Here is a 134,218-nt window from a genome sequence, read left to right on the forward strand (position 1 = left end):
CCAATGCTGAGACTACAGGCGTATGGCACCTCCACCTCCCCAATGCTGGGACTACAGGCGTATGGCACCTCCACCTCCCCAATGCTGGGACTACAGGCATGTGCCTCCCACCCACACATGGTCTTTTTCTTTTGCACTGCTGAGGATAAAACACAGTCTTGCCATCTCACCAGTGCCATGTAAACAATCTGCCCCAAAGCACACCCCAAGGCTGCACTTTTTGGTTTGGGGAGCTTTTGATAATATATTTACTTTTCTTGGCTCTTCATTAACTTGTCACTCCTGTAAGACAAAGCCTGAGAGGGTCTTGCTTAGCCACACCTCTATCTCCACCTGTAAATCCAGGGAGGTGCTCACCATGTTCCTAACATAAAATACATATCATATATCTTTTAAAATTAAGAGATGCCTATAACCGAGTGACTAATTTACAATATTCACAAATGCACAACTCACTCCCATAAATGTATGTATCTTTATTGTGAAATGTAGAGTGAATGGTGCTCAGTAAGTTCTAAGTATTACCTGAGCTTAGCCTACATTTTGTATCTGACACTGGAACATGAACATGCCTGATATTTGAGGATGTTAGCAATACTTCTTTTAGATAATGAAGGCGTGCATAACAACCAGCTCACATAGACAGGAGAAACTTTGTGTCTCTAACCTAACTGGGAGTGTACAGGTGTTTATACAGTTCAAAAGATACTTAAGAGGTATTACAAGAAATTATGCTAATGCATTATTGATAATTCTATACTATGTGATTTAAATCTATATTGTTAAAATTGTACTGTAATTCTCATAGCTTTTTATAGTTGTTGGTATTAAGGTTTTATATCCTAATAAAAGGCTTAATTTCTGCTGTAAAATATGTATGTAAAAATTGGCCAGGTCTGTAATCCACTATATGGTATTTAACACCAAATAAAATCTGGAGCTGCATAATAATTATTTCTTCATTCAATGTCAACTTCATATATAAGGTTAATTGCTGTGACACATAAAATGTATCTATGTTTGGACAGGTACCATCTAACCATTTTTTTAAAAAAATTAATACTCTTTTTCTTGTCTTTTCTTTCTGCAAGTTAATGTTTGCATTTACAATGTACTAGTGTTCAGTCTGAGTCGTCAGTTAGCACCCCCACTGCACTGAGTGGCCATTGCCCTAAGGCACAAGAATGGGGAGAGAAAGGAAGCAGCTCACTTTGTCCAGCATGTGCCTGACATGGGCTGAGTGGAACAGGACTTGTTCATGACTACCTCAACAGTCTTTTCTACCTAATAAACATTAAACGTCTGTTGAATTGGATTGCCTCAAAGAGAGATATACCTCTTAGTAGTTAAGGTGTTTAAGAATAGCTCCCTTTCCCTATAAAATACAATAGATAGTAAAAAAACAAATCCTTTTTTTAACCACTTTTAATATTTAAAATTAATTAATTAGTTAATTAATTTATAGGCAGGGTCTCACTGTGTAGCCCTGGCTTTCCTGGGACCTGCGACATAGCCCAGCCTGTCCTCAAACCACAAGTGATCTGTTTGCCTCTGTCTCTTGTGTGCTAGGATGGTTACAGGTGTGAGCTACCATGCCCGCTTTTTTTTTTCTTTAACCTTTTAATTAAAATCCTATGACTAAGCGACTCTTTTGTGGTGAGGCTTGATTCATTATGGGAGGGAGTGTTTACTCATCCTTATCCTTAGGCTTCCTGGCAGTCTGCATCCCTCTTCCAGTCTGATAGCTATGTGGTCCAATACTGAGACAGTGACATTGGGGAGTGTGGAGAAAGAGAAACAAGTGCAGAGCATGGGAGCACACAGGGACAAATCCAGCTACCCTCCAGGGATGCTCCAAGCCCTTACCAAAGGCCTCACTTCATGAATCTGAAATGATGCTCCTGTGTGTGACCATCACATCAGCCTTGTGTTGACCTCGCAGACAGCAAAACTGGCTGAAGCTAAAGGTCCCTGGGAGGTGAAACCAGAGCACTGTGGCTAATAATACCAGGAACTTTATAGACCTGTAAAAATTGACTATTTAAAATAGCTTATGAATATGTCATCATGTTTATCCTTAAATTGTTACATTTTTATTAAATTTACTTATGTATCTTATAAATGAAGAAAAGCATGTCATGTCATATGAGTGAAGTTTGGAAGACAACTTTCAGTTGTTCTGCCCTTCCTTGTGGGACCTGGGAATCAAACTCACCTTAGTGGCAAGTACTCTCACCCAATGCGCCATTCCTCCAACGCCATAACCAACTTACCCTGAATATAATTCTTCTTTTTAGATTTATTCTTTATTTTAATCTTGTGTGCATTTATTTACACATATTTAATAGTAAAATAGCATCCTGAGTTTATTACTTTGTAGAGTTGAATGAGTGCATCATAATCCAGAGGTGAGCAGATCTAATTTGAGTGTGGGCAGCATCGTTCCATTGGTTGGGGTCCCAGGCTACATAAAGAAGACAGAGCACTAGTGTTCATCTCTTTCTGCTTCCAGACTGCAGATGCAATGTGACCACGGACTTCATGCTTCTGCTGCCATGACTTCAGCATGCTAAAGTTCACCACCAAACTGTGAGCCAAAATTAGTTCCTCTTCCTGAGGTTGCTTTGTGAGGTGTTTTGTCGCAAGGATGAGAACAGCTATTAAGAAAACCACTGACCACCCTAAGCAGCTGGCAACGAGAGCAGCAACCAATACAATCACCTGCCACTCCAAGCAGTTGGAGCCCATTGACCCACACAGGCAGGACCCACCACTGTATACGGGCCATGCCTCTCTGTCTCTAAAGGCTCATGTGGCCATTAGCATCTTTAGCAATAAAGCATTTTAGCATGAAGCAATGAACATTTTCTAGACATGATGTTATTACACACTTAATGGTATATGCCTACTGAAGTCTTTAAGAGTGGGTATGTAGCTAGCTTTATTTCAGAAGTCACTTTGTTGTGAAAGTCTGAGAATGAATCATTCTGGCCAAGACATGGATGAATCATGTTACCAAAGAATTTGTCGTGCTAATTTCCTGGGAACCATTTCAAAGCAAAGCAGACATCAACTTCATTTTATGTGGAATCCAGTGGGGGTGAGGTAGTTGGTGCTTGAGAAGGTCTAGGAGAATATGAAAGAGTCCAGCAATTATCTTGCCAATTAAAAATGAGGATTTCTTTTACTTTTAGCTTGGGTAAAGTCTAGGCAAACAGCCATGATCATTAGTAACTAGACACCCACATACACACACACACACACACACACACACACACACACACACACACACACACACACACCCTCAAATAGATGTCAAAGAGGACGTCAAGGATGTACATTCACTACAGTAGCCATTTTAAACCATGCAATTGAGAGGTGTTGAGTCTACTTCTAGTGTTGTTTAACTATTGGCATCATTTTCCAGAACTGCCCATCCTCCCAAACTATAACTATAAACCCAAAATTAACTCTTCACTTTCTTCTTCCACTTTCACTTCCAGCCACTTCTACCTCTTAGTCTATCCCCCTCTTTCAGTCCCCATGAATTTTCCTATTCTATATATCACAAGTAATTGGATCTCTACAACATCTGTCCTTTGATGTCCGAGTTTCATTTTAACAGCATGTCAAAAGGTTGCCCATATGTGGCAGCTACCAGAATTCCTTTTTGTGGCTGTATAATGTCTCGTCGTATATGCCTAATACGTTTTGTTTATGTACCAATTTTCCTGGTAGACACCAGGGTTGCTTCTTTCTTTTGGCTTTTGTAAATCATATTGCTATTGATGTTATAGATATCTGTTTTCAGCTCACTTATAGGTATAATAGAAATAGAACTGCTGTATCATATGGTAGTTCTGTATTTCACGTATTGAACAATCGTGGGGGCAACACGTGTTTCCCTCAGAGACTATTCCATTTCACCCTCTCATTGGCCAAGAGTTTCAATTTCTCTATGTCCTCTCGACCACTTCCTTCTGCTTTTGATAAGAACCATCCCTTTAGATTGGAGAGGTTATCTGTGGTTTGATTTGCATTCTGTACTGACTGCTGAGGTTGAAGTTCTTCACATATGCCCACTGGCCACTCACATATTTCCTTTGGAGAAATATTAACACAAGTCTTACCTGTCTGCGGTTCTATGATTTTTGAGGAGATTTTTATATTCTAAATGCTAATCTTTTATCACATGAATTCTTTGGTAATATTTTCTAATAATCTGTGGTCTCTTTCCTGTTCTCCTTTCCTCTATTTTCCTATTTTTTCTTCTCTACATGATGTCCCTTCCCCTCCCTCCTGCACTCCTTACCTTCAAGTTTGCATCCTTCATTTTTTTTTTTTAAATTTTGAGCCAGGGTCTCACTATGTGGCCTACAATGGCTTTAAACTTGTCATCCTTCTTTATCATCTTTCCAAGTGCTAGGATTACAGGCATGTGTCATCATGCCCAGCTCACTTTTCTGAGTGTGTCCTTTGACATAAAAGTTTTTATTTTAATAAAGTTCAATTTTTCCATTTTTTTCTTGATGTCACAGACAATATGTCACTATCAAATCCAATGTTAGGAAGATTTTACTTGAGTCTTTCCTTTGAGGGTCCCATAGCCTTAGCACTTATGTGCAGGGCTTTGATTCATGGACAGTTTTTTGGATACTAATGAAAACAACTGTCATTCTACATGTGGGTATCTAGTTTCTTCAGAATTTTCTGTTGAACGCACCATTGCTTCCTCATTAAATGGTCTTGGCATCTTTTCAACGACAAGTAACCACACATGTTGTAATTTCCATATAGGCTCTGTGTTCTACTCCACTGGCCTAAAATCCTGCTCAAGCCAGTACCACGCTGTTAATATTACTGAATTATGGTTTTGTAGTAACATTTGAAATTAAAAAGTATGAGTCCTCTAATTTCATTCAAAATTATTTTGGCTATGGGTAATCCCTTGAGATTCCATGTAGACTTTCAGATAGGATTTCCTGTACATGAAGTAAAACACTACTGGGACCTTGATAAGGGTTCCCTGTATCTGTCTATCTCTTCAAACACTATCATCCTTTTCACAGTATTTAACCTTCCACTCCATAAACTTGGGTAATCTTTCTGCTTATTCAATTCTTCGATTTCTTTCAGTGATGTCCTATATTTTCAGGATATAAATTTTTTGAGGCTAAATTTTTGAAATTAATTATTTTTTTATGTCAGACTGAATTTTTTCCCCTTCTCTCTCCCTTTCCCAATCCACTCCTTCTCTGTTTCTTTTTTTTAAAAAGAGGCAGCTCTCCCGGGGATATCAACCAACCATGGCATGTCAAATTGTAGTAAAATTGGGCACCTCCTCTCATAGTAAGGCTAGACAAGGCAACCCAGTAGGAGAAAAGGGTCCCAAAGACAGGCAACAGTCAGAGACAGACCCTGCTTCAAGTATTAAGAGTTCCACAAGAAAACCAAGGTACATAACTAGAGGTCTAGGTCAGCACCATGCAGACTCTTTGGTTGTTGATTCAATCTCTGTGAGCCCCTATGAGTTGATGATGTGGGCCATTTTCTTGTGGTATCCTTAACTCCTCTGGATCCTACAATCCTTCTTCCTCATAGTCTACATGATTTCCCAAGCTCCACCTAATGTTTGGATGTGGGTCTCTGCACCTGTTTCTATCAGTTTCTGGGCAAAGCCTCTCTGATGACAACTGGGCTAGGCACCTATCTATGAGAGGAGAATATCATTAGGAATCATTTTATTGACTCTTTTTTTTCCCTTTGCCAGTCATGTTTGGTTCTATCCTAGCTCTCCTGTCTATCCAACCTCTGGGTCCTTCAGACAGTGCCGAGACTGAGTTCCCTCTCATGGCTGGGGTCTCAAGCTGGACCAGTCATCTGTTGGGCACTCCCACAAAATTTTTGTGCCACCTTTACCCCAGCACATCTTGTAGGCAGGATAAATTGTAGGTCGAAGGTTTTTGTGGCTGGGTTGGCATCCTAGTCACTCCACTGGGAGTCTTTCCTGGTTACAGGAGATGGCTGGCTCAGGCTCTATACCCTGCGTTAGTGATAATCTTAGCTAGGATTATCCTCATAGATTCCTGGGAGCTTCCATTGCACTGAGGAGGCTAACTCATCCCAGAGACACCTCCGCCACATCTCAGTTGTCTCTCTCAGAATTCTCTCCCTTTGCCCTACCTCCTTCTTATCATTCGTGTTTCTATCCCCATCCCCTCAGGATATCTATTCTATTTCTCTTTCACAGTAAGATTCATGTGTCTCCCCTTGAAACCTCTTTGTTACTTAGCTTCTCTGAGGTTAAATTTACTCCTCAGTATTTCATTCTTTCATATGTTTTCTTAGTTACATTTCTATCGCCATGTTAAGACACCATGAACAAGACAATTATAGAAGTGTTTACTGGGCCTATAGTTTTGGAGGCCTCCTCCAACAAGGTCATACCTCCTAATCCTCCCAAACAGTTCCACCTACTAGGTCCTAAGCATTCAAATATTTGAGCCACTAATATCATTGTAGACAGAATTGTTTCTTGGATTTTCCATGACCATCATGATGGAGAGCATGGCAGTAGGCAGATGGGTAGGTAGCCATGGCCTTGGAGCAGTGGCTGAGAGCCTCCAATTGATCCATAAGCATGAGGCAGAGCGCAACCTAAATGGGCAAAGCACAGGCTTTTGAAACCTCAAAGTCTGCCCCCAGTGATATACTTCCTCCAACAAGGACATGCCTCCTCCAACAACAAGGACACACCTCCTAACCCTTCCCAAACAGTTCCACCAACTGGGGGCCTAAGCATTCAAATATTTGAGCCTAAGGAGAGAATTCTCATTCAAACCACCAATGTCATTGTAGACAGAATTGTTTCCTTGGTTTCCCTTTTGAGTTGTTCATTACAGGAGAATGGGCCAACAATTAATATTTGAATATTTATTTTTTAATATTTATTTATTACGTATACAGTATGCATTAGATCACATTATAGATGGTTGTGAGCCACCATGTGGTTGCTGTGAGTTGAACTCAGGACCTCTGGAAGAGCAGTCAGTGCTCTTAACCACTGAGCCATCTCTCCAGCCCCTATTTGAATATTTCTTACAAATTTATTGATATCATTAGCCTCACTTGATTTTTCTGAACTTTCTAACACTTTCTACATATAAGTCATGCCATCTACAGACAGAAAAATTCCCTTTTTATTTTCCAACATCTAGTTTAAGGTAGAACAAAATTGCTAACATAATTACAAAGCATCAGCCATCCTCAGAGTTCACAGGCTGTGTTTGGAAGATAAGGTCCTTATCATCCACACAGTTCTAGGGGTGTTGATTTTGCCCTAAATAGCTACCTGCAGGATGAGTGATGAGGAGTGACAGGTGAGGGATGGAGGTTAGACGCCTCCAGCAGTGAAGAGTTGAAATTCAATGACATTCACCAACTTCTTAACCAAATTCTTACTTGGATGGTTCAAGTTTTTGAGGAGACACCAGAAAGGCAAAAGTGCTATTTTGAACAATTCCTGGCAATACAAAGATTGTTTTATGGACAGACCCATGGAAATTCTTACTTCACCATCACCTGAAACCATGGATTTGTATTGACTTGGTCACTTCCAATCTGATCAATGTTCTAATAAGACAAAGATTATTGAGACAAGTCCTTTGTGAGGCAATGAGCTTCAGTTTACTTCAAATCCATGGGTCTTGTTACTGATTCCGATTTTCATTCACAAAAATGCATGTATGACACACTTGCATAATAAAGCCGTGACTAGAAGGATGAGTATATTTCAGTTAAATTTTATTTCCCTCTGAAATCAACATAAATCTAAATCAGGCAAAACTCTGGATGGCTTGCATTTAAAAGGCCTAAATAATTCAATTAAAAAATTTAGGAGAGTAGGCATGGTGGAGCACCCCTATAATCCCAGCACTCAAATGGCTGAAATGGTTGGGTCAAGAATTCAAGGCCAGCCTGAGCTTCCAGCAAGACTGTGTTTCAGTTTTCTTCTGATAAGTCAGTTAAGCAATGTTCAAAAATAAAACATTTGTGTCTCACCAGTTTTGGAAGAATTTTGTTTGTCAGCTATGGCTTGGTGGCATGAAAAAGAGTGATGAGTCTCCTCTCCTTCATCTTCTCTCAGAAACCTAAAATTGGGCTTAAAAACCAAAACCAAAACCAAACCAAAAACGAATGAGGGAAATCACAGCATTTATTGGGAAGTAAACTGTGCACCTTTGCCCCAGAGCTGATGGACCTTTCAACTTCTCATTTGAACGCACTGTTTCCAGAAGCTTCTTTTTGAAACAATAACATTTCCCACGTTGCAGTTTCAGGCCTTCCCTGCATATCTAATCACTAGTATCCTTTTCAAAATATTCCTAATTCTTGTTGTACTCCTGGGAAAAAAAATCAGTGTTTAAGTGGGTCATGGAGTGCTTTGTGAATGATTTTGTAACATAATTTTAAGAGGGAATACCACTTTCATTAAATCAAAAAGTACTTTTGGACCCAAACCAGATTTCCTTTTGCAAGTAAGAAGTTGTTCCCTTTCCAGACTCAGAGAGGACTACGATGGTTGAGGCTTGATGAAGCAACCCAATTGCAAAGCCACTACTGCTTCCTCTGGCCTTCCTAGAGAAAGGCTTCTAGAACTTTCTCCCTCAGGGCCTCACTGAGATGTGTCTTAGAATGAACTTCTCTTTTGTTTTCCTCCTAGAGACAGAAGCAATGCGCTAGCTGTGTGAACCATACCTTTGATCCTTTCCAAAGTGTGAGCTTGGGGTTGGGCTCCAAGCCTGATCATAGAAGATTGGGGGTGGGGTGAGTTTTACACCTTCAGAAAGTGCTTCTGTCCTTTCCAGCCCTTTCTGACTTTAAAACTGAGGCTACATGCTAAGAGAGCCTCCACAGCTGCTCCTGGAGACCCTCACTTTCCCCACCCAGGTAATGGCATCCTATGTGGTCCCCACCCATCACCTATGGAACAGGGACACATGCTCATCTGGGTTGCCTCTCCCCTCCCTCTCCAGATGAGACCAGGCTCCTCACTTCTCCCCACTTCCTGTGCTCACTCCTCTCCTACACACGTTCCTCTCTCTCCTTCCCCCTGTGCCTTAGCTTACGAAGCAAAGTTGTAACTTTGAATTCCTGTTTTTCTAACCACCCCCATGTGACAGGATATCTCTCAATTGGAGGGCTTTCCTAAATTCAGGAGTCCTTTAAAAGGGACAGCTTCCTCTGTCCTCTTTTTCAGTCAGGCAGCTCCCAGATCCTGGACTAGGCAAAGGGGCCACCCGAGGACCTGGCTGTGTTCTTTCCTTTTTCCTCTTCCCTCCTCAGTGGAAGGCAAGGGTACACTCTGGGCCATGAGGCTTCCAGTACTCCTGGCTTTTATCTCTGCCATCCCGGCCGCTGTTCAGCTATTGGGTAAGTTTGTTTTGAGGTGGGGGGGGGCTTTGCATATCATTTTATTTGGAGTTTATGCTAAGAGTCCTGTGCACATCTGGAAGAGGAGTGGAGCCTACTGTCCTTGCAGCACGCGAGCTTTTACCTGACCTCCATCTGGCTTGTGTTTGGCCTTGGCCTGGCAGTCAGCGTGGGAGTCGAGCTGCAGCCAGGCAACACTTCTGCCCTCCAGTGTTAGATGTTGCCCACACTAAAGCCAACCCTCCGAACCCCCCAGCGCCTCTGTCCTCCTGAGGACGTCTCATGTGTCTACTTATTTCTACCTGGCTTGTGCAATGGCTTCTTGTTCTGTGGTTTGCCCTGCTTCTAGTTTTCAGTTCATGCCATTGCCATCCTACTCCCTACAAATCTTCCTCTGAGCCTCTCTAGTGGGGAAAGAGGAAGTTGTTGCCCCTCATCCTATAGGCAAATGGATAAGGAGGGGGAATCGCCCTTGTGGAAGGACTTTGTGATTCTCACACTCAGTTTTTCCTGTGAACCTTTTCATTTATAATTCTTATGGCTAGAAAGTCCATCCTTTTTCTGTATCCAAAATTGTTGAGTCTGTCTCAGAAGTGGATGTGTTCGATGCTTAAGTCTAAAGGTGGTTGATGTGTCCGTAGGGACCCATCAGGGTTCCTTAGATGCACAAAGGCATGCTGAGTCTGTATTTCTCTGGACTATTTTTAAAAATATTTTATTAATTTATTCATATTACGTCTAAATTGTTAGCCCATCCCTTGTATCCTCCCATTCCTCCCTTCCTCCCGCTTTCCCCCTGCTCCCCTCCCCTATGTCTGTGACTGAGGGGGACCTCCTCCCCCTGTATATGCTCATAGGGTATCAAGTCTCTTCTTGGTAACCTGCTATCCTTCCTCTGAGTGCTACCAGGCCTCCCCATCCAGGGGACTCTTAAGCACCAGAATGAGAGGGCCTGGGGGAATTTTCACTCCCAGGTCTATTTTGAGACTTAGGTTGGCTTCTCATTGTCCCTCGTGTCCATCAGACAACTAATGCCCTCCAGACACAGTCTGTGGCCTAGGTATTAGCCTGTGTCCTGCTGTGGAAGTTCTCCAGGGAGCTGCTTGATAAGTTTTTTTTTTTTCAGTTTTCTTAGTAATGTTTCCCTCTTTGAGACAGCAGAGTTCCTCCCTAATGCCTTTCTCCTTGTGGGCACAGGGACAGGGACACCATGTGAGGTCCTGCGGGTCTCTTTGAGCACAGGTACCAGAATGCAAGAGGGTGAGGTCCTGCAGGGGTCTTGGTGGGCCCAGATACTGGGACACAAAGTGTGAGGTCCTGCAGGTCTCTCTAGAAAATTAAAAGCAAACAAAAAGAAGGCGGTCGAGAGAGTCCCTTCCAGTCCAGATATTTTCATGTTACTCAAGAGCCTATGATTTTCAGCCTGTCACTGTGCCTGGTTGTAGAGCCATACCCTCAGCCTCTTTTTCCTATTTATTTATTTAAAACATGTTTTATTTACGCTTATTGCATTTTGGTGTGAGTGTGATATAGAATTCATGTGGAGATCAGAAGACACCCCACTATGAGGGTCCCTGGGATGAAAACCAAGCTGGGCAGACCTGGCAGCGGCACTTTTACATGTTGAGCCATCTCTACCCCCAGGGTTTGCCCTATTTATTTTATCTTCTCTTGGTTCTAGTAGCCCAAGTCCCTAAAGGTAAAGTCAGAATGCTTGCTTAGCCAACAGTCGATTAAAGGACATCCGGGTTCTCAGGACCCCCTTTCCTGGCTTCCCATCAACTCCCAGCAGGAAGATCCCTTGCTACCTGATGCCCCAGAAGCTTGTGTTCACCTGGGAGGGAGCGTTCCACTCCAGCATCACTTTATGATGCATGTGCTGATACCACTAACGGTTAGTTATGCCTTCGGAGTCTAGGGACATTAGCAGAGGGGCCCCCTTGTCCTCCTTGCTCTCCTGACCAGCTTGCTTTCTCTCAGGGATTATTGCCAGTGTTTTAAGCATCAGTATGTATGTGAGAGGTTATAATCAATGAGGGCCGTTGGACACTGAACTTGGACTAAGCAGAGAAATATAATTTGGTGGGCAATGGTGTGCTGGTAGACCATACAACTTGTTCGTAGGAAAAAGCAAACATATAAAACACTAGCTGACCCATGGCATTTGCTGATTCCCCCTCCCCCCACTAAATATGTCCACCATGGTTCACTTCCAGCTTCCGTTCTGAGACTGTGTAAGCAGAACTGGGAAGAGAAGCAAGCAAAAGACTCTAGCTAGTTGGTGCTTCGAGGCAACAGGGCGCCTTCCCAGATCTCAGGACACAGCAAAGCAGGGTGTCACATCATGGGAAGCCCAAGCTACGGAAATGAGAGGAAGTCATGGCACGAGAGAAAAGCCTTACGATCATGAGTCATTAGCACAAAGGCCATCTTGGAAATGATGCGTTCTGATGACGGCAATGGCCGTGAGCAGTCAAATGCCCGGGTAGCAGTGGAAGCCAACCCATGATGCCATCTGCTTTTAACTCTTGCTCCTCCAGACCCCTTTGTCTTCTTCCCATAATATAAGGACAAATGAGTGAGTTAGATCACCCCTGCTGTAGCATGTGGGGGAGCGCAAAGTAGAGAGGAAGCAGCGAAGCTGTGCTCTGACACTGAGATCATGCTGGAGCATTCACCCTGATGTAGCTAATGCTCAGAAGAGAATTATTCTAATTGTCGCGTTGTTATCGTCGTCCCCACTCTCACAGTTGGCTCTTGCAAACTTTGATTTCACCTTAAACACACCTCTTAGAACATGGATGCTCAAGTTTAGTTATTTACTTGAATGCAATGTAGTGAAAAGAAAACCAAGCTAGAGAGATGGCTCAGTGGTTAAGAGCACTGGCTGTTCTTCCAGAGGACCCAGGTTCAATTCCCAGCACCTACATGACAGCTCAGAGCTGCCTGTAACTCCAGTTTCAGGAGATCTGACACCTTCACACAGACAGGAAAAGCAGACATGGAGAAACATAAAACCAGCGCCATTCTACACGTTTTTATTTGTTTGCTACTGTCTTCCTTTCCACAGATCTCTCACATGTCATGTTGGAAAGCCTGTTTTCTCCTATCCCTGGCAACAGATACCTAAGTTAGATTATTCTTATTTAAACATAACTTTTATTACATTTTCATTGATGTTTTATGTCTGTCTGTGTCTGTGTGGGCCTAGTCTTGTCATGGCATTCATGTGAAAGTCAAAAGACAAATTTCAGAATTTGGTACATTCCTTTCATCCTGGGGAATACTAGGGATCAAACCCAGGTCTTCGGGCTTGGAAGTGAGTGCTTTAACCAATTGGGCTATCCGGTGAACCCCTCAATTTTAAATTTAATCTATATGTTATATAGTCATATATAATAGGCTCATAAATATATGTATATACATGCATAACTAATGTAGCTAACATGTAGAACTGGAAGTCATAGTTTCAGAGATCAAAGTGACAACACACTTTACTAGAGGAAAAACAATTAGCCTCTGAAGAGTAAGCGGGTCTCAGGAGTCAGTGAGCTGACAACACCCAGCACCTGAGTGTGGTTTTTTGCCATTGAGGCTGAGAGGTGACATCATTGTCCAGCTGGCCTGGTCTGATCAGGAGAGGAATATGGGATTCCAAACAATAGTACATTAAAAGGTGGACTTAGATATTTAGATTTGCATCAGTTTTTTTTTTCCAAAAGGGGAGAAGAAGGAATTAGTATTTACTAAGTGTTCCTTTTAGGGAGAATGACACACTTGGTGCTTTACCTACAGCACATCAGTCAGAACTCCACAGTGTCAGAGAATGCTACCCTCCCTTTAAAAATGAGGACATTGAGGCTGAAATGATGAGTTTAACTAAGGCCGCACAGGAAGTCACAGACCCTCCAAAGCATCTCTGGCGGACCACATGACCTCCTCGAAGCTTCTGTTGTCTTTCCGTTCAGCCGACCCTTTGCCTAGCTGCTTCATCAGCTCTTCTTTTGTTTCCTCTTTCATCCTGTTCTGAACGGTCTCACAGCCCATTCAAGCCTGTTTTCTCCACACTTCTGATAAGGATAAAAAACACGTCCGGAGTCACTTCCGAATCAGCGACTGTTCTAGGCGCTTTAGATGGACTCATCCCGTTCTTACAGACATAGAAGGCACTGTGGGTCACTGTTGCTTTGCTAGGTTGAAAGCACAGAGCACTAAGGAACTCAGCAAAGCCAGATCCAGTGAGCACTCACTATCTGCTACTAATGCTCTGGTGATGTGCTGGCTGATGGGTACACGAGATGAATCTATCAGCATGACTGGATATATTAAAAAACAGTGTGTAGAAAGGCCCCAAGCTGGGAAGTTGATGGCTTAGGAGACAGTGGCAAGGCAAAGCCTGAAGGGACGACTTCAGGACACAAGTGGAACAACTTGCATCACAAAACAGTGGAGGAGGCCTCCATCCTCCAAGATGGGAGTGACAGGGAGGTGGTAGAACGTATACTTTTAAGGAGAGGAGAAGGATGTTGAAAATTTTTCATGTCTTCTTTTTTTTTTTCTCTTTGAGTTCAGTACCTATTTTGGAACCATATGTATGCCTCCCTGAGTGGCCACATGGGGTGATATAAATTAATAACATCCATGACTTTCTGATGGATGAAGAAAGGATCAAAGTGATGCACAAAGTAACTCTTAAGTTTTCCTTCACCTTTTGGTTCAATGTTGTCAAGCCTCAACCATTGCCCTCGCTGCACTTCAGCATTTTGTGTATTTGAGGTGAATGATAAGTATTTCCCACTTCATTTTAGTGTTGGGAAGTGATAGAGCATTGTATGCTTAAATGGCATTTACTGGGTTAACACACACACGCACACACACACACACACACACACACACACACACACACCTTCAGTCTACAGAAGGTGACACTGGACAGCTGTATTTGTAGTGGGAAGCCATCACAGGAAGCACTGGCCGGACAAATGGGCCACTGGATGCAAAGCATGAGACTGTTAATATGCCAGTGACCACCACGAAGAATTCAGATTTGCAGCGGAGGTATAGGTGACACTGGAAGAGGAACCCCCATTGTCCCCCAGAATCCACCCACCCCATGAGTCACAGGGGATTCACTCCTTACAGGGCATGTGAGGTCTTTGACCCACCAGATCTGTCTTGTATGCAGACTCCTGTCAGAAAATGGCCCCAGGTGGAGCAGTACTCCTGACATTCTAGGGCTGGGGACACTGTTCAGGGATGTGGGAGAAGTTGAGAAAGCATGGAGGTTCTGACAATATCTATTACATAGTCTTTTTATATCCTCTTTTAATTCAACTCCTTTGTCTTCCAGAAGTTGTTTTCCTATGTATTTTAATGTCAGCATTTTACTCAACAGTATAGAAAATCTACAAGTGTATTAGGGAATATAGTGTATATTTCTATTTCTGAATATTCTCCCTTGTTTATTTGTTCTCATTGTGTCTCTTTTTGCTGTAAAATAAACTACATGAGAAGGACCTGGCCTCTCTGGTTCAATACTATCATCTTTGCTCAGAAAGCATAAATAATCTTTCAATAAATATTAGTTGAATTAATGACTGTTATAAATGAAGCATTTTTGCTTAGAGAATTTATTTATTCAATGGTGGTAGGTTTTTTTTTTTTACATTAGCCACTTTACTTAACATTACAGAATAACTTTAAGGCATGCCTAGAAGAAAACTCAAACCTTATTGAATGCTTAACCTTCAGCTACACACAGGCTTGGCCTGGAACTGATTCTCTCCTTCCATCCTGTGGGTCCCAGGGACCGAACTCAGGTTGGCAGGCTTGAATGCAGATGCCTTTACACACTTTACTCATCTCTTTGGTCCCTCACAAGTTGTAGTTGTTATTATCATTGTTTTATCTGAGATGTTGGACTGAAAATTACCCATGCTTCCAAAAATATCTTTGCACATTTATTTATTTATTTATTTATTTATTTATTTATTTATTTATTTGCCCTGGAAATGACCTCAGCAACACATGTCCTTGGTATGGGAAGGGAATGAATGTCTTTGGATTCTTCATAGTGTCACCAGCGCATCAATCAGTGCAGGAAGTGTTTGCCAAGTATTTCTTGAAAAGCAGGTATGAGATGAGAAAGATAAAGATGAAAGAATTTCCTTTGCAAGTTTCTAGTATATATAAGAATTAAAGAAAATCTTCAGCTGTCCTGGTCTGTAGTGAGACTGTAGAGAAATGAACACGGATGTCCGTCCGTCTCTATGTGTTCAGCTTTGTGGCATTTCTGTTAGACAAGCATTAGAATGTGTCCACTGGAATGCTTAGAAATGGCAGCCACAAGCTGTCTCTCGGTCAAGGTCTTAAATGTCCTTTTGGAGGAAGATGTATGACTTTTAAAATCAGATGCGTTTCACAGAGACAATGGTGAAAGAGAAACTGCACTCATCATTTGGAGAATAAACTGTGTTTCTTGTAAGCATGTCATGATAACATTGTGTTTCCTTGCATCGTCTGATACCAGCAGCATAACACTTGCTCTGTATCTAGTGGCAAAGGAGAAGCAAAGGAAACAAGCATGGATAAGTGTGTATCTTAGTGTCATCTCAGCCAGTACTCCTGGCAGAAGTCTAGATGCTTACAGATGTTCCTAGGGAAAAATAAGCTTGCAGGGAAAACATTAATTTAAAATAGTCCCATAATCATGAAGCTACCACCATTGAATAAATAAATTCTCTAAGCAAAAATGCTTCATTTATAACAGGTTTGGCGGTACATGCCTGTTATCTCAGTAGTTGGAAGATAGAGGCAGGAGGATCAGGAGTTCAAGACCAGGCTCTGCGCCATAGAGAATCAAGGCTAGCCTGTCTCTAAAATCACCCCTTCCCCTCCCATCAAAGCTCACAGATAAAAGGAGAACATATGCTTCAGGATGGTTGTGGGTATTCTATAGAAAAGAGCAGAGTTAAAATGAGTGGGCGTGGCCAACGCATGGAGGGGCTGACACTTGAGCTGGGTTTGCTAAAATAGCTAAAATAGAAACCAGCCAGGAGTGTTGTGTAACAGAAAGGCCCAGAGCTGGAGTTGGTAAGTGAGGGTGAGAGAGCAGAGGGTGAAGGCGGAAGGGGCTGATTGCTGAGGAGCAAGAGTGAGATGTGTTGCTTGGATGGCTCCCTGTCCAGAGAGATGCCTTGGTGAAGGCCAGACGTTTTCCTCCTGGGATTCTTGGCTCCAGTTTTGAAGGCTTTGTACAGTTAGAAAACAATCTTTTTAATTAGAAACAAAGGTTCCCCCCAACTCCTTAAGCTGGAAAAGAAGCAACCCGCTTTCTTAAGCATTCAACTAGAATAAAGCGCGTAGGGCAGTCGAGCAAAGGGACAGTAAGAATGCAGAGTCTCACTCTTGTGTGTGGGTCCACGGATGCAAGCGTTGTGTGGGGGAAGGCTTTGTGGAATAAGGGCACGTCAGAGTCATCTCCTCAAAGGAGCCTGGGTCACCAGGAGTTATCTTCTTGGATGATTGTATTTCAGAAAGAGTTGAGAGTGGACTATCGTGGCATGGCACAGGCTGGTGACGGTGCCATTGGGGAGAAAAGAACGGAGGAGAAAATACATATTGCAGTTCTGCAGGCAAACAGAATCTTCAGGGGCATGGGAGGAGGAGGGGAGAGAGAGAGAGAGAGAGAGAGAGAGAGAGAGAGAGAGAGAGAGAGAGAGAGAGAGAGAGAGAGAGAAGGAAACCTGGGAATCCAGGGTGACAACTGCATTTCGGTTTGTGGATCTGGGTGCACTATTGAGGAAAAAAAAAAAAAGACTGGGTTTTGGTTCATGCCCTGGAGTGTGGTTTTTTTTTTCTTCTTCTTCTTCAACTTGACACAGGCTAGAATTATTTGGAAAGAGGAGCCTCAATTTAGGAATTGTCTCCATTTGATTGCAGACAAGTCTGTGGAACCTTTTCTTGATTAATTAGGCACAGGAGGCACTGGGATTATACTACCCCGGGGAAGGGGGTCATGGGTTGCATAAAGCAGGCAGAACAAGCCAAAGGGAGCAAGTCAACAAGCGATATTCTTTCATTTTCTCTTCTCTGGTTCCTGCCGTAATTTCCCTGGCTGATGGAGTGTGACCCAAGAGTTGTAAGCTGGAATCAACCCTTTCCTTGCCAAGTGGCTTTTGGCTATGGTGTCTTACAGCTACAGAAAGCTAACTAAGATAGTTTATTAACATATTACTGTGGCTGTAGTGGAATTAAGATGAACTACAGCTGAAAATTCGGTACATAGAACGAAAGTCAAATGCTCAGAAGGGAGGCGGTGCTCCAGTGTCCAGACTTCCCGATCCTTAATCGTCAGTGAATGGCTGCTGTCTGCTCTGCTTTTTCTTTTAATAAAGGCCTTTAATAAGGGCTGTCGATAGTCAAACCGAAATGATGAAATCCAAGGGGAAAGGCAGATGTGATGAGATTACCCTGAGACAGTTCTCTGCAGAGTAGAGGGTAGGAATAGCTAGGAAAACACCAGGGCGCGAGTGACTTTAAATAGAAGGTTCTCGGGCTGCCTTGTTTTTAAATAGGAGGAAGGCTAAAATAGCATTTGTGCTCAACATGGCTTTTAAAAGGGCTTTATTTCCTCATCTCCTGTGGTTTTTTTCATGAGCCAAAGCACACATTTGTAAAATTTTAACTTTTGTTGAGGAAGAAAATAACTTACTTTGTCACACTAACTCAGAGGCAGTAACAAAGTGAGGTCAGGCATGGTAAGGAGTTCAGGTGCACACGTGACTGACCTCTCAGGTGTGACGGATGCAGGAGGATCGTTGTCAACTCCAGAGAAGCAAATGGTAGCAGATGTTCTGGATCTAAGCTTTATGGAGTCCTGGTTCCAGGAAACCAAAGGAGTTTAAGTGGATAACATAAAGTTCCCCAGAAAGAGTGTCAGCAATCAGGGGCCTGGGAGAGAGGAGTCCAAGGGTCTTTTCCAGCGTGGGCATAATGGAGAGAGGGAGAGGTAAACAAATGCGTCAGGACAGTGACCGTTTGAGGCCATGGTTCTTTTCAGGATTTAAGTCAGGGCCTAGACTTCACTTCGGAGTGTAGTTGGTACCAACTGCACTGGGGAGCTAAGACCAGGAAATGGAGGTGCTCTTTTGAGAATGCTCTGGAAATAGGACTCTTCTGATTGCGGGTCTTCTCGCTTCCTCCCTCTCTCATCTTCCCCTCCCCCTCCCGCTTCCTGTCCCTTCCTCAACCCCAGAATTGTTTGATTAAGAATAGCCAAGATCATTTATTCACATTATCCGAAACCTATAACCCTACCAACTCAATTGGAAAGAACCATACAAAGTAGGCAGAAGAAATTTAGGACAACGTCACAAGAAGTGGTTAGTGTATATTTCTGCCAAAATGTGATCATTTGCTTTCCTTGTATATTCTTTAAAAGCAAACAGAAAAAGAAACACCTTGACATGAATTCACATAGAAGGGAACTTATGCTTACTAAATTCTTTTTTCCTGAGCTTTTTTTTTTTTCCTCACCCAAGGAGGCCCCATTTGACCACAGTTCAGCTATGTAAGATGAACCAGAGGTATCCGTGCTTACTAACATCTTCTACCCGGTCCCTTCTCCCAGCTCTTCCTCCAGCTTTCAGGAGAGAAATGAGCCCTCCGCGACACAGCTGCCTCCACCACTTTTCCTGGAATCATAACTCTTTATGAAAATGGAAGTCTGAGAACTTTTATCCTAAAATGCCGCCTTCATCATGTGAACACACTTAAGCATGTTTTCTGTTTCCCAAACAGATACGAGGCACTTTTTAATCTATAATGAAGACCACAAGCGCTGTGTTGATGCTATAAGTGCCACCTCGGTTCAGACAGCAAGTTGCAACCCAGAAGCTGAATCCCAGAAATTCCGCTGGATATCAGAATCGCAGCTTATGAGTGTCGCTTTCAAATTATGCTTGGGAGTGCCAGCCGGAAAGGAATGGGACTCTGTTGTTCTGTATGCCTGTGACCCAAAAAACAAGCTTCAGAAGTGGGAGTGCAAAAATGACACACTCTTTGGACTCAAGGACACAGATTTATATTTCAATTATGGCAACAGACAAGAAAAGAACATTAAGCTGTACAAAGGTTCCGGTTTGTGGAGCAGATGGAAGGTCTACGGAACCACAGATGACCTGTGCTCGAGGGGCTATGAAGGTAAGAACAGAGGTCTTTTCCTCTTCTTATCAGCCATCTCCTTGTTTGACACTGAAACAAATAAACATGTCCTCATATGGTCTGTACAAGAAACAGTAAGTCATCACTTTGAGGTTTTGAATTATTCTGTATTCTAGACCGATGTGACAGTGACTAGGTGTGAGAAAATGTCCCCAATAACCATTAGTTATTGGTAGTTGATAGATAAACATTACCTTTGAGTGTATTTATATTACTTAATTTTTAAAATAATAAGTTATAGATTTCAGAAACATTTCACTGTGACCTTTGACTGGCAGCCTCCTATCTGACATTATGAAATTGTTTCATTAACATTAGCCAGTCTAGGATAAGGATAAGAAATGGTCCCAAGACCATTCTTTACTTCAAATCACTGGAAATGAAACTCTGAGTGTTTCTGGTTTATTCTGTCACTCTGGGATATTTAGAGATGATAACTCTCCTGGATTATTCCCGCTGCCTCACAAGGTAGCAATCATATTTAGTACCCTGTCTTAGAGAGGACAGCATGAACAGGGAGGGGAACTGCTTCATTTGAAGTTGCTTCCCTGAGCTCAGGAAGGGGAAATAAAAATCAGTGTTTAGTCTTCCCTTATCTTGGCCAAATTTCATTCTCTTGGAATCAGACAGCAAAACGGGACAATTCAAAAGAACCCGAAGGCTTTAAACAAAGGCTGTTCTCCTGAGTTGGATGCTGTGACCCCAATCTCGAGTTTGGATACTTGGCTATTATGAGGCGTTTTCTAGAACAAGTTCAAGGTCAGCACAGGAACAGGCCTTTGGGGACAGGGGAAACCTATCCCAAAATTACTTTGTTGCTGGAGCTGCTGCAGAGACTAGTTGAGCCTAGCCTATCACAGTGAGACCTCGAATAGGCAGGGTAGGTGGAGGGTGGGGCAGCTCCATGTAGAGAGGTCAGTAGACTGCGTCCTGTCTTCCTCTCTAAAGAGGAGAGTAGATGTTGAAGTAGATGAGAGTGCAGTTCAGAGAAAAGTTATTTCCAGGTATTTACTGAACATGATATAAACTGTGGGGATCAGGCACTGGGGGGAACGGGGTGAATGGCTACGGAGTCCATGCAGAATCCGTGGAATCAGACTCTGGAGAAAAGACTCAACTTTTTTGTTCAATGTAAAGGCCTTTGAAAGATTGAAGGGCCAATCAGACCATCCCATGCTGGCCTCAAGCACCAATAGCAATCAATCAGGTTAGTGTAGCTCTGAGGAAGTGTGTGTGTGTGTGTGTGTGTGTGTGTGTGTGTGTGTGTGTGTGTAGGAGGAGGAGGAGCAAGGTCACCTCAGGAGACTTCTGTAAAGAAGGAGAAGCAGTCTGCGTCCTAGCGTTGGATCCATTTTGAGACCTCACTAGTGTTCTAGGAGTCTCTAGTAGATCAACACTGTGTGCAGTGGATCCGGACGTTTTGAGGAGTCTTAGGAGCCTCTGACTCTTCACTTGCTAATCTCAGTGGGCATCCAAAAAGCTTACCTCTACACTCCCTACAATAAACTTAGAAATTCCAAGAGTGGCCACCCAAGCAATGCCACCTTCCAGGGGGAACTCGATAGAAAACCCAAAGGGCAGGAGGACAAGGTCATTCAAACTTGACTGTGTCAAATTCTAAAAAGGGGACAGTTGTCAAGTTGAGGAATTCAATTTGAGGGCAATAGTATTAGTAGTCTTCTTGTTGGACTTATTTATTTATGTCTGCCTCCCCCCCATCATACTGGGCATTAAATTCAAGGCTGTAAACATTCTGGGCATGAGCTCTCCTGCTGAGCTATAGTCTCAGTCCATTTTTTTTAACTTTTTATTTTGAGGCAGGGTCTCACTATGTTGCCCAGGCTGGCTTTGAACTCACTCTGCAGCTCAGGTAACCATTAAACTTGAAGTCATCTTGCCTCAGTCTCCCGAGTAGGTGCGATTACAGGCCTGTACCACTGGGCTTGCCATATTTTATTTTAAATCTAGATCTTTCTTTTCTGCAATTTGCTTTTAGAGAAGTGTGCATAGTGCTTAGAGTAGCAATGATCACATTTTAATGTGTTTAAGAAACACATTGTAAGCTTGTTTAAATGTGTAAGTTGCAAGCTTTACTCCTACTCAGACTCTTAATTAGTACATAAGGAGGACCCAGGAGTCTTTGGATTATTTTTATGAAGAATTGAGTGACAGTTTTGAAGATGGTCTACCAGTTACATTTTGCCAGCACTTTGATGATCTTTCAATATTTAAAATAATCCGTCAGAGGGGGCCTAACCCTTCTAAATGACTTTAATTAAAAAAATAAATTTCACATATGTGTATATATGGAGACATGGTAAGAGGGGGTGGGTGTCAGTGCAGTATTTGTTGTGAAGAAGGCATCTGATCTTAAGGACTGTTCAAGGTTGTTGTGAACAATCTGACACAAATTCTTGAGTTTCCTGCAAGAATACTCCTTGCTCTTAACTACTGAGCCATCTCTCCAGCCCCAGAGTGACCTTCAGTGCAGTATAGGTTAGAGCTGAAGACACTATCTCATTGGAAAACTGACTGACTGCAGTCTCTGAATTGTACTCTTGGATGCTTTAAAGAGATATCTGGAGCCGGTTGCAGTGCCACACGCCTGTGATCCCAGCACTGAGGGAGGCAGAGGCAGGTGGAGCTCTGTGAGTTCGAGGACAGCCTGGTCTACAAAGCGAGTCTAGGACAGCCAGGGCTCCACAGGGAAACCCTGCCTCAAATAAACAAAAACAAAAACAAAAGCAACAAAACAAAACAAACAAAAATTAGTTGGGCAGGGTGAGCCATGCCTGCAATCTCAGCATGCCAGAAACTGGGACAAGAGGATTAAACTTGAGGCCACTGTGGGCTAAATAATGTGGCAGTGTCTCAAAAACAAATAAATTTCTATAAATTAAAAAAGAAAAGTATTGACTCTAAAGTGTGTCTAAGAATTTTGAGTGGTTTCTTCTTAGGATATGGATCAGAGAATTATGCTGTTCCTCCGCCATCCCCCATCACTGTTGAGAAAATAAGTGTGGAAGCAGATCCCCACTGCAAACTGGTTAACTAGACTCAGCAGATCCTGTGTGGTGTTCATGAGTCAGAGGTTGATGTCTAGTGTTTGCTGCCATCACTCCACTTTACGCACTGAGTCAGTCTCTCACTTGAACCAGGTTGCTCTGGGGATCTGCTTTCACCTCCCCATTTTTTTGTGGGTCCAAAAGACCCAAACTCTGATCCTAACTTGCAGCAAACTTCATAGCTTTCTGGCCATTTTCTACCTAATAACTGAGACTATGACTCTTCCCCAAGAGGAAGGATAGCATCTAGTCTGCCTGGGAGGAAAGACAGAAGCTAAAGCTCCTGCCACAAGAACCTGTTGCCATGGAATCCAAAAGATGCTGGGAAAGGGGTGATACTAATAAAGTTCCTAAGTGTGTGCAACAATAGGTTGCCCAGCCAAAGACTCTGTGGAGGCAGACTGGGAAAGGTCCACAGATTAGAAGGCTGGTGCCAACTCCTTCAGGATGCTTTGTCAAGTCTGCATACAGATGTGTGTCACTCACATTCTAAGTGCAATCCCTGTGTCCCTCCAGCTATGTACTCCTTACTGGGCAATGCAAATGGAGCCATCTGCGCATTTCCCTTCAAGTTTGAAAACAAGTGGTATGCAGACTGCACCAGTGCTGGGCGGTCAGACGGATGGCTGTGGTGTGGAACCACCACTGACTACGACAAGGACAAGCTGTTTGGATTTTGTCCGTTGCATTGTAAGTAACTAGATTAAGGATGTGCCTGGAACAGTCACCATGACAGCATGATGGCAGGATCTCGACTTTATGTAGAACATGTTCCTTTAATGTTTTCACATTTACAATTATTCCAGAGTATTCCCCTGTACCCCTTTACAGAGGCCATAGGTCCCATTTTGCCATGGAGAAAATGAACTATTGTGGCCAAAGACAGTTGTTTGTATTTAGGTGTTGAGAGGAAGATCAGGCAGCATTTCCATTGCTCCAATAGTCCTTGCATGAAATAAGCCCTTTATGTTTACCATTTACCTGGTCTTCTTGGTTTCTTGACTTATTTTCCCTTCTTTCTTTCTCTGTCATTCTCCTTCCCCATCTTTTTTTCTACAAGGAATCAAACCCAACCTTGCACATACATGGTAGGCAAACACTGTACTATTGAGCTACATGCCATGGCCCTATCAATTATTTGCTGAGACTTTGCTGTATATAGTATTATATATATATTCAGTGCTGGAGGTAGGCACCCTATTCTCCCAAACCCCAAATGCTTTAGCTTTATAAAGCACATAGGTTAAAATGGGAATTTAAGTGGCACCAACAGATGTGTTTGGTGGGAGAGAGATGGTGAGGGCTTTCTTGTTTTGAGTCACTGTGTGCTAGGATTTGGTAGAGCTGGAAATCAAGGGAAGTGGGTAATACACTTCAAAGTCCTCTGAAAATGGAAGTCCAGTATTACTGGAACTAGCAAGACCACATCAAGTACCAGAAATTGAGTTCTTGGGGTTCTTCTGTTCATGGTTAAGAATCTGTAGGAAAATGTGTGGTGGGTCTTAGGTGGGGCTGGGGGCAGGGCAGCTGTGGAAGAGGTTGAGGTCTTTGCTTTCCTCCTGCTTCTCTGAACATCCTTCTTGCAGTCAAGTGCCCTCCCTAAGTTACTTCTTGCTAGCCTCTCTCGCACCCACTGCTGGATTATCACAGCATGTTTCTTCACGTTACCCAGGACAGACTTTCTGCTCCTCCATAAAGGAACCTGGGCCAGAGAGGAGACTCATATGTGGTCCAGGACTGCTATGGAATTACCTGAGTTGCAATACCATTGTTTTCTACTAATCGTTTTGCGACCACGAGCCCCCACATCAGAATTCTTACTGTGCCAATATTCTAAGTCAGTAAAACTTAGCAAATTTTCTTATTGTCAGACTAGTGAGATAGGTCTGAGATCTTCCTCTACTTGAACTTTTGGGTTTGTAATTCCTAATCATCTTGTTAAAATTACACTTGAGTTCATGCTCTGTGGCTTCAAGTCCAAAATGATACCACACTCTGGCCTTGACTGAGATAGATGTGTTTATAACAGCATTTGAAGCTCATGGGCTTCAAGCCCATAATGCTGTAATTCTAGATGGAAGCAGATATATTTGCTTCTCATATCAATATTTAGAACTTTGATTTTCTCTAATGTTTTGAAAGAGAAAGTGAAGGGGTTTTTGTTGTTGTTTTGTTTTTTTGTTTTTTAAGGACATTTAATTTTTCAACTGTTGAAAAATTGTCTTTCTGGTAAGAGTGATATTTTCTAAGTCATAATTTTTCTTAGGGCTGTGTGCTCCATGGGTCCAACCAATTATAGCATCCTCTACTCAAGTGATATCGATAGAGCCCTTGTTTCAGGGATGTGCGATGGATAAAGGGTGGAGAACAAATGGGCCATCAGTAACACAGAGAAGGCTTTGATGTGCTTGCATATGTGCTAGAACGGAATATCCAGTGTGTCCAGCATAATACTGTTCAGTCTTGTTAATTCTGTGTATCCTGTGTAGCCAAAATATATTTTTCCTGATATAAAACATATATAAAAGTCAAATACTTATAGAAAAGTTGTTTTATTTCCATCTGCATAAAATTTTAATTTTTCTTTGTGGTCCATTCAAAGCAGAATTTTAGCTTATATTATTATTCTATACTAGCTTTAAGCCCAGTAGGTTTGATGCAGACTAAGAGGTATCAGTTACTGATCTGGTGACAGCAAACACATGCTTCCATTGTCCTTTGGGCTGTTTACTGTAGTGTTTCCCTTCTATTTAGACACTCATTTTTCACATATCAGGAGAACAGGAACAGGAAGAGACCCCATTCTCCCAATTGTCCATAGCTTGCAGCTTTGGCATTCAGCATCAGCCTCGCTGGTTTTCTATGGGAAGCTGAACTCTGGGGAGCTATGTAGTCAGCCAACTTGTATGTCCATCGAGAGATATGCTTTAACCCTTTGGTCTAAAATCTAAGAGAAACTTTCTTTAAATGAGTTACCTCGTTTTATTTTGGGGTCATTAAGTCCACCTGACTGTTCCCGAATAAGAAAACATCTTCCTTTAGTTGACGGCTACAAATTCTAACTTATTCTAAGAAAACCCCATAATTACAAAATAGTCTTTAAAATGTTTGTCATCAAATAAAACCCAAGTAAGTCCCACCGGAAAGTCTCATTTACACAAACATTAAATTTGTCAGAGTCAGACCTAGATTAAGTGTATCTTGGTGTCGGGAAAATGAATTTCTGAAAAGTCACTTTGCTGCCAGCCTGGTGGGTTCAGGTGTCTGTGGACTTCCATCCTGTACCCTTGTTTCTTAGAAGAACATTCTAGACCACAGACCGTGGTCCACGACAAACCGTGCACTTATGTCCTCTTCCTTCCTTCCTTCACTCACTGATCCAGAAGTCTGTGCTTGTGTCTTGAGTGTTCTTCCTTGTGTCTGCCTCATGTCTGACGTCATCTGATCCAGATGTCCCAGCAGTGAGCCAGGAAGAAATGCCTCTTTTCTTGCTTTAGGCACCTGAAACACTCTGGCTATGGTTGGCTATGAGAAATATACTCTTCATCTCAGGCATGGGGAAGTACAGATGGCTTTAAAAAACAAGTAAAAGGGTGACAGCAGATGACGTCATCATGGGAACGGGATGGTTTCTAAAATGCATTGTTCACTGGAAGCATTTCCCATGTACACACTGCTAACTCATTGTCTTCTTTCTCAGTTGAGGGCAGCGAGAGGTTATGGAATAAAGATCCACTGACTGGCATTCTGTACCAGATAAACTCCAAGTCTGCCTTAACCTGGCATCAGGCAAGGGAGAGCTGCAAACAGCAGAGGGCCATGCTCTTGAGTGTCACGGAGATTCATGAGCAAACATACCTGACAGGTAATAAAGAACTCAACATTGTAAGTAAAGTCAGATTGCTTGATTTCCATGTTGTGTAACCTAGAAGCAGATATGAAGAATTATCAGTGCCACAGAAAGGGTTGTCCTCAGGCAGATGGTACAGATCACAGAAGAAGTCTGTGTTCAGAAAACAGTACCAGAGATGACAAATAACTGTCACTTCTTGAGTGGATTTTGTTCTGTCAGTTGTGACTGTCTTTGGAGTCTATGTTAAGAAGGGTTCTGAGGTCAGGTGGTGGTGGCGCACGCCTTTAATACCAGTACTTGGGAGGCAGAGACAGGTGGATCGCTGTGAGTTTGAGGCCAACCTGGTCTACAAAGTGGGTCTAGAACAGCCAAGGCTACACAGAAAAGCCTTTTTCGAAAAACAAAACAAAACAAAACAAACGAACGAACGAAAGGGTTCTGAGGAAGCTACTATCAATGAGTGGTGCGCTTTTGGGATCCAGCAGAAGTATTCATGTCTAACCTGAAGCAAAAGGTTTTTTGCTAGCATCAGAGGGTTCAAGATGTTAAAATGAAATGAGCTATTGGTAACAGAGACAAGTCAATAATTCCTGGGCAAAGCTAAGTCTCTTTTGCCTCGTGCCTCTCCAACTCCTAGATCTATTATATTTTCAAGTTTCTATAATATATTGTTTGTCTTAAAAATTTATTATAAGAATGTGGAATTAGTATTTGATTGAGAAAAGTCTGTCTGTCTGTCTGTCTGTCTATCTATCTATCTATCTATCTATCTATCTATCTATCTATCATCCCTAATACTTGTTTCTGAGGGCTGGAGAGACAGTTTAGTTGCTAGAAAGCTTGCCTGGCATGGCATGCTACAGGGACTGAGTGTGACCTCAAGCACTCTCTCCCTCCTCCCTACTCATCCAACTTAATTGTTCTCTCCTAAAACAACAATAACAATAACAACAACAACAGCAACAACAACAACAACAACAACAAAAGAATAAGATGGGCCTGGGATTTACATCAGTTGTTATGTCATGGTGATAAAATGCCCTGGCCAAAAGTGACTTAGGGAAGAAAGGATTCCTTTTGGCTTATAGTCCCAGAGGACAGAATCCATCACTACGTGGAAGACATGATGGCAGGAGCATGAGGCTGACTTAGCAGGCAGGAAACACGGAGCTCCCATCTGAGCTGCACAAGGGAAGCCAAGAAAGAGAGCACAGGAAGTGAGGCTGGTCTATAAGACCACAAAGACCACTCCCAATGGCATACTTCCTTTAGCAATGCCCAACCCTCTAAATGTTCCACAACCTTCCTGAACAGTGGCATGGACTAGAGACCATGTGCTCAAATAAATAGACATCTGGGGGCTACTTTTCTTTCCAGCCCCTGCAGCGGTGCACACTTGTATTTCCAGCGTGAAGGAAGTAGAGGCAGGAAGGCAAGATGTTCAAGGTCATCCTCAACCACATAGCCAGCTGTGGATCAGTCTGAGCTACAGGATACCTGCCTCAGACATAAAACTAAGCAAATGTGAATGGGGAAGCAGATAGTATCTCTATGTTGCCCCTGTCAGAGCTTGCTTCCTCCAGCTCCCCTGACATTGCTGATACATAATAGCTCTTGGACCTGGGACTGTTGTGTTCACAAGCTCAATGGCTCCTAGTTTCCAATCATGAAACCCCTTTACCTGGTGCCATCTTTCCACCTACAACTCCCCACTCCGTGCATTTTGCCTCTTAACAAAGTTCTTTGGTTCCTCGTGGGTCATATGGGTGTCTCATTGCCCTCTGCCTCATTCAAGTCCAGGTTCTTCAGCTTGGTGGCAAGTACCTTTGCTACAGAGCCATATTGCCAGCTGCATTGCTACAGTTGTTGAAAGTGAAGTTAGTGATCACATCACTTTGTTGGGGTAGAGGGGCAGCTCCATCCAGTCTTGATGAGCAGCTAGCCTGGGGATCTGCATTTTGACTACATCCCTGGTGATGTGTAGGAGTGGACAGCAGCTCTATCCAGCTTGACTCTGTGTCCTGGTCTCTGGTTTCCATCTAGTCATATACATGACCATGATTAGCAGGTGCTGTAAATGTGCCCGTCAGGGCAGTGGGCAGGCCTGGGAGATTCAGGGCTGAGTTCATCTCACATGTTTCTTTGAATCTCCTTCAACTTCCAGAACGTAGTCAGCAGATTTCCAGTAGAATCTGAATAGGAGTGGCTCTTCTAGGGAGAGCCAGGGCACTTCCTGCCTTTCTGTAAGTCAAAAATATCATGCCACGTGGAAAGGTTATCTGACAGGAAACATAAATTAAACCATAAACAGAGGAAAGGCATTCCTTTTTCAAGAGGCAAGATATTCGCAGTATTAGATATGCATTGGCTTATACTAAGGGGAATCTAGGAAACACTGGTTTGGCTGATGGATGTTGGTGATAATGCTCTGTTTTGAGAAATATGCACTCAAAATGGAAAACAACCCAGAATAGATAGAATGTGTATTTTGTGAAAGGAGTCTGGGAAATAAACAGGAATTTCTTAAAAGTGCATACTCCATAGTGTTGAGTCTGAAATTAAAGACTCTTGTTAAGATGGGTGTGGTAGTTGGCACCTGTTGTCCCCACCCTCAGAGGCCAAGTTTGAGGCCAGTGTGGACTTCATAGAGAGACTGCCATAAAGAAACACAAATTTGTTGTCCTCTATTGGATAGGGGCCCTGTGGAATTTATCTCTTAAGCCCATATTACCCTTGTAAGCCAAACTGCTATTCCACTTTATAGAGGAGATAAGAGATCAGTGGGCTAAAACTGAGGCAGGTCACTTCATGTTTCAAGTTTGTATAAAAGGCTGAATTGGTGTTCATCTCTGTCTTCCATATTCCCCTACCCAGTCTCACTTATAAAGTAACAGGAATCTGCCATGCCCAAAGCTCCAGGGAGAGCCTTAAGTTGCTCACCAAAATATCCTTGTGCCAGTAAATGTCTTCCTGACCTGTAATCTGGCCTCGTACTCTCCCAAGGCTGCCATGCTTCCATCCAGATGTGTACTTGCACATAGCCCACTGCCATTCTGTCTTCTTCACTTCAGGCTCTCCCCAGAAATGCCAGGATGCTCCACTTAATCCTCAGGTCCTGAACCTGAATCATAACTATGTGTAATTTGAATGATCATTTACAGAATTCAAAGGAGATGGAGGAAGTGAAATTTGGCTTGTTATCCCAGTGTGTGTGTGTGTGTGTGTGTGTGTGTGTGTGTGTGTGTGTGTTGTGTATGCATAAACCAGTTTCCTTTAGTATGGCCTGAAAATAAATGGGATATACATGTGGAAAGAAAAATCAGACTGCCAGTGTAATAATAATGGGCAGACTTTATTAAAACTAAGTTTAAATGTAGACTTAAAAGTTTGCACCATCGTATTTATTACATGATGCATATACCAAAAATTCATGTGGGATTGATAACTGATATTTTGTGTAGCTAAACATAAAAGTTCTTGGTCTGATCCTTTATAGAATTGCACATATACATGAGAGTGAGCGGTGCACATCTGCTTTCAGTTTATTTTTATTTTTCTGTGCTGAGGATGGAAGGTCACAGACACCAGACTTTTAAGTGACACACTTAGTACAAGACATGAATTTTGTTCCCAAATCACACTGTTATTAATCTAAATCCAACATGTAGCTGCTAACAGTTGTGGGAATGATAGCCATCACGTGGACTCATTGGGCACATTACTATCTTGCCTAAATATATCAATTTAGTTCTCAAGATAAGCTTAGAAATGCCACGGAGCTGAGGGGTACAGAATTCGGTGTCTGCCAGAGCATGGTTTTCTTAAACAGCTGCTGTCATTTCTCATCATGCCAGGCCTGGTAATTTAACTCACACCTGATTCAAAGCACACTTTAATTCTTCACCAATCAGTGGGTTTTTCATAGTTTTGAAAAAAAAATGTCATGCTATTGTTTGTCTACTTTTGAGGCAGAATCTTGTTATGCAGTCCTGGCTGGCCTGGTTCTTACTATATAGGTCAAGCTGGTGTCAAATACACAGCATTGTTCCTGTTTCAGCCTAGTGTGCGTCTCCTGCCACAATTAGCTCTTACCTTCTTAGTTGCTAATACACCTAGTTTAAACATTTTTATTGACTCATCATGAGTTTCACATCATGCACTCCTGTCTTGCTCATCTCTCTGTCCCTCATAGGCACCCTTCACCCTCGGAGCACCCCCAGACAAACAACAACAAAAAACAAAGCATAAAAAATATCATCATGGGAGCTGTAGTATGTCACAGTGTACCTCACAGCACATCCCTCTGTCCACACATCTTCGCTTGCAAATGTTTATCGCAATGAGTCATCAGTCTTGCCTGAGATTCCCTGGCTTCTGTGACACCACCAATATTGTGTCCTCACTGAGACTCCCCTGGGTTATCCCATTGCTACCCTGTGTCACAGAGATTCTGAAGCTTCATTAAAATAGGACTGGCCCCTTCACACGCCCCAAACTTTCAGTAACGATATGTATTTTGAGATGGGCCAACTCAGAGCCCTGGGTCTGGGACTGGGAGGTAGCGGAGCTGGTCAGTGTGCAGGCTCTCCCTTTTCTGTACTGCCAGGATAAACTCTCCAGCACCACTCACACTAGGCCACCCAATACCACCATCTGCAGGAAGCAGGGCCAACTCTTCCATTCTCTTGCCTTCAGAGCTGGTTTCCCCACATCCCCACCTCCAGAGCCAACTCCACTGTGTTGCCCAGTCAAGGCCTGTGGCCTACTCCTAAATACTGTAGCCTCGGAGGAGCTGGGCCAGCTCTCCTCTTGTCATATTCTCACTTACGCCTTCACCACCAGGGCCAGCTTCACTGTGTTGTCCAAAGGAGGAATTGCTAATATTATTAAAGTCCCAGAGCCCTTACTTTTTGTAATAGCTATATTTAACATTTTAAAATGCTACTAAATTTTCCACTTTGGAAACAGGGTCTCATCTTAAGCCCCCTCCCCTTTTTATTTTATTTTTTTATTTTTATGTTTTTGGAGACAGGATTTCTTTGGATCCTGGCTGTCCTTGAACTTAGTTTGTAGACCAGGCTGGTCTTGAACTCACAGAGATCCACCTGCCTCTGCCCCCTGAGTAATTGGATTGAAAGTTTGTGCCACTATGCCTGCCTCAGCCTCTTACTCTTGATTCTTGTTGGTTCAGCATCCTGAGTGCTAAGGTTATAGACATGCGTCACCATGTTCAACTTGAAATGGTATTTTAAAAGAACATTTTCTCTAGTATATCCTCCTGGAAATATAGGAGTGATTATTATTCAAGTTAATACAACTTTATTTATGTTAGAATTTGTGAAAAATCAAAGATTCACAGTAATTGTCTTAATATACAGGATAATATCAATTCAATATTGATTCTGGAACATTTCTTTGAATAGTCTAGGGACATATTTTCTCTTGTATTTAGGGTGAGGCAATAATTTTTGTTCATCTCTTCATCCTAAAGGGATGATATATTACTCAAAATAGATTCAATAATATATAAAACACAAAGTAAAATGAGTTATCAGAGACGCAAATAATTATAAACTTGACATAACACAAACTCACATTATTAATGAAGAATATTTGATATTTATAGCTAAGATTTAAGACTTCCCCTCTTGATGATGTCTTTGGTTTTCAGAATTGTTAATTTTACTTTATGTGCATGAGTATTTTGCCTGCACGTATGTATGTGTACCACATATATGTCCAGTGCCTATGGAAACCAGAAGAGAACATCAACTCCCCTGGGACTGAAGTTTGGGATGGTTGTAAACTACTGGGTGGATGCTGAGAACTGAACCTTAGTCCTCTGCAAAAGCAATAAGTGCTATTAGTCACTATGCCACCTCTTCAGCCCCTGAATATTTATGTTTTAAGGGGGATTAAATCCATTGAAAATACTTAACCGAACCTAGGGCTCTGATTCTAGTACGCACAACTACTGCCTAACTGTCAGCAAGGTGTTCAACCTGCTCATCTTTCATTGTCCTAGCTGTTCCATTAAGAAACTGGACTAGATGCTTCCCCAAACATAATGATTCTGAGAGAACTGTGCTAGCTCTTCAATGTTTTTCTTCTAGAATGATAAAGAATAAATGAGGTCTGGAAATGGCTCAGCAGGGTATATAAGATCTCTGGCCTATTTCCAGAGAACAGAAGTTCAATAGCCAGCAACTACATAGTAGTTCATAACCAAGTCTCCAGTTCTAAGGGATCCAATGATCTTCTGATTGCCTTGGACACCAGGCACTATGTGCACAGATATCACACAAGCAAAATACCTGTCTACATTAAAAATAAATGAACTTGAATTAACTGTCGTTGAAATTTACATATCAGTATTTAAGTTCTTTTTATTTTTTTCATATTATTAGTTCATGCTAAAAAGTCATAATAAGAGCTGGGCGTGGTGGCAAACATCTTTCCACCCAGTGCTTGGCAAGTAGAGGCAGGCAGATCTCAGTGACTTTGAGACCAGGGGGTCTTTGTAGTCAGTTCTGGGTAAGCCGGGGCAACATGGCAAGATACTGTCACAGAGAAAAATCAATTAATTTTTAAGAAGTCATAGTCAATTCACTTTCAGCACATGCCTCCAGTACTGGGGACAGTTTAATAACACATCTGAATAAATCCCTACTGATCTGATGAGAATCAGCTTTGGCAGTGCCCTCAGATGTTTCGCTCTCGGCTTTGCCTTTGATAGAGGAGAACAAACCGAGGGCAGGATGCAGGCGTGATTCCCCAGGAAGCATACTGTACTTGGAATTGGGGCAGGTAGATGTGATGTCTGTTCCTTGACGTTGTCATGGTGCCCTGCATCAAGATACCATAAGACACCAATGTGCGCATGTATACGCTAATGGAAAACCAGAAGCAATTTTAGTGGCTTTGATCTTCTTCCGAGTGACTTTCGCTGAATCCAAACAACAGTGGAACCTGAGCACTGTTGTCATATGGTCTCAGGTTCGAAGTTTAGCTTCGCCATAATATTTTAAACTCTTGTTTTCTTGTGGTTAGGTTACAGATGATTAAAGATTATCTGTGGAGAGTTTCAGACATTTGTGTAATCAGTTTCAGTCATTTTCACACATTGCATTCCTGCTTGATTCTTTTCAGCAAGGCCCCCTCCCTACCTCCAAGTCTCCTTTTGTGTGTTGTGTATTGAGTTTTAATTGGAGTTTCTTGGCTGACCTTGGAAAGTTGTTTCCTGGGACAAAGGTAATTTACCAGTGGCTACACCCGTCAAGAAAATGATGCCCCCCAGCAGCTGTTAATTGCCAATTGTCCCTCCAAGAGGAGTGTGGCCTCAGTCCCCTCCCCTATCTATGATGGTATATTGAGGAACTCGATCTTGTGCAGATGGTCACTGCGACAGTGAGTCCGTCAGGGAGAGGGCTTGCCTGTACAGCATCCTTCTCTCTACAGCATCTTTCCTGATTCTCTGGGTCTTCCATTCTTTCTCTCCCTTATGTTGTTTTTTTGCCTTGGAAACAACAAGGCAAATACTGGCTTCTAAATACTTTAATGCTTAGTTGCTCATTGTCACAGAAGTTTCACTTAGGAAAATGTTCCTCAGATTGGTCAGGCAGCATAGATTGGCAAGTTTGTCTTCTAACATGTATACAGATTTCAGTGTTTTTTTTTTTTAATAAATCAAGGCATATGTTTACAAATTGTTTCCCAATAAAGATTAGAAAATTCCTACTTCAGATTTTTTTTAAAGATACAAACAGTAAGAAATTAAAATAAGTTAGCAGATCTGTGCAGCATTTTTATTTTTATTTCCATATTGGGCTTCAGAAGTCTAAACCACTGTTACTATTATTTATTATCTGCCTAAATAAAACATTGCTTGTGTTGGCAGAAATGCTAAAATTTTCAGTTTAATCACCATTTATAAAGTAGCAAAATTGATTTAAAACATATCCTACAATTCTCAAGATAAGCTATGAAACTTAAACTCGAGGTAATGAGTTATGACAACGCAGGTCAAAGTGTTGAGTAAATATTTTCTGTCATAGAGAAGCTTTGCTGTTTTTAATAAAGTAACTCTTATTTTTACTCACAAAGGAAGGAAGGAAGCCATTATTTCATGAGTTAACATAGTCATGTCCACATAAGAGGTCCTTGCATCCCCAAGAGAGGAGACAGTGCTACAATAATTACGTTGCACAGGAACTTTATCCAGAGCCCCACTAGCTTTTCTGTAGCTGCCAATGCAGGCCACGGCTCTAGTTGTTTTAGATTATAGGGAAAGTTTTAGCGATATTAATCACTGCTTCCCTCATATTTAAGAAACAGATTTGATTTAAAAATTTCTGTGTATGAGTGTATTTGGAGGCCAGATGGCATTGGGTCCCCTGGAGCAGGAGTTACAGATGGTTGTGAGCCACCCAACATGCGTGCTGGGAACCCTAATAAGGGTCCCCTGAAAGAGCAGTATGTGCCCTCAACCACCGAGCCATCTCTCCAGCACCTTCTCTTACAATTTGGATCAACATATCGAATTCTGGATTTAAGTACACTGTAATTTCTGAATACCTCTTTCATGCTTGTGTTTGGCTTCTTCCTTATAGGACTGACCAGTTCCTTGAGCTCGGGACTTTGGATCGGGCTCAACAGTCTAAGTTTCAGCAGTGGTTGGCAGTGGAGTGGAGGCAGCCCATTCCGATATCTGAACTGGCTACCAGGTAAGCTTAAGCCCGGTACACTTAAGCTTGAGTGTAATTCATCGGGATATCTTCCTCACATTACACTGAGACTTCAAAGAGACTTAATGGAACATAGCTCACTTCCCATCATGCTTTGAAATCTGCAACCTGGTTTCCTTGTCTCCCAGGATAATCGCAACAGTCAGGATGTGTTCTGTTTGATGTCTATACTCTCCAAGTAGCTTTATTTGTTAAGGTTTTTATATTCAGAAACATTTCAAAGATAACAATTGATTAAAGATAATAGAATTATCACTATCAATATGTATTTGTGCTGTATCAACATTGTCATTGTGCTTGAAAAGATCATCCAGCAACTATTATAAAATTTAAGTGCTTCCCTTTTTAAGTGGCCATTGTCCTCCCTGAATTTGATGATTATCTTGTCCTACCTGAACTTTAAAAATTCCCTTAAAAAGTGCTTATATATAAGATACACATAGTTCTGATATATACAATGCTATACAGGCATCAATTATCTTACACACTTGAAGTGGCGCTAAGGATGGCGCTTAGGGCTTTGTGCACATTAGACAAGCCCTGAGCTGTGTCCTCAGTCCTCTGTGTACGTTTAATTTTGAAACATTCTCACTGCATTACACATGCTGGCCTTGAATTTACTCTACTCCAGGGAGACACTGGACTTGGGATCCTTCTACCTCAGCCTCCTGAGCATCTGGAATTTCATTCCTGTGACCTGAGGCCAGGCTACACACATATGTTTGTGTCTAGAAATATCTACAAGTATACAGTATGAATTTAAGAGAACTTTGTGTTCTGGGTTGGTGAATTTCTCATTATCTTGGGTCATGAGATATTTTTAATAATACCATCATCTTAAAGCCAATGGTAATACTGTTTTGTGCTGTTTATAATATAATAGGATTGAATTAAAATACTATCACAACCACAGAGGATAAAATTCTATACTAGAATAAACACTTATCAACAATTTTATTGACAATACACGATTCAATCAGGGGATACTCTTCAGCAGTTCTGATTATCTAGAAGTTAGAAAGTAGAGTGCCTGGATCACTTCCATGTTGTCATAATATGCAAGCTGACAGAACACAAAAGGAAACTGATTGCTGTATGTAAGTTGTACATATGAAGCAATTCTTCAGAGAAACATAAAGATCAGTTCTGAAGTGTTTTCATTTGTTGGGTAGGAGCAGGCATGTGTTGTCAGCCTCTCTAACTGCAGCACACTACCAAGCCTGGTTTATTGTAGAAGAGTGTAGTTATTGATTAGTGATGTCTGCCGTGGAGCAGGAAAGAAGGGGAGTACATTAGTTATGTCTTTTTCGGCTTTGCTGTAGACACTATTGAGATGGTGTTTGAAAAGCTGAGGTTTTCCCTTCCTTCCTCCCTTTCCTCTACTTCCTCCTTCCCCTCCTCCTCTCCCCACAACTCCACTCTCATCCTGGCTTTGCTCTATTGCCTGGTTATCTCAAACAATTGATGCTTGTGCTTCTGCCTTCTAAGCGTTAGAAGCTATCACAAGTGTGGATGGCCATGCCTTTCTTTAGGATCTCTCTCTCTCTCTCTCTCTCTCTCTCTCTCTCTCTCTCTCTCTCTCTCTCTCTCTCTCTCCCCCTCCCTCTCTTAAGTGCCTTTTATAAGCATTTGACTTTAAAATGTTTTTTCATTTCTTGAATTTTACTTTTTAGAAAGAAAAACTAATAAAATAGAATTTTTATTTATTTTTAATTAATTAACTTAGCCCCCTCCATCTTTTCCTCATGGTCCATTCTCTCTCCCTCTTTCCCATCCCTGCCATCTCCTACTCCTCAGAAAAAGGGAGCCCCCCACCACCAGAGCTCATCAGTCGCATCAGGACTGAGCATGTCCTCTTCCCCTGTGGCATTTTTACAAGTGCTTAAACAGCTGAGCATGGTGGCACATGCCTGTAATCCCAGCACATGGGGAGGCAGAGGCAGGGGGATCGCAATCTCAGTGACTTCAAGGTCTATAAAGTGAGTCCAGGACATCCAGGGCTACACAGAGAAACTCTGTCTTGAAAATAACAACAACAACAACAACAACAAAACAAAAACAACAACAAAAAACACCCACCCAAAAATACCCCCCAAAATTCCCCCAAAGCCCCAACCCCCCAAAAAATCCCACAACCAAAACCAAAATCCAAAAATCACTTAAACATGAGAGAGAATTTTAGAGGCTGTAGGCTTCAGGGACTGTGACAAAAATCTCAGTGGCAGAACACTCACTTGGCATGCGCAAGGCCCTGAGTCCAATTATCAGTGCTGTAAAAAACAATCTCTCTCTCTCTCTCTCTCTCTCTCTCTCTCTCTCTCTCTCTCTCTCCTCTCTGTTCTCTCTGTTCTCTCTCTCTCCCCCCTCATATATATAGATTATATTTTACTGTGAAATTCCAATCTTAATGTATTCTCTTGTGCAGGATGACCACAGGGCTATTGTTTGAGTTGTTTTATACTAGAAATCATGATTGATTAATCTATTTTTGTGCTATCCCCAGTCCCATGACTTGAGTCTTGAAATAAGGTTTCCTTTTCTTCTGAAATATGGGAAGTAACTGTCATTGCATGTGACTATAGACATCCTTTTTTCATAAGTGAAGATATCATTTGTCTGCTGTTCTTGTGCTCAAGGGAACTTGGGGCATCACGGCTGGGCTCAGATGCTTCGGACAATGCCAACTACTTGTTAGACGACTATGGTTCATTCTTCCTTTTAGTGATTAAAAGTATTATATGAATAAAGCTGACCATTTGCTCTACTATAGAACTGTATACAAAGAGTTTAATAGCCAGCCTCTTGTAGTCTTATATCTCACTGAGATAATTTGAAGGTTAACTTAGGTGAATGCATGATAGGACATGTATCCACCGTAGTAGACAAATGATACATCAGAGAATGTAGGGATGGATGCATGTGTCCATTGCAACCCAGTCTGGTTCTTTAACCAGCTTCCTGTAAGAAGCGAATGAGGAGATAGCTCCAAAAGATTCAACTGAATACACTAAGAATCTTAGTTCTGTGGATGTGGCACATTGGCTTCCAGATCTCTTTCCTTGTGTTTGTCCCTTTCATTATCTTTAACTTTGGTGTCCTCTCTCTGATTGGGAAAGGTTAAGAGAGGTCACCTGGCCTGTTTTTTTTTTTTTTAGTTAACTTCAGTTAGTGTTTTGGGGTTTTCATTAACATTGCTAATATGGGCATCTTGGAGCAGCACACATTCCTCTTATTTAGTTGTTCATTCTAGGTGGCACCCGACATCACCCATCATGGTAGCAGTTTAAAGTTCAAGGTCTAATGTTATCCATTGCTGGGGGTGGTTATTTCAAACCGCTCTACTGTGTAATCAACATTTTATGCCTTGGAATAAGCCAGCAACAAGGAACCTAATTGATACCCACCATGCCTTTTGCTTTGCACTCAGTAAATATTTGTTTGTGAATGTGTAGCAAAAGACAGGATGGGGATCCATTAAATCCCGAGGACGCCGTCGTAAAGGTGTGTCGGTTGGCAGGCAGAAGCCATCCACATCTGGGAAGCCGGTGGTCCCACTTTAACTCTGCAATTTGCTTGAAGGAAGTCCATCACCGGAACCGGGGAAGAGCTGCGTGTCACTAAACCCCGGAAAGAATGCGAAGTGGGAGAATCTGGAGTGTTCTCAGAAGCTGGGCTACATCTGTAAAAAGGGCAACAACACTCTGAACCCGTATATCATTCCCTCAGGTAAGTGGAGCTCTTTGGTCAAATGTATAGCATATTGGAAAGTAAAGATACATAAAACCGTAACACAGCCAAAGTGCATGGAATGGGTCTGGAGAGTCCGTTGATTATTTATAGGTAAATATAATGATATTTATCAAGCTCTCTAGACCCAACCGTGCTTGCAACTTGTCTCTTCTATGGCTACTGCAGAAGGGATGGCTACATCTTTCTTGGAAGAGTTCATATGGTTCTCCTTCAGAGACCTGCAGTTGCCACTTTGGGGAAGTAGAAAAAAGTTAATTTTAAGTTTCTCTGGAATGAAAGTCAGAATTCTGTTGTTTGGCCTTATTGCTTAATCTACCAGTTTTAAGTTCCTCATTTGTAAAATATGAATGTTGGTAACTCTTCTTCCTGCAAAATCTCATTCATACATCAATCTTGTATTAAATCCACCCTTGCCCGGCTTCACCTGCTCAGCTACACCCAACACTAGCCTCCCCATCTTTACACTGTCACAGCTACTCCACTGTATACATATACTCCCTAAGCAGAGATTTAAATCTGTGACATTTTTCTAGGTGTGATGGCACACACCTTTAATCCCAGCACTAGGAGGTAGACGCAGGTGGTTCTGTGAGTTCAAGGTTAGTCTGGTTCACAGAGTGAGTTCCAGGACAGTCAGGGATGCACAGAGAAACCCTGTCTGGAAAAACCAACCCCCTTCCTCACTTCACATGTGAAAACCTTGTAGCATTCCTGATTGGTGTCCCCTCTTGGCAGGAATCCAGTCTTGCACCCTTCAGTCCTTGCTGTGTCCACAGTTCTCCAGAGCAGTAATATACGGCCTTGTAGCTATTAACCATTGGCCTTCGGTTGAATGCAGTGTGTTTAGTGTGAACTGAGGTATGCTGCAGGTGTAAAATATATGTTGTATTTCCAAAACTTAGCATGTAATAATGGACTATCTCATTTTAGTCCATCGTGTGTCAAAATACTAATTTTTTGAATATATCTAGTGAAGCTATATTATTGACATTGGCTTGCTTCACTTTAATTGACTATGGCTAGTAGAAAATCTAAAATGATGCTTATGGCTTACATTGCTAGCTACACTATGCACAGTGCTGGTCCTCCGGAAAAAGAAGGGGCCTTTTGTGCTGGTCCCAAGGGATTCCCCTTCATTTCACTTGGATTGGCTATTTCCTGCTCTCAAACTTTTTGTGTGTTCTGCTCTTCTGGCCACTGGTCACAGAGCCTCATGCGTGATAGACAAGCATTCTACCATTGAGCTAGAGCCACATTAGATATGTTTTAAAATGTTTTTCAGGCCCATCTGTTAAGTTTTTGAAGCCTTCAGCAGTGCCTGCAATTATTTTCAGTTTCCTAGACAGGAAAATTAAAACATCCCACAAGAGGGCTTCAGATCTATGCTAACTTTTCTTTTTCTTCTTCTCTTCTCTCTCCTTCCCTCCTTTCCTCCCTCTGTCCCTCCCTCCCTTTCTCTTTCCTTTCCTTTCTCTCTTTTAACTTTTTGGCAACCCCTGAAAGTAACAAGACTTGAAACTGTACTAAAGAAGGAAAGTTTTTAAATCTGAACTTTCTGTTTTATAGCAGTACAGCTTAGGGCATCGCAAATTAGAACTTTTCCAATTTTGCCTGTGCTTAAAGATGGCTCATGTAGTCTCTGCTTTTAAGGAGAAACAGGATTCATTCTTTCAAAGAATGATGAAAGAGTCAACTGTGAGAGTGCACAGAAATAACAGGAGTTCAAAGCCACCCTTAGACTGTCTCATCCTTCCCCTCCCCACCCAAGTGAGAGTGTGACCAAAGGGACCAGTATTAAGTATCAAGTGAAGCAGCACATTTGAGAACACATAATATCCAGCTTAAATATATGAACTGACCCAACATTACAGGTTATGTGTAAATGGCATCTGTGAAAAAGCAAAAAGGAGCTTCTGTGTGTTGAATATAATATCACTTTTTTCCCAAGCAACACTCACTGCTCTTACTGTGTGCCTGGGCCCAGGCCCGGTCCAAGGGCATCTTGTGAAGAAGAGAGTGTCTTTCCTTTCAGACATCTTCACTGTAGCTCTCCATAGCTCATTACTATTAATGTTTTTACAACATGTAACCAAGGTTATGACATTTGACCACAACTTCTCATAAAACAATGAAGACGCTTAACACTGATTCATTTATATAATAATGATTTTGCATGGCTTGTATTCTATAAGCGCAGTTCAAGATGTAGTAACGATGGGTAAGTTAGTATTATTATGGTTTCGGTTACATACACACACACACACACACACACACACACACACACACACACACACACGGCTACTTTGATTCATATGCTTGCTTAAAACCCCCTTGTGGCAAATTCAAGTTTGGCTCAAAAAGTTTCTGAACCTAAATTGCTTTCATGGCCGCAGTCACGAATGGCATATTTTGGGAGTGAATAATTGGTGTTGGGTCAGTTCAGAGGCACAAGTGGCAGCTCATGATATGATGGGTGCACAAGTTCCTTGGTGACCCTCACTCGTGTCCACACCTAGCCTACTGCCTTCTTAATACTGTCTCCTGCCTCCATTAGGAATACTGCTCTTTCTCCAGGGCAGGACAGTTTCCTTAGTGTCCTATGAGGACAAGGTATATTGCAGTCTTTTAGAGGATAGATTATGTATTAGGCTTCAGGCTTCCCACACTGAAACAGTACATCGAAGATGCTTGGTTCAGGTTTGAGGGTGATAAGGACAGATAGAATTAGATGATCTGTTGGTGGTCTTGTTGTAGGTCCAGATTTATAAAAGAGATCTCTCATTTGTCTTCTAATTACTTCATGGTTCTGGGGTTTGAACTCAGAGCCTCACATATACACTAACAATGTGCTTGGCTCATCAGCCCTTGACTTCATTTTATTTTTCGAACATAATATTTTTACTGATTAGTGGGGAATTTTATAGGGTACACTATGATCATGCCAACTTCCCACTTCTCCCAGGTCTACCCTTCTACCCTTGTGCCCCCCCCCAAAGAAAGAAAGACTACACCAAGTTCAATTTGTGTTGCCCATAACTCACTGGAGCACAGTCAAACTCCCAGTGGAAATGCTGCAAATTAAAAAACAAACAAACAAACAAACAAAACCTTCTTTCAAATGCTTTCTAAACTTTTTTTCCTAGACACTGGTATACCTACTGGCTGCCCTAGTCAGTGGTGGCCCTATGCAGGCCAATGCTACAGGATCTACAGGGAGGAGAAGAAGATCCAGAGGTATGCCTTGCAAGCCTGTCGGAAGGAAGGCGGCGACCTGGCAAGTATTCACAGCATCGAGGAATTTGACTTCATCTTCTCACAGCTAGGATATGGTGAGAAACTTCCCCTTGACACTAAGCTTACCTCGGCTGCCTCCACTCCACCCATACCTGGAAAATATAATTATAAATGTTCAGTTTAATCAATCTGCATTGATATTAAGTAAATGGTACTTCCACCCACAAAGACTATCTAGTAGTTTAAATAATTGTATCATTAAGATTAAGAAATTAAGTATTTTTTATTTATGGGTGGTTTTCAGTATTATTTTCCCACATATCTAGATTTGAGGATGTCTGTGTTTAACTTGGCCACAGTGCAAAATTTGGAAGTATGTGTGCACGTGTGTTTGTTGCTTGTTTTTAGTAAGTCCAATATTATAGCTCACAAAAACCATCTGTAAATGAATTGCCTCACACGTGGGATTTTCTCTCTCTCTCTCTCTCTCTCTCTCTCTCTCTCTCTCTCTCTCTCTCTCTCTCCTTCTCTCTCTCTCTTTCTTTCTTTTTTTAAACTGTGGTATCACACAGAGTAAGAAGTGAGTGACTATAATATTTGCTGTCCTAAACCTTTGAAAGAAATTTATATCTCAGTTTTAGGCATATACTTTTAAGATGAGCTAGAGAATGTACAAAACCATAAATACGAACCTGGATGACGAGAATGGTCTGGGGGTGGTCAGAATGCTAGCTGACCAGAGTGGTCTCGGGGTGCCTGCTCTGAGGGAAAGCAATCCCAGAGGCAGAAAGCCGGGTCCCTGCAGGACGTGCTGACTGAGTGATGCTCTGTTCCATCTCTTGATGATGGGGGCTGCTGAGCAGCTGCAGCTGTTCCAAATTTCCACACAGCAAAACAAGAGGAAATGGATGGTGGTGATGGAGGGCCTCACTTCCTGACCCGCGTTGCCTGAAAACTTACCAGAGTTCAGGGCAGGAAAAGACATTTAATAAATGCATGAGGAAAGAAAGATAGGAGGAGCGAAGAAAGATAGCAAAGGCTTGCAGACACTCTTGGTCTAGCGCCAGGGTCCAGTGGGAATCGTTTGCCTCTGAGTACCTGACTGAACGTGGTCTTGAGGCTCTGCAGGGCGAGGGGTACAGCCCCATAGGTCTTAAAATGAGGAGGATTCCCAGAATGAACATAAAGCTGGGGTGCTTCTTGTGTTTTTCCTTTGGCTCTTTTTCTTCCGTTTGTTTATTTTGTTCCCTTCCAGTTTATTTTTTTGTTTTATTATTATCCTTTATATGTTTGTTGGTAGTGGGTAGATGGAGACATGACAATCCCCAATGGTCACTGAGCACTCAGCCTGGCACACTGGGAAGTTAACTGTTGGAGCCTGTGAGGTTTGAGGTTGTCCTCTAGCCTCTACATACATGGACATGCATGTGTGCATGCTTGCATGCACGCGCAAACACCCACGTGCGCGCGCGCGCGCACACACACACACACACACACACACACACACACACACACACACACACACACTCTTTGCAGCTCATAATGAATGTCTTAATTATTCTGTCTTCACCCAGCCTGGGAAACTCAGATTAAGTGATGGAGTTGTAAGCACAATGAAAGCATATAAATAACACTGTCAGGCTCATCATGCCCTGCTGGGAAGCTTGCCAATGGAGCAGCGCTGGACGAAGCTCACGTAGGATGCCAGGATACTGTCCATCCTACTCTCTATGACACGATACAGCTACAGCAGAACCAAGGATGTTTATTGCCATGATTTCCTGTGCATGACCAAGGTGCATGACCAAGGTTTCATTTCAGTTCAGCCTGGGAACAAATGAATGAGGGGACTGGAGAACTGACTCAGCTGGTAGCACTTATGACTCTTGCAGAGGACTTGGGCTTGGTTCACAGCACACAGATGGCATCTCATAATCATTCGTAATACCAGTTTCAGAGGGTCTGATGCCCTGTTCTGCCCTCAGTGGGCACTGCATTCACCCAGTACACAGACATACAAGCAGAAAAAAGAAGAGTCATATACAACAAAAAAAGCTTAAAAAATAACAAAGTATTTAAACTACATCATTTATAATATTTTAGTACAGTATTTTCTTATTTAGCAGAACAAAGTAATCTTAATAAAAGTAAAGTAGAAAATTGAGATTATTGCTTCTTAATAAAAACTTTTCAGAAAACTATTTTAGTTAGATGAGATAGAAACTCTGATGTTATTCATGGAAATAAAGTACAAAGTAGATAACCTCAAGCCTGAGTGTGCAAGGAAAGAGTACCAGTTTACACAATTTCCTTAACTTGTTTATGAAAATGGATTTAACAATATAAACGTGTGTGTGTGTGTGTGTGTGTGTGTGTGTGTGTGTGTAGAATATTAGTAGAATTGCAAGACATCTAACAGGAAAACATTTTAGTAAGAAAAAATATATGTGGGAACACCATACATAATAAAGCCCAATTCTTTGTAAACTAATAAAAATAAATTAGAGGGAATGTACACAGAAAACTCACATATAATTTTACATTAGTCTTTATCCTAAAGTTTTTGAGGGTATGTGAGGCCTCTTTGAAGTCTGTGTTTGTTACTCAAAAGCTCATGATCTGCCAACTCAAGTGAAAGGAAGAGGGGCCCCCATCCTGGCACCGTCCCTAGGCTTCAGGATGCTGGAAACATCTGCTGGAGCTGGCACAAGGCCACTTGAGCACTTCCCCAAAAATGAAATTGATTGACAACTCTCAGGAGGAAGAAAAGCAGCCATTTAGGGAAATTCTTGCAGGAAGTTTTCCTCATTTTCTACCAAATGCCATTGTTATAAGTCTTTGGAATCATTGTCTTTTACCATTCAAAGACTGGGACCAAAGGCTACAGTGCCATTCCAGGTTAAACAAATTAAGCAAATATTGAATTGTATAGCATTGGGTTTTTATAATTTGTAGCCATGAAACAGCATCTTCAGTCACTACAGATTAGTTCCATTATATATTTGATTATTGGTGACTATTATGTATGTATGTATGTATGTATCTATCTATCTATCTATTATTCTAGAAATATGTTATTTGTAATAATAACATAGATTCACAAGATTGGAGTTGCTCACTTCATTTCTATAACTCACTTAAGATATAATATTGTAACTAAAAAATACAGACCCATTTACAATGAAAAGAAAACAAATAGCCTAAAGTAGATGTCATAATATGTAGTTGATATGTATCTATTGCATGTAGAAGGTTATCTTATGATAGTTCTATAGGATCAAGGAAGCATTGCCGAGTGGACAATCCCAGTACTCTCTTTTCTGACACCTTCCTGACCATTGGGAAGTGTACCACTTTTATACTTATGTATTTCTTCTGTAAAGCCCTACATAAACTACTTAGGTGTTTTTCTTCCTGTGTAGAGAAAACTGATGAGTTATGGATTGGTTTAAACGACATCAAGATTCAAATGTTCTTTGAGTGGAGCGATGGGACCCCAGTGACGTTCACTAAATGGCTTCGTGGAGAGCCAAGCCATGAAAACAACAGGCAGGAAGATTGTGTGGTGATGAAAGGCGAGGTGAGGTGCGCTGTTGGTGCCTAACAATGCTGCTGGGAACCTCCTTTCTCTGCCTTGATTATTATCTGTTGAGATTGCTTCTGTTGTTGATATAGATTCATGTTGTACCACAATTTATATTCAGTTTCCTGAGTGTCTCACTGTGGTCTAACAAAGTCAAGAAGACTGTGAGGTAATATAAACATTGGCTAAAAGGTAACATTAGCTAATAGCTAATACTATCACTCTGCTGACTTCTGAAATATATGCATTTATGTGCCCATGTTGTGCATGTATATACAGAACCATGTAGAACATATTTATGTATACATTTATATATGTGTATGTATGTGCATTTGTATGTATATGATTTGGTCCAACAACTCAAAGCTTTGGTTATATTTTTCTACTGGTTGCTCTGAGTAGAAAATGTAGAGCTAGTTGATTCTATTTTGAGTTTCACCCTAGAATCTGTAGATGAGGAGTCACTTTTGATTTTTCAGTTTACATGCAGGCCTTGTAGCAAATGATTTATTCCATGTTGTAAATTTGATTGCAGTAATCAATGAATTTTTTCTGTTAATAAATGATAGATATGAGCCCTGATGTATAACTTCCTCCCTCATTTGTGCAGGGGATAATAATTACATCCGTCTCATATGTGGAACTGAAGATTAAAAAGGTTTATGCATATGCACAGCTCCTGGCCCAAATGAATTGTTAATAAATGTGACCTACTAGTTTCATTATTTAAAATTATCAGAATTAATTAGAATCTTGAGAACAGAGTAGATGTGATCTCCCCAAAGTATGGATCGGAGAAGCCAGAGAGTAACATTCAGGAATGAGAGGAAGATGGATGCGTAGGAGAGTAAGTGTTGAGGCTCCAGAAACAAGGGTGATATTGTCTTATTAGCAGAAGAAAAAAATCTGTAGTTTATAGAAGGCTGTAGGGTTGGGAACTGGATTGTAGTGAGCTGGAGATGAATAATTAAAGAAGGATAATATATATAATTCTTCAAAAATATTTATCAATAAAGGAAAGAGGAGGAGATCTTAACTTGATGTGTCCAAGGAAGTAGGAAAAGATAATATCTTACACAAGGTGGGAGGGTTGACCTTGATTCCCAAGCACCCTCATCAGCCAGGGAGAAGGAAGGAAGACTTCAGGCTCAGGTTTGCCTTTAGGCTTGGTTGGTTGGGGCAGGATGTTTTCTTGCATGGGTTATATGCACTTAAGGAACGTGAAGACCAGAGGAGGCTACATATGAACCATCAGCATCTTGTGATGAGGACCTGTTAGAACTGAGACTTTTTCTTTAGCTCCCTCCACATAGTGGCTTTGAATGTTCAAGATTCAGAACCATATTAGATTTACAATCTCTTTACATATGTATAGTTAGAGCCAAATATGCTGCTAACATGTAAGACATGATTTCACCATTTGTTTGTAGGTGCTAGCTTCCTCTGGGTCCAGCAACCAGAAGGAAACAAATGCACCAAGGTCCTAAAAACAGATAATCATTTGTTTTTCTTTTTGCTCTGTAGGATGGGTACTGGGCAGATAGAGCCTGTGAGGAACCGCTGGGTTACATCTGTAAGATGACGTCACAAACCCATGCTCCGGCACCAGAGGAGGCAGAAAGAGGCTGCCGGAAAGTGAGTACAGACCGTGCACAATGATTAAGATGGCCACTTGGCACAGTGGGCTTTGTTTTGTATGAGACAGCGCTTACTTATCATCAAAGGCCAATGTTTCAACTGTGTCACTATCCAGTGTCTTACTGTGTCTGATACTCCCATTCTTCTTGGAGTCTTCTTGGGCAGTCTCTGGTTAATGAGCAGGTGAACTTACTCCGTGGCTCTGCTTAGGATGTTGGGAGAACCGAAAAGAGAACAGGGCATACAATAAAGCACTGAAAGAAACATGGGATGGGTGATGAGACAACGACTCCAGGAGACTCTGGGAGAAGGGGCTGTGTAGGAACGAATCCTATGGAAAGTTAAAAACATTTCCAGTGAATAATTTCAAATGCTGACATGCTGATAGTGGGCCATTCTTGACCACTTTCCTATTTACGTTGCTTTGGATCAGCTTCTTCCAGTAGGGGAAGCTATTTAGTACATCACCACAGTAAGACGCAGGGCACTTAGTCTTCAACTTTGTTGAGTAACGCAGCTAAATAAAATCATGCAAACCCATGGTGTATGAGCCTTAGCTATGGAGAGAGACAAACAGAGAGGTAGATAGATGACAGATAGATAGATAGATGGTAGATAGATAGATTTTATATATATATATATATATGTGTGTGTGTGTGTGTGTGTGTGTGTGTGTGTGTGTGTGTGATAGGTAGACTGATAAATTATATGTAGATAGAGGCACACAGAGAGGCAGATACACAGAGACAGGGGCTGACACAGAAACACTGACACACACACAGAGTTCTAGGAAGCTAAAATAAATTATATTATAAATGATCTCTAAAAGCATAAAGAAACTACAGAAATAGCTGTGTAGGCTTATGGTTAATGTTTTCCTGTCTGCTCTTCCTCTTTTGTATTTTCTCACTTCTCCTAAATTAAGGGCAAAGTGAAAACTAATGATCTTTTCATAGCATTTTAGTGCTAGGCTGTGGTTATATCATCTGATAACAAACACCGCAAAGCAAGAATTTATGACATGTAACTTGGTATAGGGCAAATGAGCTATAAAGACAAACTTCAGATAGAACAATGACAGCATGTGAGAGATGTATGAAGGGTCTAAACAGTGGTCAAAATTCCTCCTAATATTGCATCCAGAAACTTGAGCCAGAGAATTTATAAAGATTTCTTTTCTTTTGGTTTATGTATGTGTTTATGTGGATGAACATGTGTGTGCTGGTGTTTGTGCATATGTACATACATGTGTTTGGATGTATGTGTGTGTGTGTGTGTGTACATGTGTGTGTACATGTGTGTAACTTAGTGCTGGGTGTCTTGCTTCATTGCCCTTGGTTTTTATTTACAGAGTCAAGGTCTCTTATTGTACCTGAGGTCACTAATTTTGGCTCTTCTCGCTAGTCATCTTTAACAGAGGCTTCCGTGTCTCTGCCTCTTGAGTGTTGGGTTGAGCGTTGGCTGCCAAACCTGCCCAGCTTCTGCATAGAGTGTGGGACTTTGAACTCTGCTCCTCACACTTGCTCAAGAAGCACTTTATCTGTAGTCCCAGTGTTTATATTTTCCTAAGATTATGTTCAGCTTCCTTTCCTTTCCCTATCCCTCCATCCAGCTTACTAATCCCAAAGCCCTAGTTATTGTATTCCATCTGATTGTTGTATTTTTAACTTCATTTCTTTATGTATTTTTTTTCTCTTCTAGAAGTTCTGTTTTGGTTCAAACCTTCCATAGTTTGGTCTTTATTTTATCTCTGATTGCTAAATCATCTCAAACAGGGTTATTTGTATAATGCAGTTTTCTGATTGTTCTGTTGTGTGAACTCAGTGATTCTCACCTAAAACAAGACACTTTGTCATGTGGCTCATAATTTTTGTTTCTGAGTTAGTGGCCATCTGAATTTCTCTCCATCTATGGCCTGGTTTGTCAAATTTTTCTCTATTATGTGGTTTGGTATTGTTTTTAGAATATCTAAGAGGTTCTCTTTGTGGAGACTAAATATTACGTTGTCATTTGGTCATGGATCCACAAACAGTGTTTACAGAGTAAAGTTGGAACGAGACCCTATCTGAAGCACAGACATGGCAATTGATTGATTGACTTTTGTAGTATTGGATTTACACCCACAGCTGTGAAAACTCTACTACTGAGATGCAGTCAGCTACCTTTGTTTTTGTTTTTTGTTGGTTTTTTTTTTTTGACAAGGTCCTGCTATATATAGCCCAGGCTTGCATCTAACTTTTAAGTCTCCCCAGTGCTGGCATTACAGGCGTACCTGGATGGCATTTATGTAGAAACTAAAGACTCTTTTCTGGAATTCACACACCAAGTGGATAACAGGCCTGTTAGCATAGAGTTGTGTGGCTAGAAGGTTCTCTTTCTCTTGCCGTAGAAGAAGGGCAAGCACTGTGCTGTGTGTTGACAGGAGAATCCTGACCCCAGACCTCAGTCTGCATTTGTTATACTCCTGGCCGCCCGCAAGTTTAGCTTTCAACTTGCTTTGTGTACCCGCAGAGTTCCTCTCCTCCTCTCCAATTCTTCCCTGGAATTTAAATTTTTATTTGCATGATGTTATGTAATGTTTTGTGTATCTGAAACGTGGGGAAAGAATGTGGTTCAGTCACGTTGGCTGAGTTTTAAGTCTTTTCTCTGATGGCTAGGCGACACCTGTATGGTCGCCAGCTACCTTTGACATCAGTGCGCATCTAAGGTTACAGTTGCTCAGGTTATTTTCTGGGATTATCTCATGTAGAATGAATCTTGAGCTGTATTATTCAGTTTCTCTGGGGGCCACTGCACACATAGTGTCCCTTAGACGATGCATCAGAATACAAGGGGACAGCCTTCCTGGCACAGAGTGCCAGTATTTGTTATGGGAGGAACAAGGCACATGCATAAACAAATTCTACTGCATTTAATAGCACGCTGACTTGTGTTCTCTGCACATTCCTGTTCATCAACTGTGTTCCATGAAGGAGTCACTTTAAAATATTTCCTAACAAATATACCTGATAATCCTCTCGTGTGTTTGTTACTTGATGGCATTCATAGGGCTGGAAAAGGCATGGATTTTACTGCTATTTGATCGGACACACCCTTTCAACATTTGCCGTTGCAAACCAAACATGCACAAATGAGAAAGCCTACTTAACCACGGTTGAAGACAGGTATGTAACTATTTTAAACTTATTTTTAAGATAAGTCGAATAATAAAAGTGTAAAAAAAATCTTTGAATTAACACCCTGTAGGTTTTGAAGTAGATTACATATGATCTTGAGTCCTGCTTATAAAGTGAGAGTGTTTAAAATATTCTTACTTGGAGGCTCAGTTGAAGACATTGTAAAATTACCTTGTTACTTTTATGTATCTGTTTACTTAAAACATTATGTTTAAGACAGGGTTTTACAATGTAGCCCTGGCTGGCTTGAACTTGCTATATAGATCAGACTGGCCTTGAACTCACAGAGATCTGGGATTAAAGATGTGAGACACCATAGCTTGCATCAGTTTATGGCCCATCTGTTGAATGTATGTTACAGATCTAGTGTTTTCTAATCCTTTAGCTGCCAAATTTTAAAGAGAAAAGAATATGATTTGTCTGCTTGCTATCCCATTTTGTACTTTTATCATGCACTCTATGGCAAAGAGGAGCAGAGAGGACTGATTGTGCCAAGACCAGCCCACATGCACATTTTTTTCTAATGCACACTCAACAACTCAAATCAATTCTGTAATTTCAAAGGTGTCAAGACTTCCCCTACCGCCCAGCAAGCAATTCTTCAGTTAACCCCTAGCCCAGGAGTCCCGAATTGAATTAAATTCCTATGCTATCTGCTTGGCAGTCAACAGGTCCCACAGGCAGGGTTAGGTCCTATGTGTTGTACTTCACTCAGGTCAGGTCCACCTGCAAGCCCTAAGCTGTTTTGCCTGCATTTCTGAATAGGCAGCTATGGAAAGGCATCTCCACAGCCCCATGCTGGGTTCCCTTCATTTGCTTGAACAACTCAGAGAACTCTGGGAAGCACTTCCATTTCCTGATCTCCTTAACAGCTATCATGAGAGGGTCAGGGGAAAGGGCACAGCAAATATAGCTTGAGGACTTGTGTTTGGACCTCTAGCACCCAGGTAAAAAGCCAGACCTTGTAGTATACATCTGTCATCCTCGCTCTAAGGAGGCAGAGAGAGGAGGCTCCCTAAAGGTTATTGGCCAGACAGCCTAGAAGAATTAGTGACCTCCAGGTTTAGTGAGAGACCCAACTCAAACACACACACACACACACACACACACACACACACACACACACACACACACACACGAGAGAGAGAGAGAGAGAGAGAGAGAGAGAGAGAGAGAGAGAGAGAGAGAGAGAGAGGAGGATCCAGATGAAGAGACACAGGGACAGGTAGGGTGAAGTGGAAGAGAAGGTGCATGGAAATGCCATCTTCTCTACTGTCCCCCACCCTCCAAAAGTCAGTACCTGCTCAGCCGTGTAGAAGCTTTCTGAACACTATGAGCTGTTCTAGAGACTCCATGGCTTGAGTATGCCTGTTAGAGACCGAGCAGGGAAACACGGCACCTGTCAGGATTCTTCTGTGCCTCTCAGTGCAGCCTTCTTCCTTCTATGGTGTGGCGTATAGACCACTAGGATTGATAGGGTAGGTCTTATCACCTACTATTAAAAAAGGCAAGTCAGAATTAGAAGCCCAAAATTACGATTCCCAACCTCTTAAATATGTATCACAATATGTGAAAATATTCTACTCATTCTTTCTATCCTTTTATTTTAGTTAACTAATTAATTAATCAATTAAGTTGTGCTTGGCTTGGCTAAAGATTGATAGGCCAAGAAAATCAAACAGAAAATTAGAGGATTTTTAAAAAATGTAACTTTAACTTCTGATGTCCTTTCCATCTTTGAGATTTATTACCTCTTTTTTTTTCCATTTTAAAAATTATGTTTATTTTTTAACATATACATTTATGTTATTACACATAAATAAAATAAACTATACACATCAGGAAGAAACATGAAACAGCCAGAGAGATTTATTTACTTCTTTTTTTACTTACTCTTTGCAAAGCTTTAGTTACACACTCAAGAAACTTCAAAAAAAATTTAAGTTACTGGAGTTTTATTGCTTCAAGGCAGACTCAAAACCCACAGAGTCCTGCTGATACTAAAAATCCCATGATAAAAATAGATATCAGAGGATTGGGTTTCGCCCTGCGTGTTCCTCTCATAGCAATGAGATGCTGATATAGATATCTGACCGCAAGAACACAGACCTTTTCTCAAGACCCAGAAGGTGATTTAATTCCCATGGGGACACATTTTGGCCTGCGCTATGCTTGGTTGATTAAAGACTCACGTACAAGAAAAGAATTGTTCTTCTTGTATTCTCTGTGCTGTTTGTAGGTAGAAACCCACAAACTGTCATTAAATTTGCTTTTCATGTCTTAAAAAGTAAATTGTCCTTAGAGTGTTTCATTTGCTGTAGTTAGGCATCTGGCATTATTCCAGCTTTGGTTCAATCTGACGTTTGCACCACTGTCCGCAGTGCTTTCTGTTCTCTCTTTGGCTGTCTATGTTCCTGAAAACCGAGTGCGTCTTTTTAGAGACATCTCTGCCAGAGTTGCCTGCATTGTTACAGGCTTTTTAGCTATTGTTGCCTTGCCTATCAAAGGGAAGGGGAAATAAATGTGATGGTCCCAATTTGCGATTCTCCTTGATAACCCTACTACCCTCTACCCTTGTAATCAAGAATTGAGCAGGATGTGAAAAGTGAACTGGTATTGTCAAATAATTAAAAAAAAAACTGTAGTCCTCTCCTTCGCATTTTCAAAATTCTCTTAAATTTTGTGAAAGCTAGAGAGGCTTATGTTAGAACCAGAGAAGAGTGATTTGCATGGGTATATCCACTCAGCTAGATGGTATTTTTTTCTTCATAAGCTTACATTTCCTGCGTGAAAAATATTATAATTTCAATGACATAAAACTATGATCATTGTGTGACTTTCTCTGGGAAGTTACGGAATGTCTATTCACTTCAGATCATCAATGAAATTATTCCATCCAGGTCCAACTTGGTGAATAAGTGAGTTTATGGAGTGGCTTGTAGGATAAGTGTGGATACAAGGCTACATATATGGGCATGGCGGGCACAAGTGACTCAATGGCAGCTCCCTCATGGAAAAACCACTGCAGCATGCATGCTAACTCACGGAGGCTGCATCCCTGACACTCCCTGATCAATATAGGTAGCTCCATAGCTACCTCTTCTCCCCAGCAATTATTTGTTGCTTCTATAATCCCAGGGACAGCCCCTGTGAGTCTTGTAAGTTTCATAAACCTCCTAAGCTTTCCTGGATCTATGAGATATTTTCTCCAACTAAGAGAGAATGTTAGAATCTAGAAGAAAGGGCTGCAGAATAGTAATGCAATATGTTTGAATTACCGACTATATCATAACTCAGACATACAACTGAAATGCTTTTCATGTTGGTCACTTAAAAAGATTGCGTAATTGTTCCTAAAGTTTAGTTGAATTTAATTTTTTTTTTTAAAGATATGAACAAGCATTCCTGACTAGTTTGGTTGGATTGAGGCCTGAAAAATATTTTTGGACAGGACTTTCAGATGTTCAAAACAAAGGGACTTTTCAATGGACTGTGGAAGAGCAGGTGCAGTTCACACACTGGAATGCCGACATGCCAGGTATGCGTGTGCTGTGCTCAGATCCCTCCCTCACCCCGTCAGCCAAGCCTGTCGTTCATTTTCTCCATGCACCTTTCCAAATGTACCATGGAACTCAGTTGTGTTTTGGTCATCTTTAAATTTCTTCTCCTCTCTCCCTCCTATCCATCTTGCAATATTCTAGGCGGGGGGAGGAAGAGAAAATGGGTTTGGTACTGGTATATTAGAAAAGAAGCAACATTCCAAGTACTCACAGATATTGGCCTGATTTCTGAAAACTTAAGACTCTATAGGAAGGCTTGGAAGGACAGCAGGTTACCAAGAAGAGACTTGATACCCTATGAGCATATACAGGGGGAGGTAATCCCCCTCAGGAACAGTCATAGGGGAGGGGAATAAAGGGGAAATGGGAGGGAGGGAAGAATGGGAGGATACAAGGGATGGGATAACCATTGAGATGTAACAAGAATAAATTAATAAAAAAAGGAAAAAAAGAATCTATAGGAAGCAGGTGTCAAACTTTTCCCTGGAGCTGAATATGAATAGTAGTGTGCTGGAGTGGCGGACCAAGGAGAGTGTTAGTGGGGAGTCATTGCTCCAGTGTTTTCCATGTATCTTTATAGCTAACCCTTTCCATTGCTTGCATTTTAATTTATTCTTCTAAGAATGGCCAGGGAGAAATAAGAATCTTTATTTAAAAGATTTGGAACTTGGAACTCAGGACTTGTAGGACTAGAAATGTCCAAGCTTAGATTTATGCTAACCCAGGTAGTAAGCAAGTCTGAGGGTATCTGGTTTAAACCAACCAACTGCCCTGGCATTTTGACTTGTTTTCTTTAACTTGGAAACCATATGTGGCCTCTCTAACAGACCCCCGAAAGCTATTTTGTCATCTTTCTACACTGGCATTACTGGCAAATGCTATTACTGGAAGTGACACACTCAGAAAGTTCAGCACCCTTTACAGAAAACAAGTCATGGTGTCAGAATTACAAACTACGTGAGGAATAACCACTTACGTGTACGCGTTTGCTACTTGGCCCAATACATCCTAACTTCCACCTGCTTTTTGAATGCGCATTCTCAGCTTTGAGCGAGGAACTGATGTTATCAGTCAGGGTATTGTTTGTGCAACTGCTATATGATTATTAAATTATAAAACATTATAGGACTTGGGAGAGCCCCAGATCATGCAAATGAATGTATTATTTTTTGTTCGTTTCAATCTTGATGAAAGTCACAACTCTTTTTTAAAAAACTTTTATTAATTTATTCAGATTACAACTCAATTGCCATCCCATCACTTGTATCCTCCCATTCCTCCCTCCCTCCCGCTTCCACCCTATTCCCCTCCCCTAGGTCTATGACTGAGGGGGACCTCCTCCTCCACTATATGGTCATAGGCTATCAAGCCTTATCTTGGTATCCTGCTTATTGAAAGTCACAACTCTTATTATGTAGCTTTGTCCTCTTCAGGAGGATTCTGAGTGATGAGCCCTGGCATGCCTTTAAGGATAAAAACACATTAAACTAGAATTGTAACTCAGCTGTGACCTGGAGACAAAGTCTCCTGATCCGAATATCAAGAAAAATGAATGAATCTTGTCATGAGTGGGTCACTGCAGCCTCAGTTGTCACCCATTGCAGAGCAGTCCTTTGCAATGCAAGACTGTCAATGGAGGGAATGGCCCTCGGAATCTGAAAAAAAAAATCTCAGGAAACTGGGGGACTTAGAGAAAACATATTAAAAAAGATATGTCTCCTTAGATCTGTGATAATAAATGTTTTAATATTTAATAGCCTTTGAAAACTACTGGTAAAATATTAGCTCTTCTTAGCAGCAAGAATCCGGATATTTTCCAGAATTACAACCCTTTGATTCTCTGGTCCTTGGGTGACTTTGATGAACTTCTTCATTACCCACATCACAACTCTACATAATAGATCTTTGTTTGCATTTTAGGATGAGGAAGCAAGAGAGCTTGAGTAACTTATCCAAATCCTCCAGCTCAGATGTGTCTGGTTTGGAAATCTATTAAGTGCTTTGGTCCTAGGGACTAAAGTGGGCCATGGGGGCGGGACCTCAAAGAATTAAAGAGGAAAGAAAGAAAAGCTGGCAGAAGGGCCAGAGGGAAAATCCATCATGGTATTATTTTTGTTATTATAGCAGAAATATTTTATCATTAAATGTCTAAATGTGGGCCACCCTGGCAGATATGGAAAACATGGGATATTATCAAAACTTTCTACACTTAAACAATGATCATGTTGTGTGTATAGACCACAAAAATAAAAAGGCAACAACATGGCAACCCTGCTTCCAAATGGTGCCTTTCATTATAGCGTGCAGGGACGAATCACACTATGTCACCACTTTGATTGCCTTTCTTGAGTGTGGTGCATCTTCAGTAAGTGACCCATTGATTGAGTTTTACTTTGTGCTTTAATGCAGGACGAAAGACAGGGTGTGTCGCCATGAAAACTGGAGTGGCAGGTGGTTTATGGGATGTTTTGAAATGTGAAGAAAAGGCAAAATTTGTGTGCAAACACTGGGCAGAAGGAGTGACTCGCCCACCAGAGCCCACAACCACCCCTGAACCCAAATGTCCAGAAGACTGGGGTACGAGCAGTAAAACCAGCATGTGCTTCAAGGTAAGGAAAACCTGACAAATCGTAAAGACTCTGAAATATCCAAGAACTGAAACCACACAACAGAAAATGAAGCACACAACTCAGGCTCCACCCGTAGACATTTTAATCTGATTTTATGGATGGAGAGTGTGATGGATAGATAGAAATGACTCATTGACTGAGACCCACAAACACACCCAGAAGCACAGGTGAGACTTTCAGAACTGTCACCTCATCTGCTGTGTTGTTCTCATCTCCTTTCTGCTCCTCCATTTCCCATGGCGTTCTAACCCTGGGCTGAGCTTGTAATTCTTGCTTAAAAGTGTGTCCCTTCTTACCCTAAGGGACATTTTTGCCCTTGCCTTCAAGCCTAAGCTTTATGCTACTTTAACTGGCAAACTGGCCCACAGTTATGTTGTGTCAGTTCTGCAGGGTTCATGTTCCATTTCTCCAATTTAATACCAAACGATGGAAGATGAAAGTATTGCAAGTGCTTAGCCCCTCAATACCTTTAAATGGGGATTCAATATTCTGCTATTATTTTATATATTCTTAGACTGAACCCTGTTTTCTCCTGATGAAATCAAGTTCACCAAAATAATCAACCAGTCAAACACAAATAGGTGCAACACCAGAAACAAACAAACAAGCAAGCAAACAAAAGCACACCTCCAGTGAAATAAGGGTTTGGTTTTTCCCCTGTGTTGTCATAATCTTCACAGAAACATTTGGATTTACTTTAATACATAAATGTATCTACTGCTCAGGCCATCTTTTATTTAATCTCTTTCATAGGCACGCGAGCCTGACGTGCTTCAGAAGATAGTTTGGCGAGACAGATGAAGAATTCAGTCAGAGCCTTAGGGATGTAGCGCAGGGGTAGAGCCCTTGCTTATCATGTGAGAGACACTGAGTATCCTCCTCAGTTCTAAGTAAAACCAAACCAAAGCAAACAAAAACAAACCAAACCAACCAACCAAACAAACAAACAAAACAGCCCGTGAGAGAAGTCTATGGGAGTAAGCAAAGCAGAAACATAATTTCTGAAGGAGAATTACAGAAAAAGTGAGAAATTGAGGGATAATAATAATAATAATAATAATAATAATAATAATAATAATAATAATAATAATGAAAGAAGTCAAAGTAAGAGTAACTCTGAAGAGTACAAGGGATTCCCCAAAGAGGAAAAACTGTTGCTCTTCTTTGTTCAGGGTAATTCTATAGCAGAAACTGAACAAAGACTAAGATAATTTCATTAGTTGACCGTTTAGTTGGCCCCACTCTCTGTGCATATTCTTCTGGCCTGAACAAGGAGATGGCCATGCCCTCTTCCTGTGCAGCCAAGCCAGTTAAGGGTGGGTGGAGTCTGTCTCCTCATTCTGCTTTGTTAGGTAGTCACCTTGACTTTCTGCTAGCTGTTAGTCACTGGCTGGCGATGGTTCCTCCATACTTGCCAAATGCTGATATCTAGTCCAAATGTTCCTCAATAGCTGTCACAGAGTGGTTGCATTGGTTTTAGTTGACTCTGGAATGGTCTAGGCTCTGCCTCCTGGAATAGGTAGGCCTTCTTAGCAGCTATCTTTACTTACATATTCTTTTCAAGGGCTTTGGAAAACCAAGGACTTTGGGAGACCAGTGGACTCTGGGCCCACTCTTACCTGCAAACGTCTTTGTTTTCCATTCCTATCAGTCCTTTTTATGCGAATCCTTTCTCACTGTAACATGTGAACCACTTGCCAATTTGACCCTGGTCCTTTCCCTTACTCCCGACAGTTAGCTAGCTCCTGCATTATTGAGCATGTCCTATAATACCATTGTGGATCCTATTTGCAGACCTCTGGGCAATGGAACCTAGTACTGAATTACACAGTTGGTAAAATTTGATTTAACTTTAACCCCTTTCTGTCAGATGAGAGTCTGCTGTGGTGTGTGTTCTATCACTTGCGAAAACTTAAGGAAAAGAGACAGCAGGCTTTGAAGGACCCCACCAACACTGTTGAAAGTTTGCCAGGCTACTCATTGTGTATGCTGAACAGGATAACAAAAAGAACAGCATTTTGCTTATTCAGGTTTAGTTTCTCTGTATCAAAACTTTGTTAGTTTTTTCATGACCCAATGCAATTTTTCATACTTAACCAAATTATTCTCCTTCTCCTTCACAATGAGCTGTACACCCAATCCACATGTCGTCAGCTTCCAATATTTTGATCTAATTTTCCCATGCTTTAAACTGCTTTTATTTTGCAAGGCTTTCTCAATGGAATTACTGCCCCGTGTTTAGCTATCCAAATAGCCGTTCATAGATTGATTCTCAACCGAGAGACTTGCATTGTTTGGGACCGTTGTACTGCTTGCTTTTTCTATAAATGAAATTTCGTTGAATGCAGGTAGTGTATTTGTTTCGATCTGATAAGCTACCAAATGTAAAAGGAATTCCCTTTATTTTTCTTTAGCTGTATGCAAAAGGAAAACACGAGAAGAAAACATGGTTTGAATCTCGAGATTATTGCAAAGCTGTGGGCGGAGAGCTGGCAAGTATCAAGAGTAAAGATGAACAACAAGTGGTCTGGAGAATGATTACGTAAGTCCCTCTTCTGGTACCTGTCAGTGCCTATAGTGCAGAAAAAAAACTTACGTTTCTGTATCAAATCTCCAATCTAGAACCTCCTTCTAATCAAGTTGCCGTTCAAAATCCTTTAATAACTGTAAACCCTACAGTCAATCACTCTATAAGTAGACAAGACATTCAATACATATTTGAATGAATAAATGTCTTTTTATGCTTGACTATGACCTTCCTCCCCCACCTCAAGTAGTGGTCCATTTTTCAGGGCATTGGTAAGTGGTACCCAAATTCACATTTTTCTTAGTCACTTCTCTCTCTTTGCTGTGACTTAAATGTGGCACAACTTTATTGTGGCTTATAGCTTGAGAGGCCGGTCATGTCTACCATGGCAGGGAAAGCATGATATTAGGAGTGGGAGGCCAGCTGGTCACATTGCATTGGCATCAGGAATTGGGAGGTACATGGGGGAGGGGGCTGGGTTAGCGATCTCATTGTGCAGTGTAGAACACCCGTCCAGGGAACTTCAGTCTAACCAAGATGATCCCTCCTGGGCATGCCCGGGGTCTTACAGGCTCTAGCTAATCTCTCACAGGTGTACCCAGAGACTCGCTTGGTAGATGATTCTAGAACCATCAGGTGTGCGATCAATATTAACCATCAGGGGCATCCTCTGTAGGACACATATTTAATTGTTAATCTCTTTGTGTACTGTCTCATGTGTGTTTCAGAGGTACCTATGAACTCCTGATGGTCCTTTGAATGACTAAAGTCCTTTCCGGAAGCGACATTTACTTTCTTTGTATGTTGCAGGGGTAGTGGAAGCTACCATGAGCTGTTTTGGTTGGGACTGACCTATGGGAGTCCTTCAGAGGGGTTCACCTGGAGTGATGGTTCTCCTGTAAGTATATATGTTGAATATATGTGTTTCTTACCTTGTAGAGTATTTATTTTGGCATTATCATTTGACCTAATTGGTGTTTTGTTTAAGGCGAGTTGGAGGCATTGTTTTGATGCAAAATGAATGTAAGTGTAATATAGACTCACTGTCCAGTACTGGCCTCCATGTAGATGAAAATATCCTAAAGGGTGAAAATCCATATCACCTATTTATGCAAAATGGCTCCATTCTGCACAGAAAGAACATTTAGAAAGTTGAATGTCTTCAAAGCTGTTTTGCAGCTGCCTTTAGCTCCATGACACTGGACAGGGCTTTGACAGCCATCAGAGTCTGTCACACTCCTCCACATTTGAGACATGGGACACTCTGGCTTTTGCTGTCTTTTGCCTGGTCATCACAGGGAAGGGTGTTTTATAAAATTAATGGTTCTTCTCCTTAGAATTTATGGGCATCTTCCAAAGTGCTTAGGTGACATGGTTTATTTGGTGGCTGCATTGGTATTCGGAAAACCAATCATAATTGTTAATCCAGAACTGTTCAGACTCTGATCACTGAAAACCACCTCAGAGGACCCACACCCAGGGCCCCGGTTTGTTTCCATTGTTCATTTTGGCAAAGGTTGGTCATTTTGTTAGCCACATTTTATAAGCCCTTTTCTTCTTTAATTATTTTTTCTGTAGCCTGTGTGATAGAGGGGAAGTTTCCAACGACTTACTGAAATACCATCCCCTAAGAACAGGCTGTAAATTTACGAAATTACAATTGCTGACCGAGAAGTGGAAGTTTCTTGCTAACTTTTTCCTACATATAAGCCTCACTTCTGTGACCCTTGGATCCATTCTGTTTAATGAGAATAAAGAAACTGTTGTAAGAATCCATTCCCTACTCTAGTCAGCTTCAGAAGTTTCCATGTAATAAAAGCTGTTTCTTTCTCGCCCATGTCCATAAAATGTGCTTCCAAACCTAAAAATAAAAAGCAAATGAATGAATAAATCCAAACACTCCCCCCCTCTTCTCTCTCTTTTTCCCAATTTGGATTTGCACTGGTGTGATATACGTGGCTACTGTCGGCAGCCTGATGTTTCTAACACAGCCTGGTGGTGTGGTGAAGGTTGAGTGTAATGTTTCCACCATAGGTTTCTTATGAAAATTGGGCTTACGGTGAGCCAAATAATTACCAAAATGTTGAATTCTGTGGTGAGCTGAAAGGCGACCCTGGTATGTCTTGGAATGATATTAATTGTGAACACCTCAACAACTGGATTTGTCAGATAAAAAAAGGTATGGACCCTGACCCCTCTTTCTCTTAGATTACAGAGCTAGCCTTCTGACACGCCCGCTGGCACAAACAAACAAACAAAAATACCAGCATCAGGGAAGTGTGGGGCCCTTATTTCACAGGATAAGAATGAAGGCGTTGAGAACAGATAAATGTTCCAAAGGAACAGAAGATCAAAAGGCCACCCGAGAATCCTGGACAAGAGTCACGTCCTCAGAAATGTTCCCACCAGCAGCTGGGACGCGGGCCATCCTCTGCAGCTGCAGGGGCAAGTGGGAGTCCTGCCTGGTAGTACAGGCAACACAGTTTTGCTTTCTGGAATTTTCATTCCCCTGACCTGTTTTATCCCTGACACAGACAGGTACAAGCTCTCTCCTTGTTAGGTTATTTTAACATTCAACACACACACTAAGAACCAGTAACGTAGAGAAGATCCTGGCATTATAGGACCCCATCATATTATTAGTTATGGTGACTTGGAAATTAGCCAAAAGACAGGTTAGCCATTGAGGTCAGAGGATCTGGGTTATGACAAACAAGGGAACAAACTCACCTTTGAATCAGAATGTGCCTTGACGCCATTGAAGGCACAGATGGATGGAACCACGTTGCCCTCTGCTGTTGAGGAATGGTCGTGGCTGCCCCAGTCTGCATTTAAGAGGCCTGGTACTGCCCTCTGCTGGCTGGAGGCACATGTTTTTTTTGTTTTGTTTTGTTTTTTGTTTGTTTGTTTGTTTGTTTGTTTTTTCTTCTCATTCTGGGTTAGCATCCTTCCCAGTTTCCAGTATAGAGCAATCAATGGGCTGTATTTAAAAAAGATTTCCTGCTGCCAGCGACTCATTATAGCCTTTTTAAAAAAGTCTTGTTAGTAGCTTTGTTTTTCTCTGGTAGATAGAAAATATATTAATCTGAAGGCTAAGTGTTACCCAGGCCAACTCATCTGATTCCAACAAAAGCCAGATAGTAACTATTTTGAAAGAAAAATAACTTTAAAAATTCTAGCAAGTAAAAATTCAGTAAGAATCTTTGAAGAGACTATATTTATATTGTATCTATACATAACACACATAAAATAGTTTTAGATGATGAACTGTACATTATTTCATAGCTACTACTAAGATGTCTACCTGGAAAACTGCTGTGACTGCATACAAAAAATTTAAATTTTTACCCTGTCAATTTATAAACATGGTTAATCCCTTTTTATAATGGGAAAGGGGGCTAAAAACCAGACAGTTTAATCCTGTGCTTTGTATTTGAAATGGGACTTCATGATTATGAAATTAATGTTCTCTTTTTCCCCCTTTATATGGTACTATTTGGGCCTAGAAAATGCCTTCTCACTTATGGTGGCCACTATTCAATTTTATAAACCTTAATTTCTTCTTATTTTTTCTCCCTCTCAGTCTCTCACCACAATGTGATGTGAATTGGGGGAAGGAATGAGGCAAGTGTAGAAAATTGTCAAGGTTTTTTATTGACATAGGAAAATGCAAGGAGTGTACTAGTGGGTGCTTGACTACTTTCCATATTTTTGTTTTACAGGAAAACCACTACTACCAGAGCCCACACCTGCTCCTCAAGACAGTAGGTGTCCCTGTGTTTTCTAATTTCTTTATTATAACCTTTTCTGGCTCTTTTCCTTTCTTTCTCTCCTCCTTCTCCTCTTTCGTTTCCTCTTCTTTTTTGTTTTTTGAGTCAGGGTTTCTCTCTATGTAGCCTTGGCTGTCCTGGATTCACTTTGTAGACTAGGCTGGCCTCGTCTAGTGATCCATCTGCCTCTGTCTCCTTATTGCTGGGATTAAAGGTGTGTGTCACCACACCTGGCTCCTTTTCTTTCTTAATAAAAGGAAGGTGATGGGAAGAGAGTTCTTCATATCTTTGAGGATCTCTGGAAAGGTTGGAGTTTTGTCTCCAGAGTGGAGAACACACACCACTTGCTCTGCCAGCATGATTTCTTGTGGTTTCATGAGTCAAGTTCAAGGGTCCAGGGCTTTCCTTAGCACATGACCAATGACTTGTAACATGGTGGCTCAAAGCAGCACACAGTTACTCCCCGAGAGCTCCAGAAGTCAGAAATCTGAAATTGATTGCACTGAGTCAAAATCCAAACTTTCTCCCACATTACCACTACCCCAGAGGTCCTGGCCACTTGCCTTCACTCTCCAAACAAGCCTTGTAGCATCTGGGTTGATTGGTCACATTGCCTCCTTTTGAGTATTGGACCTTTCTCTCTGTGCCCTTCCCTTGAGGAATCTTCCATTATATTTAAAGTCTACTCAGATAATCCAAGATAATCTTTGCTTCTCAGGATCCTTAAGTAGAGCACATTCACAAAGTTCCTTCCATTATCATCTGACATACATAAGTTCCTAGAATTAGGTCATAGATGTCTTTGCAGCTGTTCGCAGTGTAGAAAAATAAAATCCCATGCTTCTACACATCTTCTTCATGAATTAACTGTCCCTTGAACAACTATCTATAGGAAGTTCTAGAGTCTTCTGTTGTTGTGTTTGTGTGTTTGTTTGGTGGGTAGTAGGATGGAATCTGAGTTTTCATGGTCTCGTTTTCTTGGTTCATGGACGTCGGGCACAGGTATAGGTCTTCCTAGATCTGCTGTCCCGCCAGTGAAAATAATGCCAGGAGCTCTTTTTACCCATTAGCCACCCATGGATCTTACTTAGGAAAAGGAAAGGGAGGTCAGTCTCTTCAGTGAATTGACAGAAGGTAGGTATTTGTCTTGGAACAATCTAGTTTGTCCCTGGCTGACATTCTCCATATTTTGGCATCTTGGAATTGTTCATATCTTTGACATAGCTATTGTTCCTACAGCTACAATCTTTATGAGAGAGAGAGAGAGAGAGAGAGAGAGAGAGAGAGAGAGAGAGAGAGAGAGAGAACATATCCACATATACATAATATATATCTTTTCCTATGACTTTCTTTTTTCAGATCCACCGGTTACTGCAGATGGGTGGGTTATTTACAAAGACTACCAGTATTATTTCAGCAAAGAGAAGGAAACCATGGACAACGCCCGAGCATTTTGCAAGAAGAATTTTGGTGACCTTGTTACTATTAAAAGTGAAAGTGAAAAGAAGTTTCTATGGAAATACGTAAGGATATAATTAAGAGTAGGACAGCACGCTATAGCAAAGATGATTTCTACACTTAGCACCTTAGAACATACTTTTAAATTATGTACTAAATTTGAGGCTCCTAAATTGAGGGTAAATGATTCAAGTTCCTGAGACTGTGAGCTAGGAACATACTGAGGGCTATAGACTATTGTTTGGATATCCATTGTGGAATCACAGAATCCAGAGATATTTTTAAGTCTACACATTGTGGAAATCTCTGAGTTTGTGGATTTTATTTTCCAAAATCACATCTTGACTAATTGTTATATCTTAATCCTAGACCACTTGGATGACATACAGTATGATTATTAGTTTAAAAATCTCTTTGTTGGATCAAATTATTGGTGAACAGATAGTATAGTGTTATTAGTCATATAAAAATCTTAGTAATACCCAAATTATCAGCTATTCCTGAAAGTACAATTGTTTTTCTTAGTACTTGGCTGAGTACCTTTCTGCTCAAAAGAAATCTTCACATGGTCTTATCATTTCCAAGAGAGAAAGTAAGGAGTATAGCAGAAAATGGACTTATCAATATTTAAAGGAAAAGTTCAGCTGACTACGAAGATATGGAGATGTAGTTTAATATTATCAGCTTTGTGGATAAGCCTTGAATTGAAACTCCCAGGATACAACCAAATGGTGTATAAACTCCTATTTGTAATAGATACTGTATATTAAGTCCTTAGGTGTGAAAATGTATTTCTTTAGGTGTACAAATCCCACTGCCTATTTTATTTTAAAGAGTCTTTTCAGCACCCAAGTATTATAGATATTTGGTATTATAATGAATTACCTAAGGCACTTGCTTTATAAACACAAGTTATTGCATTGGAGCATATTTTGTGATCCTTCTGAATATAATTCTACAGTATTTATTCATGAATTTACCCTTGGGGAACATAAATAGGCTGCTTGACTAATGCATAGGTTTTGCCCAAGAAGTTGCTTTGTAGATGACTATAAATTCTGCATGTAAACTTTCCCATCCTAGGTGAACAAGAATGGCGGACAGTCACCGTATTTTATTGGCATGTTGATCAGCTTGGATAAGAAGTTCATGTAAGTAAATCAAACTAAAGCATCATGGCTTAAGATAGCGATCTAGACCTTTCCTTGCTGAATGCAGTAAAAATTCCATGGAGATCTGAATCTGAAGGAAAAAAAATCTAAAATGAGAAAGGAAAACTATTTAAGGTGATTCTGTTAAGATTTTCAACATTGTTAATAATTTAAAAGCTCAGAATTGGATTTAATCTCACAAAATGTCACTAGTTTTTATTTTGGGGTACTCAGCTATTAGTAAATCATTGAGTAAGACAATATGTTAAATATAGATGAATGCTGATTTGCTTTAAAAGTTAGAACCCTTTTGGGACCAGTTTTGGTTAACAGGGCCAAACATCCCCTTTCCTGTGCGCTACCTTGCAGCAATGTGTTCAAGTTCACAGTGAAACTTTCCTCTCAAAAGAGTAGACTCATTTTCCCCTTAGACTTGAGGCCAGGAATGGTTTGCTGAGAAAGGACATTCTTATGTCTTGGAGGTTTCTTTCTGTGTTCATTGATATGTTCCCCTGACTTTCAAGAGCAGATGTGTCTGTCTGTCTCCCACATAGATGTCACAGTGGCACGCATTCTGTGGGAATTTTGAGCAGTGGAGACCTAAAGTCAAGTTTGTTATAGAGAATAGGGACTTTGGGTGGGTGTCCCTATGGACAAACACCCATTTGATCATCTCTAAAACAAGAGGGCTGGTTTTATGATTTCTTTCCGGCTCTCAGAGTCATTGGATTTCTATAACTTATGGCAATAGTCATTGGCTCACCCGCTACATGAAAAAAGATGGAGTAAGCAAAAGATTCAGGGTGGAGCTAATGAGAAAGTCTGTATTTGCCTCCTCTTTTATAAGTGCTTAAGTTGTGTGGAAATCATGATTGAAGAGTACTGTGGAAAGAATTCTGCGTCTGATTCTAAACTAACCAGGCTAAGCATATCTCCCTCTTTGGGCCTATTGGAGCTTGCTCTGAGGAGAGCAAAGAGGGTGGGCCAGCATTCAGTATTTACTTTAATGCACTAATTAATGCATCCTCTTAGTTGATTCTTTAGGGATAGACTATGAAAACTCCAAATAGAAACAGGTTGTATTTTACAAGAATAAGCCTTTCATTGTCTGTGAACTTGACCTGAAGGTATTGGGGGCCACTAAAGAGGATACCAAGTGCCAGGCATTTGGGAGTTTCTGCTTGTTTCTCTAGGTGCCCCCCTTCTGTTCGTTAATCATCCTATGCCCCCGCCATCATCTTGGTGTATTTGCCTTTTCCCAGCTCTTAAATTGTAGACAGTCATTTTTATGGCTAAGTTGTTGAAAAAAAAAAACCGCTTCAACTTTCTTTTCCAGTTGGATGGATGGAAGCAAAGTGGATTTTGTGGCTTGGGCCACAGGGGAACCCAACTTCGCCAACGATGATGAGAACTGTGTAACGATGTACACTAATTCAGGTAGCTCACACGCTGATCGTGTTGAACATGCTTTGGGGTATGATGTGTGCCCTTCCCTACATCTCTAGGCTAAAAGTGGCAAGCAATGCATGAACATAGGAAAAGAACAGAGACTCCTGGTTTAATCTGCATAACAATTCTGTTTGCAAAGATACATTTATCAGGGTATTCATCAGGAAGCTAACAATGACACATCATCTCATTTCTTCCACATTGTGAGGCATTTTTAACGTTCTTAATGAGAGGAAAATACCTAGAATATGCTCATAACCACTTTTATCTCTCCCTGGCTTTCCCCTCCCCATCTCATAAAATGGTAATGTTGATGTAATTTGTCTTTTGTTAAGATTAAACAAAGTAGCAGCTAAAGCTTGAAGCATACTTAAGTGTTATAGGTATATATATTGCATAAGTTCTTCTAGTCATGTATGAAAACAAGGAGAAATTATTCTGACCCGTTTTGTGAGACTCCTCCTCAGGGCCTGTGTCTCTGAAGGTACGTTGTTTTTTAACTAAGAGCATGTCGGTCTACCTTAGCTGTTCTCCCTCACAGGGTTCTGGAATGACATCAACTGTGGCTTTCCAAATAACTTCATCTGCCAGCGACATAATAGCAGCATCAATGCCACCGCCATGCCTACCACACCCCCAACCCCAGGTGGCTGCAAGGAAGGTTGGCATCTGTATAACAACAAGGTATCAGAAAAGTTAATCTCAGTCTTGGCATTTCTGTTGCTTGCTTTTCTTGATGATATGTAAAAATATACAATAGGAACAAGAGAGATTCTGGCTCCGGTTTCAGAGGACAGAGTCTATCATAGTGGAGTAGGTGGGGGCATATGGTAGCGGGCTCATCAGACCTTAGTGGATTAGGACAGAGGACCGGAAGCAGATCCAGCTGCATCCTTAAAGGTCCACCTCCAGTGTCCTATATCCACCAACCAGGCTCATGCCTTAAAGATTGCATATTCTCCAGAACCCGGCACCGGCACCTGGGGCCCAAGAGTTCAGATCTACAAGCCTATAGGGAGCATTTCCCAGTGAACCCCAACAGCACTGTTCACCAATAAACACTGACAAATCCCAATCTCACCACTCAAAGCTAATTTCACCTACATTATCACTTTAGGACAGATTTTACAAGGATAACTGGAGAGTCCTACCACAGATTTTCAATGGAAAATAAGAACATACTTGAGATGTTATTCAAAGATCTGTGCTCTTTATCTCGAGGAAAAAAAACTCTGCCAAGAAAATCTGTGGGCCATTCAGCTGATTTAATTTTTTTTAAGTACTCATTTGATCCTGAGAAAATTTATATTTATAATTTTTATGAATAATTTGATTTATTGATGTGAACTTTGTTATCTTCAGCTAAAACTTCTACTTTTGTCCCCCCTTTCCATTTCAGTGTTTAAAAATTTTTGGATTTGGTGCAGATGAAAAAAAAAGTTGGCATGATGCACGGAAAATTTGCACAGATTTTCATGGAAACCTTGTGTCCATAGAAAATGCAAAAGAACAAGGTGTGTAAGTTATGTTCCTGGAAGTAATGAATATGTATGTAAATTTGCCCTTATACTAGTAGCCTATTGTTTATTATAACTGACTTTTACATTTTTCTCTAGAATAAGAGCCAGTAGGTGGAAAAATTCTCTCAATTACTTATCATGAGTGGTTTTATTTAGTGTTAGATACCATATTGGGATTTTTTTTCTCCATAGAGTCCTTGCCCATTTGTGGACAAGGAAGTGATATTCACAGAGCCTTGCTTGGTCAGAGTGGAACTTGGAATCAAAACTGTGGGTACCAAACAAAATCCAACCCCACTACCAACAAACCTGTTATACAGAGAGCCAACGAAGAGTAGTTCTGAGAATAAAATGAGCAGCTGCTGATTTCCCATATATCCCTTGTCTGGCCCTTGGTCCTATAATTTACAGCCCAGCAAAACTGAGATTTTAATGTGAATTTTGAACAAATGAAGGAAAAGGGTCTTCTGGTGAGCTGATACAAGGATGAGGTGGACCTATGGAAGTTCCTGATAAGAGAGCATTACCACAACCATATAGAAGATTCTAAAATTAACACATTCTCTCAAAAGAAAGAAATTGGAGCTGAGGGGATGCCTCAGTCAATAAAGAGCATATTGCATAGACTTGAAGACCTGAGTTCAATCCTCAGCAACCATGGTCAAACCCTGGGCTGGTTACATACAACATACATGGTCCCAGCACTTGAGGAGGCAGACAAGAGGATTTCTAGCCAGCCAGCCCAGCAGAACCAGCAGTCTCTAGGCCAGTAAGAGGCCCTTTTTCATAAAAATGTTGAGTGGCTCCTGAGGAGTAACACAGAGGTACCTTCTGGTCTTGATATACATACCCACATATACGAACATACATATTTTCTTCTACACAGAAAAAAAAGTCATTGACCACTCTTGTGTGACTTTTTGGGGACTGCCTTTGCTAATATAGCTATCCCATCCAGTTTATGATTTGTGCTGTAAGGAAGCCATTGTCTAATGTCAGGAGATACCGTCTAAGCTATTTGCTGGGTTTGGAATCTATGGCAATTGAGTTAAAGATTAGAGAACCTCAAGTTAAACACTTTGAGAAAAAGAACACCCTGCCTTCAAAGGGTCATCTTGTATGGTTCTAAGAGGAAGATCTGGGCCAGTGAGGGACCATTGCAGGGAAATAAATATAGGTTCAAAATGAGGAGGCGCCTCTAGTAGCAAGGACTGGTTGGATACAGTATTGCATGAACACTACAGTGTTTTCAAAGGTGCTTACTTTGGAGAGTGCTCAAGTGGACAGTGTAGAGCCACATACACCTGCCAGTATGCTGTGTGTAGAAAAAGTTCAATAGAGGTTTGTTGTGTGTATAAATTTATAAGAAGGTTATAGGAAAATATACCAGATATTCCTATTCTTTTCTCTTTTTTTTCTTTTTAAATTTTTGGTTTTTCAAGACAGGGTTTCTCTCTGTGTAGCCTTGGCTGTCCTGGACTCACTTTGTAGACCAGGCTGGCCTCGAACTCACAGCGATCCATCTGCCTCTGCCTCCTTAGTGCTGGGATTAAAGGTGTGCACCACCACGCCCAGCTATACCAGATATTCTTTAAACATCTCTTTTTGTTTGCTAGGTGTGTGTGTGTGTGTGTTGGCATATGCTTGTATGGTGTGTGCATGCATTCATGTGCAGGTGCACATAGCTGTGTATACTCACATGTAGACCAAAAGAGGACACCAGTTATCTGCTGCTTTGTCACTTTCTGCCTTGTAATTTGGAGTTGGGGTCTCTCACTGAAGTTGCAGCTAGGTTTGCATTCAGCTAGTCCTAGTGATCTTACTGTTGCTATCCTCAGCATGCTGAGATTACAGGCATCTACAACATTACGTCCAGCTTTTACATGAGTTTGGGATCTAGACGTGGGTCCTCACTCTTACTTCTTTATATTGCCAGCCCCAGAGCATCTTTAATTTTCAAAACAATTATCCAAAATCACATATCTGAAAAGGCACAGAAAAGAACCTGAGTGTTGCTCTCCCAAATGCTTGGTCTATCAATGCACAGATGTGCACTCTCTTTGAGCACATTTTACAGGAGACCAACAAGCTTCCACAAGAATCTTTGACAAGTTCACCAGCTGTTCAGATACCCAAGGAAAAGGGCCAAACCATAACACATGATACAAGAACATAACATTCACGTTGCTCAAGCTGGCTTACCACATTTTTTTGCCTCAGCTACCCAGCAGAGAAACACAGTAATGGATTTCCTCTCTTCACCACAAAGTGCTGATTCCTGGCATAGCAGAATTAGAACCTGAGCAGTGAGATGTGCAGAAGGAAACAATTTTCAGATAAAATAACATTATTCCTGGCAACATGGACACATGCTGTTGAATTCTTTATGTGGCTGTTGGCAGTGGGGAGAAGTCAGTGACGTATGCTACCACATAGAGCTCTTCCGCATCACATTTCAAGATCAGCAGAAGGCAGAAGTTACAATCTTATTTAGCAAACAAGTAAAACCAAAATGAAGATCTCTTTGCACTCTTAGTTCGCTAAAGGAGATAGGAAGAAACACATTTGGGGGTATTTTTTTTTTATCTTTAGTTAATTGAGAAAATTCATATTTACATTTTTCTAATGTAAATTTTCTAATGTAGATTTTTCTAAATCCTTACCCCATTTTCAAATAGAAGAGCCTTGTTCATACTTACATCCATGCTCTTGTAGTTGCTCACACATGAGCAGGTAATTATGTTTCTGTAGACTTTATTTTGCATTACAAAGGTTTGGTGGTGGTGGTGGTGGTGATAGTGGTGGTGGTGATGGTGGTGGTGGTGGTGATGGTGGTGATGGTGGTGATGGTGGTGGTGGTGGTGATAGTGGTGATGGTGGTGGTGGTGGTGATGGTGGTGATGGTGGTGGTGGTGGTGATAGTGGTGGTGGTGATGGTGGTGATGGTGGTGGTGGTGGTGATGGTGGTGGTGGTGATGGTGGTGGTGGTGGTGATAGTGGTGGTGGTGATGGTGGTGATGGTAGTGGTGGTGGTGATGGTGGTGGTGGTGGTGATGGTGGTGGTGGTGGTGGTGATGGTGGTGATGGTGGTGATGGTGATGGTGGTGGTGGTGGTGGTGATAGTGGTGGTGGTGATGGTGGTGATGGTGGTGGTGGTGCTGCTGCTGGTGATGGTGGTGGTGGTGGTGGTGGTGATGGTGGTGGTAGTGGTGGTGATGGTGGTAGTGGTGATGGTGGTTATGGTGGTGCTGGTGGTGCTGGTGGTGTTGGTGGTGCTGGGTAAAAACCACATGCATGTGGCTGCCTCTGGAGGCCAGAAGAAGGTGACAGAACCTTTGAGGCTAGAGTTACGGATGGTTGTGAACTTCTCAGGGTAGATATTAGGAATTGAACTTGGGCCTTCTGAAAATGGAGCATTCTCAATGACAGAGCCATCTCTCTCTCTCTCTCTGCTTTGTATTTTCTATCAGAGTCTCCAAATACTGAGTCATTCTATTTCTTGCCCATATTCATGGGCCATAGATTGCTGTTTTAATAAACAGAGAAGCTGTCTACCTAGCAGGCCATGGTCCAGGTGTGGATGATGGGATTAAGAAGCAGCTATTGAGAGAAGCATGGGGCATGCTGAAGGGAAGGCACAGTGCATGTGGACACTGGAATCTTTCATTGTTTCTGGGTATTTGTTCCTGCCCTCTCTGCCATAGAATTCCTGATGCAACAAAAAGCCATAGTATTTTGTATACCCTAGAACTTCCTCTTCTGTGATGTGAGAGTGTTAGATTAAAGATGTCTGGGTCTGTACATTCTCATTAGATGGCCAATGCTCCCTAGGAGTTGTTTTCTTGGAGGGATCCTTATTAGGTAAATCTTGCTTGAGTATTTTGTGATACTGAAGATTTGGGAGCAGGGCACTTCTTGTCTTGATAAATGGCTTTTATTTTCAGAGCTTTTCTGCGTTGGAAACTCTTCATCTCCTAATTATTGTCATCAGATGATTTTATTTATAGAGCCAGGGCAGCTGATAACTTACAAGATGCTTTTTTCTTTTCTTTTCTTTTTTTCTCTTTTTTTGGTAGAGAGGGAGAAGTATGGAGGACAGAAACCAGGGCCCTGTCCATGCTATGTCCTCAGTCACCTTTTTCCATCTTATTTTGAGATAGGATCATGCTAAGTTGCCCAGGCTGGCTTTGAGTTCACTCTGTAGTCCAGATGGCACTGAACTTGTACCCTCACCCTGCCTCAGAATCCTGGGAATACACTCCTGTGCCACCTGTGCCCCAGTACCAAGGGATCCAACATCCTCTTGTAGCCTCATCAGGCACCCCAACACATGTGACCTACACACACACACACACACACACACACACACACACACACACACACACTCACGCACACCAGATAAGACCCTTAAAATGAAAATGCAATATAGCATTATATGAGAGGTTTTAATGAATTTGGCAGCATGCTTCTTTCTGTAGACTAGTAGGCAGCTGCAGCCCATATTGAGGTTTCTAACACGAAGAGGGGATAGGGCGTGGACTTGTGGAGTCGAGACTCATTTAGCCCTGTCTCTGGTGCCTTTGCGTGGGGTACAAGTTTCCCCAATTGTCTGCAGTAATTTGCTACAAGCCCGACATGTTCTGTAAGGAACACATCCAGGTCCAAGACTCAGTTGCTGATGTGACGCTAAGAAAAGACTGTGCTTACTTTCCTGCTCTGTGCTAGGGGATGCTAAGAAAAGGCTTGAGTGTTGTGCTTGGTATTTTAGAATTGCCGTATTTAAAATACTCCTTTGTACTTGGACTGCTTGCTATCTCAAACTTCAAATTGCTTTCTGTAACTCTCTTTCAGCATTTATTACCTATCATATGAGAGACTCCACTTTTAATGCCTGGATTGGACTCAATGATATCAATTCAGAGCACACGTTCCTTTGGACAGCTGGACAAGGGGTTCATTATACAAACTGGGGTAAAGGCTTCCCTGGTGGAAGGAGAAGCAGCCTGTCTTATGAAGATGTGAGTATAATTTTCTGATCGCTTCTCCATACCCTCTCCGTGTTATTTTCTGTGAAACCTTCACCAGAATCCTCCCTCCTGTGTGTGTGTGATTTTTTTTTTTTTTGTAGATCTTAATCAACCTTAGGGGAAGGAGTGTAGATTTAGTTAAGAATTCTTCACTGGCAGTGAGCAGTAGAAATCCAGCGTTACTCTAAGCCTAAGGCTATGATCACACCATCTGCCTCTGATGCCTTGTGGCTTTCACAGCAATTGGGATGCTGGTCTGAGAGCCATCATTAGTTCTGAAGGTATCATCAGCATCATGGCCGTTACTTACCCTGTATTTCTACAGCACTTGATCTGTGCCGAAAACCATGCTAAGTGCTTGAATACAATGCAGCATAGACTGTTGTTTTTCTATAAAAAGAAAAAAAACAAAACCAAAACCAAAATACACGTTATTTCATTCTTATATCATTGAACCAGCAATTGGCTGGTGTCAAACATTATCCTAGGGGTTATGAACAGCATGAAAAAAATATGAGTCTTTTCACCTCATGAAACCCTTAAACCAGAATACAAGTCTTATATTAGAAATGAGGTAATAGAGAAATGCAAGTAAAATGGCAGAATCTGCTGTCCAATACCAGAAGAGAAAAGAATGCAACATCATGGATAGGGTGACTTTATTGTGTGGACACACACCTTTGGGCATCTTTGTGTTAGACACTGTCATTGCATGACATGATGTGGGTGGGGGTGGGGGTGGGAAAATCAGCTGTGGGACATTTTTTCAAGAAGCTTCAAATAGAATAATCAGAAAAGTGGCACACATCTTTAATCTTAGTGCTCAGAAGGCAGAGGCAGGTGGATCTCCCTGAGTTTGAGTCCAGCCAGATCTCCAAAGTGAGTACAGGACAGCAAGGCTACACTGAGAAACCCTGTCTCAAAAAACCAAAGGAAACAAAAAGAATAATCAGAAAAACTAAAGAGGATAAAGGAAGCAGCCATGCTATGTGAGTGAGGTGAACAAAGTCATCCTAGACTTTGGGAAATGAATAAATGGCCCTGACAGCAGTGGGAGATTTTTATGCTAGAAAAAGTAGGCTCAAGTGTAGAGTGGGTAGAGTTGAGAGAAACTAGGATGCTCTGTGAGTCTGTGTGTTGTCAGATGGAGAACAAAGAGTAATGCTGAGTAGAAAAACGATCTGGTCACCATGGCTCTCCTGGCAGTTTAATGTGGTAGCTATATTCCAAGTAGATACATTCTGTTGATTTTCTTTGCAGCAATTGTTTGACTCTGATTGTGTAAATTTGGGGTAAAAGCTCGCTGAGGTTCGAATAAGACAGAGCGCACTGGGCAGATAGGTGTGAGGGGTCTGGACGGGAGGTGGAGGCATCAACTGGAAGGTGAGGATGGGCTGAGTAAACTGTACGGACGGGTGATCTTAAACACTGTGAGGAATATCGAGAGTGTGTTTTCTTACTAATGAATTGATTTAAATGATTATCAGCTTATACTTGTTTCACTGTCCTTATGCACAAATGAACAGGTTGACTGTGTTGTGGTTATTGGTGGCATGTCACGGGATGCTGGGACCTGGATGGATAACACCTGTGACAGTAAACAGGGCTATATATGCCAGACACGGCCTGGTAAGTTTTATCACCATCACTACCTGCCCCAGCATGGCCTGTATTTAAACCACATGAGCCCATAACAGACAGAAGAAGAGGTGGTCTGCTTTTACCCCAAAAGATGCTATTTTCTATACTTTATGAGTCTGATCCCTTATCATTACAGAAAGTTCTGTGCAAAGTAAACTTGAAGTGAAATTTTAAAAAAAGTTAGAAAATTGGAATACATGCCAGTCAGCAGTGTGTGTGTGTGTGTGTGTGTGTGTGTGTGTGTGTGTGTGTGTGTGTGTGTGTAAGAAAATATCTGAAGAAGTCAACTTAAAAGCAGCAAAGGTTTGTTTTGTTTTGTTTTGTTTTGTTTTTGGCTCTGTGTTTCAGAGATTTCAGTCCCTGGTCCCTAGGCACCATCACTTTAGTTCTGTGGTGAGGCAGAAAGCAGCGTGGACCAGGTTGTGGAGAAGCACATCCATGTTATCGTGGCTGGAAAACAGCAGGGAAAGAGAGGAAGGGGCCATGGCCCCTTTATGGGCATGACCTCAGTGACAGCTCTGCCATTAAGACCCACCTCCAGAGTTCTTCTTCACAATCCTGCCATAGGCTAGTGATGAAGCTTCTGGAAAACACATGCTGGGGCTGGAGGGATGTAAGAACATCCTGCAGGACCCAGGTTCAACTCCCAGTGCTCACATGATGGTTCCCATACATCTATGACTCCAGTCCCAGGAGTCCATCGCCCTCTTCTGGCCTCTATGGGCACTGCATGCATACAGTAAATGGACATTCATGCTCAGAAAACACCCACACACAGAAAATGAAATTAAAAATAAAAAGTTTCCTAACATAACCGTATGGAAACAACCTCCCAATATTTTGGTAGCTTTCCATTTTCTTTTTCTTTCCTACAGATATTGTAAGGAATAAATAAGCAAACTGGACTGAAAATTCAGACTTCCTGTAGACGTCTGTAAAACTTCTCCTTCTCCTCCTCCTCCTCCTTCTTCTTTTTCTTCTTCCTCTTCCTCCTCTTCTCTTCCTCCTCCTCCTGCTGCTATTCCTTCTTCTTTTTAAGTTTCACTTCAAACCTCATTTAGCACTTTTAATGGTCAAAAAATTTCTGATAGCATGATGCCCAGATCTCCCCAGGTTGGGGAGTTTTAAGGCTTCCATGAAAAATGTGATAGTTTAAGAAGCCTGTCCAGGTCAAAAGGGCCTGTACCAACACAAGATGGCGGCGGCAGCAGTAGAGGAAAGGGAAGCCAATCCTTTCCGGAAATGGAAAGCTTGGCACTGTCTTAGGTATAGAATAAAGCAGGTCATGGATGGCGTTTATACGTAACAAGTTAGAGAATGGGCCCAGCAGAACCTGTAGGCAAGGGTCACTAGAACTGGAGACTCGGGGACCATTTTTCTATAAAGACCCACGTATTTGAGGGGTGCTCGCCACACAATGTCTGTTAAGACCCTTCCACTCTGTCATGGTTCGGGACAATGTTAGATAATAATGTAAGCCAGTGAAGGTGGTGGATGCTTTCCAATACAACTTTATAGACACAAATTTGATTTTCCCACAGTGTCAAGAAACACTAGTCTTTCATGCCTTCCTCCCCACCCACCCCTGGCAAGTTGTAGCTTACATGTTACAAACCCAGAGAAAAGATCAGATTTTTAGTTCTTTGCCTGTTTGCTGTTCTCTGTCCTGGGGCATCAGCTAAGGTTCATAGGAACAACCTCAGCTTTCTGTGTCTGAAGTGGGTTAGAGTCCAGATTGAAGACAGCAATCAGAAGCCCAGGCTGGGACATTAAAAAAAAGGGGGGGGGGGAGAGCAGCATTTGAGAAGACCCTGTCTTAGAGGGGCTTCAAGCCTCAGAATTAGTATAGTAAGGCAGCCCTAGTTCCCACAGGGGTATTACAGGTAGAGTAAGAGATATGAAGGTGACACCACAGAAGGGCTGGAGGGGTCAGAAGGTAATATTTTAGAAAATATATGTTTTTATTTGATGTGTATGTTGCTTGCATGCATGTCTGTGTACCAAGGGCGTTCAGCACCAAAGAAGGTCAGATGAAGGCATCAGATACCCTGGGGCTTGAATTATAGATGGTTGTGAACAGCTACAACAGTGATGGGAGCCAAACCCATGGCTTCTGCAAGAGCAGCCCATGCTTTTAGCCACTGAGCCATCTCTCCAGCCCCAGAAGAGGTTCTTGATCATGCAGTTTGACCAAGAGAGAAAAGCAAAGATTAATGTTGAGAGGAAGGCAGACTCTTTAATTTGTTGCTTTAAACTGTGGCCTTTTTTATGGAGGCACTACACCACAGTGGATTTTCAAGTCTTTGTTTTCTACTTATAAACATGTTCATATACATATATATTCTCTAACCAATTTTAATGTAATTTTATATGATACATGACTTGCTTATTTGTATGTTTGTGTATCATGGGCATGCTTGGTGCCCACGGATGTCAGAAGGGCATCAGATTCCCTAGTATTAGTATTGTGGGTCATTGTGAGACACCAGGTAGGTCCTGGGAATTGAACCCAGATCCTCTGCAAGAATAACAAGTGTTCTGATGGCTGAGCTTTCTCTCTAGGCCCATATATATTATATATACACACATATATATAGTACATAGATACACTGTGTTTATACACACATGTATACATATGTGTAATTACATATATGTAATTTATATAGTTTGCAAATTGTTCAGTCAGACATACTGATTAAAAATGAAGCTTTGTGGTCTGGGGAGAAAACTCAGCCAGTTAAGTGTTTACCTTGCAAACATAAAGACCTGAGTTCTACCCCCAGAACCAATATTAAAAAGACAGGCAAGGTGGCATACACTTGCAATCCCAGCAGTGGGGAAGAACAGCCAGGCAGGTCTCTGAGGTTCAACTGTCCAGCTAGCTTGCACTCTTTGAGGAACTGCAGGGCAGTGAGAGGCCATTCCTCAAAATCAAGGTGTTGGCTTCTAGGGAAAGAAAGTTGAAGTTGACCTCTGGCTCTACATGTACATGCACACACATGTGCACCTACACACACATACTCCTGTATACACACATATGCAGAAATACTAGTTTTTGCTGTAAAATGTCTGTTGAAAATATTTTTACGCCCTGCCAATCTGGACTTATGACTTTGTGTTTACTTCTATGATGGATGGGCATGGGAGTTGCATACTGATGGTGCTCAATTATTGCTCCTTGATGATGCTAATGGAAATAATCTCTCTATTCTAGACCCTTCCTTGCATGTTTCTCCAACCACAGTTCCAACAGATGGCTTTGTTAAATATGGCAAAAGCAGCTATTCCCTCATGAAACTGAAGTTTCCATGGCATAAAGCAGAGGAATATTGCAAGGACCGCACTTCTCTTCTTGCTAGCATTCTAGACCCCTACAGCAATGCGTTTGCGTGGATGAAAATGCACCCATTTAATGTACCCATGTGGATTGCACTGAACAGCAACTTGGTAAGATGCTAGAAGCAGTCACAGCTGGGCAGGATTGGCAAATTATGATCCAAGGCGTTTCTCTTTCTGTTTCTTAATTCGAACACTGACACGAGGCTCCCTTGCTGCCAGTGGTCTAAGTGACCTAGAGATAGGTGTCAGAAACCAAACTGAGAAGTCTCTGGTATTTGCTGTTGGCTTTGAATAGCTATATGCAAAATCATATCACACATCTAAACAGCTTCTTGCATTTGTCTTGTTCTTTCCAGTGTCATAGTTACACAGCCGCTCCGTGAGAATTAAGAAAGTAGGTTAGGAGCATAGGAAATGCGGAGGCGGAGTTTGGGGGCTATGGGTGGGGGGTGGGGGTGGGAATACTTTTTGTTGTTGTTGTTGCCAAACATTTTAGAATTGTTATGGGTCCCAGACTTTCATGTGTGAGAAGTGTTTCACTGAAGTCCCGCCCTCTTAATTCCACAGCAGAGACTGGGACAGAGTGACAGATGAGCCTCCTCTGGACTAAGAGAGGAAATAGAATAGTGAAGAGACTCCTGGGACATTCCAGCTGTCATTCATCTGCCCACCTAGTAGCTAGCAAACCGGAAAACAGCACTGCCAAGGTCCTGGGGCAGGGGAGTGGCTCAAGAGAGCTTGTTAGAGAAACTCAACTGTTCTTTTTTTTTTTTTTTTTGACATTTTTAAAATTAATTTATTCATATTACATCTCGATTGTTAGCCCTTCCCCTGTTTCCTCCCATTCTTCCCTCCCTCCCATTGCCCCCCTTCTCCCCTCCCCTATGTCTGTGATTGGGGGAGGCCTCCTCCCCCTATATATGCGCTTAGAATATCCAGTCTCTTCTTGGTAACTTGCTATCCTTCCTGTGAGTGCCGCCTGGCCTCCCCATCCAGGGGACGTGGTCAGAAAAGGGGCACCAGAGTTCGTGTGAGAGTCAGATCTCACTCCCCACTCAACGGTGGAGAATATCCGACGAACAGGAACTCAACCATTCTTTTGGTCAGTGCTGGGGTGAAATCTGGCTCCTCACATATGCTAGGCAAGTGCTCCACCACTGAGCTCCACCCTCACCCCAAGATACCATTTTTAGAGATGGTCCAGGATGGTAGGAGCTAAGGAAGGGGACCAGAAGAAAATGAAAAGGAGAGAATGGTGTAAAGTTGGACAGCGGACTGAGGCTTTACAGAGCTTTTGGTTGAGATGCAGACACACAAACTGATCATGCACCAGGCACTTCCTGAAAATGGCGGAGAATACGTAAATAATTAGCCCCATATGGTTTTGGTGACTGAGCTTAGGCAAGAGATTTGCATATCTCTGTTGACTACATTTTAAATAATTGATGTATCTGATAAATAATTCGTATCTTGTCATAGATGTGATCATCATTCTCTAATGCGTTTCAAATAGGCCATCAAATATTTTTAGAAAGATTAGGTACCTTGTTGCAAAGATGTTATTTATAATTACAATAGGAATGCCATTTTTGTGACACTGCCAAAGTCAATGATATTCAAGAATTCTTTGAGTAAATGGGAGAATGCTGTACAACTTCACCTTGAGATAACATATTCTTTAAATTTGTCCTGGTGGGTCTTTAGTAATTGTCTTGGTAAAAATTAAATGATGGAATTTATAAATAATTACTTATCCTTGGCTAATGTTTTATATCTTTGTTCTTATGCATTACTTATAAACTTTTAGATAGTGTACAATTACTGATAAGTGGCATTTTCATATTGCTAACTAGCTATTATATTTTTTGTTTGGCTAAATTTAATAAGAAAGTACGTGAAATGTGCAAATGGAGTAAAATGACCATATTCTTAAAAACAGCTTGATCCACATAGCCACTCATGCTGTATCAAGGCACTTAGCTCTTCTAGAGTCTGCAAGGATAAAGAATCTGAGCATCACTTATCATTGGCGTCTCAGCAGCAAAAAAAAAAAAAAAAAAAAAAAAGATCATGATGACAAATGTTTCTTTTCTTTTGATGAAATTGATGTTATTATAATTTCAGTAAAGAAAACAGATTATTGTTTTAAGGATCCATCTTCTACTTGGCCGTGAAAACTTGAAAACAAAAAACAAAGGCAGTTCTATGGAAGAAAATGCATATTCTTTGGTCATTGTCTTCTCACCAACTGTCTTTTTTAGCCTCTAGTTGTAACTTTTTTCCTCAAATTTTTTCATACAATATATTTTGTATTTTGGTCATGTTTTTCCTCTCCCTCAACTCCTTTCACCTCTGTACTCACCCAACTTTATGTACTCATCCTCTCTCTCTCTCTCTCTCTCTCTCTCTCTCTCTCTCTCTCTCTCTCTCTCTGTCACACACACACACACACACACACACACACACACACACACACACACACGGAAGCCAAAACAGTTTCCAGGTTGTAGACTTATGAAGTAATCACTAGAATATGTTGAGTTGTTAACAATGACGTGATTTTTTTTTTTTTTACAAAATTGCCAGTGTTCAAGGTTCTGTGTCTGATTGCATCCTTAAGCATAAGTTATACTCATCCCTTGCTTGTTTCCTTCATGCTTTCTATAAGAAGTAAGACTGAAGGGCCTTGGTTGTTTTCTTTTGTGCAGACCAATAATGAGTACACTTGGACTGATAAGTGGAGGGTGCGGTACACAAACTGGGGCACTGACGAGCCCAAACTCAAATCAGCCTGTGTGTACATGGATGTTGACGGCTACTGGAAGACATCGTACTGCAACGAAAGTTTTTATTTTCTCTGCAAAAAATCAGATGGTAACTAGATATACAAAAAGGGGGTCAGGGAATCTCAGGTTGTCTGAAATGGACTGTTACACATCACTGCTGATTTTATTAAGCAGTAATGCATCCTGGGTAGCTGAGAATAATATAAAGTGTCCCCTCATCATAACAAAAAGAGAGACCTGGCTGTTAACCAATCTGCACAGGTCAAAGTGATGGAGATAGAAAAATATTTCATCATTGCTAAGCCGTACTTGCTCATGATGGATCTTTGAATATTTGTTGTCCTCTGAATTAGCGATGATAGATTCGCCAAGAAGTTAGAATTCCTTTTGATTTCAACAGCACATCTGCTTCAGCCGAGTTACATCAGCATGTGTTTAGATTGAACAGAAACGTCTATGTCAAGGACACAGTTGTAGAATTCAAGCCACAGCAGTTCTGTCACAGCTGTCCTTAGCCAAGAGGAAATGGCAGGACTTGGAATCCCAGAAAAGGAAGAGTGGCCTGAAAAATAAATCCAATTCATTAATTTTCTTGGAGTAATATGTTAAACTTGTAACATCTTTATATTTATTTATTTGTTTGTTTGTTTGTTTGTTTGTTTTGAGACAGGGTCATACTATGTAGACTAAGTTGGATCACAGAGCTACACCAGTCTCTGCCTTCAGAGTGCCAGGGTTAAAGGCGTGTGCCACCACTCCCAACTTAAATTTGAAATATAATTGCCGAGGTCTAAAATATTGCTAATTGCAAATTATGAGGAATATGATCCATGGGCACTGTGTTCTATTGTAATATATTTAAAACAATAAAATAAATGAAACCCAAGAAAAAATGGTGGCTCTAAATAGCAAACATTAGTAAATTATACATAGCACGGTAGAGGATATAATTTCCCTTAGCTGTAAGAATATTATTCCACATATTTCAAGAACCCTAGATTTGATTTATGATTTATTTTGATTATGATTTAAATTCCTGTTTACTTTTAGAAATACCTGCTACTGAACCTCCACAGCTGCCTGGCAAGTGTCCCGAGTCAGAGCAGACGGCGTGGATTCCTTTCTCTGGCCATTGCTACTACATTGAATCTTCATTTACAAGGAATTGGGGCCAAGCTTCCCTGGAATGTCTTCGAATGGGTGAGTGCCATGATCCCTGAAGGAAAATTCCATAATAATCTATTTTGAGTCTAATGATATTAGTAATGCTATAAACTAAAATATAAGGGATATAAGTTCCTGTCTTATGTTTTGGTGCTGGGGATCAAATATACGGCATTCCTAGTTAAGTGCTCTCCAAGGCTGGCAGTAAGCTACATCCATCCGTAGCCACATAGATGTTATTTAAAAAAATAATTGTTTATTAGTAGGATGGTAAACATCATTTCCCACAAATGTAATTTGTAATTTTTATAACCTCAAAATTTTAAAGAATTTAGGTTTAAAAGAACTTACTAAAATATAAAATCTTAAAGAGAGAAAAAGAAAGAAAAGAGAAAAAAGATATAAAATCTTCCATTCTGTCCTAATGTTCTAAATTCTTAGGGTTCTCATCTTAAGTTACTCAAAGCATTACACTTTCCTATCACTAATAAATCTAGATTTTACAGTTGACTGGGAGCCACCTTCTTTATTATTAAGAGAAGTGTTTTTATTCCTGGCTACCTCTTTTGTAAAGAGATAAAAAATCAAACTCTATTTCAAAACTAGCAAAGGTAGCTTTGCTGTAGTTGTTTTGAGACGGCGTCTCACATCGTCCAGTAGCTTTGACCTTGAAATGTAGAGGATACCTTTGAACTTCTGACCCTTCTGCCTTTTTCCCTCAAGTGCTGGGATAACAGGCCTTCAACATCATGCCAAAGTTAAGCAGGATGGTTTCATTGCAATAGAGTCTTACGATGCAGCCCAGCCTGGACTTGAACTCAGGATCCTTCTGCCACAGGTTCTTGAATCATCCTAAGAACCATCACACCCAGCACAAGATGGTTTCTGATTAAATATCACTGGTTGTTTTCCTGCATCAATTTTCTTACATATTTCTCATGTCCTCGTTTAGACTTCTCCACCTGGCAGTGGGGTGCAGAGTTGCACCCGCATTTCCTTTATGTTCATTTGATGCTCACTTCTGACTTTAGATCCTGAGTGAGACAATGTCTGCTTTATCCCGTTTTCATTTGTATGTTTTGAGGCTCTGTTGTCAGGTGCGCATCTGTCAATAACCATTATTTTTTCCTTGTGAACTGAAACTTTATCATTATAAAATATCCTTATTGTCTTTAATAGCAATTTTTGCCAAGAAACCACTTTTATTTTTTGGTTCTGATATTAGTACAGGTACTGTGGCCTTTTTAAAGCCGTGGTGTGCGTAGCACATCTTCCACTGTGTTTCTATTTCCAGTTTATCTATGTCTTTGCACCTCAAATATGTCTTTTTGATAGTATGTGATTTGACATTTTTGATTATTTAGTGTAGATAGTCTGTAAATATATTTTAATGTTTATGTTTAATCCATTGAAATGTAGTGTAAATACTGAGAAAAAGCTTTTCTGTCTGTTTTCTTTTTCATTTTTCTCTGTATGCCTTATGTCTTTAATTTCCCCGTTCCTGCAGCATTGCCTTGTTTTGCACTGTTTAAGTCCCCATTTCTTTTGTCATGCACATGGTCCCCAACTTACAATGGTTCATTCAACCTATGATTTTTGAACTATGCAATGAGCTTACTGTGTCCCAGCCCCATTTTAAGATGGAAAACCTCTCTCTACTTCCTGTTTACTTATTTTGTTAGTTGTTGCCATGACAATGACAATGAACTTCTTAATTTGAAAATAGCTTCAGATTTATTCTGACACCCCTCTGTGGCTACTGGGCTGCTGATTTCCATCATGAGGATTGAGGCTTTTACAAAGGTACCACAGGGCTAGAGAGAGGCTGTGGGAATAGGACAATTCAAGTTTACAAAGCCTCCCATTATTACAAGACCACATGCCAGCTCTCCCTCCCTCTCTCTCTCCCTCTCCCCTACTTTGACCCTTTGCAAGCCTGTGGCTAAGAAAATGTTTCCATTGTTTAAGAATTTTCTGAGGTAGTTACTCTGCCATTTCTGATAAGATCATTAGAAATCTGCCTATGACTTTTCAAAATTAAAAAAAGTTTATGTTGCTTAAATGTTGTATCTTCAAATTTTACAATGAGTATGTACAACCTTTATTTTCAGTTTTAGATGTTATATTATCTAGCAGATAAAAGGAGTGGATTCTTATTCATCAAGACATGTCAGAAGTATTTTGAAAATGTCTCATAGTTGTGAAATATATTCAAATGATGGATTAAATAAGCATGCAGTTAACAATCACTGAGGGGATAACTCAGAACTCAGTATACAGGATGGATACACACATGGTTAAATATTGCCTCTTCAGGTTCAGAATGCCTGAGCCACGCCCAGATTCTGTGCTTAGCTAGTGCTGGGACCTCAGAATAATGAGTTACTTAGATGTGTTCTTTGTTGCTCTTATCTGTAAAATGGGCTAACAAAAGTATCTATAATATGGTCCTATAAAGACTTGGTAAAGAATGCTTGAAAGGCCCCAAACAAACCATCTGCCATGACTGTTTAAAAATGTATTAGGTATTACTAACCTGTAGGATTTTACTATAAAAGCTAACTCTGGTGATTGATGGTGAGCTGTCAGTTGTGCGTTGTCTGTGGCATTTCCTTTTATTCTTCAAATAATTCTATGCATGCCAGCAGACTAACACTACTGCAGTGTACTGTGTCTTAAGTAGAGCTCAGGGTGGCATTTGTTATTCTTAATATCAGGACTGTTCCTAGGAGTATTTTCAGCTGTTATTATAGTTGTCATCATCGTTGTCATCAACATCACCATTACCTTATGCTTTGCAGGTGCCACCCTGGCTTCCATCGAAACTGCAGCTGAATCCAGTTTTCTGTCATACCGTGTTGAACCTCTTAAAAGTAAAACCAATTTTTGGATAGGCATGTTCCGAAATGTTGAAGGTAACTCTTGCAAAGCCATGATTTAATAGCTAATATTTTTTAAATGCTGTATATAATACAGTGTTTTGGTTTCAGTGAGCCTTGCCTTAAATAGTGATTAATCTGTGATGATTTTGAAAAGTTAAAATCATATTTTATTTATGACTTACATATTGTCCAGACCTGGAAGCTGTCAATTAAAACACTCTCCTGTAGTTGTTAGTTAAAAAATATTGAGAACAGTTTTTTATTCTTCTTGCCATAATAAAAATGCTAGAGAGAAATAAGTGTACATTTTTCCATGAAATAGAAATAAATGTTCAACTTATGCAATCTATCAAATATATTCTTGCTTTTCTTCTCTGTAACAACTTTCATTAGAATCTAGCCTGATAGAAATCTAATTGCAGAAACCATTGGTTCTAGTGTAAAATAATAGGTTTAAACATTTTGGCTAAGGAGAGGAACGTTAAAAGGGTTAGTTTTAAACTGTGTTTTCATTGGTTTTATTTGATGACCAGGAAAATGGCTTTGGTTGGACAGCAATCCGGTCTCCTTTGTCAACTGGAACACGGGTGATCCCTCTGGTGAACGGAATGATTGTGTAGTTTTATCGTCATCTTCTGGCTTTTGGAATAATATCCACTGTACTTCCTACAAAGGGTTTATTTGTAAAATGCCAAAGAGTAAGTTATACATTTTGTAGTATGGTAATGTTTTCCCAGACCACCATTCCCCCCTCACTGTGACATGCTGACACAGGACTGGGGTGGATGCAGCCCCCTTGCTTGCCCTTCCCCCTCCCTTATTGGTGGGAATGGATCCTGCCATGAAATCAATCTCCACCTGCATCTTTGAGTGAGAGGGACACACTCTGCGGAATCTTGGTTCATGGATACATTTGTAATGTTTTACTAACTTGCAAGAAGTCTGCGTAGCCTATGGCCACAGCGTTGCTGCACTAAAGGAAAGGGGAAAGCAGTCACTAGTCCACATCGCAAGAAGCCAGAGGATTAATTCATATGGAACCAACCCAGCTCCCATCTTGGATTGAATGGTAGAGCAGACAAAGAAAAACAACTGGGGAATCTCCATGTGCCACCGGATGGATTTTAGTGATATTGCTATGCCATTCTACCTGATGTATTATCTTTCCCAAGAGAAAATTATTAATTGGAACCCAAAACGAATGGGTCAGGAGGCAGGGAGTGTAGCTCAGTGGCAGAGCCCTTGCTTGGTGAGTAAGATCCTGACTTTGATTCCTATGATTGTCATCAGTCAATCCAGCATGCAAACAATCAGCTAAAGTAGTTCTGCTTCTGCAACAAGTCTTACTGTTTTGGAGCCGCATAGATTCTTGGATTAGAACTCTGCTTTAAGACTCTACACTGTTTGGTGTATAGTTTTGGTTCCAGCCTCTGGACCAATGCCAGTATCTTGTTTTACTTTTCATTCAAATGTCTTGTAACTGTTTCGACTTTGGTGCATCAAGTTCAAAACCCCTAGCTTAGAATGTCTTAGTTCCAAGTGGATTTTTGTAGATGTTTAGATGTTTAGATGCTCAAATAAAACTTGAAGGGCCTTATATTCAAGCCTTCTAGCATATTTAATCTCATTCCATAGGTATAGGATGCTGCAGTTGCATAGGAAGACATATAGGAAGATGAATGGATAGACAGGTAGCTAGGTAGGTAGGCATGTAGGTAGAAGATAGCTGAAGGTACAGATATTTTTTGGTATTTATATAGGTCTATCTATCTATGAATATCAATCACATCATATCACAGTTAATGATGGAAGACGCCATGCATCTCTAACCTGAATATAATTTATCTACATGTAATGATTATAGATATTTTACAGCTATTTATTTTTCTTCTTTTGGACAGTTGTTGATCCTGTGACTACCCACTCATCCATTACAACGAAAGGTAAGAATATTATGGAACGTCTGCGTTGCCATTAGTTACATGACTCAGCTTGTCTTAGCAGCTATACCAGCCCTCCTCCTCCTTTGCTTTCAGGAGAATGGCTTACCCTAACCTTTGCCGTTAGGCCATTGTCCACCTTTCATCATGTATAAGAAAAGCAGATTTATATTTTTTTATCTTAAAAATTTCTCGAAGACATTGCTGTATTATAAAAAATTGCCTTGTAAGATACTATGGAAGACATTTCCTTCAAAGTCTTCCTAGGTCTCTCTTTTTTAGAAAGTTTGTTTTCATCATTACAGACAATGTGAATTATGTTTAATCCCATTTTACCTGTTTTGGTGGTTGCTAAGGAAACTCAAAGTGAGATTGATCTCATGAGTGACACTTGTTTATTAGTTATATTCAGGAGTTCAGATTTCCATTCTTATTTTCCTCTAGTTTTAAATTTTTATTTGTAGCTGCTACCACCACTAATTTACTTGTCTTCTGAAAGTGTGTTTGTAATCAGCATTAATTTATTTTAAAAATATTTATTTATTTTATAATGCATTTGTGAGGGGGCACTGTGTGTGTGTGTGTGTGTGTGTGTGTGTGTGTGTGTGTGTGTGTGTGTATGTGTACTTCTGTCTGTGTGACTATGTGTCTTTTTGTCTGCGTGAGAGGCTGTACTGATGCCTGGAGGAGCCAGAGAAACTGTTAGCCTCCTGGAGCCAGAGTTTCTGGGAGTTGTTAGATGCTGGAGGTAGGTGCTGGGAACCGATCTCTGGTTCTCTGCAGGGAGCAATTGGTGCTTGTAATCACTGAGCTTTCCCTCCAGCCATCCTTATATTATTAAATTATTTCTGATACAAGGTGTATGTATGAATTTCATCTGATGAACTGCCTCAGTGTTACAGACAGAGTGAAATGCTCTATCAACTAAATGCTCATTGGAACATGTTAAAGTGTCCTCTCTGTCACACTGACTCCTGGTTTTACTTCTTGTGACAATTACCATTTGAAAGGCTATTCCTGCACTGAAACTTCCCAGCAGCCTGGCCTGGTAGCGCATGCCACATGCCTTTAATCCCAGCACTTGGGAGGCAGAGGCAAGTGGATCTCTGTGAGTTCAAGACCAGCTTGATCTATAAAAGAGTCCAGGACAGCCAAGGCTACACAGAGAAACCTTGTCTCAAAGAACCAAAAAACCAACCAACCAACCAAACAAAAACTTCCCAGCAAAGTTCAGCTGTGCTGTTTCCCCATAGTGTCAAGCCTTCTGCCCCCTCCTCCACTTGGTTGCTAATGATTTGCTTTGTCTATAGCTGAGCAAAGGAAGATGGATCCTCAGCCCAGGGGCTCCTCCAAAGCAGCAGGAGTGGTCATTGTGGTCCTCCTTATTCTGACGGGTGCTGGCGTTGCAGCCTATTTCTTTTATAAGAAAAGGCATGCGCTGCACATACCTCAAGAGGTCACCTTCGAAAACACTCTCTACTTTAACAGCAATCCGAATCCGGGAGCAAGTGACACGAAAGGTCTCATGGGCAACATTGAACAGAATGAGCATGCCGTCATCTAGAGTCACAGTGTAACTGCCTTATATTCGAATTTCAAGAAGGTTTAACCACAGGTTTCAGTGTGATAATTCAATGTGATTTTTTTTTCTTTTAAAAAATAGCACTGGGTTGCACTGGTCTATCTTTTTCTCTTTGCCTAAAGGAAAGAATAATTGCTTATTTTCCATCCTGGCAAGATTTTAAAACAACACCAATAACAACGAACAAACAAAACACAAGAGTGGGATAATGATGTTGATTACCACTTCTGAAGGTACCTTAGGTGACTACACAGCACTACAACCTCCACACTGCTACATTGGTAGTAGGTCACTTATGTCAACTTTGTGCAGATTTCAAGGCCTCTAGAAATAACCATGTTAGCCACTTGAGGTAGTTTAAGGACTTCCCAGAGATAAGTTCGACAATTAGAAGACCATGTTAAAATAAACAAGTGCACATAACCCCAGAAGGAATTAGGGTGTACTCAGTTTCTCTTTCAGCAATCTTGATTCATGCTAATTATTGAGAACTGTATTTATCCACATGTAGAATAATAAAGCTATTGAGAGTCTTGTTTGTCCCAGGCAAGGTTTGATAGGCTGAAAACTGCAAATGTGTTCTGTGTCCTGTTGTATGTATATTAGGAAGGTGACTATGTGAAAAAAACTGTAAATTTGCATAACTGGATGTACTTAGATAATAAATAGCATTATTTATTATCTAATTGTGATGAATTAATGTGAAATAAACATTAAAGATGACATCTATTTTTAATAGATTTAATTTTTGTGATCTTGTTGAATGTAAATTTTCTTGGAGATAAGACTGAGTTACTTTACATTTAACTATTCAAATAGATAAACCATTTGTAGAGAAATGCCAACTTGAACTCCTCTCTTGCTTAATACTGTGGAAGATGACATTTTTAAAAAAATAAAAGCCACATCATCTTTTAAGATCCAACAATCAAAGGCAACAATATTGGGAATGAGAAATCCAAATAGCCATCTTCCTCTTTAGTAATTTCTTCTAATTTTCAAATAGTGCCTTAGATAAGACTTTACCTCAATTGTTAAACATTTTGTAGATTTTAAATTTCCCACAGAGTTATCCCACCGCTACTTGTATGTTTGTTTGTTTATTTGTTTTAGAGACAGAGTCTAACTATGTAGTTCAAGATGTTCTCAAATTCATTTTTTAACACTTTAAGATTTATTTTTTCCTCAGGTCTCTCTCTCTCTCTCTCTCTCTCTCTCTCTCTCTCTCTCTCTCTCATGTGTGTGTTTGCATGTGTGTGTGCATGCTTGTGCACACTTGGTATCTAGAAGAGGGTGTCAGATTCCCATCCCTGGAGTTACAGGTGGTTGTAAGCCACCTGATATAGGTGCTGGGAACCAACCTTGGTCCTCTGGAAGAATACTACTTGCTGTTGACCACCGAGATATCTCTTTAGTCACAAATTCTCAATTTATATTTTACATACATACATACATTTGTTTGGTGTGTGTGTGTGTGTGTGTGTGTGTTCACCCATGTGCCACAGACACATACATGGAGGTCAGGACAACTCGTGAGAGATGGTTCTCCTTCTTCACCATGTGATTACAGGGCTCAAACTCAGGCTGTCGGTCTTTGTGGCAAGGGTCTCGACATTCTGAGACGTCTTTCTGGCCTGGCCTCAAATTCTTGATTGTTGTGCCATTGCTTCCCCATGCTGTGACTGCAGGAGTGACCGTGCCATCCCATTTGGCCTTGTCCTTTCACTTGCCTAATGGATCACTCATACACAAAGGGTTCTTGGACAAGTTCTGCCTCTTTGGCTGCATTTCCGAGGCAGAGATGGTGCAAAATGTCTTTTCTTTTCTTTTCCTCCCTCCCTTCTTCCTTCCTTTCCTTGCTTCCTCCTTCTCTTCCTCACTCCTCCCTCCCTCCCTCCCTTCCTTCCTTCCTTCTTTCCTTCCTTCCTTCCTTCCTTCCTTCCTTCCTTCCCTCCTGTGACCTTTTTGAGATAGAGTCTTGCTGTGTATCGTGGCCTGGCTTTGAACTCACATATGACCTAGGCCTGATCCAGACTTTCTGGAGTCTCTGGCTTCAGCTTCTCCAGTTCTGGAAGTAAAGCTATGCACCACCACGCCCAACTAGAATTTTGTGGGTTTGTGTGCATGTGGGGGGGTTTATTCGAGGGTAGAGTAATTATGTTTCAAGAATGCCCATAGTTATAAAAAGGGTAAGAAGCAAGTGACTGAGTATGCGTGTGATGGGGTTGCCAGTACCCCAGTTTTACACATGTGACAGGGAAAAGGAAACAGAATTTGAGATGTGGGAACTTGTAGGAGATGGTGTTGGGCACAAACTACTCCCTTCTACACATCAAATAACAGAAAGCAACTGCTTTTCATCTTCTTGGTAAAAAATGAAACATACTCAATTTGAACACATTCTAACAAAATAATGGCCAGAGTGTTTAAAACAGTGGTTAGGAAATTTTATGAAGGACATTCATTTCTCTATGTACATATGTGTGTCCTTGTCCTCCCCACCCTCCTGTCCTTGACCTTTGCACCCTCCTTGGGATGCATGAAAAGGCTGGCGAATATAGAACAGCAGAAATACATAAGCAAGCATAGTTTACAATTTCTTATTCAAGTCGTTTTCATTGTAATTTAAGATTACATTCCTATAGAAAATACTTTGTACCACAACAGCACTCATCACAGACACATAAATTAGGTCGTTTCAAGGAATAACCTGTGTTTGATCTCCTCATTGCTCTTATACTAGCTTCCGGCTTTCAAAACTATTCAGTAGCCAGAAGTTTCTTAAGCACTCTTCACCCCTAGTCAACCAACCAACCAACCAACCAACCAAACACACACTACAAATAGTGTACAACTTGAATTCTAAAAGCAAAGATGATTATTGGCTCTGTTTTTGAACAATTAGACTTTATTACACAACCCAACTATCCTATACAGGAGGTTAAAAAAAAAGTTAAAGAGAAACAAGAATAAGCCTTCTGGGTATCAGCTCCATGGGACGGATCTCTTGGTGTCTCTGCCTGCACGCTGGCTGGTCCTCTCCCGGATCCGATCTGCACCATCGTGGTCCGAACCTGCAGCCTTTTCCTCTCCTCTCCACCTGCATGTCTTTCTAGGGCGCAATGCCGGAGTCCCTGGTCCATTTCCTGAATTCAGGACCCAAGATGTCTCCACTCAGTCTATCGCAATGTCAATCTCAGTGGGGTATCTGTGGGGTATCCTAGGGGCAAAACCCACTAAGACTGCTTTCCCCTGGGACAAACAAAGCCTGCAGTCCTTCCGCAGATGATCCTGACCAAATCTGGGTTGCTCCTGAATCTTTCAGCACCTACCCAAGCGCAAGCTTCTGCTCACGCCCTAGTCCATTCTGTCCTTAGATGGATGAGCTGAGCGTGGTGCCTCCTGTGTAGATTCACACATATGTACAAAGGAGTGCCTGTGCCCAGGAAGCGGAGCTGCAGACACACCACCATCACTGTATGGTAATGTGGTGGGCGTGCTGGTAATTCATTCGACAGGTATCGGTTGAGTGAGCAGAGTTGTAGATGTGGTACCTGCAGGGGCATACTCAAGTTTTAAGATTATATTTGGAGAGGCAATCTTTTAAAGGAAGAACACAAAACTAGATATGAACGCAGTAAAAACTATAGACTGTAAAGAGACCATGAGAGATTATTAGGCATTATGTCACAAGTTACTATTACATGTTACTCTTAGGAATTAATCTCCTAAAAAGGAAAAAAAAAAAGAAATTAATCTCCTGATATATTTCCTGTTTACTGATTTGCTGTAAGAAAATATCTGCAATTGTTCTAATAGCAGGAACGGCATCGTTCTTAGTTCTGAAGGCTGGAAGGAGGAGACTCCTGCTGGAAGCACAGCTCTGAACTGGCAGGCTCCAGTTCTCCCCTAGCCCCCCTTTCCCGGGTGGGGAGGGCTGTTCACACACCTCACACATGCTTAGCCATTCTGAGACAGCCTTATTAGACAGTCTCTGTCTCAGTCTGATTTCTAATATTCCTGTTATATTTTTCCCAGCTCTCCTCCTCCTCCTCCTCCTCCTCCTCCTCCTCCTCCTCCTCCTCCTTCTTTTTTGAGATATAGTTTGACTAAGCTGCCCTTGAATCCTTACCCAAGGGCTGGGATGATGGGAGACAAGCTTTGGCTGCAGAACAAGATCCATCCCCCAACCCCATCCCCCGCCCCACAAAACCACAACAACAACAAACTTACAACAGAACAGTAACCACCACCACAACAAAATCCCACAACTGTGTGATCCTTGCTAGGGCCTTGGAAGGGATCCATGCAAGCCAGTGAATCTCGTAAGGGTCTGTAGAATTTCTCTGAATGCAAGAAACAGCGTTTGGGAGAAGCTGCTTGAATGGACACCTGAGAAAGGTCCTAGAGATGAGTGGAGAATGTGTGAGGGGGAAGAGGACAGCAGAGGTGGAGCTTGAGAGAGCAGCTGGGCTGAGAGAAGCCTTTGAGCAGAAAGGGAGAAGGGGCTGGGGGGTGAAAGGGTGAGAGCTGGGCTGCTACTTGGCTTTAGACACAGGCAGAGGGGAGGGGGCTCCCTTCCTGTACTCCACCTGCACTTAGAGCCCCTGAAGCAGCTGGTGTCACCTCTGCTTAAGTGGCTTACCAAAGGGACTGCATAATGAAAGCTGCCTACACGACCTGACCTAATTTAAAAGTAAGGAATTCCTGAAATTTGTGGACAAGTGGATTGATCTAGAAATTATCATAATGAGTTCACCCAGAAGCAAAAAGAGACAAATGGTATATACTCACTTATATCAAAACACTAGTCCAAGGGATACGTCCCATGAAAAACTTTACTTACCAAGAAAGTGGGTCAGAGGAGAGGACATCCTATTGAGACTTTAGGTGAGAGTAGCATGGATAAATGGGGAAATAGTAGGACCCACAAGGTTCTGGAAACCTAAAAGAAGAACTTTATGACAGGCAGATCTGGGTACTGGGGTCCTCCTCAAACTAAGGCACCAGCCAAGGAGACTATAGGCAGTAAACTTCGAACCCCTACCAAGACCTAGCCGATGAACATGGTATTCTCCACCGTTGAATAGAGAGTGAGATCTGACTCTCACATGAACTCTGGTGCCCCTTTTCTGACCACGTCCCCTGGATGGGGAGGCCTGGCTGCACTCAGAGGAAGGATGGCAAGTTACCAAGAAGAGACTTGATATTCTAAGAGCATATATAGGGGGAGGAGGTCTCCCTCAATCACAGACATAGGGGAGGGGAGAAGGGGAAAGTGGGAGGGGGGGAAGAATGGGAGGAAACAGGGGAAGGGCTAACAATCGAGATGTAATATGAATAAATTAATAAAGAAAAAAGTGGGAGTACTGCTTCGTATGTGTTTAAATCCTCGGCGATAATCTGGTATAGCCACAAAGAATTAGGCTCACAGGTCTTTGCAGTTTGAGTCATAGAACTGTTATGTGCATAAACACATATTGACCAAAAGCCATCCTATTAATTAATTAATTAATTAATTAATCTCAGCTGAAATCTTAGGGAGAGGCAGTTTCATTAAAGAAGGTGTTCTGTTGCGATTGTAATCACCTGGCCTTCTCCCCAGACTTCTTAGATCAGAATCTGGGAGTGGGACTCAATAGAACAAATGAAACCCTCAGGTAAGGAGCAGGGGTGTGTGTGGCTCAGCTGACAAAGTGCTTGTCTGAAACATTTGCGGACCCGGCTTGATTCCCAGAAACCACATAGAAAGCTAGCCTGGTGGTATGCACTTAAAATCCCAACTTGAGCAAGATGAAGGCAGGAAGGCTCCTAGGGCTGCATGGTCAGTCAGTTTGGCCTGACTAGTGATCGCTAGGCCAATGACAGACAATGATGTTTCCAAGGAGGTGGGTGGCCCGCATCCCTGAGGCGACATATGAGACTGGCCTCCGGCCTCTGTGTGTATGTATGCATAAGGTCGACAAGCGGCAGAAGAATCCCAGATGGTTCTCCTCGGTAATCAGCTTCCATGGCTTGATTGACACCCTCCTGACACAGTACGAAGCTTCTAGTCAGTGGGATGGTCTTCACAGGTGGGCGCTGTTTTGTAGAGTTAGGTCAGGGGTTTCTTCTTTAGAGACGAGATTGAATTCCTTAGGAAGGAGTTCCCCACACACATTCAGATCTTCTGTCCCTGTGTCTTCCGCCACGTGCAGAGCAAGCACTCTGAGCTCCGGAGCACCATTTAGCGGGGCTGCAGCAGGAGTCTGGTACCTCGAGCGTGCACCTCTGGAGAACTGTGAAACAGTAAGTTATCCCTTTCTGTTCTTTTGAGCTACCCACTATGATTGCTGCTGCACAAAGGGCCTCAGAGAGAAGGAAATGATACTTAACACTGCAAGCCGGTTGTGCGAATTGTTCCTCACGACTCCTGGTCTGAATTCCCGAAAAGTCTGTGTAGTAATCTCGTTCACAGTTATGGGAAGCACAGTGGGCCAATTTTTTTTTTAGTGCAGCATGACTGCTTATGAAATAACTCATTTTCATTCAAGATGGGCCTTAACCAGAAATCATCTGATCATTGCCTTTCTCATGTTTCTGGTTTTTTTTTTCCATAGGGAATACATATTGTGTCCAAATATCACATCAGAAAATGGCCTTAAAATATTATTTTTGGTTAAATCTCAATAAAAATTATCATAAAACATCAGGAGGAGGTTGGTTTTAGTGGGGAATTTTACCCAAACCATATTACCAAGGACTGGGAATGTGTGTTTTGGTATCAGCTGTTCTTTAGCATTCTGTAAATAACGTTTTTCATTGAGAAGGTCTTCTGACAGACAACTCCTGTAAGAGAAGGTGACAGGACATTAGAAGGCTTCCTTTCTTGGCTGGAGAGACTTGAGTGCTACTAATTGTGCTTAGCAATGATTATTGATGTTGAGCTAGCCCTGAGTGACAAGTGGAACCCTTCCTTGCACAGCTCTTCCCTTGGGGTCTACTTAGAACCCTGGGAGTTGTAAAGAACTCTACTTAACTATCACCCATTTCCTTGCTGGTTTTCAGGTTTTATTTACTTAAAATAATATATATTTATTTACTTTCTGTAAGGACAAGAACGTCCAACTCTAGGCAGCTATCCTTGGCGCACAGTTTTAATGGGCTCTCCAACCCTGCTGTGCACCAGAGCCCAGAAAGCCTGTTCAAAGCTCTCCTTCTTTTGGGTCCGTGCTTGAGATTTTGATGAAGTATTGTGGCTAGAGTCCTGGAACCTGCATTTCAGACAGCTTCTCAGGAGAGCCTGAGGAAGGCCTTTCTTAGTCTGTCATTTTGATGGACAATCTATATTTGGGGTCATGTTGCATTAAAAGAGTATTTCCCTAAATTGTTAGGGATCTCACATAACCTGAGGGCACTGCCCAAGAGCTTCTAAATTAACTAAAGCTGTAGCATCTCCATGATTTTTTTTTCTCCTGTCAGGCACTATAGGTGCTAAATTTAGCTCTTATGCTTTGTATAAATTGGGTCATAAATGGTCCCAAGTCCTGGTCCTCGAGTCCTGGAGTTGGGAAGTGAGGGAGTTTTTTGGGAGATAGAATATTATGAAAACTCCTTGAGGTCTTTAGGGAATATTCTTTAAGGCAATTGTAGGAGCCTCAGTCCCTGCCTCTTCATCTTTGTTCTTTGACTCTTCCTGTAGTGACTCTGCTCGGCCACACCCCCTTCCACAACATGTTGCTCTAACATAGGCTCCTATGATGGTTTAAATAAGAATCCTGCCCCCCCCCCATAGACTCATACATTTGAATGCTTAATCACCTGGGGGTGGAAAGGTTTGAAAGGATTATAAGGATTAGGAGGTATAGCCTTGTTGGAGCTTTGAGCAGACTCCCAGGTTCTAGTGCAGAGCAGGATTGGAGCCCCTTCCTGCCCTGCTCCCCAAAACCATGCACCAAGGATAGCCTCAGAGAGTTTGGACTTCCTTGTCTTTACAGAAAGTAAATCAATACATATTATCTTAAACAAATAAAAAAATCTGAAAACCAGCATGGAAAAGGCTGATAGTTATGTAGAGTTCCCTTCAGAAGCCCATGCTAGGTCCCATTCTCTCCCTCTGCCTATGGGTCATATAGGCACCTCTCAGCTACTTCTCCCGTACCATGTCCACCTGTGTACTGCCATGCTTCCCCCATGGTGATAATGCACTATCCTCTGAAACTGTAGCTGAGATCCTAATTGAATGCTTTCTTTTATAAGAGCTGTCTTGGTCATGGTGTCTCATTACAGCGGCAGAACAGTGCTGCCAAACAATGGGTCCACATAGCCATAGGCTGGAATTTCTAACACCGTGATAAAAGATACCGTCTTTACCCTCTCCTTCCATCGTTCCTTTGTCTCCTTCCGTTCCCCATGTCCCTCTGCTTCCCTCCTCTCTCACTTTGAGACAAGGCCTTACTGTATAATACAAGCTAGTCCACAACTTGTATGAAGTATATTCTGTTTTTAAATTTTGGGGGTACTTATCTCTCAGCACTTGAGTGTTGGGACTACAAATGTGAGATGCCACACATGGTAGCTTTTTTCTTTATAAATGAACAGTCTCAGGTATTGGGCTATAGTGACAGAAAACTGGTAGCGTGACATGTTTCCCTTCATCTTCTTCAGTTTCCTGTGCTATACTGTACCCAGGTCCTTTTTATCAGCACCATTAATGAGTATGTACAAGAAAATACTTCTCATTTGTCTGGAGTCCTGGAGTCCTGGAGTCCTGGAGCATGGGCTCCAAAAGAAAAACTGGCTAGGTATTGTGTAGTTCTGGGGCATAACTTATATGTCTACAAAAAGAACCACATCTCTAACTTACTGATAACAGTGGAGTATGTCCCCATAGCAATGCTAACCTCATGAGAATTTCAGACTTCTTGGGTCAGAGTTTGCCCCTCTCCTAAAAGGAAGCAGGAACAGTTGTGCTGAGAGCACAGAATGAGCGTATCTTGCTAATATGGCTTGATTTGTTATTATTTTTAAAGGCAGAAGTAGAAACCACACCAGCTACTTTATAAAAAGTAAATAAATACACATTATTTACATTGAAAAATGTCAACACATATTTTGAAGAGATTGCTCTACATCTTTCCCCCTCAAATGTGTTAAGATCAAGATACCACTTGCTATAATATAGTAATTGATTTGGTTCCCATCATTTGCCCAGGGCAGTAGCATGTAACCTATTGGGATTCCACACAGTCCTTCTTTGCCATATACCATCCTAGTGGTTGATTCCAACCTCACAGGTCCTGGCTCTTACACTAACAGAGCAAAGGAAGATTTAAAGTGTCCGGTGGAGAAGTGTTGAGGTTACTTCAGACTCTGTTTCTTTAGATATAAGTATTCATTTGGTTGGTCAGGTTTGGCTCCCTGGAAACGTTCTGAACAGACAGATGGACTAATATCACATTGTGCTTTTTGAGTTACTGCTTTGATTTCCTTTTATTATATTGTATGTATGTTTGTGTGTGCACACAAGCACGTGCTGATGCCAAAGGTATAACTCCTATTCCTGGGGTGTTGACCACCATCTTTCTTTCTTTCTTTCTTTCTTTCTTTCTTTCTTTCTTTCCCTTCCTTCCTTCTTCCTTCCCTTACTTTCCTTTCTCTCTCTCTCCCATTCTTTCCTTACTTTTTTCTCTTTCTTTCTTTCTTTCTTTCTTTCTTTCTTTCTTTCTTTCATTCAACAGCATCTTTCACTGGACCTCACCAAGTGGGCTGGGCTGGCTGATCATCAAGTTCCCTGCTCTGCCCACAGAGCTGTAATTACAAGCGTGAGCTACCTTTTACAAAAATGTAGCGTCTGGGGATGGAATGTAGGTCCTGGTGCTTGCATGGCAAGTGCTTTACCAACTGAACCTTCTCTTCAGCCTGACTGTAACTAGGAGTGGGCCATGAAATAAATGCGCCTGTCAGAAAAGTCTGTTCACGTGGAGTATGCTCTGCAACCTCTGCTGACAGCCATCCTCCCGAGTGCGCGCAGCAACTTGGCTGAATGTGTCAGCTGTGGGTCTCAGACACCTGTGACATATGTATCACAGGTAGGACTCCTGTTTCGACGTTTGCAGGGCTAGATCTCTTCCAGGAAAAACCTGCAAGACATGAAGAAAGCAGTCTCAGTTGGGATCTTATCCTGAGCAGCTGACTTGAATCTACTGCCAAGCAGCGAGGAATCTGGCATGAGTTCTGAGCGCCTTGGCCAGCTCGTGCATGCTCCCTTCTGCACCCCTCCCCCCACAATGCCAGCAGTTTTCCTGTTTGTTTTGTTCCTTGTTTGTTTTATTTAAAAGCTGCATTCCTTTCTTGAAGGGCAGCACATAATAGTAGCTCTGCACTTAGACAGGAGTGAGGCGAATGTGCTGGGGAAGTTGAGGCTGTATCAGGTCACCTTTCCTGAAGTCAGTCTTTGGACGATCCAAGCCACTGTGTTCTTTTGGACTGTCTTCAACCAAATACAATGTATGGTGCCAAGCCTCAGGATACCAAAGAACCGCTTACAAAACACTTGCTCCTTTACAAGAAGCAGAGCTGTTTAGCCAGGATAACACCCCTGCCAAGAAATCTCACATAGGCTAAGATAAAAACTGAAAGCCCCAGCACATGAGGACGAGTTCTTGACAGAACAAGGCACAGTAGGTCCCGCTTAGCCTCCCAAGTGCTAAGATTGCTGGCACATGTCACCATACCCTGCTGAGATCGGGAAGGCTCAACAGTGTAGTTCGCCTTTCAGTGTGGGTGGGCATCTCCTTGCCTACTGAGAGCCTGGAAGAACAAAGTGAGGAGGGAGACGAGCTCACTCCTTTGTTTCTAGTCTTCCTGCTCAAGTTGGGGGCATCTGACCTCACTGTCCTTGGACTAGGATTCACACCACTGGCTGGCTCCCCTGCTTTGTGGGTCATAGAACTTAGACTGAATTCTACCAGCTGCTCCTCTGGGCCTCCAACTTGCAGGGAGGTCCTGGAATTCTCAGCCTTTACAATTTTTGTAAACCAATTTATTATAATCTTACTAGAATATATATCTGATATATATGTACACATGTACATATCTATATACATGTATGCGTCTGTGAACATACAATTTAGTTTAAATAGGAGGTGTCAGTATAGAACTGAGTAAAATAAATAATAAAGGAAGGGAAGGAGGAAGGAAAGGAGGGAGGGAGGGAGGGAGGGAGGGAGGAAGGATCTTCCTCTAAGTCATGTCAGGAAATTCTTATATTTAAGAGACAAATTAACAGGTGCTATGATGGTGCTTACAGCAATCTGAGAGTCATGAGTTGAGTATTTGATCTTCTGTGCCAGAGGTATGGTGGCTCTTGCCTTTTCACTAGTCTCCCTTTCTTTGAGGAAAGCTTGTAGAGCCTAAACAAGGAGATACTTTTATGCTTGGAGATCCCTGTTTATGAATGAGCCAGAAATTGTTAAGATTAATATACTATGACCACTTTGAGGGTCCAATATGACTCCCAAGGAATCGTTGACAGCTGTGGCTCAATGTGAGTTGGTGCCCAGCGATAGCCGCTTACTAAGGACATTCTTAGCCTGTGTGGTCCACTTGATTTCTCATAGGCATCTCCATGTTATTATAAAGTTCAAAGCCAATTTGAATTCTATAGCCCCAAATTTTCTGTCCTCAGTAATAGATTAAGGAGTCCCACAGAACAGTGAACAGCCTTTCCCTCAAAATTTTTTTTTTATTGTTGGGGAATTCCATACATGTATACAACGTTTTATTCCTATCACCCCTACCATTTTTCTTTACAACTTCATTTTTTTTTAAATTCAGAAAGTGTACATAGTGCTGATTTTAAGTATATGGATGTGAGGCCATCTACAGCAGCACGAGCAACCATTCAGAGGCTGCATCGATGAAGAAAATTAACTCCCCCCATCTCCAGTAGCTATCATTTAAGAATACTTCCTTTGCTAGGGATGGGGACCAGTTACTGTTTTCTCCTCATTCGTGCTGGAACTTGGGCTGGCTCGATTGTGTGCCTGCAGTTACAGGTGTCATCAATTGTGTTCTGAGAACAATTTCTATTTTGCCCTGGGGTAGTCTAAATGAAAATGCTGCCCCCATTCCAGACTCATATATTTGAATGGCTGGTTCTCAGTTGGTGGACTGTTTGGGAAGGTTTAGGAAGTGTGGCTTTGCTGGAGGTGGGGGGGGGGGGTCACTAAAAATGGGCGTTGAGATTTCAAAAGCGCATGCCAGGCTCAGCATCCCACTGTTTGCCTCCAACTTGGGGCTATGACGTAAGCTCTCAACTTCCATTCCAGCGCCACGCATGTCTGCCTGTGCCATGCCAGCCACCGTGATGGTTATGGACTCAACCTCTGAAACTGTAAGCAAGCCCTCAATGAAATGCTTTCTATTATAAGCTGTCTCGGTCATGGTATCTTTTTACAGGAACAGAACAGTAACTAACACAGTCGCCCTCACAGAAAATTCAGAGTCTAGTATAGATTATCTTAACAGCCCAAGTAACAGAGACAGAACTTGAGCCTTGATTGTCAGGCTCTTGAGCAATCAAGATAAGTTTGAAAGAAAAGAAATAAAAAAAAGAACATGATAGGAAAGCAAGGACTTTTATCTGTGTGCGCTTCTTCTCCCTGGCAAGAGGGACCAGAATGGGTTAGGATGGAGTGGGACTGGCCATGAGGTGGAGCCAGAGCAAAGCCAGAGCAAGCTTAGGCAGGAGTGTCAGTGTCCACCAGAGACAGCTTCAAGAGTGAGAGGGTCTGGGTGTGGGGTGAGCGAGGTCCAGTGAGCTTCTGTCCAGTCTCCATGTCTCCCTCCCCAAGGTGTGAATGACCCTGGGGACTTAGCCATAGGTAGAGAGAGTTATACGAGGAGCTATAGGTGGAGAGAGTTATGGGAAGCTTTCTGCTATTTTCCTAACATCATTTGCCCCAAGAACAGCAACACCAGAATCCTACTACAGTTGCTCCATCCATCATCATCCTTAACTCTGCTCCTCAACCTCAGAATCATAAACAAATAGATACTTCCTGCACACAGTGCACAAGTTAAAAGATTCAAATGGTGTTTTGTGTGTGTGTGCGTGTGCGTGTGCGTGTGCGTGTGTGTGTGTGTGTTTTGTTTTTTTGCAATGTGGGTTAGAAGGAAAGAGATTCACCATACCATTCCCTCCCGTCGACTCTTCATAGGCAGTTTGGCTGCTTCTGGGAACCCAGTAGTGACAGGAGCAGATTTGCAAGGGAAAAGATCCAAAGTGTTTCTAATAGTGCGGTGACCCTTACAGCAGAGTGAAGTCCAAAGAAACGACTAAAGCATATAAAAATGCTTTTATATTTTTTTCAGGCAAAATAATTAGCATTTGAAGGAAGAGCAGACCAAATAAATAACTGGGCCAGGCAGTCAATTCTAGGGATATTACTAAAAGATCATGGAGGAGAGCTAGAGGCCACTTCAGAGTTTGTTTATTTATATCTGTTGCAGCCCATTAGTAACCCCGGGTTTTCGCAGCCATCTTTCACCCTTGGTGTGGGAGGGACATCTCATGCAAAAGAATCTTTATAGTTCCTGCCACAGGGAAAGTCAGGCCAAATAGCCTTGCCTGAAGTTAGAGAGCCATAAGTTGGAAACAAAATCAATATGCTAATTTGATCTATTTTGTCATGGTGTTGTCAATAATATGTACATATATTCATACCTATATATGCATGCCTAAATATATATGCCTATATATTTATGTGTACTTAGCATGTATCTAGAAAATATAAAGGTTAAAACAGTAGCATTCACATATGTATAAATTCCTGTATATGGCAAAAAGAGAAAGCAATGTAAACTTTCTCCCAGTATTATTTTATAAACATGCAAAATTATATGCCTTATTTTCCCCTTACAATAACTTTAAAGTTATCTTTAGTAGTACATAGGAAATGACTTAGTTTATTGGCTACATGGTGGTCAACTGATAAGATACATCACTGGGATGGAGAGATGGCGCAGCAGTTAAGAACACTGGCTGCGGCCGGGTGTGTGGTGCATGCCTTTAATCCCAGCACTAGGGAGGTAGAGGCAGGAGGATTGCTGTGAGTTCAAGGCCAGCCTGGTCTACAAAATGAGTCTAGGATAGCCAAGACTACACAGAGAAACCCTGTCTCAAAAACAAAACAAAACAAAACAAAACAAAACAAAAACCCCAAAAACAAAAAACAAAAAACACTGGCTGTTCTTCCAGGGGACCCGGGTTCATTTCCTTATATGGCAGCTCACAACTGTCTGAAACTCCAGTTCCATATCTGACACCCTCACATAGATACACACGCAGCCAGAAAACCAATGCAAACAAAATAAGAAGAAATGAAAGGAAAAGAAAAGATGTGCCATAAATTAACTAGTTCCCTGTTGCTAGCCAGTTGAGAGGCCCTGAGCCTCCATGATAGCAGTCCTGTTTGTGTCATTGTTTGACAGGTTTCTGTTTCCTTGTTCAAAGAAAACAGGGCCTGGGAGAGATCTCCTTCAGTAAAATGCTCTGGTTTGAAGTGATATCTGAACTGGGTTTTTGAAAGAAATAGGAGAATTGCCATTTTAGTCTAGGACAGTTAGGATGAAAACTTTAAAGAAACAGGATGACAGACAGCTTAGGGAAGGAGCCAGTGAGGTGGAGACTGCATCAGTTACTACTTCCTTTGGGTTGATAGCTACCTGTGCAAAGTGAGGAAGAAAGGGTTCATCTGAGCTCACAGTTTGGGGGTGCTATCCGTCAGGCTTCCGGTGGAAGGCAGTTGGTCATCATGCTGTTTCTACAGCCAAGAAGCAGGGCCATGAATGTTTATGTCCAGCGCACTTGCTTTTTTTTTTTTTAAATGCCATCCAGGACCCTAACCCATGGAATGGTGCCCCCTACATTTAGCGTAAGTTTTCTCGCTTCAGTTAACCCAATGCGGATAGTCTCTCATAGACATGCACGGAGCCTTGTCTACTAGATGGGTCTTGATCTTGTCAAAATTGTTATTAACTATCACAGGGAATAAGGAGGTATGTTTTCTTGACTGACACTGTGGACCTTAAATAACAATTGGGATGTGATGAATTCACTTACTGGGAACATACATGTGCCAGATACAAAGTGTAAGAAGGAGAGAGGCATTTCTATTGGGTCCTACTTGGAGCCAATACTCTTTGTCTCCAAATATACAGATTAAAAAAAATCTTTTTAAGACACGGCTCAAATATCACAGCATTTTGCTATTATTGTGACCTTATTTAAGTCCAGGTAGCTTTAAAATCACAGCACCCACCAAGTTTCCTTTTCAAGACAGGGTTTCTCTGTGTAGCCTTGCCTATCCTGGAATTGCTTTGTAGACCAGGCTGGCTTTGAACTCACAGAGATCCACATGCCTCTGGTTTCCTGAGTGCTGTGATTATAGGTGTGTGCTACCATGCCTGGCTAGCACCCACCAAGTTTGTAAAAGGAAGACTTCCTGAGTGAGGTATTCCAGACCCAGAAAGACACACATGGTATGTACTCATTTTTAGCCATTTAGTACAGGATAAACATACTACAGTGCACATACCCAAAGAAGGTAAGTAACAAGGAGGACCCAAGGGAGGATGCTAAAATCTCACTCAGAAGGGGAAATAGAATAGACAGAGGTAGTGGTTGAAGAGAGGGAACAGTTAGGAGAGGGAAGGCAGAGAGAAATAAGAGTGGAGGTGGAGATCAGACCTGGGGACATGGCGGGGGAGGACAGAAAGCCTGCAGACAAAAGAGGAACTAGGGGTTGTAGGCATAAGGTTATTGTGTAATTCAAATGCTTATTTCTGTACCTCTCATATCTGGTTGCAATCCTTGTTCTGAGACTCTCCTGTCTCAATGCTGGGTAAACACTGCTCCCCAGTTGTCCCCTGATACGCCAGTAAAGCAGGTTACAGCCAATCACTGAGCAACGGAGAGAATAGGGCTGGACTTCCTGCCAGCCAGGGGAGGAGGAGTTAGAAGAGGAAGTAGGGGATTCAGTCAGGAGGATCAAGAAGACATTAGGAGAGAGGAGCTGGAGCAGAAAAGGCTACAAAGTGCAAGTATCTCAGTATCTATGGGCTGTATACTGGGAGGAAACCAAATTAGCTTGGAGAGGGGCATTAAGAATAGAGTACTAACCGATCAGTTAGTGTGTTGTGACACTTATTATTAAAACAAATATAAAACAGTCTCAATGATTTGTGTGTTAGCCAGGTTAAGAGAGAAACTGAAAAACAAACGGTTTTATAAATATAACTTAACAGCAGGTAGAGGAATCTCTGGAACAAGCCAGAGACCCAAGTCAGAATAGGCCTCTGGGAGGATATGAGGGGGACTGTAGCTGAGACTCCTAGTAGCAGGGGCCATGAAGACTAAAGAGAACACCCTCTAACTAGACAAGACTCCGAGTGGAGGGAAGGGAGCACCAACCCCCCACACAAAAGCTTTGATCTAAAACTTACCCTGCCTACAAGATGTGTAGGGATAAAGATAGAACAGACAGAACAGAGATTGAGATAGTGTTCAACCAATGCCTGGCCCAACCCAAGACCTACCCCTTAGGAGAGAGCCAACCCCTAACACTATTAATGATATGCTGCTATGCTTACAGACAGGAGCCTATCAGAGCTCTCCTCTGAGAGAGTCCACCCAGTGGTTTGAAACCGATGTTGAGACTCACAGCCGAACACTGGGTGAAGCATAGGGAGTCTAGTAGAAAATTGGGGAGGAGGGAGAATAAAAAGAACCTAGAGGTGACAGAAGCTTCGCAAGAAGACCAACAGAGCCAACTAACCAGGGCCCAGAGGGCCTTGTGGAGTCTGAGGTACTAACCAAGGACCATGCATGGACTGGACCTAGGTCCTCTACATAGATGTAGCTGGTGGGCAGTGAAGGCTTCATATGAGTCCACTAGCATAGGTAGTGGGGTTGTCTCTGACCTGGACTCTGTTGCCTACTTTTCTGTCACTTCCCCCTGATGGGACTTCCTTGTACAGGCCACAGAGGAAGAGGACAAACTCAGCTCTGAGCTGGGGTGCGTAGGTAGGGGGCTCTCCTTTCCAAGAAATAGAGGAAGGGGACGGGGGAGGAAGGGTGGGACTGGGAGGAGAGGAGGGAGGGGGTTACGACTGGGAAGTAAAGTGAATAAATTAGTAAAAAAGGAAGATATTTGACACTAAAGCAAATTATTTTATTCAAAATAAAGCATTGATTTAGTTCAGTCTTTCCTCAAAAATAATGTTAATATATATTTAAATCAAACATTGGGAAGAATGAGAAATATAAAATTTTATATTTTAATAATCAGTGGGTAGCTGTAATTAATATTTTAATAATATCCAACTACTTAGCCATATAGATGTAATATAGCTATGGTTTGTATGACATTATATATGTGTAATTTTTAGTGTTTTTGTATGTGCTCTTGAGGTCATTTTTAGTTGAGTTCTTACTATGTATTACAGCTTGGCTATGGATTCTTGATCTTTCCAGTCTCAGGTTTTTTCCCATTATTGCAGGTGTGCACCACTACACTCAAGTGCATCACACATAGAGGCCAAAAGTAACATCAGTTATACCTAATAGCTCCTCAGATACTGGAAGCATTCCTTTTATACTATGGCTAAATTCCAGTGAATAATAAGATTTGAATGATTTATTTGGTACAATACTCATCAATACCATTAACTTAATTAACATAGTGTTTAATCATTCTTTTTCAGCAACATTTGAACATGGACTTTTAGGACGTGTCCTTGTTTTGAATGCTACTTAAGTGATAAAAATTTTTAACATAAGTTACATGATTTGATATATCCATTAATCAATTTAAAAGTCTTAAAAGAATAAAGAGTTCTATCTCTCTAAAAACATTGTAAAAATGGCAATGTTTTTGATCTGAGAAATAAAATCATGTTTGATTATATTTGTCTTTTTTTATGACTATGAAGTGTTTGTGGCAGGCTAAATTTATGTATAAAAATATTTATTTCGCTCATAGTTCTAAAAGTTCAAAGTTGGAAACAGTGTGGTTTCCTTTGGTCCAGCCTTTAGTGAGGACCTGAGATGGTATGACAGAGAATAAATCATCTCAGAGCAAGAAGCCAGAGAGTGAGCCAGGAAGTGAAACTCATTCATTAAAACTCTCTGAGCCATCCTGTGATGATTAACTTTCGTCAGTTTGATACGCTCTAGAACCACCTGAGAGGTGGGTCCCTGCACATCCCTATAGGGTTAGAGCACTTGGGGTGGGAAGACCTGCCCCTGTGAGTATGGGTAGGAAGACCTGCCCCTGTGAGCATCATTCCTCTGGGCTGAGAACTTGAACCGTATAAAGAGGAGAATGGTATCTGAGTAAAGGCATTCATCACGCTCAGCTTCTTGACTGTGGAAGCAATGTGCCCTCCTGCTTTAAGCTGCTTTGCCCATTAGGATGGACTATGCCTTCAGACTACAAGCCAAAACTAAGTGTGTTACTTCCCTACATTATTTTTGTCAAGTTTTATTTTTATCATAACAACTGAAAAAGTAACCAAGACTAGTCCCATGACAGCTATCTACTGCCAAGAACACGCATGATCTAAGACCCTACCACTAGGCCCTACTTGCTAAAAGTTTCCTAAGACTGGTCTCCTACCCTAGGGACCAAGCTGCTAGTAATGAGCCCTTGGGGGAAATAATACATCCAAACCATATCAGGTTTTATGTGCTAAAATGTCAAATTATAAAGTATTAAGTTTTAGCCAGTGTGGTACATACCTGTAATCTCAGCACTCAGGAGGATTGTGTATGCATGGTCAGTCTGGACTACATAGAGAGATCTGTCTGTCTGTCTGTCTGTCTTGTGTCTGTCTGTCTGTCTCTCTACATGTGCGGTTGTGTACATGCATGTGGAAACAAAACAATGATGTCGTAATGTGGGATAGTTTTTAATTTTTGGATCAAGAAAGTAAGACACAATTTTTAAAAAGGAAAATATCCCCAATATTTTACTTGATCATTACGGATTCTGAATAAATATTAATGTCAACTATATTTCGGTAAGGTCAACTATATTTTGGTGATATTTGCAGCTAATTCAGGGGATTTAAGATTATGTAAACTTGGTCAAGAGATTAAATAAATGTCACCTTGTTCACTCGCCCCTCCCCCGCCATCCCTGCAGGAAAGGCCGTGGATGACAAAGTGTTATTTTGGAATGTTACATTAACTTACAACTTTACCTTTGTGCCCTTGGTGTTTTGTGGCCCTGAATAACTTCTTGGTAAATTGGACCATATAGCAGTCCGTCAAGTGTGAGTGGGATCGGTGATTCACCTTTAACAGCTACAATACAGACATCACTCCAATTAGATACCATCATTTGCTAACTAACATTCATGTATGCTTGAAAGGGACCCTATTTAGGTAAGCCTTCAAAGGAAAATTCAGCCGTGGATGAGAACATTGCAAATTGTGATGTACCCTGGAGCAGAGGATTATTGACCCACAGAGATTGTGAGTTGTCATGCATCTAATTGTGAATTATTTCATGTTAATTTGTCATACTGAAACCCAGAGCAGGCCTTGCTTAGGTAGGGACTCATTCCTAGTGACTCAGAGCCTCGCTGTGAAATTGAAAGCACCCAGGATTTCTCCTAACACCAGCTCTCTGTTTTTGTCAGTTTCTCTTCTGCCTGAAAATGTCACTTGAAGAAACAGTGTTGTAAAAAGATGGCAAGACACAAAGTTGTTGCATCAAGCTGTACTTGGGTTGACATTTGGCTCAAATCAGTGAAAAACCTGAAACTGCTTTCACAGAAATGGGAGTTTATTGGTCTAATCCAAAGCTACAAAGATGACAGTCTAACTCAGTGAGTAACACAGATAGCATATTACATCCCAATTCTCTGAGAAGTCAACTTTCAAGATGACAGGTACATATCTTACAAGATAAAGTACATCCATGTCTAACAAGACTGATACGGTGACATGAACAGTGAACCCAGAAATAGATATATAATCGAAACTGCATTAAAAGAACAAGGAGTATAAATCCAGTAGCATGATTTTTAACAACTTATGTTTCTGATGTTAAATAATAAATGCCAGTAGTGACCAAGGACACAGGGATTACACATGCTATACTGGAGGGATAACACTTTTTTCTCTTCTTTATCAAGATTTAGAATTCATTCTTTGTGTGTTAAAGGGAATATTTAATTGAGAAATAAACATTCATGTACAAAAAAAGTGAAAACTCAAACCATTGCAGAAAATCTTTTTTGTTTTGTCTTTGTCAAATAATATTGGTGTTTTAAACCTACTCAATAGTTTTCTTTTCCAAATTTTAATTTGTAAACATGCTTAATTTCTGCATGTAAAAGAAATACTTGTTGGAGAGTCTACACATAATATATAAAATATATAGCTTTTGTTTCTTTTCTCATTTACTATCAGCTTCCTGAGGAAAAGCAACCCACAAGGCTAAATTGAATAAAAATTGTCACTTTTCTAACTATTGGAAACACTGACTTTGCAGTCACTGAGAAATGTATGTGACTAATGCCAACCTCTAGGCACTTCCTGTTTGGATAGCCTATCCATAGTCTGTGCCTACCTCTAGGTACTTCCTGTTTGGATAGCCCATCCATAGTCTGTGCCTACCTCTAGGCACTTCCTGTTTGGATAGCCCATCCACACTCTGTTATAGCCTGGAACAGCTATAAAAGCTCATAAGAATGTGTGGTCCACATGCAATTTGAAAACTTAAAAAACATGTGGGTAATAGGCAGAAAAGGCGGCTCAGCAGTTAAGAGAGCTTACTGCTCTTTCAAAGACCCTGAATTTGGTCCCCAGCATTCACATTTGGTAGCTCATACCCACCTGCAACTCCAGCTGCAGGGGATCTGAAGCCCTATTCTGGTCTCTGTGGGCACCTGTACATATATGGTTCACATACATAAACTCAGGCACAGACACACACACAAATAAAAATAAGTAAGTCTTTAAAACACTAATAAGCTATGGGTTACATGGCAACCAAGAGTTGCTTGGCTGGGCAAACATAGATTTCTGGTGACATAAACCAGGTATGTGACCATGAGCCCTTCTCAATAGTACAGTGAGAAATTTTGGACATCTAACTGGTATTTCATGATAAAATACCAGTTTAGGCATAAAAGATGCTTGATAAAAATGATCAAGAAGCATCATTGCAAACGCCATCCAGAAGGGCTAGGGTTTTGAAAAGAAGGAAGTAGGCAGCACAAAGTGACTATGGGGGGAAAGTGGCCTTGAAGTCGCTCTTATCTGGGATCCCAGATTATTGCCAGAGATATCTCCTGCCAGATATACAGGGACATCTGGATATCCAAGAAGAGAAACATCTTCTCCGTAGAATTGCTCAAAATACGCACCTGTGAGAGTTATCAGAAGCCTCAAGACATTTATGTGTCTTAAAATCTGCCAGAAATATATAGATGCAGGTTTATTATTATTATTATAGATGTGAGACTCAGTCCCTAGAGTGGCTTACCTGGACACCTACATGGTACCCCAGGGCATCCTCCAGGGTGTCTCATCCTTGTCTGACTCTCATCTTAGGTCACTGGTCCTCCCTTTAAGTTTTTTTTTCTTGTTTGCAGAATACATGTAAATACACTGTATGGCTCAGGACATATGAGAAAGCAAAGAGCTGGATTAAATAATGGAATCGTCAGCCAGAATCAGACCCCACTTTCCACCATAGCTTCCTATGTTAGCACGAATAAGCATCTATCCATTAGGAAATACGCAATCAGATGAGATGGGTTCCAAAAAACGTTAGCCAAATATCTCACACAGTTCAACTAAAAGTATATTTTAATTATGCAATTAGTAAACACACGGAGTTCACTTCCTGGAAACCAGTCTGGATTGAAAATGGAAATACATGAGAAAAATGGAATGTGTAAGAAAGATTAATTTCAGGCTTGCTGAAGAAATAGGTAGGGTGAACACAAAGGTGGGAGCTACAGCCCCGAGTCAGAGAACTTGAGAAACCATGTGGGACTTTCAGGTTGGAGACTGGCTGAAGGGAACTGGGGAGTGGGCTAAAATGCTCTGGCAAGGCCATGCTCTTGAGAGAACTGGCCAGAGCAAATCAGAAACTAGTCTTGTTGAGATGGGGCAGGTGATGCTATGGGAGTTGGGTGTGTTTGATGCTCTGCTCCTTGTAACTGGATGAATTAATGAGGAGATTAAGACCAGCTAATTTGTTGCATAAACATATTATGTCTCTAGTAGCCTTTAACCAAGCCTTTGAGACAGAGTAGGCCAAGCTTTTACATGGTGGCTCCTACTGGAGGGACAGCCACTGGTGTTGATCAGAGCGGGTTTTGGTCCAATGCCTTGGAGTCAAAAGCCCACATCCTTCTGCTTCCTCAGCCCTTGCTGGATCCTTACTTTGAAAGTCTTAACCTTCGTCTAACTCATATCTTCTTGGGTGAGTCTGGCCTTTAACTCCATTTAATATCACCATGGTGCTTAGGAGAAAAAGGTCATTTGAGGCAAAAATCATGTGCACAATGGGTAGTTAAATAAAACCCTGCTCTGCTCTCCTGAGATGAATTTTCCTCCAAATGTTCATAATCAGTATACATTTTGTGATTATCTTGCCCAGTTTTCATATTAAATGAGCAATTGGCACAAGTCTCCCATTTGTATCGACTTACTTCTCAGGTAAGGACTGTGTTCCTTCAACAAGCACTTTTAGTTTAAGGCATTATTTATGAAGTCCTTACATCTTTTAAATAATTGCAGCTTGTGAAACAAAGTTATAAAGGACCAATCGTTCTGGCAACTCTTGGTTTAAGCCTGGATGAAGCAGTGGTCAGCTGGACAGGAAAAATGCCGTCTCTAACTCTAATCGTTTTCATTTTGCAAGTTGGATTTTTTTTTTTTGACCTAGATTCTGTCCCTTGGAAGGCAAACGACTGTAAATAATTCTAAAATATTGTGCTAAATGTTGATATAAAGGGATAATTCCTTAACCACATTTGTTTGATTATCCTACAAACCCATCAGCCAGAAACTGCCGCTTTTATCCACCTTCATTTTTACCTTCCCGAGCAGCCCTCTCCATAGCAACTAGAAATGTCTCAGGGCTGAAGTAATCCTCCCCAGTTCCCAGGCACAGTCAAGGAATTTTAAAAACAGAGAGCTTGGGACCACAAAATGCTGTCAGAGATTTAAAGGCCCAGGGGGCTGGATATCAGTAACCGGCTCTCTTTCTTGAGGTAAGTGCTGGGCTTAGAAGGGTTGTGTCTCCTTCTCTCATTTTAAAATGCTAACATAAAAGTCTGAAACTATTTTTTTTAACCATAAAAATAATCTCAGGATCTTGATATTACCCCACAGGTCATTATTGGCTAAGCTTTGGATCCTACATGAGATCCTGTTGACAGTTCGCACTCCTTAGACAATCACTTGAAAATTCTGTTTTCCCCATACATTCTGATTGGCTCTAAAGCTATTTCCCACTTTCTCAGGGACTGTTGAGTAAGTAGATTTAGCATTCTTCTGGGGTCTTGAGATTTTTCTAAGGTAGCTCATTTTCCAGAGTCTTGATTTCTACTAAGCTAAAAACCTTTTTCTAGTGCACTGTCCTCTTCAAAGACGATATTGGAAATTTGTTAGAAGTCATTTTCTCTTTAATTTTCTTCACTGACTTCATATGCTTAGTTTACGGTGTTGTGGCTCACTCCAGATCCTGTGCCAGCCACAGCCTGCACACAAGGAAAATGCACCCTCTTAACCATTTGACTGGTTAATGTAGATAGAGTTTCCTGGCCACTGTGATTCGGGAAGTTTTCTGCCTACAAGCTACTTGCAGACCCCCTGTTGTAAGTCCCTTTACCCACCCAATTATTGAGTCCTTTCAAACGTGTTGCACGCACGATAATTTAAGCCTTTATTTTTCCCCTTCTACCCCAGAAATCCCTCTGGTTGTAAGTCTATTTGGCACCTACCCCCACCCGAGGCCAACTCAAGCCAAAGGAAGAGTCGACATGTGCTTCTGGACAAAGCTCTCAGTGTTGATGGTGTTACTGCCCTGCCCACTCAGCCTGGTTTCCACTACTGAGATCGGCAAAGTCTCAGGGAGCCAAGCTCTGCTACAAGTCCTGAGGGTCCTTTCTGCTGGTGACCACCAGTCCCTCGACCATCCCCGAAGCCTCATCAAAATTCTGTTCGAGAAGACTGGGTGTCCACAGAGAACAAATGGAATGCAAGGAGACTGCAGGCTGGTGAGTCAAGTAAAGTGGGATCCGACGCTAAGAATCACTCGAAAAGGGAACAGTGCGTCTCTCAGAGATCACTTTATCCCAGCGAAATGTCATAGAAAGCTCATATGCGAACGGGAAGTGCTGCGTGGCATGATAATGTCCCGAGTTCGGGTTACAACAACCATCACTCACAAGGGATACATTTTTTTTCCTAGTGCCACTCTGCTCCTTTATGGGCACTGGCTTGCTGACATGAATGCTTAGTCCAGCCCCATTTCTGCCTTTCTGGGGTTCTTTTACACTCTTCAGTGGCCGTACGTTAGACAGAGGCTATTGATCTTCCACGGGACGATCACAGCATTCTGATATTTGTCTAACATTCAACTCCTGAGTGCGCTCTCCTAGGTGTCAATTGGGGTTTTCTCAGTTTTTGTGTGACAAGTAGTTAATGCCTTGATAATCATTAGTAGTGAGCAATCAGAGCTGCGGGAGAGAAATGCTGCGGTTGAGAGTTGAAACTGGAGCCAGCGGCCCAAGGCCTGTCTCCCAGCTTTCGTTCTCCTAGTGTAGCAAGTGAACCCTCCCCTGTCTACTCACCAGAATCACTTGTGCAGATCTCATAACTATGACATTAAGGCTTCCTCCTCCCCAGACTGAATCTTGACTTGGCTGGGATTGTTTTTGTTGTCGTGGTTGTTTTTAGTTTCCTTCTCCCTCCCTCCCTCCCTCCTTCCCTCCCTCCCTCCCTTCTTCCCTCCCCCCTCCCTCCATCCCTTTCTCTCTGTTTCCGTTTTAAACTTAAAAAAAAATATTTATTTATTTATCCACTTTATGTGATCATGGCACTCTCTCTCCTCCCAGCCCACACTCTCCCCCTCTTCCCTCATGCACTGTCCCCTATTCCCCAGAAAAGGGGAGCACTCTCCACCCCAGCTTATCAAGTTGCATCAGGACTGAGTATACCCCCTTCCCCTGTGGCTTGACAAGGCAGCCCTGCCAAGGGGGGGGGGGCAGGTGATCAAAAAGCAGGCAACAGAGTCCCTGTCAGAGACAGCCCCTCCCTGCTTCCCTTACTAGGGGACCCACATTAACCCTGAGCTGCCCATCTGCTACATCTGTGTACAGGCCTAGGTTCAGTCTATGCATGGTTTTTGGTTGGTGCCTCAGTCTACACAGCCCCTCTGGGCCCTGGTTAATTGGCTTTGTTGTTGATCTTGTTGAGGTCCTGTCACCTCCGGGTCCTTCTGTTTGCCCCCCCCTCCCCCACTTTTCCATAAGACTACCTGTGCTTCATTTAATGTTTGGCTGTGTGTCTCAGCATCTCTCCCACTGCTGGGTTTAGCCTTTCAGAGGACAGCTATGCTAGTCTTCTGTTTGCAAGCATAGCAGAAAATCTTTAAGAGTATCAGGGGTTGGCTCTCTTCCATGGGGTGGGTCTCAAGTTGGACCAGGTATTGGTTAGACACTCCCTCAATCTCTGCTCTGTCTTTATCCCTGCACATCTTGCAGACAGGGTAAAGTTTAGGTCAAAGCTTTTGAGGGTGGGTTGGTGTTCCCTTCCCTCCACTAGGAGTCCTGTCTAGTGAGAGGGTGGCCTCTTTAGTCTTCATGACTCCTGCTTCAAGAAGTTTCAGCTAGAGTCACCCCCATATCCTCCCACAAGCATACCCTGTCCTAGGTCTCTAGATTGTCACAGAGATGCCTCATGACTTTGCCTATTGTTTCTCTTTTCTCTGCAGGCCTTTTTTCCTCCCACCACCTTTCTCCCCAGGTCTAATAACCACCCTCATTTCTCTATGCTTTTCCTCGGTAACCTTGTTTCCTCTCTTCAACTACGTCTGCTGTCTATTCTGTTTCCCCTTCTCAGCAAGATTTAATCATCCTCCCTTCGGTTCTCTTTGTTACCTATCTTTTATGGGTCTTTGAATTGTAGTATGTTTATCCTATCCTATATGGCTAAAATCCACTTCTAAGGGAGTACATCCACTTCTAAGGGAGTGAGGTCTGGGTAACCTCACTCAGTATGATCTTTTTTGCCTGCAAAGTTCATGGTGTCCTTGTTTTTTAATAGCTGAGTAATATTCCATTGTGTAAGTGTACCAAAATTTCTTTATCCATTCTTTGGTTGAGGGACATTAGGTTGTTTCCAGTTTCTGGCTATTATGAATAAAACTGCTATGAACATAGTTGTGCAAATGTCCTTGTTGTGTGGTAGACCATCTTTTGTGTATATGCCCAGGAGTGGTATAGCTGGGTCTTACAGTAGCACTATTCCTAATTTTTCTGAGAAAGTGCCAGATTGATTTCCAAAGTGGTTGTACAAGTTTGCACTCCCAGCAGCAATGGAGTAGTGTTCCCTTTTCTCCATATCCTTGCCAGCCTGTGATGTCACTTGAGTCTTTGATCTTGGACATTTGGATAGGTGTAAGATGGAATCTCAGAGTTGTTTTGATTTACATTTCCCTGATGACCAAAGATAGTGAACATTTCTTTAAGTGCTTCTCAGCTATTTGAGATTCCTCTCTCGAGAATTGTCTGTTCACCTCTGTACCCCATTTTTAATTGGATTATTTTGTTTGTTGCTGTTTAAGTTTTTGAGTTCTTTATATATTTTGGATATTAGCCCTTTGTCAGATAGAGGGTTGGCTAACATCTTTTCCCAATATGTAGACTGCCGATTTGTTCTCTTGACAGTGTCCTTTGCTTTATAGAAGTTTTTCAGATTCATGAGGTCCTATTTATTAATAGTTGAACTTAATGCCTGAGCTGTTGGTATTCTGTTCTTTATTAGATTTAGTGTATGTTGTTTTATGTTGATGTCTTTGATCCATTTGGATTTGAGTTTTGTTCAGAGTGGTAAATATGGATCTGTTTGCATTTATCTACATGCAGATATACAGTTAGACCAGCACTGTTTGTTGAAGATGCTTTCTTTTTCCCATTGCATAGTTTTGCCTTCTTTGTCAAAAGTCAAGTGTCTGTGATAATGTGGGTTTATTTATGGGTCTTCAATTTAATTCTACTGATCAACCATTCTATTTCTATGGTAGTACCATGAAGTTTTTATTACTATTGCTCTGTAGTACAGCTTGAAGTCAAGGATGGAGATACCTCCAGAAGTTCTTTTATTGTATAGGATTGTTTTAGCTATTCTGTTTTTTTCCCATATGAAGTTTAGAATTGTTCTTTCAAGGTCTATAAAGAATTGCATAGGTATTTTGATAGGGATTGCATTTATCTGTAGATTGCTTTTGGTAAGATGGCCATTTTTACTATGTTAATCCTACTAGTCCATGAGCATGGTATATCTTTCCATTTCTGATATATTCTTCAATTTCTTTCTTCAGAGACTTGAAGTACTTGTCATACAGGCCTTTCACTTGTTTAGTGAGAGATACACTAACATACTTTGTGTTATTTGTGGCTAATGTGAAGGGTAGTTTCCTTATTTCTTTCTCAGCTGGGAAGGCTACTGATTTTTTAAATTAATATTGTATCCAGATACTTTAATGAAAGTTTTTATTAACTGTAGGAGTTCTCTGGTGGAAATTTTGGGGTCATGTATATATACTATCACATCATCTGTGAATATTGATACTTTGACTTTTTCCTTTCCAATTTGTATCCTCTTGATAGCCTTTAGTTGTTTTATTACTCTGTCTAGGACTCCAAGTATTAGATTGAAGAACTATGGTGAGATTGAGAAGCCTTGTCTTGTCCTTCCGTTTTGTGTAGGGTGATAAATATGGATCTATTTGCATTTTTCCATGTAAACATGTAGACACGTAGATTTCAATGGGTTGTTTTATGTTTCTCTCTAATTTTATGTTGGCTATAGGCTTGATGTATATTACCTTTACTATGCTTAGGTATGTGCCTTGTATCCCTGATCTTTCCATGCCTTTTATCATAAAGGATTGTTGTATTTTGTTGAATGGTTTTTTATCATCTAATAAGATGATCGTGTCTTTTTTCTTTCAGTTTGTTTATATGGTGAGTTACATTGATGGATTTTCATATATTGAACCACCCCTACATGTCTGCGATGAATCCTACTTGATCATGGTGGATGATATTTTTGATGTGTTCTTGGATTTGGGTTGTGAGCATTTTGTTGAGCATTTTTGTATCAGAGTTCATAAGGGAAACTGGTTTGAAATTCTTTTTCCTTTTTTGGGTCTTTGTAAGGTTTAGGTATCAGGGTGACTGTGGTGTCATAGAATGAGTTTGGCAATGCTTCTTTTGTGGAATAGTTAGAGGCATATTGGTATTAGCTTTTCTTTGAAAGCCTGGTGGAATTCTGTATTGAAACCATTTGGCCATGGGCTTTTTTTTTGGGTTGGCAAACTTTTATTGACTTCTTCTATTTCTTTACAGATTATAAGACTATTTAATTTGTTTACATGATCTTGATTTAACTTTGGTAAGTGAAGTGTATCAAGAAAACTATCCATTTCATTTAGATTTTCCTTTTTTTCCATTTTTCTTAATTAAATTCTTATTTTTTAATATATTTTATTAATTTATTCATAATACATCTCAATTGTTATCCCATCCCTTGTATCCTCCCATTCCTCCCTCCCTCCCATTTTCCCCTTACTCCCTTCCCCTATGACTGTGACTGAGGGAGACCTCTTCCCCCTGTATATGCTCATAGGGTATCAAGTCTCTTCTTAGTAGCCTGCTATCCTTCCTCTGAGTGCCACCAGGCCTCCAGATTTTCCAGTTTGTGGAGTATAGGCTTTTAAAGTAAGACCTAAGGATTCTTTGGGTTTCCTCAGTGTCTGTTATTATGTCTCCCTTTTCATTTTCAATTTTGTTGATTGAGATACTGTCTTTCTGCCTTTTAGTTAGTTTGGCTAAGGGTTTGTCCATCCTGTTGATTTTCTCAAAGAAGCAGCTCTTAGCTTCATTGAGTCTTTGAATTGTTTCTTTGTTTCTAATTTTCTGACTTTAGCCCCAGCTTTGATTACTTAAGGCCATCTACTCTGCTTGGGTATGTTTGCCCCTCTTTTTTCTAAAGCTTTCAAGTGAGCTGATAAGTTATTAGTATTATATCTGTCCAATTTTTATGAAGGTATTTAGTGCTGTGAACTTTCCTCTTAGCACCACTTTTGTTGTGTCCCATAAGCTTGGGTATGGCGTTCTTTCATTTTCATTGACTTCTTTTTTTTTTTTTACTTTATTAATTTATTCTTGTTACATCTCAATGGTTATCCCATCCCTTGTATCCTCCCATTCTTCCCTCCCTCCCATTTTCCCCTTATTCCCCTCCCCTATGACTGTTCCTGAGAGGGATTACCTCCCCCTGTATATGTTCATAGGGTATCAAGTCTCTTCTTGGTAACCTGCTGTCCTTCCTCTGAGTGCCACCAGGTCTCCCCCTCCAGGGGACATGGTCAAAGGTGAGGCACCAGAGTATGTGAGAAAGTAATATCCCACACTCCACTCTACTGTGGAGAGTGTTCTGTCCATTGTCTAGATCTGGGTAGGGGTTTAAGGTTTACCGCCTGTATTGTCCTTGGCTGGTGCCTTAGTTTGAGCGGGACCCCTGGGCTCAAATCTGCCTATCATAATGTTCTACTTGTAGGCTTCTAGGATCCTCTGGATCCTTCTACTTTGCCATTCTCCCATGGTTCTCTCATCTAGAGTCCCACTAGAATGTCCTCCCCTCTGTCTCAGTTTCCTGGTAAGTGAAGGCTTTTGTGGGACATGCCATTGACTTCTAAGAAGTCTTTAATTTCTTTCTTTATTTCTTCCTTGACCCAGTGGTCATTGAGTTGTTCAGTTTCTATAAGTGTGTGGGCTTTTTTGTTATTTTGTTTTCTTGAATATATTTTCTGGTGTTTGGTGCTCAGATTTTTTTCTTCTTCTATTCCTATTATTTGTAAGTTTGTCTTTTCATTGTGTCCTTTATTTCTTGGGTGTTTTATGTCAGGAATTTTTCCAACTTAATATTTTCTTTGACAGATGTAACAATTTCTTCAATTTTATTGTCTTTGCCTGAGATTTTTTTCTTATATCTCTTGTATTGTATTGGTGATGCTTACCTCTGTGGTTCCTGTTCTCTTCCCTAAATTTTCCATCTCCAGGATTTCATCAGCTTGTGTTTTCTTTATTGATTCTATATCCATTTTTAGATCTTGAACCATTTTATTCATATCTTTCACCTGTTTGATTGTGTTTTCCTGTATTTTTTTAAGTGATTTACTCAATTCCTCCTTAAAGTCCTATATTTGTTTGGTTGCATTTTCCTATACTCTTTGAAGGATTTGTTAACTTCCTTTTTAAAAGTTTCTACCATTTCATATACACAGTTTTAAGGTCATTTTCCTGTGTTTCAGTTGTATTAGGATATCTAGAGCTTGCTGCCATATTGCCCTAGTTTTTGTTGATTGTGTTCTTATACTGGCCTTTAGCTATCTGGTTGTTTCTGGCATTGGCTAGTTGTTCTTGGAGCCTGCTGTGTTTCTTGGACGTGTAGGAAAAGCCCCAGGTCATAATCTCGGGGCTGAATCTCCTTCCATAGCATACAGCTAGCTCTGCTCTGATGGTTGTGTCTCAGATGGACCTATAAGCAAGGAATTAAGGTGTGGGCTTCTATCCTGTGTGATCTAGTTAGGTCCTGCAAATCTCAAGATGCTAGTAGAGCCATGAACTGTAGGCTGGGTCAGCACATCTCTAGAATCTAGAGTCATCTTCAGGATGGTGGCTGAGTAGCTGAGAGGTCTCAGGGTGGTACCTTGTGTGTCTGGCAGCCAGCATCCTCTCCTCTCTCTGGGGGAAGCATGAAGGGATTCTGGTGTTTTAGAGTCAGCAGCCAGGTCACCACAATCTCTGATTTTCTGCTACTTATCTATAGTATGCACTGGGAACCACCATCTTGGAAAGTCTCCCTTTTAAACCTTTAATGGATTCTTCATGAATTTCACATCATGCACCCCAGCCCACTCATCTCCCAGTCCCTTCATATCAACTGTCCACACTTGCACCCCTCTCCAGGTTGCTTTAGCATGAAATTGGCAGGGACCGATAATCTCTCCTCATTAGGGTGTTTGTGTGTCATGGGAGGAGGTCCATCAGACTTCACTGTAGGTATTTGGGGTCACAAGATGAGGCCCACCAAGTCCCACTGTTGAGGAGTGCTGGATCTCAAACAACTGCCAACAGAATCCCTCTTTGTCACCCTATTCCAGACCAATGAAAGTTTTAAGGAAAAAAACCTACAAATTCAGAGATAAGTGAAAGTATACATAAGTAAAACAGAAACACATAACTGCTTCCAAAGTAAAGTTTGACTGGCTTTCTCAAACCAGCAGAGTTCTAGGCTAAGGGTCGGGTGAGGGCTTGCATTTCCTGGCCAAATGTTTTCTGGTTTTGCCCTTTTGGTGACAGGAAGGATCTTGAACAGATAGAATATTTTTCTCTGCTCTTTGTGGACGATAAATAATTCCATAATTATTAAAACACCCGATGGGTCCCAGAGGAGAAGTGTTATAATAGGCAGTTCTTCTGTGATGACATTAATAGATATAGATAGTAACAACAGACATCCCACTGGAAATAACCAGGAGTCATATCTTATTAATGTCCTCTGAGAGCCGGCCTCAGGGCCATGTTCTGTTTTAATGACATGAAGTGCCTTATTAAGGCTGGTTGAATATTAGCTTTGCTGGGTGAATATAAACAGGCAAGACTGTTTTCCATGTTTGGGGCTGAGGAGGGAGTGGTTGTTTTATGTTGTTCTTAATGACGTTATCAAGGGCTTGGGCAATTTGGCTTCCACTTGAATTATATCTATTCCTGGGCTTGGAAATGTTCAGTCTAAGCATTGTGTATGGCTGATCTTCTTCTTCTTCCTCTGGGAAACTGATGAGAAGGGAAAGTGATAGGAGAGGGCTGGACCCTCCTGAAAATTCCTTCTGTAAGGAGTCTAAGAAACATTTCCCTGACCTTCATGAAAAGAGGTGGGAAAAATTATCCGGTTTCATAGACATTCAGATTCCAAATTACAGGATTTGGCTTGTTGTTGAGTCTCTTCATTAATTTAATAGTTGCTGACAGGTCGGGCCTGTGTTAGGTACTGTGCGGTAAGTCAGAAGAGCAAGGGGTGGGTTTGTATCGCTCAATGTCTGGGAAAAGGACTGAGGAGGTGCTACTACATTTGTGAAGAGGAGAAAAATGTAAAATGGAATTAGAAAAATCAAGATGAGGTATCTGAGAACACTGAGTGTTTAAAAATAACTCCATTCATGTTGCAGTCTTTAGAAATGAACACTCTGGTCCTGATCCTGGCTTTCCACCAGCCCCCCCCTTTTTTATAAAGAAGAATAATTGGAATGTTTGTTTTTGTTTTTTGGTTCTGGGGACTGAACCTATGGCTTTATGCATGCTATGTTAGAGTTCTGCCAACTGCCCTGTATTCCTAGCCCCTAGATGGCATTTTAACGGATGTACAGAGTGACTAATTGAAGAACCCGCCTGCCTCCATCTTAGGCTTAAACACCATCTCATAGTACAGACAAACAAGGCTCATTCCTGCTTATGATGAAACCTCTGTTTCTCAAGGGTGGAGCTGTGCTGTACCTGTAACCCTAACTAGTAGTGGTTTTGTACTGCCTGCTCCGGAAAATGGCAATCACGTATTCATTTCAAAAAATTGTTTATAGCCATCTTGCAACCCCGAGTTTGTTTCAGAAGGCTGTATGGCCACCTTTGACTGCCTTGCTATGACTACTTGTTGTTATGACTACTTGTTAGGACTACCTTGTTATGCCTGCCTTGCAACCATGTCTTTGTTTCAGGAGGAACTAACTTGTTAGACTTAAGTTCTGCTCCTGGAACTCCACTTGTTTTGCCCTCCGAGTCCCTCATTTAGAAATTATCTACCCTAAGCTCTATAAAAGCCACCATCCTTATATCCAATGCTGCTGACCTCTCAAACCCCACCTTAGCGGCAGGTAGCCTGTGTACACAAACAAACAAACAAACAAACAAACGAACACACAGAAAAAGCTTGCTTTAATTAATTTGGCCATGGTGATTTGGGTCTGTGGTTTTTCTCTTCCCATCGTTGGGGTTAACATAAATAACTCCCATAGAATAAATAGACTTATAGTGGTAATCAGGGCCCTGCAAAGCTTCCTGGAGAGGAAATATCTCTATTCTGAAAGCTTCTAGCCATGGAGGAATATAGAACCTCTTTTTCCAATGCTTAATCAAAGATAATGAGCCTCTTCTGGGATAACTCTAGAGTATTGCATGGATACAGGCGCATGTGCTGGTACATACAGCTTACAATGCCTGAATTCGGAGTGAAGCTTGGCTTTATCTTCTTTCTCCATTACTTTCCCCTCACAGTGTTTGGAGCCAGATGCGCTGCTACTCACAGCTGGGGGAGATTTGGAGGATGAGCTTAGAGAGGAGGTGGTGGAGAGAGTTTCCCTCCTCCTCCTCTATTACATCATCCACCAGGAAGAGATCTGTTCTTCAAAGCTCAACATGAGCAACCGAGAGTATACATTTTACCTGCATAGCCTACTCGGCCTCAGGCAGGATGAAGACTCCTACATCCTGTCACAGAAGGAGACTGAGGACATCTTGGCTTTCACCAGGAAGTACTTTGGCACTTCTGGCAGCCAGGTAAGAAGGAAGGGACTGCTGAGGTGTGGGCTTGCCCTTGCTTTTGCCATGTAATTCTAGGACATGAGTGAATGTCTAAGAGAGATAGGTATTTCCAGTTTTAACTACAAGATAGTAAGTGACATAATTTAAAATTCTGAGCGGAAATGGACTGACTAAATGGAGGATGACTTTTAGCCAGAAGCTGGGTGGGTGGATGAGTAGGCAGGCCAGGTGATATATTGGTCAGCTCTCATCTCTTGAACACCCATGACTCAAAGCTTTGGATCCATAGCCAAGAGATGAGCTATAGTGGTGGGAGACCATGTGTCTATTTGTCTTGGCTTCAGGCCAGGGAAGAAGGCAGGAATAGTTCAAGTGATGAGTGTATCATTAGCGAGTCCATTGATGAAAATGCTTGCAAAAGCATTATTTGCAACAATCAATCCAAAACAGCAGCCCCTCTGCTGCTTAGAGTTTTGAGTCCAGGCTCATGTTTTTCATCCCCCTCGAGCCCCACCTCTCAGGAAGCAAGCACCTGGTCTTCTGCTGCCTTCATTCTTCTTCTAGGAATGCTGGCCTTGGGAGCATGCTTTCAGTTTCTGATTTACAACGGGAAGTTTCAGCAGAGAAAGATATCTGAATGTAAAGTTTATTATTATTGTTCTCAGCATAGGGAGCTGGGGAGGTGGCTTGGTGCGTGAAATGCTCGACACACAAACATGAGCACCTGCATATGGGTTTGCTGCCTTTCGCACCTGTGTTAGAGCCAGGTGTTCCCATTACTCCTGTAACCCCTGTAGGGAAACAGGCAGATATTTGGGACTTTCGGTCAGCCAGTTAAGCCAAAATAGCAAGCTGTAGTTCAATGATAGACGCTGTCTCAACAAAGGTAGAATATGATTACTGACATTGACCTCTGGCCTCCACATGGGCACATACAGGTCACATACACATTTACATACATGTGCATATACCACATACACACTCATACACCAATCATCATCATCATCATCATCATCACCATCATCATCATCACCATCATCACCATCATCATCATCAATACCATTATCATCATCATCTTCACCACCACCATCATTGATACTGTGGCTTGGATTGAGGGCTTTGTGCATGCTAGGCAAGCACTCTACTACTGAGCTACACCCTCTGCCTCATAAATCTTGAGTTTCCAGAAGAATTCTTTGATAATCTGCAGCACGATTTAAAGGGGAATGAACATTAGTTATGAAACAATGGCTGTGAATATTTTTTATCTTTTGGAATTTTTAGTGATTTGTAAAATCAAGCTTAATTCCTAGTTCAAGAGCCAAAGGTCTCTGCTGTCCGGTTCTGCCTCAACATTATGATAGCCATAGCTTATTCTTGCTCCACCTCTTCTGGAACATAGGTACTGAGTAGACTCTAAGGACTTTTTGGGTCAAAACAATGGGCAGAGATTCTATCCTCAACAGAACCCTATTAATGTAACTTTTATTTTTTACAATCTCTATGAAAACTTTACATCACTGTAAGGGGCAGGCTGTTATATCTCAACTTGTTTCTCTCTCCCATAGTATTTTCCAAAATTTGTCAAAAGTGTGTGATAACACCACTAGGGATGTGGCCCAGAGTAGAACATGTGCTTCATCCATAGGAACTCCTAATTTCCAACCCCATACTCCCACTACAGCTGCAAATAGACTCCTGGCAAGCTCAACATCAGACCTCATAGAGAACAACTCTGGCAAGCTGTTTTATTTCTTCTCCAATGACACAAGAATTGAACATTGACACAATAACTTACACTCATATCCTCGTTGGATAAATCAAGTCACTCTAGTTCATTGAGAGTGGGCTTATCATAATACATGACACATAGCAGGTATTTTTTCCTCCTTTATTATTTTATTCTTGTTACATCTCAATGGTTATCCCATCCCTTGTATCCTCCCATTCTTCCCTCCCTCCCATTTTCATCTTATTCCCCTCCCCTATGACTGTTCCTGAGGGGGATTACCTCCCCCTGTATATGTTCATAGGGTATCAAGTCTTTTTTTGGTAACCTCATAGCAGGTATTTTAATAAGTGAAAGAGATCAATAATAGGATTTAAGGCAAAATTCTACCTTGTCAGATATGCATAATTTAAGCAGGAAAAATGAATACACACAAAAGGCTATATTTTCTATGTTCTGTAGGAATTCAAAGAATATGTTAGAATGAACTATATATTCACTGTACTGCATACACACTGAGCTTGGGACTGAAGGTGGACATAGTAGTGAAGGTTGTGTCTTAGTTGCTTTTCTGTTACTATGACAAAATATTTTGACAAGATCAACTTAAGGAAGTATAGACGTATTTTTGCCTTATAGTTAAAGTACATCCAACCAAGGCAGGGAAGTCAAACCAGTGTGGGCATAATCACTTAGTCACACTAAGTCTTGCAGTCAACAAGAAGACAGCAATTAATACTTGTAACCAGCTTTCTTTCTTCTTTTTAAACAGTCCAGAATCCCAGCCCCAGGGAATATTACCTGCAGGGTCTTTCTACCTCAGTGAACCTCGTCAAGACAATCTCCCCTAGGCAAGCTTAGAAAAACCTTCTCCCAGATGATAGTAAACCTCATCATGTTGACAATACCATGAATCATGATGGGTTCCAGTGTGCATCAAGGCTAGGATGCAGAGGTGAAAGTCATTTAGCCTACAAGAGTCCTTGAATCTGGAAGAAAGTAAACCAAGGGAAAGGATGCAGGCTGTAAGAGCAGGGGTCCACTTCAAAAAGTACATCTTTAAGACAGTCACAAAGAAGGTAAATAGCTGAGACCCAGGAGTTATGGAGTTAGATTTGACAGGGTCAAATGCTTCTCAAGTTGAGTTCCTTTCGGGATAGTAGAAAAAGGACTGTCATTCCTATAGACCAATCTTCTTTTAGATGAACAATCCCTCACGTGTTAGGGGATATCTTAGGGAAGACGTATTCAGGGAAACTCCAGAAGCTAACATTGACATTTTTCTCTCTGTCTTTGGCTGTAGTGTATGGAAACGAAGTTGCTACAGAGGAAGTCTGGCATCCAGGGCAGCGATGGTGCTGATGAAAAGACGCTTCCTCAGCTGGCCGCCACCATTATTGCCCTGTCACTCCAAGGGCTGTGTCTGGGAAAAAGAGACTTGCCATCCCCAGATGACTTTATAGAGTACACGTTCCGCTTCTTCAACAGTACAGATGCCCTCCACCTATCCGGTAAGGTTGTGTTTCCTCAAGGTCATTATTCCCAAGTCACATCTGTCTGATTTAATTGTGCCAGGAAACGAAGGCTCAAGCATCTTGTTGACTGGATTTGTTCAGGTCTGTTTTAACCACTGTCTTCCCTTGGCATGTGATGAGAGAGCACAGATGGCCTGTTAGGGCAGAAATCTGTCAGTTGACGAAGCAGAAACATGAACTGGGCCCATTTTTGTAGGGATAGAAATTGTGGATATGGAGTCAAAGGTACAGATTCACACATGACATTGGGCTTGATTGAAACAGCAGAGCAGTGTAGAACAGTGAAACAGCATTCAAAATGGTTTAAGACGCTCGATAGCAGCTAGCACATAATCATAAAAGTAAGCCATTTATGTTTAAGCAGAAGTAATGTGTGTTATTCATCCACTTTGTTTCTGATAACCAACATGTGGAGACTCTGAGATGAAATGTCATGCCACAAAGGAAATCAGAATATTCATTTTGTATGTTTCTTTAATAAGGACAGTGACTTGAAAGTTAAGTTTCTGAAATAAATTAAAAGTTCCAATGTCTGAGCCCAAGTGTTATAGGTAGATTTTCTTTTTTAATCTCATTACCAATATCAGTGAAAAGTAATCGCTTCTCGGTATTGGAGAATGTTGGATCACAGTTTCCCAAGGCTTCAAAATATTTTTAGATTTTAATGAATCAGGGTACAGATAAGATCCATGAAATGATCTAGGAAGAGGGATTAGTAGAAATGTGTTTTCTATGAAAACGTGAGAAACCAATTGAGATCCCAATATCTAAATGAAGCTAGGCACAGTAGAGATCAGCAACCCTAATCTTTCTGTGGCAAGGTAGGCAGAGACAGAAGAATCCCCAGACACTCATGGGCCAGCTAGCCTGGCATCCATAGTGGGAACAAGAGACTCTGTCTCAAGCAAGGTGGAGAGTGAAGACTACCCCTTAGACTTCCACATGCATGGCATGCACATGCGTGCCTATCCTCACACAGATAAGTGCACAAACACACATAGACAAGTTATAACTAAAATCCATAAAATGTAAAATATTAGCAGGTTTCTCATTTCCTTTACAAGGGCCGTATATCTCTACCTCCGTTCTGTCTATCTTATCACAAATTATTTTGTTGGGTGTTTGCCCTGTGGGTTTCTGGCTTCATTGAGAGTTAACATGAACTTCCATACTGTACGGCTCCTGTGTGTGCTGGTGGCTGTACATAGAGATTTGTTTTCAGTTATTTATTGCAGAGCACCGTCTGACGGTTGGTGACTTCCTTCAGAAGACCTGTAATATTTGGTTCTCTTTTGTGTTTGGCACATAAGCTTTTGGTAATTGTCTAAATTGATTACTTGAAGCGTATAAAATGAGGTTCTAAGGCTTTCATTCTGGCTTTCCTTCTGTTCTCCATCGGATGAACTCAGAGGCGAAACACACAGTATGTAAGATATATGTAGCGCATCTTAGAGTAAAGATGGTTCATCCTCCATTGATAACAGTAGACAGCGGACCGAGGGGCCATTGTGAGCAGGACACCCACTGGTGAGAGTAGAGGATGGCCGGAAGCCAGTATGCCAACCTACACTGTAGGTAGATTTTTATATTGGTTTTAAATATTGGGACAGCTAGCCTTCCTGAGGTGCATTGTCCCATCTGAGTGGCTGGAAGGACCATTTGGATTGACTCTGACAGGAAGGGCTGGGGTCTGTCCTTGTCGTTTGTTTATCATACTACTTCCTCCCAGACTGTTAACGTCGGCGGTTCGGAGCTCATAGAACCAGGCTTACATAGTTACCAGTTCATGACCTCTTGGGAAGTTTAGAGTGCCACTCTTCTCCCAGGCCTGGAGAGATGACTCAGATTCATTCTTCTGGTTATAAGTTAGAGTTTGTAGTTTCAGACCTTGCTACTGCAAACTGTTGATTATGAGGGAGAGCTACATCCCTGACATCCTTCAAATATGGTAATATCTAGCTACCTAACTATTTCTGCTTTATTTCTTGATATTACAATTCAATAATGAAAGCTTTCCTCCTATACTAATTTCGTTTTACTTGGGTTCCTTTTGTTGTATTGTATTTGTGTATGAGATGTATGTGCTTGTGTGTGCACATGTGTATGATATACATATGTACATGTGGAGGTCACATTTGATGGTAGGTATCTTCCTTGATGACTCTTTGCCTTCTATGTTGAAGCAGGGTCTCTCACTTAAACCCAGTATTCACTAGCTAATCTACATAGGTAGCTTGCTCTTGGGAGTCCCTATCTCCGCCTTCTGAGTACGGTGTTCATATACGAGCTACCATACCTGCCTGGCATTTTCTTGGCCACTGGGACCTCAACTTTAGTCTTTGTGTTTGCAATGTACTGTGTCATCTCTCCAGCTCTATGCTGAGGTTCTTAAAAGAAAGCTGTAAATTCTTTTCAAAATTTTCCATTATTCTTTGTTGATTATAATTAACATCATTCGTTGAGCCTGAAGAAAACATTCTGCATGTATACTGCTAATGTGTATGTATAAATTCTTGGAGAAAGATGTCATTTTAACATACTATACACTATGTATAATAATATATCTTTCAACTTTATTATGCCTGTGTGTGTTTGTATTTTATTATTTACATGACATATATTTTTAGATACCATTTTTTACGCTTACATTTAGGCAGTTCATTTTATTTCTGCCTTTTTTTGTTTGTTTGTTTTGTTTTGTTTTGCTTTGAGACAGGGTTTCTCTGTGTTAGCCTTGGCTGTCCTGGACTCACTTTGGAGGCCTCTGCTTCCCAAGTGCTGGGATTAAAGGTGTGCATCACCACACCTGGTCTATGAGCTTTTCTTTTGTTGTGTCTTCTTTTGTTGTTTGTATATGTGAGAGCTACTAACTTTTATAGATAAAGCTTATAACCTGCTCAGTGAAAATTGTTGTTTCTGCATTGTTTTTTTTTGAAGAGTTTAGATATATACATGTGTTTGTATAATATTCAAACAGATACAGCATTGTCTCCTTCCAATTCCTGCCATTTTGTTTGCTCTCTAATACATCTGCTTGGTTAATAATTGCAACACAATGTTAAAGAGTATTATGGGTGACTTGTGTTCCTATGATTCTGAGCTTGAATAAACAACTGTAATATTTTATCATTAAATTTATTTCTACTTATAAATATACTTATAGAGTCTTTTACCTTGACCTACAATGTCATATTCCCAAAGCTCTTCATTTCCTATAATAAACTTGAACAATTGAAAATTGTACCTAAAAGAAAGTTCAGGTCATCTCTCATCAGCCTGAAGAACTTCATTCTGGGGCTGGCAAGACGGCTTCGTGGTAAATAGGACTTGCCGCTCTTTCAGAAGACTGGAATTCTGTTCTGGGCATCCATACCAGGAGGCTGACAACTTGCTTGAAACTCCAGCTCTAGGGAATTTCCTTTTTCTGGCCTCTATCGGCAACTGCACACACATACACATACTTGTGCTCACTACACACACATGTACATAAACAACAGTAAAAGCAAATCTTTTATGAAAAGAATGTAATTCTGTATTTCTTGAATTTTATGTCTACTAGGAAAGAATTTTCTCATTTACTATTTAACAGGATTTTATTTTTCACAATTCATTTAGAGGGTATTGGTTATTGTTGTGTATAAAACCATTGATTAACAACTGTTTCTTTCTAGCTTCTGAATACGTCATCTTATTCTTTTTTTTTTCTTTTTTGGCCTTTATTGTTCAGATGGGAAGTCAGCCATCACCTGTCACACATGTATCAATCACTTTAGCTTGTTGCTTCAAGACTTTTGTTTTGTTTTAACATGGATGTTTTCTTATGTCATCTTCTTGGTGCTTGGTAAGTTTCCTGAGCAGCTGATGATGTTTTTTATAGCCCGTTTGAGAAGCTGTTCGCCGTTGTTCTCCACAGTCTCTCCTCAGCCTTTGCACTCTCTTTCTACAGCTGCCAATCTACGTCTGTCAATAATAACCACTGTTTTCTAGGTCTCTGAGATTTAGTCCAAATCTTATTTTTGTCTCTGTTCTTCAGGAAGCCTTGCTTCTATTACTCTATCTAAATGATCACTTTTTTTTTAACCTTCTGCTTTCTCCATTGTCATTGAATGCTATTTGTAATTATTTTTCAGTTTTATCTCAACACTATAGAATATCTACTGGAAACTTTATATAATTTTTATCTCCTTATTGAAAATTGCTGTCTATATGATTTATTACTGCACTTCACTTTCATTATTTAAGTATGCTTTTCTTTAGTTCCGTAAGCATGCTATTGCCAACTCCATTGAGAACTTTTGGTATGAAATCCAACATCTAGGAATAGTCAGATTTTTTTTTCATTGATTGCTGTTTTTCCTGAACATAAATCACTTTTTTAAAAAAATCTGGAAATATCATAATATTTTGTTGTTGTTTAAAATTGATCACTTATAATAAAATTACCTAGTAATTTTTATATAACTCATTATATTCTTTAGGAAAATTACATTTTACTTAAGCGTAATGCCATGTAAAATGGCTATTTTATTTTAATGTTTCTGTATTGAATAGCAAAGAGATGAATTAAGGGTGCTGAACTACAATATATGTATACCATCAGCAGTAGAATTGAAAATAAGATCTAGTGCACCTTTCTCATCTCAGCCTACTTTCGCTTATTTTCTTGCTTGGTTTTCCTTTTTGCATATACATCTAAAAGGAAAACATTTTGACTGATTTACATATATTAAGGAATTATACAATGTGCTGAGGATGTACGGTGCCTTAAGGGAGAACATTTCCTGAAGATGAGCCCAGTTTCTACTTTACATGTGTTTTGCTTCTAATTTTTTCCTACTTTACAATTTCTATATTTGAATTTGTATTATGTTTTAGTTATTTTATGTGTATGTGTGAGTGAGTGCATGAATATGTTCTGTGTATATGTGTGTTGTACATAGGAGTGCACCACAAGTCACAAGTAAAGGTCAGAGGATACTTTTTCAGAATGGGTTCTCTCCGTCTAATACTTGGGACCCAGGGATCAAACTGAATCACCAGGATTGGTAGCAAGTGCCTTGACCACTGAGCCACTTCTTTCTCCCCTTCATTATATTTTGGTAACAAATAAAATACATGTCTCAATAACATGTCTGTCCTCTGTCTGCTCACTTTTATTATTTCTAGGGTATAAAAATGTAGGATTATTCTGGAAAGGCTTGTTTCTCACCCAAATTTAACCAGGCTCTTTTGAGATCCATGTGAAGTACAAATGCTCTTTTTTTTTTTTTTTTCTGTTATTCCACTTGGACCTTTTTTCAATAGAATCAAGTTTACTTTGTAAAAAGCCTGTGCATGGCCATGGAAATTGTGGCTATGCTAAATGTGACCTGTCTATTCTATGTGACACCAGATTTTATATGAAATTTCTAGAACTAGAGCAACTTCTGAACATCCTTTCTACCAGAAGGGCCTGTGCCAAAAAGGATGCCCTCCATCAACACCAAAGGAAACAAAACACAACAGCACATGGCCGGGGAGAGCCTGAGATGTCTACAGCTGTGAAAAAAGAGCCCGATGATCATCCTGTCTCCTGGGATCAGGTATCTCCACGTTTTAATGTCATTATTCTCTATTGCTGAAGGAAGTTGAAAGGTCTGTCACATTTATAAAAGACTTATGAAGATGATGTGCATTTTTCTCATAGTATTCTATCTCTGTGGTATGTTTATGGTTTCTTTTTTTCTGTATGTGTATTTCTATGGACATAGAAATAGAGCCAAAATATTTAGGGTTTCTCTTGGGTCCATACTAAATACATGAGAAAGAAATTTAGCAAAGATACACTAAGCATTTAGTGTGGGCTGGCACTGTCTTTCACACTAGGTGAAAATGGGCCTAGCCCTGAAGAGTCATGCAGGCAGTGGAGAATTTAAACATTCCATAAGTAACAGTAATGATAAACAGACACTTTAAATTTAATGTAGATTAGGGAGAGATTCCTTTGTGCTTTGACAAACAGAAGCATATTTGTATACTAGGTTGTCCTTTCAAATGGCTCTGGGGACTAAGCCTAGGGTTATGTAAGTATACTATCATTGGACTACATCCTTAGCCCTTTAAAATTTTTATTTCTTCTTCTTGACATATATGGGTGTGTATGCACATGTGTATCACATGTTTAGAGGCCAGAGGAGGTTGCAGAGTCTTCCCCATTGCTACTTTATATATTGAGGCATGGTCTCTTGCTTGAATCCAGAGCTCATCAGTTCTTTTTTTTTTTTTAAGTTTTTATTAATTTATTCTTGTTACATCTCAATGGTTATCCCATCCCTTGTATCCTCCCATTCTTCCCTCCCTCCCATTTTCCCCTTACTCCCCTCCCCTATGACTGTTCCTGAGGGGGACCTCCTCCCCCTGTATATGCTCATAGGGTATCAAGTCTCTTCTTGGTAACCTGCTATCCTTCCTCTGAGTGCCACCAGGTCTCCCCCTCCAGGGGACATGGTCAAATATGAGGCACCAGAGTACGTGTGAAAGTCATACCTACTCTCCACTCAACAGTGGAGACTATTCTGCCCATTGGCTAGATCTGGGTAGGGGTTTAAGGGTTACTGCCTGTATTGTCCTTGGCTGGTGCCTTAGTTCTAGCAAGCCAGCTTCATCTGGGAATCCCGTGTCTGTACTTGCAGTACACTGAGAGAACCAGTGGTTTGCCAGACCTGCCCAGACTCGGTGTGGCTTCTGGGCATCTAGACTCAGATCTTCAAGCTTACATGGCAATCATTTAACGTGTTCAGCTATTTCCCCAACCCCTAATTGAGGCAGAAACTCTCTAATTTCCCCAGTCTGGTCTGAATTCTCTACCTATCCTGGAAAGGCCTTGCCCTTGCAAGGTTCCTGTCTCTGCCTCTCCAGTAGCGGGGATTGAAGGCTTTGCTGCTCTCTGTAGTGGCACTCTATAGCCGACTCAGGAGCAAACACATTCTAAAGACGTGTATTTCTCTGCATCACAATAGTCTTGAGAAATCTATTAGAAAACGAATTTCTCTAATCTCAAGAAGCCCAGCATTGCTGAAACTTCTGTGGCAGAATCTTTTTCTGCATAGTTAATTAAAATGTTCAAAGATTAATGTTCCATGCTAATGGCTCACACTCAGTGACTATTTACTGTGTGTTAGGCATGGGGTCATATTGTCTCATTCATATGAAAGCTATGATGTAAGGCCACCTTTTGTATTATTTCATCCAAATGATAAGGCATAGAGTTAGTAATTGCCTGGGTTTGCAGACAAAGAGTGTGTACGTAGCTTGGTTAATAGCTTATTCTTTGTTCTTTATTCTATTATTGTTTAGGAAATGTTGCACAAATAAGATAATTATTTTATTTGTATCTTTAATAAGTAACACTACACACACACACACACACACCACATGCATACCATGCACACGTACCCATACCATATGCATGAACACACAAACCACATTTGTGCCATGTAAGCATACACACACACACACACATACACACATATCACATGCGTCACACCTGCATGCACAATGTGTGCATACACACACATCCCATGTGCATGCACACACACCATGTGCACACATGCACACACCTCCCATGTGCACGTACACACATACCTCATATGCATGTGCACATACATCCCATGTACATTCACACACACACACACACACACACACACACACACACACACACACACTTTTGATGTCAGAGGACAACCTACAGGATTCAGTATTCAGTTCTTCCCTCCCACCATGCGGGGCTCAGGAATGGAACTTAGACCTACAGCCTTATTGGCAAGCACTATTACTCACTGAGCTACCTGGTTGGCTCTGCAACTTGTATTTTAAAATGCAAAACATTCTTAGATGTCCTTGACAGTGCTGGATTATGGACCATGGATAATGAATCCATCCTTGTGAAGTATC

At 41.3% G+C, this 134,218-nt stretch overlaps 2 protein-coding genes across 4 annotated transcripts in view; both read left to right on the plus strand.

The window, feature by feature from the left end:
• Window positions 1–9,235: 9,235 nt before the first annotated feature.
• MRC1 (mannose receptor C-type 1) lies at window positions 9,236–89,865 on the plus strand. Its single transcript, XM_084781252.1, has 30 exons — window positions 9,236–9,432; window positions 19,234–19,635; window positions 23,238–23,411; window positions 26,422–26,586; window positions 35,184–35,297; window positions 38,898–39,044; window positions 42,212–42,397; window positions 45,725–45,882; window positions 47,410–47,520; window positions 50,572–50,687; window positions 54,089–54,237; window positions 56,669–56,868; window positions 59,304–59,431; window positions 60,227–60,314; window positions 61,451–61,595; window positions 63,139–63,180; window positions 64,546–64,709; window positions 65,728–65,795; window positions 67,132–67,232; window positions 67,786–67,928; window positions 68,644–68,758; window positions 73,616–73,782; window positions 75,318–75,420; window positions 78,647–78,879; window positions 81,480–81,645; window positions 82,608–82,757; window positions 85,523–85,636; window positions 86,137–86,301; window positions 87,505–87,546; window positions 88,854–89,865. Exons 1-30 carry the CDS (start codon window positions 9,372–9,374, stop codon window positions 89,105–89,107), a joined length of 4,371 nt encoding a protein of 1,456 aa, XP_084637378.1. The 5' UTR covers window positions 9,236–9,371; the 3' UTR covers window positions 89,108–89,865.
• A 22,428-nt stretch (window positions 89,866–112,293) lies between these two features.
• SLC39A12 (solute carrier family 39 member 12) overlaps window positions 112,294–134,218 on the plus strand; it is an 87,854-nt gene continuing 65,929 nt past the window's right edge. For all 3 annotated transcript variants that reach the window (XM_084781253.1, XM_084781254.1, XM_084781255.1), the window contains exons 1-5: window positions 112,294–112,408; window positions 113,106–113,416; window positions 122,756–123,037; window positions 126,055–126,262; window positions 131,699–131,868. In XM_084781253.1, coding sequence (XP_084637379.1) covers window positions 113,180–113,416; window positions 122,756–123,037; window positions 126,055–126,262; window positions 131,699–131,868 — 897 coding nt within the window. In that variant the 5' untranslated portion in view covers window positions 112,294–112,408; window positions 113,106–113,179. The remainder of the gene's footprint in view (window positions 112,409–113,105; window positions 113,417–122,755; window positions 123,038–126,054; window positions 126,263–131,698; window positions 131,869–134,218) is intronic.

This window comes from Acomys minous, assembly GCF_964271855.1.
Source record: "Acomys minous genome assembly, chromosome: 5".
In the NCBI taxonomy this organism is placed as follows: Eukaryota; Metazoa; Chordata; class Mammalia; order Rodentia; family Muridae; genus Acomys; species Acomys minous.

What these genes read in the sequence shown, in the direction of transcription:
- MRC1 (XM_084781252.1), top strand. Translation starts at nt 9,372, where the DNA reads ATGAGGCTTCCAGTACTCCTGGCTTTTATCTCTGCCATCCCGGCCGCT. An exon ending in CCCGTATATCATTCCCTCAG is followed by an intron (nt 39,045 to 42,211) that starts GTAAGTGGAGCT and finishes TTTTTTTCCTAG; the next exon opens with ACACTGGTATACCTACTGGC. An exon ending in TTGCACTGAACAGCAACTTG is followed by an intron (nt 78,880 to 81,479) that starts GTAAGATGCTAG and finishes TCTTTTGTGCAG; the next exon opens with ACCAATAATGAGTACACTTG.